This window comes from Pithys albifrons, chromosome 16, assembly GCF_047495875.1.
Source record: "Pithys albifrons albifrons isolate INPA30051 chromosome 16, PitAlb_v1, whole genome shotgun sequence".
Classification (NCBI taxonomy): domain Eukaryota; kingdom Metazoa; phylum Chordata; class Aves; order Passeriformes; family Thamnophilidae; genus Pithys; species Pithys albifrons.
In genome coordinates this window covers 11,738,817-11,842,259 of record NC_092473.1, presented here as the reverse complement: position 1 = coordinate 11,842,259, position 103,443 = coordinate 11,738,817, and the positions used below count along the sequence as shown (strand labels likewise).

The 103,443-nt window shown below is 48.7% G+C and overlaps 5 protein-coding genes across 15 annotated transcripts; 4 read left to right on the top strand and 1 right to left on the bottom strand.

Annotated features, from left to right (window-relative positions):
* Window positions 1–25,527: 25,527 nt before the first annotated feature.
* PSMG3 (proteasome assembly chaperone 3) lies at window positions 25,528–28,865 on the top strand. Of its 2 annotated transcripts, none has more exons than XM_071570959.1 (3): window positions 25,528–25,551; window positions 26,127–26,344; window positions 28,323–28,865. In XM_071570959.1, the coding sequence occupies exons 1-3, from the start codon at window positions 25,533–25,535 to the stop codon at window positions 28,473–28,475; spliced, it is 390 nt and encodes a 129-aa protein (XP_071427060.1). In that variant the 5' UTR covers window positions 25,528–25,532; the 3' UTR covers window positions 28,476–28,865. The 2 variants fall into 2 exon arrangements, with proteins under 2 accessions (XP_071427060.1, XP_071427062.1); XM_071570961.1 differs by lacking the exon at window positions 25,528–25,551 and adding an exon at window positions 25,658–25,741.
* A 1,430-nt stretch (window positions 28,866–30,295) lies between these two features.
* On the top strand, window positions 30,296–39,731 carry TMEM184A (transmembrane protein 184A). 4 transcript variants are annotated; one of them, XM_071571438.1, is made up of 10 exons: window positions 30,296–30,380; window positions 30,576–30,691; window positions 33,934–34,158; window positions 34,807–34,972; window positions 35,770–35,860; window positions 35,952–36,027; window positions 36,627–36,718; window positions 37,100–37,269; window positions 37,358–37,555; window positions 38,001–39,731. In XM_071571438.1, exons 3-10 carry the CDS (start codon window positions 33,934–33,936, stop codon window positions 38,249–38,251), a joined length of 1,269 nt encoding a protein of 422 aa, XP_071427539.1. In that variant the 5' UTR covers window positions 30,296–30,380; window positions 30,576–30,691; the 3' UTR covers window positions 38,252–39,731. The 4 variants fall into 4 exon arrangements, with proteins under 4 accessions (XP_071427539.1, XP_071427541.1, XP_071427540.1 ...); XM_071571440.1 differs by lacking the exon at window positions 30,576–30,691; XM_071571439.1 differs by lacking the exon at window positions 30,296–30,380 and having other exon boundaries at window positions 30,557–30,691.
* A 2,859-nt stretch (window positions 39,732–42,590) lies between these two features.
* Window positions 42,591–56,684, bottom strand: MAFK (MAF bZIP transcription factor K). Of its 3 annotated transcripts, none has more exons than XM_071571617.1 (3): window positions 56,599–56,684; window positions 48,579–48,658; window positions 42,591–47,401 (listed from the first exon to the last, which is right to left on the bottom strand). In XM_071571617.1, exons 2-3 carry the CDS (start codon window positions 48,612–48,614, stop codon window positions 46,967–46,969), a joined length of 471 nt encoding a protein of 156 aa, XP_071427718.1. In that variant the 5' UTR covers window positions 48,615–48,658; window positions 56,599–56,684; the 3' UTR covers window positions 42,591–46,966. The 3 variants fall into 3 exon arrangements, with proteins under 3 accessions (XP_071427718.1, XP_071427719.1, XP_071427720.1); XM_071571618.1 differs by lacking the exon at window positions 56,599–56,684 and adding an exon at window positions 55,561–55,582; XM_071571619.1 differs by lacking the exon at window positions 56,599–56,684 and adding an exon at window positions 49,556–49,576.
* Window positions 54,747–70,055, top strand: LOC139679663 (lysosomal alpha-glucosidase-like). 4 transcript variants are annotated; one of them, XM_071571613.1, is made up of 21 exons: window positions 54,747–55,013; window positions 57,607–57,728; window positions 61,189–61,720; window positions 61,926–62,071; window positions 62,395–62,560; window positions 63,050–63,146; window positions 64,162–64,281; window positions 64,534–64,652; window positions 64,722–64,853; window positions 65,605–65,715; window positions 66,519–66,632; window positions 66,786–66,870; window positions 67,228–67,345; window positions 67,716–67,849; window positions 67,969–68,120; window positions 68,288–68,436; window positions 68,526–68,667; window positions 68,862–68,960; window positions 69,085–69,249; window positions 69,330–69,476; window positions 69,724–70,055. In XM_071571613.1, the coding sequence occupies exons 3-21, from the start codon at window positions 61,199–61,201 to the stop codon at window positions 69,784–69,786; spliced, it is 2,781 nt and encodes a 926-aa protein (XP_071427714.1). In that variant the 5' UTR covers window positions 54,747–55,013; window positions 57,607–57,728; window positions 61,189–61,198; the 3' UTR covers window positions 69,787–70,055. The 4 variants fall into 4 exon arrangements, with proteins under 4 accessions (XP_071427714.1, XP_071427716.1, XP_071427717.1 ...); XM_071571615.1 differs by lacking the exon at window positions 57,607–57,728; XM_071571616.1 differs by lacking the exons at window positions 54,747–55,013; window positions 57,607–57,728 and adding an exon at window positions 59,928–60,026.
* Window positions 70,056–70,892: 837 nt separating this feature from the next.
* Window positions 70,893–99,618, top strand: INTS1 (integrator complex subunit 1). Of its 2 annotated transcripts, none has more exons than XM_071571065.1 (47): window positions 70,893–71,034; window positions 71,119–71,409; window positions 71,921–72,117; window positions 72,342–72,479; window positions 73,142–73,301; window positions 73,649–73,754; window positions 74,018–74,204; window positions 74,335–74,480; window positions 74,761–74,902; window positions 75,252–75,428; window positions 75,679–75,787; window positions 76,442–76,562; window positions 77,221–77,298; window positions 77,827–77,984; window positions 79,169–79,265; window positions 79,662–79,753; window positions 80,079–80,139; window positions 80,537–80,734; window positions 81,134–81,263; window positions 81,407–81,586; window positions 81,678–81,827; window positions 82,410–82,589; window positions 82,775–82,879; window positions 83,685–83,852; window positions 84,180–84,291; window positions 84,615–84,773; window positions 85,520–85,666; window positions 86,059–86,157; window positions 86,515–86,639; window positions 87,343–87,597; window positions 88,645–88,804; window positions 89,418–89,558; window positions 89,928–90,108; window positions 90,192–90,315; window positions 90,830–90,948; window positions 91,965–92,052; window positions 92,671–92,897; window positions 93,910–94,033; window positions 94,512–94,645; window positions 95,036–95,228; window positions 95,483–95,610; window positions 96,084–96,196; window positions 96,760–96,873; window positions 97,763–97,833; window positions 98,346–98,437; window positions 98,513–98,622; window positions 99,029–99,618. In XM_071571065.1, the coding sequence occupies exons 1-47, from the start codon at window positions 70,977–70,979 to the stop codon at window positions 99,142–99,144; spliced, it is 6,561 nt and encodes a 2,186-aa protein (XP_071427166.1). In that variant the 5' UTR covers window positions 70,893–70,976; the 3' UTR covers window positions 99,145–99,618. The 2 variants fall into 2 exon arrangements, with proteins under 2 accessions (XP_071427166.1, XP_071427164.1); XM_071571063.1 differs by having other exon boundaries at window positions 84,612–84,773.
* The last annotated feature ends 3,825 nt before the right edge of the window (window positions 99,619–103,443 follow it).

Genomic DNA, 103,443 nt, shown 5'->3' with positions numbered 1-103,443 from the left:
AAACAACTCCCAAGGGTCAATTAACATGTCTTGAGATGATTAGAGTCTGACACTGATGAAACCCAGCAGTAATTAGCAAATTAAAAAAAAAACAACCCTTTTGATTAGTACTCAGCATAATTCCCTCCAATTATTCAAAGTTCATGACTACAGGGGGTGGAATATCTCCAGGAATATTTATTTATATCCCTATTTTTTTCCAATCAACTTTGTGAATCTAGTTAATCATCAGCACTTGAACTTGTTAACTTGGAGAGTTTCAGAGCTGTCACTCTGTCTGATTGCTGGAGACAGCCTGGAGAAGAGTTTGGGGAGCAGAGAGAATCCAAATACCTGTCTCAGGCAAAGAAAAGAAAAAAAATGAAAAAAAAAAACAAGAAGGAAAGGAAAGAAAGAAAGAAAGAAAGAAAGAAAGAAAGAAAGAAAGAAAGAAAGAAAGAAAGAAAGAAAGAAAGAAAGAAAGAAAGAAAGAAAGAAAGAAAGAAAGAAAGAAAGAAAGAAAGAAAGAAAGAAAGAAAGAAAGAAAGAAAGAAAAGAAAGAAAGAAAAGAAAGAAAGAAAAGAAAAAACCCAACTCACTGCAGCAGCAAAGAAAATAAAAATACAACGTTTTCTCTCTCTTTGTTTAGAGTCACAGCTTGGTGCTGGCGTGTTTTGCATTAGGCTGTCAGGCAGCGCTTTGCAAAGGCAGGCAATACATCTCCTTCTGCACATGGACAAAATCCTCTCTGAGAAGATGCTTGTGCCTGCAAAGCCCAAATATTTGGGCATGAGCAGCCCAGGCAGCCAAGCTTCCCTGAAAATGTGCTCCATGGTAATGCTGGCAAAGAATGGCCTAAAGTCATGAAGCTCCTCGTCTGCAGGTGCAGTCAATCACTCCCCAGCCAGCTGCCGGCTGCGGCTGGGGCAGGGCTGACCTGCCCACCATTCACGGGAAGCAAGGGCAAGCCACAAAAAAAAGCTGGAATTGCTCTGGAAGTCGCTGTTGCCTGCAGGGAAGCTTTGCTAAAGCATTTCATGCCTGTCTTCAGATGGTATGAGAACAGTTTTCCTGCCCTGAATCCTCCCACATCCTTTCCAGCAGGAGCAAAGGGACGGGGAACCACAAAATCTCTTCTTCACTGTCCCTCCCCGAAGCTGCTTCAGTGGCCAATGCTCCTGGCTGGATGAACACGGAGATGGGGTGGGGACCAGCACCCCCACACTGCTGTCAGAGGGTGGATGTGTGACCACATCCCACAGTCCCATTTGCTCTAGAACTACTGCTGCATCCTTGGCTCACAGATGCCTCCAGACCTAAGGGAGAGGCAGATCAACAGGGAGTTACGAGATGCCACCACTTGAAAATGGAGAACCACAGGCCTTTATTTGGACACCTCTTCAGTGGAGTCAGATTAAAGCGATGCTTTGCAGAGAGAACAGGCACTCTCTCATCTCCTGACACAGGCTCTCCACATCCCCATCTCTGCTGGCCCTTGCCTCCTGCAAGCCACATTGCTTGGGCAGAGACATTGTCCCCCTTGGTGGTCCCCAGGGACTGCCCTTGCTGACCTACATGGGCAAGTGCTGGGGGCTTGGGGACCTGACCACTTGAAGACTGGGCTTGCCAGGATCTGAGCTGCGAGTCCTTCACCCTCTGCTTCATTAGAAACTTTATCCCTGCCTGAGTGAGCCCTGAGGGATGGAGAAGTCTAGTCCCAGATAGGAAGACATACATTTAAACCTTTCAAAGCCACTTTTCATTGGACTTTTCTATATTCATCACTGTAGACTTGCAGAGATTTTCTGTCTAGTTTAGATGATTTTTTTTTAATTTAATCCTATCCAGTGAGAGCCCTCTAGGGAGCTCCTAACCCTGCTTTAATAACATGCTCATTAGCAAGGTTATTCAGGGAGTGGTTTCTATTTGACACTCCAGCATCTTTCCAATTAATGTTGCTTTAAAACAAGCAAACCTTAAAAAAGAGAGAATATCAAACAACTCAGAGTCAGCACTGCAGGAAGCCAGCAATTTCCTCTGGATTTTCATCTCCCTTCTCTCCAAAAGTACAAGGCCCTGCCATTCCGGTAGCTCAGGGATGTCAAATCAGAAGCCAGAACACTGAATGGGACACCAAGGGTGGTTTTATTGAGCTGGACTAAATCCTGCATGCTGCATGCTCTGGGTCATGCGAGTGCAAGGTTGTACCAATGCACACAGGTACTCCCATAGGTCAAGGGACAACAGGGTGACATTTTCTGCCATCTCTGCAACTGGAAATCCCATCTGTTCAACAGCTCCCAGCACAGGGGCCTTTCTTTCCCTGGATCTCTCACTTGAGCATGGCAGCATTTGTGTGCAGCAATGTGGGCTGCAGCTGCCAGCAGGATCTGGGTGGAGGGGCTGTATGAGTGAAGGGATGCTGCCAGGAGCTGGAGCAGGAAGATAAAACTCTTCTGGTGTCTCTCTAGATGACTTCACTCACCTATATATTTACAGATTGACCTTTCCTCTTGATTTAGTTATTCCACAATGGGATGGTCCAAGGGCTAAAACAGCTCAGTTCTGATCCCTGAGCTCATCTCCACACAGTGACCTCCCACATTGTATTTGCCAGGACTGTGCCTCAGTTTCTCTTGCATGAAGATGGGCTGTGGACACACATCCCATGACCAGATGATCACAAAGAGGGAGAGCACAACAGGTGCTGCAGAAGGTGAAGCATTGCACTGTCTGATCATGAGTTCCTGAAAATGGTTTCAAAGCATGCTCACTTTGCCCACAATAAGCTGGACTGAAGTGTTTCCTTTGCTGCCCACCATTTTCTCTACTGCAGTAACAGGATATATTAATTTCATTTTAGGAGCAGAAAATTGAAATCTGGGTCAGAAGTGTGGAAAGCAGAGGCACACATGGTACTGCAGCCCACTGCAAAGAAATACCACCCTTGGTAAGTCAGCATCTTCAAAGGGAGCAGGACAGGGACAAATTCTGCACTGTTGGAGGGCCAGCACCACTCCACCAACCACAGAGAGCTGCAGTCATTTGTACCCAGCTGAGCTTGGCCCTGGAGGGCTGAGGGCAAGTGCTGCTTGGGCCAGGAAAGAAATCAAAGTGGTCAAACAGCAAGAGAAAAGAGGGTTCAGAGCCTGTGAGTCTCTAGAGCTGGTTACAGTACCAATAAGAGACTTGTGCAGAGCTCCCTCTGTGTTGTCCGTAAGTCATTACCCATGATTTGGACTGAAATAAGCACATAATTGTATTGCCTACCACAGCTTGCTGAGCACATGTCACTGCCTGTGACACAGGGAATGATGTCGGCGTTACCTGATTTTGGGAACAGCTAAACTCTGAGTAAGTCTATAGGCATCCTCCACTCTCTATGATCACAAGTCCCCCTTAGGCTCTTCTCTTTGCCTTCCTCAGTCTTACACAGAATTTTGGCTCTTTCCTTGTTAATTAAATGACAGCCGTCTGCAGCCAGAGCTTGAATTACACCTGCCTAAAGCGATCAACAATGATTGGAATTGTCGTATCATTTTGATTGCAAAGATTCCCACGCAAGTCAAAACAAGCAGGGAGTGCAGGCATATGCTGAGAGTTATTACCAGGCTGTGAGACGGGTTCCCTTCTGCCAACACGCACCCAAGGTCTATCCCAAGCTCTTCTCTGCAAGAATGTAAGAGCAAGGCTGTGCAGAACAATTTCTTCCCTTGGCCTGTTGCTCCTTGCAATGGTTTTCACTGGGAGCAGAAGATGATGCTGCTGGCCAGAGAATGTTTGTGGGACCCAAGGTAGAGCTAGAGATGAGGCACAGCCCATCATCATCTTGCTCCTCTGTTTCAGGATTACTTCTTTAGGTCAGGCTTGCAGCGGTTGGTGTTTTCCTGGCTTGTTTTATGGCTGTGGTGGAAGAAGAAAAGCCAGTGAAAGGGATATAACTGAAATAGGGCAAGTTAGAAGTAGGCACATAAAGATGAAAGAGTACAGATCAGGCTATTGGAAAGCTCTCCCCAGCAAGCATCATGCCAGGATTTCCCCAGGGATCGTCCACTCCTCTCTGTGCTGCACTGCGGTGGAAACACCAGTCATGCTCTGCAGTTGTTCTCCACTCTCTCGTAAAGTCCTGACCATACACAGCAAATGGGATGCCCAAGACTTCCCACTATATTGGGAAAAGTCTGTTCCAGAGCTCATGGGTGACTGTGATGGCACAGCTACGCTCTGACTGCTGGGAGAGGACCTGTGAGCAGCTCGGGGAGGGGAGAGTCAGACATCAGCTGAACCCCTGATCGGCTCTCCCATCAAACTGGGCACAATATTTTCAGTAAGTATCAAACTAGCCAGGTAATGGACAATCCAAGAATCCAAAATAATTGGTGAAATCAGGCTGAATTTGGGAAAATTGCAATTAAAATCCCTGGACAAAGGAGGCAGAGGAAGGATGCTGTCCTCTGTAAATGAAACTTCCCACTGTGGTTTCAAAGGGCAGTTTTCTTTAAGACCAGAGCTCATTTTTAAAGTGAAGCAGGGAGAAGGCAGAAAAAGTGTTTGTCAGGTCAAATAACCTAAAGTAAAATATTTCAGTTCAGGTCTAGTGAGACAGATGGGGTCCCCAGCTGAAAGACGAAGTGGGAGGAAACTGAACCATTTTTTTTCCTCCTGATTTCTCGGATCAGCTACCAGCCAAAAGCCCTCTGACGTGCTTGCTCTGCTCTCCAGCCCAGGGCCATGCCAGCAGCACCCACAGGACACTGCTGGGGTGGGGGAACATCTCCCTTCTGCTCAATCCCACTCAGGAATTGCAGTGCCCCTTTGTGTTGCTACAGAAACAGCCATGATGTCATTCCCACAGATGAGGAGGTAGCACAGGAGCGCCTGGGAAGGGCAGAGAGGTCACCCAGGACTGAGTCTTCTCTGTGCCAAACCCCAGGCACCCTGTCCCCAGGCATGCAAAGGTGTGCTGGGGAAGACAAGAGCTGCAGGAGAAGAGGAGAATGGATTTGTGTCCTCAGGAAGCACATTTTAAGCTTTCCGTACTGAAAACTCACATTTTTTTTTGGAGATCTGGAATAGATTCTTCAATGTATTGGTTTGGAGCAATAATGACATCCAGTGGCTGGTTAGTTTAGTTCTCAAGGGGAATCATGCACAAGCATCCCCTGTCCTTTTGCTGCTGAAGGGTGCAAAGTGGGGCAGGCTGGAGCAGACGGAGCTATTTGCAGGTCACCCCATGCTCCTCTCACATCTGGAAGGAACTACACTAGGATAAGCCCTACGGCTCCTCCAGCAGCTAAAGAACCTGCTCCCAGGACATGCTTCCACTGAATCCTCTCCAGCAAGCCCCAAGCCTTCTTCTTTTGAAGTTAAAAGTCTCTTGATTTCAGGGAGGGAATGGAACGAGAGCCAAACACTCTACTTCTGGCTGCTCTGGGCATACCTCAAGCTTGCTGGAAAAGCATGTATGGTGAACACCAACGTACAGGAGCCACTCAAGCAGTGTGGGCACCGTATGCTGACATGGTTTGGGACATCTGAGGCCAGACTGAGCTTCTTTTGTGCCCAGGGAAACCAGGGAACCTTGAAACACTGGGGCAGTGTCAGGATACGTGGGCCATGGGTTGCCAAAACAGAGCAACATCACTGGATGTTTCTGTGCCCATGCCAAGGGTGACACTGAGTGCTGTGCCCCACAGCTTTCTCAGCAATTGCTGTGAAAGGGGTCCCCAGGCATATACATCAGGGGGAAGGAGCCTAGGCCTGGGGTACATTGCAACCTCAGCATAGAAGCACTTTTGTCTGCATGGTGGGCAGGAGCACATCTCTGTGGTGTCAGGACAATAGTCTGGATTCAATATCTCCCTCCAGCCATGCAGTCCCTCCTTCAGTCCCAGCCAGGCTGCATGTGTGGCATTTGGAGAAGCAGCAGCTGGAGATCCTCTTGGCAGAGGTCCTCCTGCCAGGTCAGGCTCCCAAGCAGGCACAAAGCCAACCTAAAAAAACCAACCAGCATCTCAGGGTCTTTGGCAAGATGCAGAGTTGTGTCCCTTTTGACCAAACCAGGAACTAGAACAGCACCATTTAGGGATCTGAAGTGCAGAATGTCAGCAGATTTACATGGGATGAAATGAGACTTAGTGTCTTGGGCTCAACCACCATAGTGTCTTCATCACATCCCCTAAACACAGTAAAGGCAGGAGAATTATTTATTTGAAGCCAGAGCCCAGCTGCTGGGGTTTTAAGGTCTCTGAACGCATCTCTTGCAAAAAGGCAGGTTGGCAAAGCCTGTCAGGAGCGGTTCCTCTGCTCATCCCTGCCAATGATTACTGGGTCAGGCGGAGGTTTCGCTCTGGAGCTGATGGCCTTACATGCATGGATGTTCCCAGTTCCCCTCAAGGCTCCAGCAGCAAACACAGCTCAGCTCACGTGCGCCTGCTCAGACCCCAACCAAGGCACTGAGACGTGAAGGATGCAGTTATGCAAGTGGAGAGCGAGCACTGGAGCCTCTGCCCCCGCAGCTTGCAAGATGGACTGAGCTGAGCTGGCAGAGGGGCTGGCAGAGCCTGGGCTGCCAGCACTGCCGGCCGCAGCTGAGCATCACACCAGGACTGCACTCACCAAGTGGGCTCTGGAACCCCACAACTGGCATCTCGCATCACTGCTAGAGTGGGCTGGATGACTCGGATTGATGTGGCTGCAGGCCACAGCCATGGCACGGTCTCAGGATCCTCTCATCCCTTGAGAGCAGCCAGGAAGCTCTCCCTCACATATGCTGTGCTAGGAATGTGAGTTTTACCCCATGTCTGCTTGTCATCTCAGCTGTAACTGCATCTCAGGTTGTCCAGGACGAGCAGATGAAGCTGTTCATCTCAAAGGAACCTGGGAGAATGTTAAAGTCGATGAAACCAGGGGTACTAATTGCAGAGGGTCAACAGGCATCTCTCACTGCTCCAGAAGATGTGCAAAGACCCATGAACAGTCAGGGACAGAGAAGATTAGTTGCTTTAAGGACTCACCTCTATAAAAAGCCACTTTAACAGTAAGGTCACCACCTTTTTGAATGATCTGTGCTCTCCCCAGTGACTTACATTTTCCCAGCAGAGTTTGCAGCAGTTTCTATCACAGCCTATAAGCTCACATACACCTTCATTTCAGTGAACCAGCTGCTGTGATGGCCTTGCTCACACTCCTCACTCCTTGGAATCACTGTGTGTGCCCACCACCCAAACACAACTGCAGGGGGAAAGTGCTTCCTGGCATTGTTGTTAGCAGGGCAAGTACATGGTTTAACAGCTGTACAGGCCTCAAAACTGCCTGTCTCCAGCTCACAGGGGAAAGGGATTCTGCCAACCCAGTGTTCCTCCAAAGGATGTTTCACCCAGGTGATGAATGAACAGGTTTCTTGTTCCTTACTGATCTTAAAATTAATAGCAAGAGCTCAGAGTCACAGCTGCATAGGAGATGCACTCTAGAGTCCACTGTGTCTCTCTTCTGCTGTTCCTGACTGGCCACCAGTGCTTCAGCAGTGCCAGAAGAGGAGAAGCCCTGAGGTTCTCCCCTTGAAGTGCCATGTGCTGCCTTGACAAGGAAGCCTCTGCTGAAGCAAGGGAGAGATCAGTCACAGCAGGTCCAGGTGTCACTTTGGCCAACACATCATCTGGATGGGATGCCTTTCTTTGCAGAGCCTTGGCCAGATCCTGCCTGGGCTCAGGATCCTGGTGGTCTCAACCAGTTCTTGGCCACTGCTGGTACACAGAGAGCAGGAAGCAATCCAGGACCAATCCTGCTGTGGAGGTTTCTCGAGAAAGGAGCAGAAGAAAGAGATTGTTGCACAAGTGCAGGAAAAATTCCTCAGATGTTTGGTAGGGAAGGCATGAGGGACAGCCAGCCTTTGTGAGAGCAGGGAGGCAGGATGGAGGTCTGGTCCCAGCAGTAAACGGATGCATGGCCACAGGCAATGCTGCAAGTGGTTTGCAATCTCCATTCATAGAGACACTGTCTTCTCTGCCTTCATTTCATTGGTCTTGCTCATTTCTGGTCTGTGGGGAAAGGAAGAAAGGAGAAAGAAAAGGAAAGGGGAAAAGGGAGAAAAAAGAACACAAGAAAAAAAAAGAAAAGGGAAAGGGAAAAGCTACTGCAGACACAAAGGACCCTACCAGGCCAACATTTAATAGGTTTTCTCCTGTTATATTAGCACTAGACAATCAAACTGTTCAGCACAAGGTTATTTCCCTCTAGGATAGAGTGGCGACTTGGAGAATGCTTAAGGAGATCTAACAGACATGTTATTGTGTTCCTGAAGGTTGAGGGATAACCAACAGCTCATGCTGGTCTCTAATGGCCTCATGCTGCTCTGGGTTTGGAATGAGACAAACCAGAGGTCTCAGCTGAAAGAAGTCACCCCAAGCTCTGCCTTTGTCCCAGGGATGAAGGGATCCCAATCCTTGGCCAATCTCAGACATTTTGCAGTTCTCTCCCAGTTCACCTGTGCCGACACGTGGCTCTGCTGGGCTTCCCAATGTGCTGTTGCCAGCTGCTATTGAACAGCTGCCACTTGGCCTCCTGAGAGGGCCGTTTCCTAATACTGGCATCAAATCCTCCATCACTTTGCAAATGCTGTGGGAACAAATACATATTGTACCCCAACCCCTCCTGCCTGTGCTGAGGACCCGTGTGCTGAGCACTGAGTGATCTCCTGCTCAGTTCCACTGTGGGTCCCAAACCACAGCCAGTCTCACTGCTAAAAAGTGGGTTTCAGTTATGTAAATGGATTTTTTTCTCTTCCAGCTCATGCCCACAAGGTACAGCTTTGTCAGTCACTAATTAAGCAAAATCATGTATTTCCTTCCTTCAGGCAGGGCTTCCTATACCCTTATATCTTAGCCTGAATACCCCCCACTTTCCTCCACAGATTTAATTTCCTTAGTCTTTTGTCCTGTAACTCCTCCCTGCAACTTCCCATGCTGGTGCCTTATTGCCATGCCCCAGTCTGGGTGGGATTCCTGTATGGTGTACTCTTTGCTGTACAATGCAAAACAGATCCTGGGTCTTAAATACAAAACCTCCAAGTGGTACATCACCTGCCAGAAAATCTTTTCTCCTTCTTGCTTTCTTGCTTGCTTTATCTCTTCCTTCCTTTTCCTTTAATGTTTTTCTCTTCTCTTCTCTTCTCTTCTCTTCTCTTCTCTTCTCTTCTCTTCTCTTCTCTTCTCTTCTCTTCTCTTCTCTTCTCTTCTCTTCTCTTCTCTTCTCTTCTCTTCTCCTCTCTCTCTTCTCTCTTTTCCCTTTCTTCTTTTTCTCTTTCTTTTTTTCTCTTTCTCTTTCTCTCAGACCTAATTTCCTTTGAATGTTCTGATTTCAACCCACAGCCATCATTTGTGTCCTATTGTCCTATTGCCCCACCCCCCACCTCCGCATTTCATTTTAGGCCTCTAATTTACCAGGACTGAGTTATATTATAAAGAATAGATATGTTCTGTAGTTAAAGCTTTGGGGCTGGGAGATATGGGTTTAACTCCCAGCCCTGCCACACTCTGTATATTAGGGTGCTTAGATATGACAGCTGTGAGACCCATAGAAAATCCCTCTGGGGTTTATTCATGGAGGATAAATTTAGGGAGTGCATTTGAACTTCTAGTCCCTACAGGTGCAGAATTGCTCAATCCCACATTTTCCTAGTCCGTGTGACTATTCTGTGGAGTTTAAAAACCTCAAGTATCTCCCCAGCCTGGCATTGCTCTGTTGCTAGCATAAATCCCAGCTTCCCTGTGCTGCAGAAAGCCTTTTAGAGCTCTTTTAAATGACATTACCTTTTCCTTGTATATTTTTGATCCAAAGCACAGGAGAAAGCTAACAGAGGGAAATCAGCACTTTAACTTAGTGATGTGGCAGTTCATAAGCAAGTCAGCTTATGTGGGTTTGGATGATACAGAAATTGGCTAGTGGGAAGAATATTTACAGGAGTCTTGTCTCAGCTTTGGAATTAGAGAAAATAATCCTACTAAATTAAACAAAAGTGATAATAATATAAAAGAGTGCTTCTTAAATGTAACAGTTTCCTTTCTTGCCAGCAACATAGAACTCAATGTTTTCAACACATGTATAATGCATTTTTAATGTAAACAGCGTGAGGCAAAATTCCAGCACAGGATGTGAAAGAGAAATTGTTCAGGAAGGGAGCTGGGGAAATTGCTAACGCTGCAACAGAATGAAACTTTCTCTAAATCCCAAGCTCTGTCTGCGGGGCATTACAGCATCAATACCATTATCGCTGCACACCATGGGCCGCTTATTGCTTTTAATTATGTTCGCAAAATAAAGGATCCTTTCTGGCCGGACTGGATGGACAATGTTAAGCCATGCTGGAAAAGCTGGATAAACCTCATTAAGGAGAATTTGGCACATGAAGAGATAAGGCTGTGCACTCACCAAGTTCAGGATACTTCAAAGGGAAAAAAGCTTTTGATAATGGATTTCTCAGGAGTTAGGACATGACTGGGCACCTTACTCATCCTATAGCCAGCTTCTCACAGAGGGGGGGAGGTCTTCCTGGGAAGGGCCCTCTGCTCACCTTGCCACTTCCACAGCCATGTGCTGTAATGGTGCTGCACCATAACTGTAATTTTGGGGTGACAAGACTCTGCCCCTTTGTCTCAGTGCTCCTGAGACCACAGAGCATGCAGTGAAAGGGCCATAGCCCCAGGCGTACACACAATGGGATGGCAGATCCCTGTGGATCTGCTGCATCCAGTGGTTCCCAGACTCTTTGGGCAGCTGGGCTGCATTATCTCCGGTGTTTGTTCCATCTTCTGTTTGCATTGAAGACACCGTGAGGGAGGAAGGAGCAGGGTTATTATGTATGCAGACAAGAGTGATCAGGGAGGGATGGCAAGGACACTTTGGGGACAAGGTTAGAATTCAAAATGATTTAGACAAGTTGGATGAAATGGCCACAAATACTGAGATCAAATGCAAACTGGGGACAACAGCAAAGCACTGCATTTCAGCAGGAGGCACAGACTGCTCATATCTAGGGTGGGAATGAATGAAGACATGGCCTTTCTTCCAGAAAAGAGCTGAGATTACGGCAGTCACAGGGCAAGGGTCTGTCCTGCAGCTCTGTTTCAAATGAAGAATGGTCCTTCTCCTTGCACAGCCTAACAGGTGAGGGATGTTAGTCTTGTCTCCCTCTCTGCTTAACTACTCAGTCCTCAAAGCCTTTAAAAGATAACCTTCATGAGGAAGGGAATGGTCTGTCCTCCATAGCTGCAGCAGACAGGACAAGATGAGACAGATTTAAATTGCAGTGAGAGGAAATCAGGATAGACATAGAGGACTGTTTGCAGGGTCTAGAGCAGATAACTTTGGGATGCTGGAGAGTGTCTATGTTAAGATCTGTAAATGTTTCTCCTGTTAGTGTACAGGTCTTTTCTCCCTTCTGTGGTGTCTAAAATGCCATCTGCGTGGCAAGAGGAATTTAGGAATTTTACTCATCCTCAAGGAGAGGAGCTGGTCTGGGTTCCTCTGAAGCATTTACCCTAGCACAGAGAAGACAAGGCGAGTTCATTGTCCTATGAACTAACACTGCTCTGAATATTGGGAAAAGATAGAAGTGATGCTATTTTTGAAGGCAATATTGAATATAAATAGACATGGCAAGGTGCCAGCTTCAAAACAGGACTGTTTCCAATAGAGCTGGGTGAGGCACTCAAAGAGTCTTTTGAAAAATCCATTAAGGCTCCATCAAAACAAGGAGCTTTTCAAGATGACAGACACATAGGTGCCTCCTTCAGCTCATTCACTGAAATAAAAAAAATCAGGCACATTTTCTCCTTATTTCCTCTCATTCAGATTCAACCCCTCCAGAGAAGGAAAAAAGTAAAAATTAAAGTTTCTTTTGCAGCGAAGAAGGCAGCACCATTTCAAAGTTTTAACAGATTTTCTATTGATGAGGATTAAATCAGCTGTGCTGCCTGCAGTCGAGCTCACAGTTCCGCTGCACTGCTGCTGACATGGAAAGGACTTAGCAGGCAAGCAGAGCTCACCAGTCTGCAAACCTCATCCGGCACTCAAAGCCTCAATAGGCAGAAGCTGTCAAGGCTGAAAAGCCCAGGCTTTTGCCTTTCCACCAGTAGGTCTTTGAACACCTCTGGGTCTTTGTAATAGCGGCATCTGCTTCATCATTTCAGTTTCTGCATGAGTCACAGTTCCCCTCATGCACTACTTTTCCTTTCCCACTCTGCCTCAGAGATAAGAATTCAGTGTCCCAGAGCAGAGATTTGAGGAACTTCAGGCAATGGATTCATGTCCAGAAAAAAAATGAATCTTATCTATGACAAAGAGGGAAATGGATGGGGGCGAAATGTGTTTGTAGTAAAATTGTTAAGAGACCAAATCGGTGCCTCCTTAGGAAGTTCCTGGGATGTAAAGCACCAATTAACGTGCACATGATGCGAAATATGAATAGGCCAGGGCTTTGACTCATCCCCCAGTACAAACCAAATGAAGAGCTGGAGTTCACAACACAAGTAGCAATTTCAAGAGGGAAAAGGAAAGCCTTTTCATTTGATCCAGATGTGCCTCCAGCCATAGCAGAGGGACAGAGGAAGTAATACAAGTTAGGAAAAGCCAAGATGTGGAGATGTGAGCTGAGGGTGCTTTTGGTCTGCCTTGGCCACATGCCAGATGACAGCCCCAGGTCCATGCAATTATTTCCATTGTGAATTCAATAACCATTGCAAACTTGCGCAGATGAGCAAGGACCTCAGACTAGAAAGGAACAATACACACTTCAGCTGTGGATCCCCAAGCACTGGGTCACACTAATCACCAACCCACTGAGTGCCTCTGGCAGAGAAGTAATTTTAAAGAATTTTAGCAGATGAGACAAGAATCACATTGTTGTGAAAGCCACCAGAACTGGCTATTTGACTCTTTAGAAGATGTTAGTTCTACATGTTTGTAGGGAAGCTGAATGCTGCGGACATGGGGAGATAGATGGATAATAGATCCTTGTGACCTCCAACTGTCCCAGGCAAGACAGCACCAGTGCCCCCATCCTGCCTGGCTAACTGATATTTGGGACCCAGCAGGGTTGGTGCTCAGGCACTGAGGACAAACCAAAGCCATTTTTGGTGCACTCTCTATTTACAGCTGCAGCACAACCAAATCCATCAAGTGGGAAGAGTAGTTCAGTTGTCACTGTCACATCCCAGAGGAAGACTGGGCTGACTCAATTAGAAGACGCACACAAGTATTGATTATTGCCAAGTACAAATTCTCTCTCTCTCTCAACTATGTAATACTGTTAGTTTATTTTTCCCCTCCAGGTTATTCCTAATTTCAAAATAACACAATTGTTGTTGTTCCCAATGTACAATACAAATTGACAATATAATATAGCTTGTATCACTGCAATCCCTACAGGCCTCTGATGAGTTACTAATTCAGTCATCTGATTTCCTCTTTTTTTTCCTTTTTGCTTGTGGATTCCAAACTCTCTGAAAACATATTTCTTGTTTACGTTCAAAGCAAAGCCACCTCACAGCCATAGGATGCCTGAAAGACTTTTATTGCCCTTCAACTCTACTATAGAGGAGGCTGGATCTGTTCCAAAGATCTCTTCCTGTAATCACAGTCATCAGTCACTTATCCCCAGGGAAACCTATGCCAACCCCTCTCTGTATGCTGGGACAACTGTTTTGGAGGGGGCAGCACAGCCTGTGAGTTTCCTATCTCAACTTAAAGGTTGGCATTAAGCGAGGAATGCATGTAGCAAGCTATGGGCTTTCATTATAAATGAAGTGTTAGATCCCACAAAATTCATCTGCCTACAGACCTGTTTCTCCAAGTGGGAATCCATCATCTCTGCCTCTGGAAATAAAGCCATTGGAGTACCTTGCTATAAACTCATGAGCCTAAAAAAGGCTCTCTTGCATCTGAAAATGGAAATCTCAGGGCCCTGCACTCAGTCAGAGCACACGGAAAGGTCCAGCTTTTTACGCAAGCATCATCACTCTCCTGCCCTTGCGGTACAATCTGGGAGCCCAACTTCTCCCACACCTGCAGTTTCTCGCATGGAAATGGCAAAATGCACTGGCTGGGTTGAATAAGCCTAGGGACTCAGGGGTCCCATGATCTCACCAGAAGATATTAAAATTCTTCATCTTACTCTCGCCTGATGAAAGAGGGATGAACTGTGCTTGGGCCAGTTAGAAATTAAACTATTTCCAGTGTATAACATCTAGTGGTCTCCTTGGGGATGACTCAGGGTGTGAGCCACACATTTCTGGTGGAATGGTACTGGAGAAGACAGGAGAGCCAGCATTTTAGTTCTGTATTTATGGATATCATCAGAAAAGTTTTGTTGGGTACATATTTTGCATCCCTGTCTCTGGAGTATCCCCAGCTGACTTTTACAGTATTTTTATTCTCACACTTTCAGTAACTGATTTTATACATGTATGTACACAGAGGGGATTTGCATAAGAATTCCTCAAAGTATGGACAAAGAGTTTCCCACTTGAAATAGGGAGGGAACATGTAATTTCAACCTTGACTGTAAGTCCAGAGGGGTTGGAGTGGGTCTGACCTTCTACCTCTTACCACATCATGCTTCCCTCCTCTAAAGGACACCTGCCATGTCCCTGCCCTGCACAAAGGCCGCCTGCCAAGGCTGCTTCTTGTTCTGGCTCCCCACCTGCTTTCTCCATTTAACACACTTTTCAAGGGCACACGAGTGCCCTCTCTGAGGGCTAATCCCACTAGTGATCCATGCCAAGGAGCTTTGGGTTGTGTTTCTGAGGGTGTAAAGTGTCCCAAAAGTGTGCGTGCCCCGCTTCCCCAAAGGAACACTGCTCACATGGTGGCTCAATCAAAACATTGCATAGCTAAGGACAAAACCCACCTGCATTCAGATGTACAACAGGGTGATTCAGTACCAGTCTTGGTTCAACACCTTGACTTTAGTGTCTGTAACAGATGCCCTCATCAGAGTGTATTCTTTTTTCTCCAAAAGATATGTCCTAGGATTTCCACTCAAATATGGAAAAAAGAAGCAGTATTTTGAAGGTTTTCACAACGGGTAGTTTGGGTCAATCAAATGTTTTCTTTTGCTCACTTTTCCCATGTAACATAAAATGTGGATGAAAACTTGACACAAAGTGAAATGACTGCAACTTCGTTTGAAAAATCATCAAAGCAGAACACTGTAACCTAAAAGATACTTCTGAAAAGAGAGCGATCAAAACAATATGGCCTGCTATGTCGAATAACATTTCCAACAAAAATCGCTTTAACAACATTTTTCTCAAAAGCTCTTCATTGCGTCATTCCCAAAAGGACCATTCCTGGTGATAGAATGAAGAGATCATCCAGGAATTTTCTCTTCTTACACTTCCTTTTAAGGCAGTGGCAATTTGCATCCATCTCTTCTTCTCTCTTCATATACTGTCTTTGAGAGTTTTAGCCTTCTGTACAAAATCTTGTTATTAATGTTGGTCATGGGGAGCGTGTGCGTGAAATTCACAGCACCGCAGCCCCCTCACAGCTGTACCATATTTGGCTGCAATAACAAGGGATTGGTAGGAACTGACACAGATGTTCCCAATGCAGCAGTGATTTATCAGAAGGAAAGTGAGCCCGATGTGAAGGTCGCATGACATGTTTCACCCCGTTCATATTCATAAGTCCAGTGTGCATCTGTTGTCCGTTGTTCATGGACAGAGCAGGTATAGGATGGTGTGTGATTATGCACCTGTCAGCATAGCATTGAGATGTCAGCACGTAGCAGAAATATATATATAGGAAACGATAGTTGGAGGATGATTGTGTGATCCCTCAGCTCAAGACAGTACATGCTGAACTCTGTCCACACAAGTAGGCTCGTACAGACCTGAACAGAGCATAATGAATGCCCTTCTTCATCATGCAGGTGTCACTTCTCCTGACTCAGATTCAATTACACTCATGGAGATGATTGCAGATTTCAGCCTACTCTTGCATATCAAGAGCATATTCAATGTTCTAGGGACTCAATGAAACAAAAAGTCAGCACATGGTCTTCCTTACAGCCCCTGGGTCTTGTTCATCCCTGGTGGAGACACATAAAGAACAAGTTTGGCCTATTTTGTCAGATGCAGATATATCTGTGGAATAGTATGTTCGATCCTCTATGTCAGGTCATCTATCTCTCCTCAGCAAAATGCATCTGTGATTACTTCTCCATTTGCTGGGTTTTTTTTTAAATAGAGAATTATATAGTAACCTTCAAACAGAAGGAGGGGAGAATAAAAATGTTTAATTTAAAAGTTTAACTGATCAAAGCAAAGTTAGGGAAAGCACTGAGCATCTCAGGTGCTGGTTAACCTATAAATGAAAATTAAGGAAGACAAGGAAAAGGAGTATTAAATGAAGTAAATGCTTAGGGGAATCATGTCTTGGCTCATATACAAGTCTAAACTGCTGCAGGAAAGGAATGGGAAGACTGGGCTGGAGAAAAGGGGGTAATTGGTGTCTTCTCGTGGATAGCAAGGGAAAACCTTCAGCTTCCACACAATGGAAAACAGCTCCACTTATGAATCAGTTTAGGTCTCATTCACACCATATAACAAGTGATGGGTTTTGCCTTCCAAAACAAAAGCAAAGCAAGTCCCATGGTCACATACAGCTTATCCACACATGCAGCTGACACGCAGCCCTGTAAGGGTTGTTCCCATTGCATGGAGTTCCTGACCTATGGTAAAGAAGGAGCTGTAGTATCAGGAGAGCATCCACAGAGATGGAGCTGCACTCAGCTCCTCCTCCAGACAGGGATCCAGACTCTTGGGAACACACATTGGCTTTTCACAGACACAGCCTCCTTCATGATTTATGGGAGGCTGCCTCAACAACCTCCCTGGATGCTTTCCTTTTCCACATGCAGGCATGGGGGACCCAGGACCAGTGCAAGAAACGTCAAATCCCACAGTAGCTCCCTCATCTGATGGTGAGAATGGGTACTGACACCTCTTTCTCTAGTCCTGCTGTCTCCAGCTTCTCTGTGGGAGCTGATGCTGTGGGACTCATTTTACATTGTTGTGTAGGTAAGTCGAAACTCCTCTCCAAAGCTCTAACATGGCTTCCAAGTCAACAGCAAATAAACTTCTGCAAAGAATGCTGAGTTGTAATGCTGGTCCAAGCTGGTTTGGGGAACACTGTTCTGTTGGAAACCATATTTAATGGTGTGTAACTGTGACAGAATTTTCTAAAGAAGGATTTTCTCACTCCCTGGAAGCTAATGGTTGTTCCTCAACACAAATTCACAATTTAATTGAAAAAAAAATCAGAGAAAGAGAAGAAATTTTGATTAAAACTGCTCTTAATCATCAAAGCTTTAGCTGGGCACCATCTGGTTTTGCCAGCCCAGGTCATAACTTTTTAGAGTTACAATATATTAGAGGACTACAGTGGAAACATCCAGAGAGGAGAACAAAACAAGAATGAGGCAAATGATGGTCTCACTTGCCCAAGAGTAACTCCATGACATAAACATCTATTCCACATTTATGCAGATGCAGAAGTTCAGCTTGTCCCAGTGCCTTCTTGATACTGAACATTTTTTCTTCCTTCTAAATCTTTAGGACCTTTCCCCAGCAAGCCTCCTTTCAGGGTCCTATTTGTAATGTTTGTATGATATATCAGGAACCATCTTTAAAAGGAAACATCAGTCTATGGTATGGTATCCTCTGTGGGAAATTATCTGCTGTGCTGCAGGCTGTGAAGGGAAGATCTGTTACTATTCAAGAGCTGTCCCATTCAAAAACTGCTGAAGCAAAGACCAAAAATTCTCTGAGTCAACCCTGAACCAAAGTCCCAGCCAACATCAGGGAGCTCTTTTCTGTTAGAAGAGCCTCTTTTCAGATAAGACTTTCATCCAAGGTTATCTGAACACTTGCAATCAAATGGCATTTTGTGCTAACATTAATCCTGGTGTCCTGGCCACATTCCAGTTCGAGTAACAACGTTCTGCCAGCCTAAATTCCTCCAGAGGTTTCAGTAGGATGTTTTTTTCTTCTTTCTTTTTGTCTTCCATTTCTGGATAGTTAATTCTGGAGAGTGCAAAAGACCACATTCCAACCCAGTGCTGGAAGCACCTTATTCATGAGGAAAGTGGACCTTGAAGTGAGAAGGATCAAAATGCTGCATGAAAATACCTTATTAATAATAAATGGCTTTTACAACACATTTCTACTTTTCCTTTAAATTCTGGTATCAGTTGAAAACATGTAGCTGGAATACTACTGAGATCCCTGAGAAAGTTTATTGGCAATCGCAGCAATCGGAACAGAGGAGTGCATTTTAAGTTGTAATCAATACACTTGTGACACAAATGAAAGGGAGATGTTATATAAGGAGTTTTTTCCACTGGAGAGAGCCCTGACAGCCAGTTATTGCACTGAGGAAAGGAAGTCATCCAGATGGACTCTCCGTCACACTAATGAAGCCATCTCATAACTGTAACAGAGACCTCGTGTATCTGCTGTGACACTTAGCAAATCCGGGCATGAATAAATAACCAAAGTCCAATTGAATTAACCTCCAGCTGATCAGCCCTACTAAACAAATTATCCTAAACTCTGAACAAGATTAAAAGGACTGGCACAGGCCAGAATCATGTGGCAGGAGTGTTAATTCAGTTTAACAAGTTTAAACCTAATCCCTCAGTGTTCTCTGATTTCACTGTTTCAGGGCAAACTGGTTCTAAAATGCTCTTGGAAGGATTAGAAAAGGAGGCTCACATGAAGTTGAGAGCAAAAACATGAGCTCAGCCTGGAGTCACGTAAAGAAACAGAAGAGGAATTGCAAGTGCAGAGCAGAGAAGGGCTTAAGCAGAATATTTCTTACAGAGAGAGAAGAGACTAGGAAAATGACATTGAATTCCTTATGGAATATTCCAACCTCATTTCCAGGATGAAACTTAAAAAGTTGATAGTACATCTGCTTTTCTTTATTTTCATGTTTCTTGTGCAGAAACAGGAGATAAGCAGCTATGAAATCAGGGACAATGCTTCATTTTAATGCCATTTGCTCCAGTATATAATTGTATTTTTCTCCTAAGAGTACATTTGCACTGTCCATCAAAAGCACAATTCAATTATCACCAACTTCAGTTCATTACTTACAATGGCACTAACAAAGAATTTTAGTACTTGTTTCTTTTTATGTTGATTCATAAAAGAATTTATGTGGTCAGATAAAATTAAACTTCAACTTTAACAGACTCAATATTTGGCAGGGGTTTGAAATGTTAAATCTGCTTCCAAGAGAAAATATTTATTTGATTACTCACCAGACACAGGAGGGGATGTAGTAAACTCTACAAATTTTCTTAAATGGAGATAACCAGGATTTGAAACTCTTCTAAATACAAATTCCTGCAGTATATGCACATGCCTCACAAAATCTTTCAAATCACAATATTCCTCACATATGTATTTCCAATCTTCTGCCATAGTTAAGTCCTTCAATACTTCTCCCAGTTTCCCAAAATCGCACACTTTTTCAGTGAGTCTGGTTAGTGTACGCAGATGAAGACACAAATCTGAGTGTCTCTACAGTCCACTGAAGTGCACCTGACTGCATCCTTTTGCTTTGTCATGGAATATCTTTATGAAGGTCTGATTTGGATTCTTTATTGTGATCTAGAGCGTAACTGAATTTTTATGTGCTAAACTTCAGCATCAGAGAGGATGTTAATTTTGACTAGGTGGCAAACAAATTTAATGTACCACAAAAGAGGAAGCATTCAGACACCAGGCATTTGACTATCTCCATCTTCAATATCTATAAAGAGCTTAAAAATCAGATAGAACCAATCTTCACCTAATATTCAAGAGTAATTCATAATACCAAGGAATCTTTTTAGTATTGTTTCTTTGGCAAGGCAGAGAGTTGCCCATTTTGTTGGGAAATGCCTGAATTGCTTCCACATATTTAAGTTTTGCAAAATGAACACCTCCTGTAATTCTGAAACTTCTGTTACACAACCCTTGAAATGGAATCATGACCTGTCTACTGTGTACTTTGCTATTATTTATGCAGTATATAAATGCAAGGTAAATATTTATTCTCATTTTCCACTGTGTGCACTGACTGATATCTCCCAAAGTTAACAGCAGCATTATGAACTGCAAATGATGACACATTGTCAAAGTTGAAACCATTTGGTTAGATGCCTCTTACATTTTCAAATATTCCCAATGCAATTTCATAACTGTCTTGAACATAATGAGGCAATGGATTTTTCCTCTTTCAACTGTGTAACAATGAAAAACTAATAGAACCACTTTATTATTTCCAGAATTGGAAGGATCAGTGGCCACAGAGAAAATATGCCCTTTTCAACCAAGTTTTTAATTGTTTTCTCACTTGAAAGAGGAGCTAATTTATTACTGGCAGCACAGAAGGCATTTGTCTCATCAAGATATATCATTCTAACTATGAGTGAATTCTAGACAACAACACTATTTAATTTGCTGTCACAATTAAGTGATCTATAGAACTGACTATACTATTAGTATCATACTAATACTCTGAGATTCTCTTGTTGCTTCTGCAAGAGTCATGGTGTTATTTTCTGTGCTTTCTTATTTTCTGAGAAGTGCTGTCACTTCTCAGAGACAGAAGGGTATCAGTTTTGTTCTTAGAATCTATGCAACAATTATTTTTACAATCTGTTCCATTTGCATGTTGTCTTTCATCTGAGAGACCCCCATGATCACCTGAAAAACTCCTACATAAACTACAGTGAGCTTTATGGTAATTACTGCTGTCTTTACTGATCCATGGAAATAATTCCTTCAGCCACTGCAGCAATATAAAGCTTCTGCTGTTCACAGGGTAGATCTGCTGATGGATGATACCATCCACAGGCACTGTCATCATTGTGATATATGCAGGGCTGTTATTTGACAAATGAAAATTATGTAAACAGTACTCAAACTCAATCTTCCCTCATGATGACTCTGTCTGTTCCATACCCCCTGCCTACAGTGCCCAGTACAGCCAGCTGTTATCTCATGATAAATACCGGAGATAAAATTATCATCAGACAGCACCAGGTTGATGGTATGATGTAATCCTGACTCTTTTAGGTAGCTGCAGCTCTTTTAGGTCTCTTAGGTAGTCTGGAGTGATTCTGGAGATGTATTTCACACATTTCCAGAATGTCATTTTCATTTCAGGGGTTATTGAAAATAATTTCTGGATATTTTTTGCAAAGAAATCTAGAATGTACTGGTTTAAAAGGTACTGAATATATGAAAACTACAGCTGTTTGAGATCAGGGACTCAAGAAACTGCTTTCAGCAATGTCCTTCTGCAGGTGTGACTCATTTTACCAGGCCCTGCAATCTCAGCAGTAGCCCCCTCCTGAAACTCTCCCCCAGCACCAAGGTTGCTCCTTTCTCCTTTCTCCTCTCAGCCCCACAGATCTGTAATCCTCCTTCCCCAGCCTGCACAGCAGCTCAGAAAACACCAATGACACAGCATAACAAAGTCCTACAAGGGCTGGAGTACTCCTCTATTTATAGGTCGCTAAATCTGACTAAAAAAAAACTTCCACAGAGCTCCAGTCACATTGCTACCTAGATGTTTCCAGGCCCAGCCAGAGCGTGCTGGCTTCCTGCCATGTTTTAAATCCTACCCTGTACACTGAGCTTTCGCAGGAAAATCTGTTAGTGCTTATATGTGGGCAGTTACTATTGACACAGATATTAATGAACATTCCCATGTTCCCTTACTAAGGTGCAAGTGCAAGAAACCAAAACAACAGCATGACCTGACAGTCTCAGGCATATAAAGACATCCAGCATTTCTATTTCAGATGGGCAGCTGAGGGCAATTCACAAAGAAAGGGAACAATTTGGGGTTTAAGTGTTATGTTTGGTTTTTTTATTAAAAGACTGTTGTTTCTCTAGCTGAATTCTACAACTGGGAAAAAAGAAGGTTTAATCAAAAACAAAATAGCTTGGAGTGGTTCTGCAATGAATGGATTGGCTGAGTCTTCCTCTTCCTCACACATTAAATAAGAGATGTCCCATAGAGTAAGAGCCATGTGTACAACTTCGGAACAAAGCAAACCCTTAGACTTGTCTCTCAGAATAAAATTTGATACTTTCGTTATCCCAGGGAGCACAGAAAAGGGATCAATGCAGAAAAAAATCCAGAATCCTCTCATCTTCCTTCAAAGTATGAGAACATAAACAGAGAGCCTCAGAGCTTTAACCCTGAGAATCCTGTTCAGGTATCACCTAAAACTCCTAAGCTGCTCACACTCTAACCTCAGGCTTCCCTGCACACCTGATGTCCCATTTCTGCTCATCTGCAGAGGCAGCAGGGCTGTGGTCATGTTTGGCAGGCCCATACCTATGTCAGTCTGAGCTCTAGAAAGCAGGAGACAGCAGGAGACAAACAGCCAACCTCAGCCACAGCAGCCGTGACTCCTGACTGTGGAGAGCAAGGTCCACACCCGTGTTTCCACCGTGCACCAGGCACTGCCAAAGCCTCTCTCCAGCCAGGGAGGTCCAACCGCTGGGGCTAAGGCTGATCTCTGAGAACAGCCCCAGGTGTGCTCCTCTCCCTGCCTCCTCAGGGGCCTCCATTCAGCAACGTTTTCTGCCAGACTCTATTTAAATGCAGAGAGGATTGCTTGAAAGGAGAAATCCTGGATGTGGATTTCTGCTGTCCATCCTACTTCTTGGACACAACAGCTCCACGGAGAGAGTGCTCACACAACCCAGCACCACCCACACCCCCGACCTTGCAGTGACAGCAATACAGGGAAGAGAAGCACTCTGATATTTTCTGACCTGAGGAATGTACTCACAGGCAGCTCCACTTCACGTACCCGATTTATAACGAGGGTCAGAATAATTCCCAAGCAGCTCCTGCATCAGGGAGCAAACTAATTCCTTTCCTCTCCTCCTGGCTGCACAGCCCAGGGCCCAGCTGCACACGAGGTTCCAGCTCACAGTCTATATTCTGCATCATAAAAGATACAAGAGAGAAATCTAAACTAGAGAAGTAATAACCTGTAAACTAATAAACCAATCCAGCACTTTGATAGTGAGGTGCTCCCCAGAGCAGGGATTATTAATGGATGTCTTGAAACACTGTGTGTCTAGTTTTTGAGAGAAGTGGGAAACATTTCTGATGCTCTGTAGATCTTACACATTTGTTCTTATAAAATCAGTTCAGATAAATGCAAAAACTAATATAAAAGCAGCCTCCTTCCAGACTACACACACAGAGGCACTGAAGCAGAGTAAGAAGAAGAGTAGTACAAAAATGCCTAAATATATAATAATAAAGGTATAAAGTGGCAATATTATGAGTAGTTTTTCCTGGCAACATATGGGGCTGCACAGTCATTGATTTTGTCTCATAACTGAGATAGTGACATGCACAACTTATGTTTCTTCGACAGTGAGTGCATGGGAATGGAAGAAGGGATCCTGAAATTCTGCAGAATCTCCAGCTGAGGATTTGATGGCTCTGAACTGCTGCCTGTCTCGATTCTTTTATTTCCCTAGAACCGTAAAATGGGGTATAATAATAAACTGTTATGTCAACAGACAGTTTGTGAAGCTAAACGTAATAATGTGTGCAATATGATTAGGGATCTTTGGAGGGAAAGTGCTATAGAAACCAGCAGTCTAAGTATGGATACAGGTCCTTCTCAGCCAGAAAACGCTGGGAAGCAGCCAGCAGGCAGACAGATCCCTCAGGAAAGGTCCCATTACCTGCCACCGTGTGTATTCTCAAATCTCTATCCCTTGCCTCAGTCACAGACATTGGAGTCTTCTCCTCAGTTCATTTTTTAAAATGTGTTTACTTTCAGTGATGAAGATTCAGTGCTGTTACCTCAGATTGCTATATCTCACCTCAGCTACGTGACAAAATGAGACATCCAACAGACTGAAACTGTTAAAGACAACTTTTTCATCCTAAACTAATGCAAAAGAGCAAAGAATGGTGAATCCCTGTAAATCTGAACTACAGTAGACTCTCTTTGTCCTCCTGTCATGTAAAAAATAAAATGGAGTCTGGCGAGGATGGCAGGAATAATCTGTTCCTTTGTGTTTCCTGAAGTAAAGTTACTCTCTGGAGAAGACAGAGCAGGAGTAAACTTCTTTATGAGTCAGGAGGTTTTACTGACAATAGCTGCTATTATCTCTGTCAAACAGGCAAAGCTTCGAGTGATTGTGGTGAGCAAGAGAGAGGAATGCTGTTTATTCACAGTGCTGGAAAACAGACTATTTGCCAGACTGCAAAGAGTACCGAAAAGGTATCAAGCCTCTGTTTCAACCAACCACAAAAATAACGTCCTGAATTAAAAATTTTTCCATGGACCTCTGCTGCTCTCTAACGGTGCCTTCCAGGATTCTCAGCATAAAGTCCACATGCTCTTCCTGTAATCAAGTTTTGGTAAAACTTTTAAAGCAAAACAAAAGAAATATTTATTGGGTCATTAAAAGATGTTACCTAAATAGATAACCCACAACTTAGGCAGCTCTTTCTGCAGCCAGGATATTTGGTGTGTGGTGGGAACACCAGTAAAGGAGAGCTAGAACATAAGGATGACGGTTTCAAGCGTGTTTTAGATGCAGCAATTGCAGGAGTCTGGAAGGTTGCAAACCTCTGTGAAATCACAGTTTTCAGGGCTTTGTATAAATTAGAATACAAAATTATTACTCATGAGTCCTGGTATTTCAAAGAAAAAAAATTAGCACTGGACTGTGTGTAATTAAAGAAGCTGATGTTTGCACCTGGGACAGACACACTTGTTTTTGTCTCTTCACACGGATGTCCTTATTTTATCCCCTAGAACAGCTCCAATGAGCAGCTGTCACTGCTCACTGATGGCAAGGCTGCTCCCATGTCCCAGGACCAGCCCTGTTTTCATAGAATCGTAGAATGGTTTGGATTGGAAGGGACCTTAAAGATCATCTCGTTCCAACAATCTCCAACTACCCCAGTGCTCCAAGCCCTGTCCAGCCTGGCCTTGGACACTTCCAGGGATGGGGCAGCCACAGCTTCTCTGCCCAACCTGTGCCAGGGCCTGCCCACCCTCATAGAGAAGTTCTTCCTAATATCTAATCTAAATTTCTCCTGAGTATAAAAACATTCCCCTTTGTCTCTATCACTGCCTACCCGTGTAAAAAGTCTCTCTGCGTCTTTTTTTATCAGCCTGCTTTCCAAGCCCCGTTTTTTATTTAAATACAAAAAGAACGCTCGGGGAAAATAAAAACACGAGGGGGAAATAAAAACACATGGGCAGCCCCGCTGCGGCGCTCAGGGCCACCTGTCCCCTGCCGGGCCCGGGGCCGCAAACACGCCACCCGCTCCCAGCAGTGGGATCCTGCCGGGAACCGGTGGGAAACGGGGAGAAAACGGGGCAGGAGATGAAGGGGGTCATCCCAGGGGAACGGGCTGGTCCCCGGGGAAGGGAAGAGGCTGGTCCCTAGGGAAGGGGGGAGCTCGGGCCGGGGCCGTGGGGGCAGCGGGGGCCGGAGATGGCGCCGTCCCGCGCGGGTAATGGCGGCGGCGCTGAGGGGAGGGCCTGGCCGTGAGGGCAGCAGCTGCCCTGCGCCATCGCCCCGCGCCGGCTGAGGGAGGGAGGAGAACAGGGAAGGGAGGGAAGGGAAAGGAAGGGAAAGGCGCTGCTTCCGCCGCGGTGGGGCGGGCCTGGGCGGAGAGCGGCGGCGCGGCGGGGCGGGCGCGGGTAGGGGCGGCGGGGGCCGGCGGGAGGGGATGGTAGTGGCTGTCTCTTGTCCCCCTGTACCCCTCAAGGACAGCCCGGTCCTGTGGGGCTCGGGGTCTCGCCCTCGGTGCCCACTATCATTAGCACGGACTTTGTCAGAGGCAGCTCGGCCGTGCCGGGGCAGTGATGCCATCGCAGCGAGGCTGCTGAATGTGCCCCCAGTCAGGAGTGCGGTGTGCGCAGCTGTCCCACACACACCCACCCACCTCCCGGTGTTTCTGCGCTCCCAGATTAACTTAACCCGCGGTGTTTCAAATAATGGGAAGCATTCGGGCTTTTTACCGCCCGTGGAGACCATGTTTTTAATCTGATGTTGTTTTATTGCGGCTCTGCTCTCTGCCCGCAGCGATGGACGCGGGGCCCATCGTGCCGTCGCGGCAGCGGCAGGAGGTGGTGCACGGCGTCCCCACCGAGGTGGTGTGCACCGCCTTCTCCAACTCCGTCCTCGTGGTCGTCACCCAGTACGGCAAGATGGGCACCATCGTCTACGTGGACCCCAACACCATCGGCGACAACGTGGGCAGGCCCTCGCTCACCACCAAGGTGCTGCTGGGCAAGGACGAGGTGAGGGCGGATGTGCAGGGCCGGGATAAGGGGGAAATGTGGTAGGTGGGGCTGTGCGACTTGCCAGGGAGTTGATGAATCACAGCAGTTAAGCAGTGTTTGAACAGCGATAAGATTAATTTTAAAATATCTTCTGAGGGAAGAGGGGTTCATCAGGAAAGTATGTGTGCTTGTCTGCTGTTTGACAGAAAACTTCAACTAACCATGAGTGCTTTGGGGATCTGTTGTTTTATGTCCTACAGGATATGAATTGCTTCTCTGTGCTAATGCAAGGCTTGATAAAGCTCTGTTGATTTAAGGGTTGCAAGATCAAATATGCAGCCATTGATAACCTTTTTACGTTTCTGTTCCAGTGAGTTTGTTTTTCTTTTCAGTTCTGTTTTGTCACCCCCAGTCTATGCCAGCCCCATAATGGACTTTAGTTGCCCTCTCCCAAGTGTGCCTGCCCGCACCTTCCCTTGATAAAGTTTAATTTGTTTTGCTTCAGCAAAGTGAGTTTTTAACAACCATTTCACAAAGCTGGAGAGAAAGCAGAAGAAAATGTGTTTTGCAAAGCGTCAACTGGTCAAGCATTAAAACAGAAAGTTACAGAGCTACAAGATTCTGAGGCTTTCCATCAGGGTTGAAACTATTAAATATTACTTACTACCCTTAACTAGAAAAACTGTAGCAACACAACTTCCTGATTCTATCCACGACTTCCCCTTGTAGAGTTCTTTCTCTTCAATAATAGCCTTCCCTTTCTGGATGGGAGATGTTTTGCTTTCCCTGGTATATCTGCTAATTCAGACCATCTCCACCCCCAGTCTGTTTTTGTGTTTTATTTGGAAACGGGAAGTGCTATGTTTACTTTGTTACATTCTATTTTTAAATAATTTTAACCAATTTATCTGGTCTAAACTTTAAGAAAAAGCTTACACTAGTTTGCTCCTTTCCTGCTTGTCACTGTTAACATCCTTGTTTGGGATGGTGCACACTTCCAGACAAGACTGGTAGCTAAAATCAAGCAAACTGACAGACACACAACTGTGGGTGTCAGTAAAACCTAGACAAGCTGAGTGGTTCAAAGCTGTGCAGGGTGAGGTTCAGACTGGACATTAGGAAGCGTTTCTTTACTGAGAGGGTGGTCAGACACTGGAACAGGCTTGAGGTCGTTGATGCTCTGCCCCTGTCAGTGTTTAAGAGCCATTTGGACAATGCCCTGAATAATGTTTTAACTTGGTCAGCTTTGAGCTGGTTAGGCAGTTGGACTAGATGTCCTTGTAGGTCTCTTCCAACTGGAATAGTCAATGCTGTTCAAGTATGTTATTGTTAAAAAAACCTTACAAGGTTGCTAATATCCTTTTTTTTCCCTCCTTCAGCCTCACTACTTATTGCTGCTTTTCGTGGTTCTATTAAAATAAGGAACATGCCTGTTGCACCACATGTGCAAAAGCTGTGTCTACAACACCATTTTGGGGTCTCTAGGAATTGCAAAAATAATAGTTTTTTTCCCAGAGCTTGTTAGTGGAACATCCCCTCTTCAGAACAATCTTTTAAACAAAAATTGTACTTGCAGACTTCTTTAGAAGACATATGGATCCAGCATTTCATATAATTTGATATTGGTGTCTTAGTTTGAGTGTGAGGATTAGTGGAAGGAAAGGTTCACCATACTGAGTTTCCAAGTTTTTCTGAGAGTGCTAAACTCAATTCCAGTGAAGTTCCAGTTAGGTTGCTTCAGGGTGGTTTGGGAGGCTCTCACTCCTGGGTCCAAACTCTTCCCTTTTAAGCTGGTTGAGAAAGTGTTTTCTAAAGTTCCCTGTCCCATGGCCTGGCTTTGCTGATGATGTTGGAACCACCCAGCGAATGCTGTGCTCAGTCCAAGTCCAGGATCAGCAGGTTCTTGATGTCATTCCAGGACTCTTTCTCTCCTAATTCATGTGAGAGGGCTCTCCCATCTGTAGGAGTGTACATCTGTATCCCTTTCTCTTTTCAGCCCCTCGTCCATGTTTGTGCCAAAAACCTGGTGGCGTTCGTGTCTCAGGAAGCTGGGAACAAACCCGTCCTTCTTGCCATGGCTTTAAAGGACAAGACCATGGAAGGAATACAGGCTCTACGGGAAGTGATCCGAAGTTGCCAAGTGTGGTGAAGTTGTGCCATCTGGATTCAAGGAAATGGTCTTGAGTCCATGACTCATCACCACCTATTTAAAAGGACAAGAAATGAAAATGATGGAATGTCATGGTGGTTTTGGACTGAGGAATTTGATTAATTTTTCTCTACTGTGTAGAAAATGTGTGGGTTTTGTTACTGGGACAGGTTTGCAGTCCATATAGTCAGTGACGAGACGAGAATAATTGTCTCAACATACAAGAGAAGTGTTATTTTTATCACATTGGGTGGGTCATATATTGGGAAAGGGCTCAGCTCTGCACTTGTGTCCTGAGGAGCTGCAGATGCCAAGCTGTGTAGCTGCACTGTACCACAAAGGGGAAACACCCAGTGCAGAGGGAATAAAAGAAACACTGACAAAATCTAATTTTACCTGTTTTCTTTTTTGCTCTGTGAAAATCACTTCAACTGAAATACAAGTCTTGGTAAAAAATCAACAATTGCATAATGGGAAAGATTTTCCTGCCTGTTTTTAAGGAAATGAGTCCTATATGACTGCTTTTGCCCTTTTGTCAGTTTCTGATGTAATCTGGATCCATTTTCCACTTTCACTCTGATTTTAAAGAGAGGCAGATAACTATGCTTTGCAAATTTCATGAAAGCTGATGTCAGGGTGGAAGACAAGAACCCAAAATAGTGGTGAGAAAAAGACAACCTCTGCCAATGGATTCTGTGGTATGAGCACATCAGAAAGGCAGAACATCCATCAGCTGGATCACCTGCAGTGAGCACCTGTCGTAGCAGATGTGGGGACAGAGGGGCTGGGGGGGTTACACACAGGTGTTTCTGCTGAGTCATTGACAAAAAGTGTCAGATGAAATTGTGTGAGTGATTGCAAAGCTTAATAGCCAAACTTTTGCCATTTGCTTGAAAAGCTCATTTGTTTTTACCTCTTCTTTTAACAAACAACATGAAGTAGTAAATTTGTAAGGGAGCTGTTACACACTATTGTCACTTATGAACTTGACAGCGCAGATGGAGGCCAGGTCTTGGATTCTGGGGAGGGAGGAGCTGTGCTAAAACCTGTTGGTACAGCAGAATCAGCACAGAGGCTGTGCCTGCCCTATGTCAATCCAGCTGCTGGGTCATTTCTGTTGCTAAAAAAAATCCCCTAAAAGTAGAAAATGGATTTCAAAAGGACTCTTCTCTGAAGTGAGGGTTATTTACAGCATTTATGGGATTATGAGAAATGAAACTTTTTAAAAAATACCTTAAAACATTGCAGGCTTCAGGCTGCTCTTGACAAGAAACTTCATCTAAAAATAATTTTCCAAACTGTGCTTCCAAGAATCAAAGACTTGCATCTGTCATAACTACAAATTTCCCCTCTTCTACACTTCTCTTTTTTTTTTTGTCTAGGAGGGCTGAGAGAGGCATGTGGAATTTGTTATTGCTGATCCTGGTTTGCTCATAGGGATTCTTTTCCAACACAAATTAAATGTCTATCGCAAATCCTGGTGCTCTTAGTCTGTCCATAGCTCCTGCAACTTTTGGAAAGCATACAATAATTAGCAAATTGGATGGAAATTACATCTTTCATTGTGATGATATGGTGCCATATCACTGTGCCCCAGAGACCTGAGTGTTACTACCTAAAAGCCAAGCACAAGTTAACCACTTTCACATCCTGGCTGTGTGTGCCAGCAGGTTTGCACAGCAGGGGTGGGTGAGGAAAGGACATGGAGAGCTCTCTGATGTGATGCTTGGAGCCAGGACAGACTTACCTTGGTGCTTTTCCACTGGTGATAAATAAAAGCACAAGCAGTTGGTCCTTCGACTTTGCTCCTCTCTGCTGAGCAGTAAACCAGGGGGAAGGCCTACTCCAAACAACAGGCACAAGGTGCCACCAACTGCCTGTCTTTTAGTCATCGCCCTCCTCCAGGTAGGAATTAATTCCAATTTCAAGGGGAGCTGCCTCTGCCAGCCAGGCAGAGCTCTTGCCCACGGCTGCAGGACGTGTGCCAGGCGGGGGGCAGCGGCGTTGGGCTGCACCGTGGCTTTCTGTCCGTGTTTGCTTTCCGGGCGTGGGTGCCGAGTGTGGCAGACTGGAAAGGTAAGTTGGGTGGCTTTTCCGCAGGAGACAAAGCCCGACCTGCTGCTCCCGCTCCCGGGGAGCCTGTGGCACAGTGAAGGGTGACTGAGGCACTGGGAGGCTGAGCAGGGCACAGCAAGGGCAACGGGGGTGCTGGTAAGGTAAGTAGGGTGCTGGCAGGGCCCAGGGTACATCGAGGGCCGTTGAGGTGTTGGCAGGAAAAGGAGAGTGCTAGTGGGATGAGTGGGGTGCTGGCAGGACCCGGAAAGCAGTAAGGGTAATTGGGGCACTGGCAGTGCCCACTGCCAGCAGGCAGGCAGGGCTGGGACGGTGTCCGGAGGAGGAGTCTGCTGCGAGTGCAGGTGGAGGAGGGCACGGGGGATGCGGAGGCCCGTGCACGGCACTCAGACCCGCTCCCGGAGGAGCCCCGCAGGGTGAGTGGGGCCCTGGGGGGTACGCAGGGGCCGGGGCACCCTCCCACAGACCAGAGGTTGACCCAGCCATTAGTCCTGAACACCTGTGGGAGCTGCGGGGAGGGACAGAGCCTGCTGTAAGAGCTCCATGCCTGCGTCATCCAGTCCTCCAGACTATGCTGCCCTGCCTCAATTCATAGCTGTGTGCTGTAGGTCCTTCCTCCTGGGTGGCCTTTGAGTGGTGTGAAGAGGCTGGTAGGGTAAATAACTTGGGTGTCCTGGCTTTATCAGAAAGAAATCAGGATGAAAGACACGTCTCCTGTGCTGGTGGGGCTAAACGTGGATGCTCCCCTCCCCCAGGATGTGGATCAGGGATCTCAGAGGCACTGGTGGAGGGCTGACAGGGCTCATCTTAGCTTTGTGACTGCTCCACCCTACAGGGGCTGCCGCTGAGATGGGGATGTGTCCCAGGTGCTTCAGGACACAGGGAGGGATGTGAGCTGGGAGTCCAGGCTCTGGCAGCCTGCAGACAGAGGGGAATCCCTGACAAGGTGAAAAGTCCTGTTTTTAGGTGGCCTGCCTGAACACAGGTTTCACTGCTCAGTTTATCTTCTCAGTGCTCACCTGGCATCTCTAATATCCCAGGGCGTGAGTGTAACCGACAGATGCTGCATGGCATCTGAAAACAGACAGATTGGATGTGACACTGGTGCAGTCCTGTCCAGGAGCTGAGTTTTGCAGCTGATATTATTCCCTGTGTCTCCTTGCTGCCTTTGTTTTGGAAGTAAATGACTCTCTAACTGCATTGAATTGCCTGACTACCTTGCACGGCCGGGATCTAATTACCTCTCGAGCTGGGAGCCCTGTCTCCAAGCCACACTGAGGCTTTTGCTTTTAATGACTTGCTCTGCCACGTTCAGAGTGTGACAATGTCGGGGAGGCTGCCAGGACCAGCCACTGGTGCCACCGTGCCTGTACTGAGATGGCTGGGAAAGCTAATAGGAGTTGGGATGTCTTGGGCCAAGTATCTCTGGCACAGCGCTGGGTTGAAAACAGAATAAATGGGTCTAGCTTTGAACATAGCTCTCTGCCATGTCTTGGGAAGAGGGCTGGATCACTAGAAAAGTTACTAGAAAAACACAGCTAGAAATAATGAGCTTTCGTACAGCTCTATCACTGGCAGAGGGAAAGAGTGGCCAAATCCAGCCATATAGCCCCAGCCAGCAGCAGGGCAGCCCTCAAAAAGAGTGAGTAGTGACTGTGGAACGGGGCACAACCAGGCTGTTGTCTCCCTGCCTGTGTCACAAACTATCTCCGTCCTCCTGTTAATGTTTACAAGGCAGGTCCAGCGTTGTCATGCTCCGTTCAAAGACCAGATCCCTCCCCAGCTTTCCGGGGATCCTTCCTGCTGGCCAGGGCAGGGCCACAGGGCAGTCGCGGGGAGGAAAAGCCCGGCTCCCTGCTGTCTCCGTAACACTATCAGCCCAGCTCTCCCTGCAGCCTCCCCAGCTCCACTTCCCCGCTTGCGGGCACAGGTACGCCAGGGGGAGCCCCGGGGGCCTCGGCAGCACTCTGCCACCCCGGCATCTCCGCTTACAGGCGACTCCTGCCAGGAGGAGAGGTGGAAAGGTATTTTTAGGGCTGTTGATCTGACACCAGCTGAGTTTCCTCTCCTGTGAGGCTGGGGTTTGGGGAGAGGGCAAGAGAGGAAGCCACAGGGCAAGCTCTTGCTTTGGTTTGTTTTCAATGGTTAATTGGACAGAGGTCATTCCCAACCACTCTTATCTATGGCAGATATTTTCACGCTCCTCTCCAGTTCACGCTTAGTTTTATCCCAGGCGATAGTTACCCAGCAGCTAAAATATTTGTGTATTAACAATGCCCTGAGAAGCAGCTATATTGTTAGAGCTCTGCTGAAAGATTGTTTTTTTAAAACTGCTATTGTTATACTTGGGGAAAAGCAGCTTTCCATAGATTAGCAAAAGAGAATCCAAACATGTCAGTTTACTCATCTGTGGGCCTGTAGATATGAAGCTGCCCTATAAATAATTGCTTATTATTAAGTTGGTCCTTGCTGTCTGGAGCTGCAAGGTACACAATGCTCATATGCCCCAGCCACCCTCTGCACCAGGGTCAACCAGCTTTGAGGAGGACGGACTGACCAGGGTGATGCTGGAGTGCTCCAGCATCCTCAAAGGGCAGCAGCTCTGCCTGTGGCATGGCAGGCTTGCTCCCTTGTGCTTAATTTTGGGTGCAAGAGGGACTACTGGCTACCCTACAGGTCTTGGGGTTGGTACTGTTTGGCACACGGACAACCCCACAATCCTGAAATAGCTGGATTAAGAAGCTGGGTGATGCCAAATACTTGGCTTCTTGAACAGCCTCAGGCTTTGCCCACAGCAGACCACACATGATGAACAGAGCCACATCTGGGGGACACCACAGAGATCCTGGTGTTTTCTGGGCTTCCAAGGAGGAGGACATTAGTGTCCTGGTGGCTTGTTGGTAAGGGACTCCTTATTATTGTAGGTAATGGATGGATTTAACACTTAAGTCTCTGGTTTATGATAGAAAAGGGTCCTGAGCCATAAGTATGAACACACATGGGCACAAATGTAGACAGGTCATTCCCTTTCAAGCAGGATAGTGATTCCTGAGAAAACAAGGAGCATGGCTCGAAAGAAGAAGCATAAACATGAATGTGTTTTGGGAGACATGGGGACTGCACAGCCCTCCTCAGGGAAAAGAGGGCCAGCTCTTGAAGGACATTTGCACTTTCCTGCTGAGAGAAAAAGAGCAGACCCAACCATGGAAAACAGGCTGGTTTGGTTGAGGGATGGACACCTTGAAAAAACCCTGGGGAGGAAATAAACCTCACAGGAGGTTTGTACATGCTGTGTGGGTTGGGAAATCTGCTGGACCTTCCCTGTCACCAGCTTACCTTGCTCCTACCTTCCTTCACCACTCCCTTTCCCTCTCCCTCCCTGCAGATGAGTAGTGCCACCCGTGCTGTGCCCTCTCCCATGGCACCTGGCACCCTGGGGCCTGGCACAGTGGCCAGACTGGCCTCTGCCCCCTCATTCCCGACCTTTGCCCTGCTTATGGCTGCCCACAACGACTCCCAGGATGGCCAGCAGCTTTTCCTGACCACGACAGCAGCGCAGGCCATTTCTGGCATCTTCGTGTGGTCAGCACTTATCGTCACCTTCCACCAGGTACGGGCTGGAGCACACATGGGGCTCAGCAGTGGGGTTGACACGAGGGCAAAACTATTGATTGCCCCCAAGTTCATTGCAAATCACTCAGCTCTGGATAAGTATTTCTTCCTGTTGCTGCCCAGAGGCGATGTCTCTGCTGTCAGGATCCTGGTGCTGGCAGCTTGGAAGCATGGACTTTGCCCACACTCTCCCAAGTGGTTGCCAGAGCCGGGAGAGGCTGCAGGGTGCTGGTATGGCCTGGAGACAACACCCAGTGGCGTGTTTGGGGTGCACAGCACCAGCTGCCCTGAGCCATACTGCCAGGGGCATGGTTGAAGGTACTGTGCAGATCTGTGCTGCTGAAGGCAGCCCTGGGGCAAGCTGGAGCCTCTGAGTGCTGGGATGGGACTGCCACAGGAGAAGGCACACTCCTTACACAGCCCCGGGGAAGGGACCTGATTTCCACATGCTTTCACGCAAAGGATTGCTGCTGGGACTGGGATGGAGCCTGTCTCATGTCTGTTCACAGCGATGGGGCTGTGGTGGGAAGCTGTCAGAGCTCTCACCCCCGGTAGGAGGGCTGATCGGGCACCCCTGTGGGCTGGGGGTACCTCTGGTTCCTATCCTGTTTAGTAGTCACAACTCTGCATTCTGGGCACTCGGCAGATCTACACACACCTGAGGAATTACACCGTCCCCAAGGAGCAGCGCTACATCATCCGCATCCTCTTCATTGTTCCCATCTATGCCTTCGACTCCTGGCTCAGCCTCCTCCTCCTCGGCAGCCACCAATACTACGTCTACTTCGACTCTGTGCGTGACTGCTATGAAGGTGAGCGCAGCCTCTCCTCAGCAAGGAAGCTGAAGGCAAAGCAAGGCTCTCATCCTGCTAACCAAACTCTAGAGCATCCTGATTGCACAAAGTGACTTCCTGCTCTCTGCCCCACAGAGGTTTTCCCCTTCCTTCTCCATCAGCAGCAGGGAGGGGATGTCCCTCAGACAATGAGCTAGTGCCTTTCTTATACCTGCCTGGAGGCTCAGAGGGACCCCAGTACCATGCTTCTGGGGAAGGAGGTTTTCTGGCTACCTGTGGGGTAGAAATGCAGCTTCTCTAAAGCAGAAGATAGACATACCCAAGAAACTGGAGAGTTGGGGTGTTTGGAGATGTATGATTAAGGTTGCTTTTCTATCTTGTCTACTCCTGGGGAACTAAGTGGTGTGGGTATTTGTATTACTTCAGGATTGGAGTATATGAAAAATAAGTGACAGGGATGTCCAGAAAATGTGTTCAAGATCTGTTCCTTGCTGGCCACCAGCCATTTGTGCTGTCCTTTAGCAATTTTGAGGTCCTTCCATGCAGAGGGTCCCTGAATGGACTATTTATGCCCAGAGGAGCTGCTGCATCTGCAATGAACTCTGTGCACAGTGTGGTGTGTCTAACTCCACTGGGAAGTTGGATGGATTTGAACTGCTGCTCCTCTTGCTTGGCTCCCACCTGCCAGCATCCCAAATCCTGGGGCAGTGCCAGGTTGGATGAGAAAACAGTTGAGCAGGAAGGAATGGGTGATGAAACAACCCCTCCTGGATTTTCATCAGTCCTACTGATTCTGTCTGCCCTTGCCTTGGCAGCTTTTGTGATTTACAGCTTCCTGAGCCTGTGCTTTGAGTACCTTGGAGGGGAGAGCAACATCATGACAGAGATCCGAGGGAAGCCCATTGCGTAAGTTCCAGCATCCCATAAGTTCCTTGGCCCTTCATCCACTTTCCTCATCCAGCAGCCCCAATGGCATCTCTTTGGCTTCTGCTTCCAGGTCCAGCTGCTTTTATGGGACCTGCTGCCTTCAGGGTATGTCCTACTCCATCGGGTTCCTGCGCTTTTGCAAGCAGGTGGGTACCCTATAGGGAGCATCGGCTCTACTCCCCAGACAAGGGCTCTCTGGGTGGCACTGCCCCACTGCCCTGCCAAGGTGGCTCTGCTTCATCACTCTCTCGAGATGCTGGTTTGCTTTTTTCTTCCCTCTGAGGGAGGCAGCTTACCCAGCTCACCGGCACCTGGCCAGCAGCAGGGCTGCACACTTGCTGTCCTTGCCTCTGACTCACTGCTGAGTCAGGGTCTCCTCCCACTGCAGAGCTCAGATTGCCATCTCTGTCCAGTCTCAGGTTAGCCTGGACACTCTTAACTCTCCAGTGCTGCGCTGTGGGCTGAATCCTGCTACCAATCTATCCCCAAGTCACCCAGTCCCCCACCTCAGAGTGGCTATGCTGCCTTTCAGGAGATGCCTTCTGGAAGCCCTGCTCCCTCCGGTCTGCAGATCTTGCGGATCTTGTGTTTCACCCCTCAGTCATTCCTGTGATGAGAACTGCTCTCTCCTCCGTGTCTCTGCCCCAGAAGCAGAGGGGTTCACTTGTGTGGAGGGGACAGGAGTGGGATTTAGGGTGTGGGATGTCTCTGCTGCCCAGATACACCATGTCTCTCCCCTGTGCAGGCCACACTGCAGTTCTGCATTGTGAAACCCCTCATGGCAATCGTCACCATCATCCTGCAGGTGTTCGGGAAGTACCACGATGGAGACTTCAAGTGAGGATGCTGGGTTGGGCTGGGGAGGGTGAGTGGGAGAAGATGGATCCCTGCTCCATTGTAAATGTGTCCTTCCAGTCTCCCCACAGAGCTGCCCTGTGGGTAGTGAGAGCACTGGAAGCTCAAAGTGCCAGGAAATGGAGACGCACTGCCCCCAAACAATAGAGGGACAAAACTCCTGTGAGCCGTAATAAAAGAGGTCCCACCGATAGAGGAAAAGCTGAATGGCCCCCTGCATCCTCTGCCCCTCCTTCCCCTTCTGGGCTGTGTTATTACCCACAAGAAAGCTGTGCACTTCCCTCCTCCCCATTTGATTTGTCTTTGCCCCCAGCTTGCTTTGCTCCCCACAGCCCTGGGCAGCAGCTCTCTCTCTCCCTGCAGTGTCCATAGTGGATACCTCTACATCACCATCATCTACAACTTCTCTGTCAGCCTGGCACTTTATGCACTCTTCCTCTTCTACTTTGCCACCATGGACCTGCTGCGCCCGTTTGAGCCAGTCCTCAAGTTTATCACCATCAAGGCAGTCATCTTTCTCTCCTTCTGGCAAGGTGGGTCCCACCATGGATGCCCAGTGCTTCTCCTTGCCACCTGGCTCAGGAACACAGGAGCAGAGCTGATCTCTCTTCCCCTGCACAGGGACGCTGCTGGCAATACTGGAGAAATGTGGGGTGATTCCTGAAGTTCAGATCATCGATGGGATGGAGGTGGGAGCTGGGACAGTGGCTGCTGGCTACCAGAACTTCATCATCTGCATTGAGATGTTCTTTGCTTCCATTGCCCTGCGCTACGCGTTCACCTGCCAGGTGTACAGGGAGAAGAAAGAAAACTCAACAGGTAATCTTTCTCACTTCTGCCTTCCTTCATCAATGACTAAGTAAAGAGGAACCCTCCCCCCTTATTTTATTAATATCCCATTACCAATGGGATGCTGAAAACTACAAAAGGAGTTTCCTTGTTCTGTGCTCTATGAGTTCCTTCTCCCTCTTCCCTCACAATACCACAAGCCATAGTGAGTGCATAGGAAGAGGGACCTTAGTATGGATGGGCAGAATTAGGGCGTATGTGATACCCACATGCTATAGAAGAGGGCCCATCGTCTTTGAAACATGGAGGTGAAGTTGCCTTCCTTCTCCTTGGAACTTGCCAAGGCAAGCTGATTTGGCCCACAATGAGCCCCTGATCTTGAATTTCTAAGGAAAAGTTTCATTCCAGTTGTGAAGTGCTTGGGCTCATTGACTGTCTGATATCCCACCACCCTCTTGCCCTCCTTCTTTTTCAGCAAACCTTGCCCCAATGCAGAGCATCTCAAGTGGGCTGAAGGAGACCATCAGCCCCCAGGACATTGTGCAGGATGCCATCCACAACTTCTCACCCACGTACCAGCAGTACACCCAGCAGTCAATGCAGGAAGCAGAACGCAAGGCACCAGGGCAGAACGGGCATATGGCCTCCAAGATGGATGGACAGAGCAGCAGGAAGAGCAAAAACATTGAGAAGAGAGTGCTGATCCTGTCAGATGAGGAGCTGTAGGAAATATCAGATGGGACAGTGACACTGGAGATATTTAAACCCATGCAAGGGGAAGGTGTCTCAAGGCTGAGATGACCTGGTCTCACCAGAGTACTGGGAAGCCAGGATTTCTACCCAAAAAGCCAGTCTCTCAAGGGGAAGATGCAATAACCCAGGAAAAGGTTAAATCAGATAGTGCCAGCTTCTGCTGTCCCATCTCTCCTCCTGTTACAGATGAGGCTTTGTTTGACCCTGCCTTGCAGCCTGGGCTTTGCTGCCCCACTGCTGGTGTCTCTCTGCCCTGTGCCAACACTGGGGGATGACAGGCAGCGAGGGGAGGCAGGGTGCAGGACAGATCAGCTGCCCTCGCTCTCCTCTTACCTTTAAGCAGTGCTGAGGCCTGAGAGAAATGCTTTTCTCAGCACAGTTCTGCTCTAGTTTCTCCCCATTTGAGTAAAAAATGATCTCCAAGGGCCCCGTGGAGAAAACCAGCCCAGGAAGGTGACTTCGCTTCACCTCAAAACCCGGTAATGGTTGAAAGACGTCATTCCTTATTTTTACATTTTTCCCTCTCCTTCTCCCAGAAAAGACTACAGAGTTGTGCAAAAGACCTTTACCGTGGAGGAAGAGCAAGTCATCCTCTTCTCCCTCCAGATGAGGATGCAGCTGTCTGAGTAACTCCCCCGGGAGTGCAGCAGGACCTCACTGGGGCAAACCAGAGGTCTGCAGCTGCATTTCTGAGAGCTGCCGGTGACAGAAGAGCTTGTTTATGTCTGAACTAGCTTATCTCTGAATGGATCAGAAGTTAAAAGGGATTCCAGCTTCCTTATCGGTCTTTATTAGGGAGCTGGACTGTGACTGGTGGTGGTAGGAATTCATTTACTGGGAACTGTCTGTTCCTCCTAACCCTTCACTATTCTCCATCCCTGGGCTTTGCCTGACCTCTGGGAAGCCAGGTGGGAGCTGAGTCCAGCTGGGTGACCATGGTGGCCATAGAGAGATGCTGGGGGATGTCGCCACTCAGAGCAGGACCACTGGCAGGGAAAGATCCTGCATGGAGGGATTCTCCCTGTATCAGCGATGGAGAGTGCACATCCTGTTAAACTTTCTCTGGATTTTAACTCCCCCCCAATTTTAAGTCTGATTTCTACTCCCTTGCAATCAGATGATCTTTGTGAACTTATTTAGGCACTGTTTGGGCTGTTGTCTGGGGTGTGAGCTGGGCAGTGGAAGGACAAGGACAAGTCTACAGCCTCAGATTTGCAGTCATTTGGCAAAAAAAAAAACAATGGGTAGGCTTGGAGCCCTGTGTTACACTACCTCCAAGCATTTGGGTATTTTTTTTCCCTGCTCTTAAGCTGCAAAATGTAAATCACAACGTGAAATTATTTTATTTATTTTTTTTCTAATAAACAGCAATTTCTAGGATGGAGCAAGCATTTTCACTGAGCTCAGCAAGCAAAGCCCACAATCTGCTTGTTCCTGCTATAATGCTGATGCTCTTAAGCTTAACGTCCTCCCTGCCCCTCGATGCTGGCCCAGCAGAAATACCTGCACACACAGCATCCTGCACATTTTGGCATTCCTACGGGATTTGTGCTCATCTTTTTCACTCCACAAAGAATGTGTGCGTCCCCTGCTTCCTGTCCTTGCGCAGCACCTCCTCCAACCCTTGCCTAAGCTGTGGATGCAGCAGTTCAGAGGTGCTGGATTTGGTTTAGCTAAGCTAAGCCCAGACCCCAGCACCAAGATAATCTCTGTTGATTATTTTTGGAGAAATCTTACCATGCTGAAGCCCAGACTCCATGTGAGCATCCTACAGCTCAGCCAGTCTCACAAGTCCCTGTGGTCTGAAGCTGCTCATACCTGCTCAGCAGGTGAGGCTGCTGCCACTTAACCTGCAATGAGGTCCATAAAGAAGAGCCACATGCTCTACGCATCCAGGCATTCATCCAGAATCCTGGCATCCTGGCAGCAGGACTGTCCTGCCCACAAAATGCATCCTCAGTGCTCGGGGATGAGGCTGCTTGGCTTTGTAACACAGCCGAATAGGGACGTCTCAGCTGAACATCTTGGTCTTCACCCCTCTGGGAAAGGACAGCCACAGCTGCAGGAACAGAGGCTGCTCCGGCTCCTGGGGCGAGGACAGACTGCAAAGGTGATGATGGCACATCTGTCGATGCACTCACAGCCACTGAGATAAAGACTTGCACAAGAACACAGCAAGAACTGTGGTTGTACTTCACTGCACAAATGATCGACTCCGGTGCATAATGGGCTGCCTCCACTGCTCTGCCAGCAGGTGCAATTCCCACTGCAGACAATAACATTTGCCTATTTATGTCAAGCCCTGATTACTGTATTATATGTAAAACAGATCTTTCTTGCAAGCCAAACAAGGGGGGAAGGAAAAAAAGTCAGCTGTGAGTCATGCAAGTCAGCAGTGTGATACCAGCCTGACGGAGCCGTGCTGGGCTGGACACCAGCTGGCTGCCGCGACAGCAGCAGCAGGCACCCTCCCTGCTCCATCCAGCCAACTCGAGCTGGGCCTCCTCATCGTCCTTCTTCTTGGAGAGGGGAGAGAAGCAAGAGCTGACAGCTCAGGCTGGGCGCTGTCACGGCCCTCAAACCCTTATGCTGTCAAAATGCTTCCACAGGGAAGAAAAATGCCAACAGTGGTGTAGGCTGGATGCGGTCCCGTGCTCCTCTGCTAATGTGTCTCCTCCACCTCCTCAACAAGGACATGGGGAAAGCTGGCGGCAAGCACCCGGGTGACCTACACAGGAGCCTGCTGTGCCTGGAGTCATGCCAGCAAGCAGCCCAGGAGGAACAGGCGCTTCTCACTGCCAGCAGCAGGCTCTGGTGGTCGGCAGATTTGTTTTCCAGTTGTCACTTGTCCTCAGGCTTTCCCCAAGGGCAAAGCTGAGCTGCAGCTATCGGATCTCCTGGTGCTTTTTGGGCAGGTTTACACATCGCTTGTATCAGGGATGATCTTCACAGGGCACGCCCTGCCACTGCACCTGCAGGGGCTAGGGTTGACCACCCTACAAGCAGAGGGGAAGTAAGGTGGCCACTGGCACCACAGCAGAGCCAGCTCTCACAAGCAGCTGCTCACCATGCAGCCAACCAGAGACAGAGCCAGTTCTGTTTTTGGGTGCTAACACCTACCAGTCAGTCCCTGGGCCCAGCTGCTGACAGGCAACAGGCTGCCAGATCTGTACCAGAGAGCAGGATCGCACTTTTGCCACGCTGTTCACAGAGACTATTCTCTAAGACTTCTCCTCTAAGCATGGTAAAGGTTGTTTTCTTTCACTGCTGAACCTCCACCTGGACCATTTCTCATGCCCTTTTTCTCCTGAATTAATGCTTCTCCATCCTTCCAACAGTCTCAACTGGCCCACCTCCCTCTCCATTGGCACTGGCTCCTTGCTGCCATCTCTCCAGGCAGGACATGAAGCTTTTCTTGCTCTGCATGGACACTACAATCACCCACAGGCTTCACCCACGTGCCTGCTCAGCCAAGCCTGCCTGGCCCCACCTAATGACCATCCATTACCTGCTGACACACAAAGCCTTCAGCGCTGCTCCTCTCCAGTCTGCCCTACCTCTAATTCCAGCTTTTGCCAACACACCCATCTGCTTCCAACCTACTACCCAGTGATTTCCCCCTTCAGCTGCCCCCTGAAGAAAAATAACCACTTGGAATAGGGGATTAAGGCCAACATAGGCCTGGGAGCTCACTGGCACAAGACACCACCCCTTTAAAGCCCCAACAGGAACAAGCAAAAAGATGAAGTGTTGATGTAAGGGTTTATTCACAAGCAGTCGCACAGGAAGACAGTGAAAGGGTATTGCACAAGCCAAAGAAAGAAAGAATGTCTTTCTCCAGCACTGTGAGACAGGTCACAGTGTCTCCAAGCCACAAGTGGCCTTGCTCAGCATCTTGACTGCAAGCAGGTGCCTGCTGAGCTGTCAGTCCTCTTGTGCTAACACAGACACCCACTGATTGTGCACAAAGGCACAGCCTGGGTTAGGAACAGGTACACCTGGTCTGAGCATGGGATCGACTCGACAAACAGCTCAGACAAGAGCTATCCCTTGAGCACATTCCAAACAGCCCAAGAAAGCACCACAGCAGGGCCAAGATGGGCTCCGCCTAACTGGCTCAGACAATTGCAAAAGCCCAAGCTGCCACCCCACTTGCCTTAGCCCAGCCTGCCTCCAAAAAATGCATCACTCGCTGCAGCGCCACAGCCAGCAACCAGCTGTGTGCTGCACTGGGGACAGGCAGCAAAAAAACTACAGAAAACACTCCATTGAAGATCAATTCAGGATCCAAAATGCTGACCATAGACGAGGGCAAGTCTGAAACCAGAAAATGCTTTATTGGAAAGGTACAAAAAAACCAGTCACTGCAGCTAAATTTACAGCAATAAATTACGTTGTGGCTGTCAAGAGAAGTAATGGACACATACACAGGGCTATTCGCCTTACAAACAGGAATCCACATCGCTTGGTATATCAATAATTTATTTTATAATAAAAAAGCAGCACAAAAATAAATATTGAAATGAAATTACTGAGTAACCACAGAGGATAGAATGAGCTGGTGATAAAAAACAACTTAAAACAGAAGACTTCTATCATTAAAAAAATGAAAGCAAGTATCCACCATCTACGGAAACACCCCAGCAGACTGAAATACAGACGAAGGAAAACAAATCCACATTACAAAAGTTTTTCGGTTTTGTTTCTTTTTTTTTTCCATTTTTAAATAAAAACAATCATGACAATGAAGTTTAAATGATTCGAGAGAGAAAAAACTGCCACCTTCTCCTCCTCCCTGGGTCTGTCTGAGCTGTCCCTCATGCTCCCATGGCATCACGCCTGGCCCTGCCACAGCTCATCTCCACACCGGCTCACCACCAGCGCCTCATCCCTCCCCGGCCGTGTCACCCAGGTCTCTGCACTTTGCAGTCTCCTCCTGGCAGATGGTAGAGTTGAGCAAGAGCAGAGACACTGACTTGTTTCTAAGGGATCTGGAGCTGCCCTGGAGGGAAAGGTTCCCCACTCCCAACAGAAAGCACAGCAAACATGTCTACGAGAAGAGATGTCCCTCCCGGTCACTACACGACGCTTTTCATCTTCTCCTGCCCAGCCCTCAGTTCCCATGTCACACTGCGGATGGGGAGCAACCAAAGAAAGGCCAGGCCCAGGGGAGAGGATCCCAGCACTCAAAAATCCGAGCCCCCACTCCTCAGTGGGGTCAGGGGGACAAACTAAGAGGGGCAGAGAAGGGAGCCGTGGCATCCAAACTACCGCAGCAAAAAGAAAAGCGAGAGGTGCAGCGGCGGGGGAACGCACCCCACGCCACCAGTGCCCCACGCCACACTCGCCCTTGGATGTCAGGCTGGCAAGGGCAGGACGGAAAGAAAAAAACAAAACAAAAAATAAAATACAACAGAAACAAACCGAACCCCAGAGGAATGCAATGTGACAACCCCAAGCTGGAGGGCCCTCCTGGGAGGAGGGTGGAGGAGCTGGGTCTCCAAGGCGGTCAACAGCTTTCGGGTCATTCCTCCCTCCACATTACCTTGCAATTCTGATCCCTCTGTGGAAGTTTAGCCAGAACATTTCATTCCCCTCCAGGTCACCACCCAGGGAGCCCTGGACTGGCAATTTCTTTTAATAAAGATTTACAGTATCAAACTTGGAAAAAAAATTATTTTTTTTCTTTTTTACGAAAAATCTGTACGATAAAATGTATATAATTATATATTTATATATATATTTCTCTCTCTTTAAATATTTCCACGTGGTCCTTATGGATATCCAATATGGATTACCTACCATGGCTATGGTATCAACAGCTTTAACAACACCCAGGCCTCTTGTTCTTTATCGAGTGACCAGAGATTTAAGTGCCTACCAGCACTAAACTAGCAATCACTTGGACAAGCCTTTGGCACCCTTCCAAGAACTGGAAAAAAAAGAAATACTTGGCCACAAGGGAAGTGCCACGTAAAGATATGTTTCTCAACTCATTCCAACAGCAAGAAGACCCCACGGAACAAAGTTCGACCTCCATCTCCCTTGGTGAGACTGGTCTGATTTCCCCGAAGGGGTGTCAAGGGCAGCCAGAGGGTGTTCCTATCTAGCCAGGAATGTTATGGAGCTCTGGAGCTGTTTTAAAGACTGGAAGCATTTGGGCATTTTCAAGTCAACTGGCCTTTTTCATTAAAGTTTTCATTTAAAGCCCCAACAGTGCCAGGAGTCTCCATTTTGCCTGGTTTTGGAGGCACCTGTGAGGTCTGGGAAAGTTTCCAATGTCTGTGAGCTGGAGAACATGAGGACCAGGAAATGACAGTAATATCTTTCTCTTCCTCAGCTTCTGCTGTGGGAGTCAATAACTGGTACTGATACACAGGACATTGATCTGCCTGTTTGGAGATAGGGAGGGAGTGGAGGAGAAATGAGGTAACACTAAGTGTCATCCAAACTCTACATGTTGGAAAATCACTTGAAGGAAACTCCTTGCTCCCCTCCGTAATACGTGGATCTGGCAGGGGGAATGAGCCTTCAGGAAGCATTTCACTGACACCCTTTCTGGCTCAGTCACGGATGTTGATGTTGAGGACTGAATGAGAACCAAGTCTGAGGTTACTCTTTTCATTAACCTAGTTCACAAGGGATCCTCCTGGGAAATCCAGAGACTCCAATGACAAGGTGAAAAAAAAAGAAAAAGCAAGCTAACAACTTCTTCCAAAGACAAGTAGGGCTTCACTAAAATTCTATCAACGTACTGCAATCCAAGGCAAGACAAGGCCTCAAACAACAAATTATACTGGGTGTCAGATGCCAGCAAACTGTCCCCTTTGCAACAATGGTGGCACTTGATTATTCTCTTTCAGTCCAAAACACTCATGAATTCTCCGTGATCTTTTTCTGTTCTGGAGCCCAAATTCCCTAAGCTTTTCTCCTCATCTTGAACTTCAGCAATCTCATTCTATTCTCACCTGCATGACAACAGGCATCGTCCATTCCTCAAGTCTCTGACCTGCCCTACAAAACTCACAGTCCCTTTTCTTTCCTACTTCAAAAAGAAAAAAAAAACAACAACAAAACACACAAACACCAACATAGCTATTTTTTTTACAGTGACCTGGAAACATTCCTCTTTTCAGCGCTGCAACAGCAGAATCTCTTTCCGCTTCCCACCTCTTGCCCAATTGCCGAGCCAGAAATCCCTCTCTCCCGAACCACTGCTCAGTGCCATACGAACAACTTCTCGATCCCAATTTTTCCATCCCCTACATACACACTGGGATTTTTCATCCTGCCTTCTGCACACCTCTCAGGATAACTCACCCATTTGCAAGAGAAAGCGTCAAGTTTCAGGGTCACATTCACACAGGTTGTCTGAACACTGAGGGTTGTTCACTGTACTCTTTGGATCCCAAATTCAGCATCTGAGGTGCTATGGAGAGGTAAAGACTCTTCCAGCTCCCATCTGACCTCCCCATAGCCCTTCTCTGGTCATCAAGGACTGGCGAGTGCAGCTCCCACCTGGGATGCTCATTGCTAACCTACCAATGCTTTTGTCAAAGAGGAGACTCTAACACTTCTCTCCTCCTGTCTGAATGCTATTACCCTCTAGTTACACTTCAGTGCTTTAAAAAACATCCTTCCGAAATACTCTGCACAAACCCCTTCTCATAGTGCTGATCCCAGCAGAACTGTTCCACCTTCTCACACAGCCAGTTCTGCCTTCACCAGTAATACTTGCAGCATTTTTCCTCCTCATCTCCCCTTCTCCCCATCACACTGCTCTTCACAGCATTTACTGTGCCTCCCTCCTTTAAGCTTCAGGGAATCCAGGAAAAAAAAGCTGCTACTTCAAGACCGTGGATCATTTGGAAGCAAGAAACTGCATAAATATACCCAATTCACAGGCACACCTTTGGGAGGGAGCTATTGGGAAACTTGAGTTTGGAATAAAGGAGGCTACGATGTAGTTTTTACAGGCCACACAGGTACTGGGGCATATTAAAATATGTAAAATATATATTTTTCCATATTTTAACAGCATGGATGGAAAACAAAAGGTTATTCCTAATGGGTATGTCAGACCCAAGCAATAGGCTCCATCGTTCTCCCGCTCCCATCCACTCACAGCACAATGAAATCTAATCCAAAAACCCTATATCCCTGCCCTCATAATATCAGATGGAAGTGGGGAAGGTAGGGGAGACCCTTCTTTCAAGGAGTAGGAGGCCACTAAAGGAAACTCTTTTTTCCATACATTCATCTCACATGATGATTTCTACGGTCCATCTGTTTCCTGGCTCTTGAGCATCATTCATGAAGACTGGAGGCTCCTCAGGTATCTTCTCCCAGCTGGAACGATACCCACGGCTGAGAGGGGTTTGTGGACACAGGGGGAAGGAGGAAGCAGATCTTGCAATTTGTACTGCATACAGAGCTCAAATCCTGGACACAAGAGGTTGATGGAGCCACTGAGTCCAGACAGAAGCAGCCAGTTAAGTTCCCTTTGTAGGAACCCTTTGGGTTTGTTTAGTTTTTCTCGATTTCTTTTTTTTTTCTTCTACTTTTTGCACTTTTGGAAGAAAATTCTTAAAATGCCAATTCTTGACGTGACCAAGGACTCCGGAACAACGCGTAAAGAGCCTTATCCCCTCCCCTCTGAAAGGCTGCTAGTTCCCCACACCGAGGGCACTAGGACGCTGCTGAAAACGGCACAGAACTGGATGAGATTTCAGCTGATTTCACAATGGTGATGACACTGGTGGTGGCAACTTTGGTCGGGGTAATAGGCCCTCGCGCCACAGTACGAGCAAAGGTCTGGAGTGCTTCGTACTTGGAGCGCAAGGCATCCAGCTCTAGCTTCATGCTGCTGTTTTCTCTGGCCAGCTTCTCCACCTCTTGCTGCAGCTCAACCCGCTGCCTCTCGAGCTCCTCTTTCTGAGTCACGCGCTTGATGCGGCAGCTGGCAGCGTAGCCCCGGTTCTTCAGCGTGCGTCTCCGCTGCTTCAGACGGATGACCTCCTCTTTGGTGAGACCCCTCAGGTGCTGGTTAAGCTCCCGTACAGACATTGACACGAGTTCATCATCACTCAGCACTGGGGCATTCTCTCCTGACTCCTCCTTTACCTGCAAATATCAACAGCACAGGGGTAGCAGCAACCCTATGTCAACAGATGTTCTGGACAGCAGAAAGAGACAGGCCACCCCTCAGTAATGTGACAGCCCTACCTGGAAAACAGCCCTAAAGCACTGTAAAGAGCACAAGCTCCACTAAAACATCTGGGCTAAACATGGCAGAGATCTGAGCACTGCTGTCATCTGGGTTTGGGTAACCCTTTTAGGTCAGAGAAAGCAGCGTAAACCCAACAACAGGATTTTCAAGGAAAAAAATGTAAAGCCAAGCCGAAGCATTTTGTTTGTGAGGTCCTTCATCAGGACGCAGAATTCATTCTGAATGCTAAATATAACACCTTTTCCCAGCATTATGCTGGGACACCAGTGCAGCATTGCAAAAGCAGAATAGCTGCTTGCAGGGCTTAATTCAGAATTTTGTGGCTTTTCACTGAAGATCGCTCATTTGAGTAGTGAACAAAACCAACTCTGTTTGGCATCAGTGACACACCCTGATTTGGTTATGCTGGGGCACAGGCCAGAGTGAAGTTACATGAAAAAACCATGATGGCTTTGTGCCTTTTCTGAAGCAGGTTTGCCACTGCCGTTATTTTCAGAATCATAGAATCATTTAGGTTGGAAAGGACCTTTAAGATCATTGAATCCTGAACTTTTAAGACATGATCCTTTTGTCTTTTCAGAGACTGCAGGATATACAGAATGAAGAGCTAAAACACTGGAAAGAAATTTCAACAATGCATTCACAGCACATGTATAGATCACCATCATGCTGGTATGTCTGAGGCATTTACTGTCTCATGGATCTGAAAGACATCAGCTGAACATGTCCCTTCCCCAGTGCCTCCTGGTCCTGAGAGTAAAAGTACTTCATTGATAAACCTGGGAGCACAGGTTTCAGGATGCTGCCAATACCTGCTATAGTCAGAAGTCTCTTGGATAGCAACTGGGATACACCAACCTGCATGCCACCCCAGAGACTTCACATCGCCTTCTGGGTATCACCAGTATTCTTCTACCCTAACGTTTATTTTAGACAGAGGGAAATTGTATCAGCACCCATTTGCAAGACTCTCTTGGAACGAAAAAGAACAGTCATGTATGACCAACATTAAATGGTTCTGCAACAGCCTCCCTGGCCACCCAGCACCATGCACTCAGCCTTCTTGCCTACCTTTAATGCCTTGTTCGGTTTGGGATTAGTCGTCATAACCTGAGCACAGTCTTCCGGACAAAACTGCTCAGAAATTGCAACTGGAAACACAAAAAGATTTACAGGTTAATCTCAGGGATGAAAGCAGGAAGATACTCAACATGATGGCCCAAACTCCCAACTCAAGCACCATTAAAAGAAACAACCTCACAGTTGTTTGAAGCACTGGGATGGATTCAGACATTTGTGTTAACAAGTGCATTGCTTTTTAACACTAAGACCCCATATTTTGCTATTAACTACATAAAGATCTAGCCAGGAAGACAGAGCAGGGAGAGGAGGAAAGGACACCTGATCCCATGTGTAAAAACCAGTCACATTAAGCACCACACAGCGCCTTGCCATGTGTCACCCCTTCCCAAGGGGAGCAAGGAGCGTGGCCTCTCAGGCCCTGTCACCTCCCTCCGGAGGAATCCCAGACGCTGCAAATGGCCTATTAGGGACTGAATTAAGAGTTACCTCCGCTCATAAAAGGCACTGAAAAGCCACAAGACAACAACTCCCTTCATTCTTATTTTGATGATTATTAACCCAGCTTGAAATTGAACCTGTAATCCAAAAAGAAGCTGGCTGGCTTGCAACCTGCTTCCAGCGCTGTCCCCACCCAAAGGAGACGCTACCAGAAAATCCAAACAACAGAAACAAAAGCCCCCAATAACAAAGCCAGGCAGGAGTTTGCCTCTTCCAACACACCATGACTGTTCCCAATTCTCCAGCCTCAGGCTGCAAAAGCCAACCTGCTTGATATTTCCAGTGATGTGGAGGCATGTCCATCAACAGACAGACCATCCTCTGTCACGACGCTGCCCTTCACTCTCACCTTAGCCAGTGACTACACCCCTTTGACCGGCGCCTTGCCAAAAATTCACCTGCCCGCACCTCCACCCAAATCCTTCACCCTGTGATGACGGCAGCACGATGATCCGAGGCGTACCTACCGCGAGCAAGGCGACCACAGCTGTGCCACCATCACAGCCTCTGCCTATGGCTCCCCAGCGGGGAGGGGGCAAGGCACCGGTCCCCCCCCAGCGCAGGGTGGCTTTGAGGGCTGCACACCCACGGCACCGCAGAGCACAGCCTGTCTGGCGGGAGTCCTCTGTCTCCCCCCACCTTCTCCAGCCCAGCCCAAACCCTCCCCATTTCCACGTCTGCATCGTGTCACACATCCTAATCATTCATGAAAAATCCAGCCAAAGCATCCCAAGCATGATTCCCTTCTGATAGTTGCCATGGTGACCTTGGGAAAGTAGCCAACCCGGAGACAGTCACCATGGAAACAGAGAAGCCCAAAAGCAATAATGACTTCAGGTCATGTCTGTGCAAAGACATCACGAGGTCGTCGGAGAGTAAACAAACTCATTCATATCTGCAAACAAGGGTGGTGGGATTTGGGGGGGCGCAAAGGTGGGGCATGAGGACTGGCGGGAGCTGGGCGGGTGAAGGTGCTGGCTCAGCCCGTGCTGCTGTCACTTGAATTTTATCAGTCAAGACACCTCATCATCACACGACTTACGTAAAGATCAAGATGAAGAGCAGGAGAGGAAAAAAATAATCCTGTAAGTGCAGAGCTGCAAGATACTATCCTAGATATTAGGGAGTGTATTTAGGCGCCTCCTCTATTTTTAAGCCTGAGACAGCACAGCTCTCCATGTCTGGAGGAGGGACAAGGACAGCCGCACAGCGCACAAGCCAAGATGCTCTGTGATGAATGGACCACTTACAGCAACTGGTGTGCACTGCATTTTCTAGAGCATCACTGAGTCCTTCCCTGCTCTCCTCCAGCATCGAACCCCACCCCAAGGACACCTCAAACTGCAGCCTCTGCCTCGCTGGGGCTGCAGGAGTAGGCTGGACACAGGGGCAAGTCTCAGCCCCCCGCAGCTGCCTCCGAAGGATGGGGGAATGCCCGACCTCTGTCTGCTGCCACACTTTGGGCTCTTCAGGAGGGCAGAATCCCCTGGGAGCACAGGCACTCCTTCAGACCCTAGCACGGCCCTTTTGCCATCCATCGCTTCCCCTCCACACCAGGCATTTATTGCCCATCCCTACCTCCCGGCCAGAGGTGCAGATGTAGGCACTGGCAGTTGAGAGGAAGGAAAAAGCTCCTTGCCGTGGCCAAGAGGACTCGTCTCGGAGTTAAGGAGCGCAGAGGCGCTGCCAGTCAGTGTGTAGAGGAAAGGGCCGGCAGCCCCCTCCCTGCAGAGGCGCAGCGCCGGGCCGCAGGCAGTTGGTGCCATAGTTATGCAGTGAGTCACCAGCTGTTTACAGAGTTTGAGCGCTCACATTCCCACAGCATCAGAAACTCTTCCTTCCCTCAGCGGCATCCCCCCTCCCTCGCCACCCTCATCCCTACAAGGGAAGGGGCACGCTGGGCGTGCTGGCTGCTCGCCGCGCTGCTAACGCCGGAAAAGGAAAGGCAAAAAGGAGGGGGAGGCCAACGACAGCCCCGTCACACCCACCAACTGCACAAAAACCCTTTTGATCCTCACCCAGCACGTCTTCAAAGCGTTTTCTACGCCAGCCGATGGAAAAATTGAACGGGGCCACTTGGCTGCGCAGAGATGGAAAGAAATGTAAAGGTATCACGGAAAACAAGAGCCCAGGGGTGAGGTTGCCTCCAGTGGGGGTCTGCATGGGGGCTCACCTGCCACCCCAAGCAATGCTCTGGCTCTGTGTGATGAAACCCCTCCTGGTCACCTGTTGCTCCATGTCAGCAAAGCAAGAGCTCCTTACCCTGCACATTCTTCAGCGGACAGACAGCACAGACGCTCAGTATGGGATCTTCTGCTGCGCACCTGTTGTCCCCTGCACACCAAGGCACCCCTCCAAGATAGGCTGGGATCCATCCAACTGCACCAGGGGTGATGGGCCAGAGCCACTGCTGGCACAGTTATGAATGAGGAGGTTCAGGGCACTATCAGGAATTCTGATGCCAGACTCTCTTCAAAGAAGGGTGGGAGATTGTGGGCTGCCCTGACCCAAAGGGCAGGATTTCATAGCACAACTAGATCAGACATGAGTGCCAGGAAGTGTCTTATCTCTGCAGTAGGTGAAGGCACAGGTGTGGTCCAGGCTGTGCTCGAAACCAACACAACAACACTCGCAACTCTCACCAGCAGCCCTCTGAGGCCTCAAGCTCCATCTCCCAACCTACTAAATCCTTCCCATTAGGACCATTTAGGACTATTCAGCAACTAAGAAGACACTAAAATCAGCATGGCATCTCCCACAGATGCAAAGCAAAATCCACAGCAAAATCATAAACCATTCTGCAAACAAGTCATACCCAGCAGCATTCCATAAACATGCTGCTTAGGGGTCTTCTGGGACCCTGCCTGCAATTTGATTATTAGAACCCTTTTAGTCTTTACCCTACTCCTGCCCTTCTTTCCTTAATTGCGTTTGCTGCATCACATCTAAAATTAGGAGCTCAGCTTTTTGGAGCAAGGAGCGGCGTTACATCCCTGCTCTGTAAGCAGTACGACACACTTTGAATGCTACATCAATAAAGCAGTGAGTAGTAATACACCAACTGTGAGGGGAAAAGGCTTTTCCAGAGCAGCTCCGTGCTCCTATTTACAGCAAGTGTTTTGACTGTGGGTTACATAAAGAGCCCTTGTAATTCTGCAATAAAGTTACCCATTGACAGCCTTGCCAACGCCCTCTCCCTCTCTCAGATGACTCCCATGACTCTTGCAGCATCCTCCCAAAAACCTGGGGGTCTCCAGCTGACATCCTAAGCCTGGCGATCTCAGCTTAGACCATCTAGATCCATAGTTCCTTTGCTTTGAAATGGAAAGACAGCAGAAATCCTGACTCAGGAAGAGGGAGGACTGAGCTTTCCACACAAGGCTTGCAATTAAGAAAGAAAACATGCCAGAGTGAGATTTCAGACTTTCCACGCTACAGGGCTTTCCAAGCGCATTACACATTAAGGAATTACTATAAAGTCACAGCTGACACCCAACAACTATGGGATGAACTTGAATTTTAAAACTCTTTCTACACTGAAAGCCAACCCCAGCCAGAACATGAGCACCTGGCAGACAGCCCTGCTGGTGTTTAGCTTCCATCCTCATTCACACACAGCAAACTGAAAACATGCAACCCTCACCTTCCGCCAAGCCAGCGACGACTTCCCGAGGGCAGAAAAACAGCGCAAGGTTCAAGCAGTGACAAGGATCTCTGCCATCACGTCTCAATTCAGCACCAACAGCTACGCAGGCAATACTCTACTCATTCCCAAATGCAGCCATTTAATTCCTAAACAGCTGTTTAAATTTTTCGTTTATCCGCAAGGTATTCCCAGCTCCAGAGCACTAGCCAAACGGATGTCCCTACCAAGGATAACATCTGAGCTGAAAGGTGAAGGGAACTACAGATGCTTCAATTTTCGTCGCCATGCCTCTGCCGCTCGGAGGCACAACATGGATTTCCAGCACATTGCAGCATGGTAGGCAGAGCACCATCCCTCTCCCCGTCATTCAAAAATCCATTCTCCTGCTCTGACAACCTTCGCACATCCTGTAAGGCAGACTGACACTTGTCACTCATTTGAAATGAGAGCGGGGAGGGACAGGCTGGTGGTGTGAATCAGAGAGTAGAGAAGCATATGCAAGGCAATATATTTGACACGAAGAGAGAGAAGACACAAGGAGGGGGTGAGTCACTGTTTACTGTTCTAGAGGAGCTCCACGCAGCCCTCGCCCAGCTGGCCAGCTTTCCATTTCCCTTATGGATCAGAACCAGCATCCACCAGCAAAGAGGAGATTCAGGAACCTTCAGAGCACATTTAAGAGCTGCCAGGACACAGCTCTCTGAGGCACTCTCTGGGGAAGCCTGGACACGGATCAGACAGTCTTCAGTGGTTTGGTAAACAACCTAGTCAGATGCTGCAGAGAGCCTGTGGTTAGGGAGTAGGGATACGGCGTACCAGGTGGGTACGCCTGTGTGTCACCTCTGAAACTTCATGGAGGAGGTGGCTCAAGGGGAAAGGTATATAACAGCCAGCCCTGGTATTGATAAGCTTACAGCACTTTTTCCATCACATGCTCATAAAATGCAGTGACAAGAGTTATACTGGAATTACACCTCAGCATCACTACCCCAGAGATGCGTCTCCCCCAGCCAGATAAGAAGAGCCACCAAGCAACAAATAACTTGCCTGGATGCACAGCCAGATCCTGGGGCAGAGCTGAGATTGGGATTCCTAACTTTGCTGCTCCTGATACCATGTGCCAGCCATCGAGTCAGACATCTTCAATGACTGCTAATAATGGAACACAGCAGCATTGCTGTTTGGTGTCCTGCAATATTGCAAAGCAGTGGGATCCACTATGCAGCCTGTCCCTCTGCTTGGGAGCACTGTGGCAAGGTAATCGCTCTCATTACTGCCTTCCCCCCTGAGTCCTTGTGCTGATGGTCACAGAGCACTACATCGTTTGTGCTTGCTTCATGCTTGGAAGAAGAGCACTGCATAGTTTGTGCTTGCTTCATGCTTGGAAGACTCTCTGCCCAAGTTTGAAGATAGCCTCAAACAATAGCTGAGACAGAAGTGGAAACTGCCTGTTCATCTCTACAGGGTGCTGAGCCTGAAACTTCCTGATAATTGAAAGTGTTAGCACTGCTCAAGTATTTCACAGCTGGATGTTTACAAAAATGATCAGTGAACGAGCTTATCCCACAAACCCTGACTGCCGCAGGGGCCAGCACTCCCAGCTGTCCTTTCTTTGCTTCCCAAACATCTCACACAGCTAGAGATTTTCAATACCAAGTCCTGCAGCACATTCCACGCCATTAATCATCTTCCAATGTTGATGGAAATCAGAGTGTATCAAGCTGATCTGTATTTTTCCCTTTCAGGAGGCACACAGCAGTACTGAACTCTGTGCTGCAACAGATTGCCCAGCCGGGCGACAGTGCAGAAATGACATAAAATATGACAAAGCACACTGTCTTTGACAGGCAAGCAAAAAAAAAAAGCAGCCAACAAATTTCGCTCTCTGGTTCAGAAACACTTGTGAAGCAAGACACAAGCCTGGCGTAATACAGCCGGGAACATTTAACAGAGCTCAGGTTCCAAGCCCTGACAAGCTCAGAGCCTGCGGAGTGTCCTGACGGCGGGAGTCACTGTGAGCCCAACCTTGCGGCAGCCGCCCCGTCGCTGCCAGCCCGACGTCCGGCACCTCGGCCGGGTGGGAGCGGAGTTAACTCCGGTGCCGCGCAGCCCTGCGCGCTGCCATTGGGCAGCCGCGGCGTCCATCACCTCTAGGAAGTGACTGCACGAGGAAGGCTCGAGGCTGCCTTCTCCAAAGGCAGCACCGAGAGGACACACGGAAGGAGAGCGGAAAAAGCGGAGGGACGCGCGCGCCTTTCATCAGTGAGAAAAATCACAAGGTAAACTCACTCGCTGCTAAAAACCCCGACAGCACCATGGCACGACACGCTGGGCTGGGGCGCAGGGCTGAACTTAGCCACCACAGGGCGTACAAAAACTGAAAGTGCAAGAAAAAGGCGTGCGGCTTTTCAGGGAAACTGCTCTCACTCGCTCTCCCCGCCCTTCACAGTCCCAGCTCAGCTTTAGGTGCGCGGGCAAAGGAGGGGGCGGCCAGGTGAAAGCGAAAATGGAGGCCTTTCCCTTTTCTGTAACAACTTTGCCCAAAGGGGGCTCGTTCCTAATTTGAGACCTCATGGCCTGCTTTCAGCAGAATCTGTAAAATAAATCCTCAACGGAGCAGCCCACGAGGGAGGGGCGCGGGCTCTCTGCCTGAGGAAGAGGAGGAAGGAAACAGACCCTGGCACACTGAGAATCTAGAGAGCTCAGTTCCCCTCACTCGTGGCCTGGATGTTTTTCCACCTTATGCCACTGCCGTCACAGGGAGGTTGAAGAGGTTCCCCCACCCACCCCACTTCTGATTAAATCCCCAAACAGTCCCGCACCCACCAGACAGTCACGCGGCAGTGTCCGCTCCCACAATGTCACCGTCCTCTTTCCTCCTGTTACCAGTCCCTGTGGCTCGCAGAGCACCCCGTTTTCAAGGTGGACCCCCTCCCCACAGGCTCCGGAACCAGCCTGAACACAACACACACTTCTCCTTCTTTCGACTCAAAAAGAAGCTGTGCTCAGCAGAGATAAGCCCTAACCCCCCCCCCCCCGCCCCTCCGACGGGCAGCGAGGCTCCCGCCCGGCGTTTCCCTCGGGCGGCCGGTCTTGCCCGATAACCGGGGCAGAGAGCGGCTCACGAAGCTGCCACCACGCCCGGCCATCGCCACGGCCACGCTGCCCGTGCCCGGCTGCGCCCCGACTCCCTCCGTACTACAAAAGCTGCTATTTTTAGTCAGCGGAGCGCGCGGCGTCACAACAGGTTTCCTCACATGTATTTTAAGAGCCATTCAAAGGCAGAGGCAGGCAGCGCGCTCATCCTCGGGGCGGGGGGGCGAAACATAACAACAAGAGGCGGGAAAGCATCACCTCGGCACACAGCGCAGGGGACACCCCCAGCCCCGCGTCCCCGGGGATGCCGCCGGCCCCGTCCCGCGGGCGCGGAACGCTGCTGGCCCCGCGCCGGGGCGAGGTGACGGGCAAGGTGTGACCGCGGGGCCGCCGCCCCCTCGGGGGTTCGGGAGCCGTCGGCAGACGCGGGCAGCGCTCCCCTCGCCCCGCACTCGCTCCCCCCGCGGCGGGGCCGCCGCCCCTCGCCCGGCCCCACGTGCGCGCCCGGCCTGGCCGGCCCGGTGCGAGGGGCGGCGGCACCACGTGCCCGGCGCGGTGGTGACTCAGCACTTTTACCTCGCCCGCCCCGCCCGCCCGCACCCAACCGGACCCGACCGGACCGAGCGGGGACCGGGCCGGACCGGGTCGAGCCGCCCCTTTTCCCCCTCCGCCATCGGCGGGCAACGCACGGCCACCCCCTCCCTCCCCGACTCCCGACCCACCCGCCTCGCCCCCGCCCCGCCGCGCCGCGCCCCGGCGGCTGCTCACCTGCGTGCCGGCGGGAGCGCCCCGTGGCGGGGGCGGCGGCGGGGGCGAGGGGGGCGCGGGGGCGGCGGCGGGGGCGCTGCGCGGCTCCCTCCTCCCTCCCTGCCAGCGAGTCCCGCGGACAACAACAAGCGCGGGGCCGCCGCCTCCCCCCCGCCGCGCCGCCGACCAACCAGCGCCCCCGCCGCTTCCGGCATGGCGCGTCACGGCGCGCGTCACCGCCCGGCCCCGCCCCGCCGCGCCGCGTCACCGCCCAGGCCCGCCCGCGCGGTTCATTCATGGGGAAGGGCGCGGGGCGGGGCGGGGCGCTGCCTCCGGCACGTAGCCGGTCCCCGTCCCCACCTTCACTCCCATGCACATCGCTGTCCTCATCCCCATCTCCATCCTCATTCCCATCCTCGTCCTCACCCACCCTCGTCCCCATCCTCATCCCATTCCCCATCTTCATCCCCACCATCATTCCCATCCTCATTCCCACCTCCATTCTCGTCCCCCCTCATCCCAACCCACATCTCCATCTTCTCTGCTGTTGTGCCTGCACCCCCACCCCACCATGAGGGTCCCAACAGCTCCCACCTGCCCGGATCAGCCTTGATGGAGAAGGCACGGTGTGGCCATGGAGTTTTGCATCCTCACACATGGGTGTGTTTATATAATCATAGAATGGATTGGGTTAGAGGGGAGTTTAAAGCCCATCACATTCCAATGTTCAGTTAGACCAGGGCATATCAAACCACATCCACTCTTGAATCCTTCCAGGGATGGGGCAGCCTCTCTGAGCAACCTGTACCAGTGCCCCAGTACCCTCACAGGCAAGAATTTCTTCCTAACATCTAATCTAAACCTACACTCTGTCAGTGTGAAGCCATTACCCCTTGTCCTGTCACCATATGCCCTTTTCAAAAGTCCCTCTAGAGCTCTCTTGCACACTCCTTTCAGGTTGGGAAAAGCAGCAATAAGATCTTCCTGGAGCATTCTCTTCTCCAGGCTGAACATTTCTAATTCTCTCAGCCTTTCCTCACAGGAGAAGTGTTCCATTGCTCTAATCAGCTTGGTGGCCTCCTCTGGACTCACTGCAAGAGGTCCATGTCCTTCCTCCGTTGAGGACCTCAGAGCTGAACACAGCACTCCAGGTGGGTTCTCACCAGAACAGAGCAGCAGGGTAGAATCACCTCCCTTGAGTTGTTGGGCTAGGATGCTTTTATTGCCTCATGTCCAGCCTCTCATCCACCAGCACCTCCACATCCCTTCTCAGCAGACCTGCTCTCAATCTGTTCATTCTCTAGCCTATATTGACCCCAGCCCAGGTTCAATACCTTGCACTTGGCCTTGATGTGGGGCAGATAGTGGTGGGCAAATGTGTCCTGGGCACTGTGAGGCTCTCAGGGGTGCTCAGGGGCTGTTTTGGTCTCTGGGCTCCTTAAGGCAGCCACTGGCAGGGCTTTCCTCCTTCACCACCTGTGGACCAGCCATTACCCAGCACTGCCTGTCCTGGAGCCTGCTGACCACTGCAGCGGGGCCAAATGCTGCCCAGAGATGAATCCTGGACCTGATCCTTGCACTTTCCTTGTCCAACTGTATGAGCTGCTAACACAGCACCCTGAACCCAACAGTGTGAGTGGTATTTCAGACCCTGGGAGCATCCAACAATGGTGATAATGCATCAGAAAATGTAATAACATGGGTGGTTAATCAAACCCAACAGCCTCCATCACAGCTGGGCTCCTTTTGATTTTTATTGTGCCCATAACTATATTAGAAAGTCTCTGTCAGCCTGTGCAATTTGTTCTTTCCAGCCTCAGGGCCAAATATCCTTATTGGAGCAGCTCTAAGGGTCATAGCTGAAGCTTTGAATAAGATCCCATCTTTTGCTGTTCCCTTTGAACAACACAAAGTTGCAAAACACAGGGAACTCCATGTCTGGCACAGCCCCATGGATCTGGGCAGCTGCAGCAAGATTTAGGTGAATGCACCTCCCTGATGTTAAGAAATCCCTATTTATTATTGGAACTGAGCTAATGAGGTTGGTAAAGCTCCCAGGCAGTGGAATGAAGTGTTGGCTTTCACCTCTCCCAGACTTGCAGGCTGAAATCCTGCCCTAGGTGCTGGGCTGGACTGAGCTCAGAGATGGAGTGCAGATTTCAGCAATCCCTGATGCCTCTGAGGTTTGTCCCCATATCAGTCCCCACTGATGCCTCTGAGGTTTGTCTCCAGATCAGTTCCTACTGATGCCTCTGAGGTTTGTCTCCAGATCTCCTTTACATCTGGCAGGGTTCTGGTGGCTCAGAGGGCCAAGGCAAGCAAGGAGAGGGGTGCTGATGGTGGGAGCCTTGGGGCTACCAATGTCCCCAACACAGCCACCTTCTGCTGTGCTCTGTCTGAGTGGTGATAACCAAGAATGGACAGAGCCATCCCATATTATCCAAGGTTTCTTCCTGAGACACCCATGAGAGGGTGGTCCCCAAGGACTGGCTGCATCCTGGGTGGGGGTCTTTCTCTCTGTGGTGACAGCCCCACACGTGGGTCTCACCAGAATCGGGGTATTTTCCCATCTTTGTAAGAGAATGGTTTAGGCAGGCTGCATATAGCAGGAGGGGAGCAGCTATGTCACCTAAATTCTGTTTCTGGGTGAATAGTCCTGTTCACAACAGGGTACTTTTTGTTTCCATTCCCTGGGGAAAGCAACTCTGCTCCAAAGGTCTGTTGTCCTTTGCTGCTGACCTTTAGACTGCAGTAGCATTTGATAGTAAACAAGGAGCAGTTCTCCAGTCCCTCAAAAAGTGGGAAAGCTTGTGCAGCTCTATACACTTGTTAAGCAGATGAAGAGAAGTGCATGGGAGACAGGACCTCTGGTGAAAAACTACATGGGCAAAGGGCTTTATTCTGGGATGTGGGGATTTTGTGGGTCTGGCCCACCTGCTGTGTGCTCAAAACATGCCCTGAAGCCACGGTGATTCCCTGAAGCCACAATACACGATTTCAGCACAAGGACCTCTTTCACTCTGCTTTGAGTAAAGTGCTCTCACCCTACAAGGGGGACAGAGGCATTCCTACTCTGGGTTTTGAGACCCCGTGTGCATCCAGGCTGGGGAAATCCTAAAAAACCTCACTGATCTCCCATATCCCCCCTTTGTAACTTTTGAAAAGCGTTGAGTTTAGAAACAAACAATAAAATAAAATTAAAAACAAACAAACAAAAACCCCAATGCACAAAGCACTCAAAACAGAGGATGGAGCGCAGTTGGCAGAGAGGCGTGTGCGGATGCGCTGCTACTAGGAAGGCGCGGTAGGAGGCGAGCGGCTTTTCGGGTGTTTACGGCGGAGCAGTCAGGGCTGCAGCTCCGGGAGCGCTGCCCGCCCGCTGCCCGCTCTGCCCGCTCTGCCAGCTGCCCGCCCGCTGCCCGCTGCCACAATGTCAAGAGGAGACACGTGTATGTAAGCGCCGGCACGGCCAGAGCGGGGCCCGCAGGGGCTCCCGGGGCGCGGCGCTCACCGTGCCCGGCTGGGGTTCCCCCCGGGCTGTGAGTGCCCCCGCAGTGCCAGCGCTGCGGGGCGGCCGGGCAGGAGCCGGGGGTGCATGGGCTGGTGGCACGCCGGGGTCCCCGGGGTTCGTGTGGGCACGGCGGGTGGGCGCTGCCGCCCCGGGGCTGCCCACGCGTGGGGTGGCGGAAGGTGGTTGCTTAAGGCGGAGGCGCCACCGCTCGCGGGGGTTTCACAGCCCGGCCCTGGCAGGTCGAGCTGTCGTGGTGGCCGAGTTTGGGGAGCGCTGCCGGGGAATAAACCTGCTTGTGGCGAGGCATAGACCCGTTTACTGAGCCTCTGCAGATCGCAGAGTGAGGAAGGCAGCGCCTGAATGCCTGTGATAGGAGATAGAAGAAAGTTGTTTCTCTTATTTAAGGTGCTGAGATTGCTCCGTGCACTTACCAGTAGCATGGGGCTCTCCTTTGCTTACAACCCGGGAGATCTTTGCCTGAGAGGTTATTAAAATCAAGTTTTATCAGTGGGGAGGCTAGAACTGATGGTGTATTCACTGCCATCCCTTGCCCAGCCCTCCTCAGGGCTAAAACCTCTGACTCAGGGCTTTGAGTGGTGATGACAGAGGATGCTCAAAGAGGATGCTCAGAGCAGATTCTCTGAGTAGAGGATGCTCCACACCTTGGAGCCGCGGCTTTCAGCACCACAGCTCTGTGCCCACAGACAGAGCAAGCTCGATTTTGCTTGCAGCTTCCAGAAATGCTGCAGTCCATAAATTAAAACCTGGAAAAAACTCCTTGAAGGCCTGCTCTGCCTCTCCCTGAGAGTAGCTGGGGTTCAGGGCGATGGTGCTTTGTCCCTTGGGGCTGGTGAAGAGTTGTTTGTCAGCGTCTCCCTGCACTTAGCAGGGTCAGAACCCACCTGACCTTGGCAAAGCCTTCTGTTGCTGAGTTTGCCATGTGCATCTTACCTGAAGGTGCAGATGTGAAGATGCAGGGTGCTGAGGTGGGCAGCCTGTGCCTGTACCACAGGCATCAGGAGAGGGGGAAGCTGTCCTTGAGGCCTGGGCAAGCTCTCCCCCTCTCTCTCCCTCATACCTGCCTCCATCTCCCCTTCCAGCACCAGAACGATGAGGTCGTACCAGAAGCTGAGGACGCCACAGCCGGCAGCATGCCAGGTGGAGGAGGAAGGGGCTGCCCCAGTGCCTGCTGGCCGCGGGAAGCTGGCCCCGTGGTGGGTGGGCAGTGGGCTGCTGGTGTCCGCCGTGCTACTGAGCACCATCACTGTCTGGGTGCTGCAGCAAGTATCAGGAGGCTGGCTCGGACCCACACCACCCCCCAAATGTCTCCTGGTGCCTGAAAGCCATCGCTTTGACTGTTATCCAGAGCGGCACGTGGTGGTGACCCAGGAACTCTGTGAAAGCCGAGGGTGCTGCTTCATCCAGAGCCCCCCACCAGTGGAGGGCAAGCAGGGGGTGCCCTGGTGCTTCTATCCCCCTGACTTCCCCAGCTATACCTTGGAGAGCCTCAACCAGACAGCGCTGGGCATGGTGGGGTTGCTGGTGCGGAGACAGAAGGCCTATTATCCCCGGGACATCGAGATGCTGAGACTGGACGTGGAGCTTGAGACAGACACACGACTGCACATCAAGGTGAGGTTCCTGATGGCTGCCCTCTGGAGCTTGTGACTGCACTCCTGTCCCCTGCACCTGCCATCCCATAGGTGACCATTCCCTGCTCAAACTGAGTCTGGAAGCTGCTGTGCTCCAGGCCTGCCTGTGTGGGGCCAATGAGCATCTCCAGCCCTTTGCCCTCTTGTTTTGCTGGTCTTTAAAGCACATTTTCTCTCTTTTGCAGATAACAGATGCGGCAAACACACGGTACGAGGTTCCCCTTGATGTTCCCCGGGTGACAAAGAGGGCAGAAAACCCCATGTACAGTCTGAACTTCTCCTGGGACCCCTTTGGGATGCTGCTGCGGCGCAGGGAAACAGGGACAGTGCTGTAAGATACCACCTTGTCCTCATCCTGTGGCAGGTGGGGAGAAGCTTATCCCATCCTAGGCAGGCTCCAGCGCACTTCCCAGTGTTTTTCCATGGGAAAACCCATGATGCAAGATCTCCAGCCAATTATTACACTTAGTCTTCAGTCTTTTAAGCAGTGCTTCCATGGCGATGTGGCAGCACGTGGCTTCCTGGCCCCATGGGCTGACCACGTGCTTGCTATGGCCGGGGTAGGACTGGGTGGGATCAGCACCTCTCTAAAAACCTCCCAGTGCCCTGATTCCATTTATTGACCCTCTCTTCTCCTTGGTGTAACCCTGACAGGCTCAACACCACCGTGGCCCCCTTGATCTTTGCTGACCAGTTTCTCCAGATATCCACAACACTCCCATCCAGGTTCCTCTATGGGCTGGGGGAGCACCGTGGCAGCCTCCTGCACAGTCTGGACTGGAACACCCTTACACTGTGGGCTCGTGATGTCCCTCCCACGGTATATCTGTCATCTTCCTGTGGGGGTGCAGGGGATGAGGACAGGGGTGCTGCTCTCCCATGCTTTGGACAAGCCCTGGGAAAGCATGGCAGGGGTGGGCAGCAGCACTGGGAGAGGCTCGGGATGATCAAGGCTGATGGGCAGGTATGTGCCAGGGAGGATTTCAGAGCAATTGCAAAATGCTCTTGGCACTCCAAGGGCATCGGATGTTTTCCTCTCCACCCTGCTGCTCATGCAACATGTTGTGGTAAGATAGGAGGTTTCTCCCTCACCTGGCCCAGCTTAGAAGCCTCCACACCTCAAGGAAGAAACAAGCCTCCCATGGCCTCCCATGGGCTTCAGCACCAGTATCCTCCTTCATTACCTTGGCCTCCACAGGGGTGACAGATGCCCGGTTGGGTGGTGGCAGCATATGCAGCTCAGGGTGATTTATTCACTCCTGGTGGCTTTGCCCTCTCTGCTGTCTTACCTGGCACCTCCTCCTTTCAGGAATCATTCAACCTGTATGGTGCTCACCCCTTCTACCTGCTGATGGAGGAGGATGGAAATGCTCACGGGATTTTCCTTCTCAACAGCAATGCAATGGGTAGGTGTCTTAGGGGACTCCAGGCCAGCTTGTGCTTGGCGGAGGACCGGGCAGGTGGAGTCAGATGGGAGCTGCTGGAGTGGCCAGTTTGGGAACTTGGGGTCAGAGTAAGCCATAAAAGGGAAAGATGTGGTTTGATGGCTCTGTTATTGAGCGCAGCCATCTGTTTCCTGGCTACAGCGAGGCTCTTTAGCAACTGCCGAGCAGTTTAACCACACGCCCAGCTGCTGAGTTACCATCAGAAAAGCAAGTCCCCTGCATGCAGGTCCATGCCCATTCCCTCTTCATTGAAACATCCTTGCCCCCAGGCCCAGCGGTGTGGCATGGCTGGGGTGCAGATGGGGATGCCGTCTGCTGCTCGAGCTCTTCCCAGCTGTGCTATGCCAGCTGCGGCCATGGGATGTGCCAGCTGATAACACAGCAGCTCCTGCGGGCTCCTGCCGCGTCAGGGACGGCACCAGCGACCACCCGACCCTCCCACCAGCTGCTGCTTGCAGCCAGCTGGGGCGGTGCTGTGCACACCGAGGCTCTGGCAGCTCCAGCTGCGCTCGGCTCTCTTGCAGCGACGCTGCTGAGGACGAGCTCATGTGAAGTGCAGCCACCTGAGCTGAGGTTTGAGGGCTCATTCATGTGAAAAGCGTTTCTTAGGAAAGGCCTTGCTCCCACATACTTACTTGTACAAGTAGTTCTCTATTCGCTTCGGAGGGGGTTTTGAGGGAGGACATGAAGAAAAGCACTGTGCTGCACATGCTTTGTCTGGGTCCAGCAGTGGAAGCTGGTGCAGCTTTGAGCTTAAAGAGCAGATTTTTAAGATAGCATAAACCAATGATATCACTGGGCTGTGATGATTAAAGCTTCCGGACACCCCTTTAGCATCCACTGAGGGCAAGACAGGGATTTCTCTATTCCCCTAAGTGTTGTCTGTGGTGCTGTCTGGTCTTCATTGTGTGAGCTGAGGTCTAGAGGCTGCTCCCCAGTTGTCACAGTCTGTTTCCCTTCTCCTTTCCTCTCAAAGAGGTGGTCCTACAGCCTGCTCCGGGCCTTACCTGGAGGACTATTGGAGGGGTGCTGGATTTTTACATCTTCCTGGGGCCTGATCCCAACATGGTCATCCAGCAGTACCAGCAGGTGATAGGTAAGTGCCCGCACCCCAGCATGGCTGTCTGCAGGCGCCTTCCCCATGTCCACATCCCTGTCTTACCCCAGCTTTGCCACCAACCCCACCATTCCCAGCTGGGGAGGGATCAATGTACCCCAGCCATCCCGTCCCTAGCCCTCCCTGCATGTCAGGGGTCAGCGATCACCTCCTTTTCCCTCCTTGACCTTGATCCTTTTGAGATGCTGCTTCCACTATGCTCCCATCTATGCCCCCCCTCCTCCACTGCAGGTTTCCCAGCCATGCCACCCCTCTGGGCTCTTGGCTTCCACCTCTGCCGCTGGGGCTACGGATCCAGCAATGGGACCTGGCAGACTGTGAAAGCCATGAGGAACTACCAGATCCCCCAGGTAACCCCTCAGACCTGTGGAGCAGGGGGTCCAGGCTGCATCACCCATCTCTAAGCCTCTGTCCTGCAGGATGCACAGTGGAATGACATTGATTACATGGACGGGTACCGGGACTTCACCTTCGATTCACAGAAATTTGCCTCCCTCCCCTCGCTGGTGGAAGATCTCCACAAACATGGGCAGCACTACGTTATGATCTTGGTACTTCTCCTCTCCCCCTGTGCTGTCTTTGCTGCAGAGCTGGGATGTAAGACAGGGGCATAAAGCATGCTCATGGTCCCAGCTGGTATCTCTGGGCCTGGGGATTTTTGTGGGAGGCTGGTCCCCAGTGCTGTGTGGGCAGCTGTAAACTGCCACTGGAAATCCCCCTAATACAGGGACCGTGGACACATGGGCCAGGTTCTCATGTTGTGCTCCTGTCTGCTGCAGGGATACAAGGATACCCCTGACCTCCATGGGTGAAGGAATGGAGGAACTGTGGGTCAGGCAGTTTAACTTGTTGGGTGCCTCCACATCCCCATGAGTGCTGGGATCTTGTGACCTAGCTGGGATCTCCCTTCTTCCCTCTGCAAAGAATGGGGACACGGGTGAGAGCAGTGGGTACTAGTCAGGTCTTTGCAGTGGAAGGTTGGATTCTCTCCCCATTGAACTCTCTGTAGTAGCCCAAGGCTGTCCATGACCTGGCATTTCTTGCATAATCACAAGATTTCTTGTATTTGTTCCCCCCTCCCCAAGACATCCCAACGTGTTCTGAGGACTTGCAGAAGTGGCATTTTAGAAAACATGCCTGGAAGTGTTGAAGCAAGTTTCTGTTCCCCTTGGGGCAAACAGCCACTGTGTGTGGGCTCTGTCTGACCCGGTCTGGGTTCTCTTCTGTAAATCACACTGGTCTGGCCAGGGAAAGGAGCCACAGTGTGCCCGGAATGACCCTAACCCTCTACTCTGTCTCCAGGATCCCGGCATCAGCAGCACCAACCCTCAAGGCTCCTACTGGCCTTTTGATGAAGGCTTGAGACGAGGCTTGTTCCTCAACACCACCCAAGGGCAACCACTCATCGGGCAGGTGAGGAGCTCCAAGGGGAAATCCTTTGCAGGGATGTGCAGTAGCAGAGTTGGGATTTCATCCCTCACAGTAGAGGGAAAGACAAGTGGCCAAGGGACTTCTCTGGGATAATGGCCAGAGTGTGGCTCAGCCCTTGTCATCATGTGTCACCTCCTGGTGTCTTCACCAACCCAAGGAGCCAGTCCTTGTCCAGCAGAGGAGGCTGTGGAAGTCATATGAGCTTAACAGAGTCAGCAGTGCTGCCCAAGGCTGGTCATCTGATTTCTCTCCCTTCCTGTTTCTGGGGCGAGGGGAGGTTTTCTGTGATGGACAGTGCTTCTCTAGATCTGCTCCATGTCGTTCCCTCCCAGTTTGACCCCTCTGACTGTTTGCCCTCACCTGCTCTCCCTCACCATCTCCAAGGAGGGGGCTTTTGATGCAGCCTGAAAATGTGGAGGAAAATGAATTGGCTAACATTCCTGGAATAGGGCAAAGTGTGGAGGAATCATGTCTTTTCCCTGACATGCCCTGAGCAAGGTGGTGTCAGGACTTGTGCAAATGAAAGCAGAGCAGCCGGCGCATCAACTGCCACTGCCCACAGACTGTGGGGAGTCTTCAGCACACGGATACTCCCGGTACTGTGGAGGAAGGAGGGATGCTGTGTATGTAGCATTCAAGACTCCAAGCACTGGCCTGGATTTATCTTCTGATTTATTGCCTGTTTCATCCTCAGTTCTTCACCATGCTGTGAAACCCTGTTCCCTATGGTGGCTCCCCACAAATCACCTGCTTGCTGAACCTGTGGTTTCATGGTGTCCCCACAGGTCTGGCCTGGTTTCACTGCCTTTGCAGACTTCTCAAACCCAGACACGCACCAGTGGTGGCTGGAGAACCTGCAGCACTTCCATGCCCATGTGCCCTTTGACGGTCTCTGGATCGTAAGTCCCTCCTTTGCCCCTGGGTCACTCCTGCCAACACCTGAGCTCACACACAGTGTGTTTCATGGCAGGACTGTCTGCAGCTTTTCCAGGTCTATCCACTAATCCCCAAGATCACACCCTTGAAGTTGCTTCACAATTTTCTTTGCTTAGGACATGAATGAACCATCTAACTTCATGGATGGGTCTGAAGATGGTTGCCCCCCAGGAGAACTCGACAGCCCACCCTACACTCCAGGTGAGGAGGGAGATGAGATACAAGGCTGTGCTGGCACATACTGTGTGCTTTGAGGTCTCTGTCAACTGAGTGTAATGGGGGAAAAACCATTTCTAAGAGACATCATGTCTCTGTTTTACACTCTGAATGTCTCCATCCCTACTTGCATGTGCCAGTATTGACATCTAAGCCATACACATTTGTTGGGGTCATGTCAGAGTGCAGGGTGGGGCCATCTGTGTGAGCTTTTGGCACTGGGCTGGCAGTGATGGCTCCTGTGGGAGGGCTGGCCCAGAGCCAGCAAGTGTAGGGGGGTCCACATCCCCTGCACCCTACCCCACCATCTCCTGGTGCCAACTGGGCTCTCTCTGCTGGCAGCCGTGCTGGGCGATTCCCTCTCCTCAAAGACAGTGTGTGCCTCGGCAAAGCAGAAAGCCTCAGTGCACTACAACCTCCACAACCTCTATGGGCTGATGGAAGCCAAAGCCACGGCAAGGTACCTGAGCATCCCACTTCTGGACAGCTTGGCAGTGGGATGGGACAAATCCTGATCAGAGTTAATGAGAATGAGGAGAGTTAATAAGAATGAGGATTTGATACCTGACTCAACAGGGACATGCTCTGGCTGGTCGCAGCTTTCAGGGTGGCAATAACCCAGGAGAAGAGGGGAGCTGACACTGCTCTGGGAGGGATGGGTGGATGAGACTCGTCCTAGTGCCAAGATTTTGCTGTGTCACTTGGGCGAACCCTATAGCACCACAGGGCTGTCACGGGGCTGGACCTCTCCCTGAGCTGTTGAGGGATAAGGCAAATGCCTGGGGGGCTGCTCTCACCTGCTGTCCCTGCCTCTCCCTGTTTTTTGCCAGTGCCTTGATCCAGATCCGGCAGAAGCGTCCCTTTATTATCTCCCGCTCTACCTTCCCCAGCCAGGGCCGGTACTCAGGGCACTGGCTGGGTGACAACCGGAGCCAGTGGAAGGACATGTATTACTCCATCCCAGGTGGGTGACACAGAATGGATGCAGGCACCCTGTCAGCACTCCCAGCTCCATCAAGCTTTCTGCTTGTTGGGAGACATCCCTGAAACTCCCTGCACCCTGCTGACTGTCCCTGCCCTCAGGGCTGCTGAGCTTCAGCCTCTTCGGCATCCCACTGGTTGGGGCAGACATCTGTGGCTTTTCTGGCAGCACCTCGGAGGAGCTCTGCACCCGCTGGATGCAACTTGGTGCCTTCTACCCCTTCGCTCGCAACCACAACACCCAGAATGAGAAGGTCAAGGGCAGTGTGCTTGGTGGGAGGCATCCTAGGGGTGGGGTGCGGGTGCGGGCAATGAGACACAGGATGCAGGATGTGGAATGTGGTATGGGGGATGCGGAATGGGGGATACAGGAGGTAGGGCTGGGGATGCAGTGGCTGCTGACTCCCTACATCTCCCCCAGGCCCAGGACCCAACAGTGTTCAGCCCTGCAGCCAGGACAGCCATGAAGGATGTGCTGCTGACTCGCTACTCCCTCCTGCCCTTCCTCTACACCCTTTTCCACCGTGCCCACCTGCAAGGGGACACAGTTGCCCGGCCCTTGTTCTTTGAGTAAGATCATTACCACTAGGAACTGGGAAGATGTTTGAGCTGAATCACAGAGAAGTGGCAGATTGAGCAGTGTCTCCATCCTGCTGCAGGTTCCCCCGGGATGTGGCCACCCTGGGGCTGGACAGACAGTTCCTGTGGGGTCGGAGCCTGCTGGTGACGCCGGTGCTGGAGCCTGGGGTGGACTCGGTCACAGGCTACGTCCCCCAAGGCATGTGGTATGACTTCTACAAGGTGAGGAGCACCATGGCACTTGGCTGAGGGCTGGATGATCCCTGCTTGACCATCTTGGGGCTGCGGGTGGGAAGCCATGGCTGAGCTTAGCGAGCCCTGATGAAGGAAGGGGTGGGGATGGCTGCTCCCCAGACCCACACATGAGCCCTCTGCTGTGCCCCAGACTCCCTCATGTCTCTTGCCACCTTGCCTAGGGCTCCTCGGTGAACAGCAGTGGGGAGATGCTGAAGATGTCAGCCCCCCTGGATCACCTCAACCTGCATGTTCGTGAGGGTTCCATCCTGCCCACCCAGGTGAGTGCCCACCTGTCGCCTGTCTGAGTGCTGTCCATACTGTGTGTGTCCCCCAGCATCTCAGCTTCCAAACCCCCATCCCCAGTGCTTACAGCCCTACAGAACCCATATCTTTGAACCCCAGAAACCAGGGACCACCAGCAAGGAGACTCGAGAGAACCCCCTGCGCCTCATCGTGGCCTTGTCCTCAAGTGCCACTGCCTGGGGGGACCTTTTCTGGGATGATGGCGAGAGCCTGGACACCTTTGAGCGTGGCAGCTATTCCTACCTGGTGTTCAATGTCACACAGGTGGGAGATGGTGGGGAGGGCAGGAGTGGGGGGTCCTGTGGCACCTGGTCACTTTGAGCTCATGCTGTCCTCTCCTCCAGAACATCTTCACCTCCACTGTCCTCCATGCCAGCACTGAGGCCACCAAGGTCACCATTGGCACACTGAGCGTCTTTGGGGTCCAGAAGCCGCCCAGCAAGGTCCTTCTGAATGGCCAGGAGAAGCCCTTCTCCTACCTGGACAACCAGGTACAGCCCCATCTTGGGGCACCCTGTCCTGGGTGGACGTCTCTGTCTTGAGGGTCTCCACCTGTCCTCCTCTAGCCCTAAGGGTCATAAGGTTGGTGACCAAAAAGGTGTGTGAGGACACTGTGTGGCTCTGCTGCACACCATGGTTCAGGGGCAGTGAAGCTCAGCCAAGCTGGGAAGGAGAAGGCATTCTTCCCTTCCCTCCAGCCAAGGCTGTACCCCAAAATGTCTCCTGTCCTCCCCACAGGTTCTTACCGTGACTGACCTTGGCATCAGCCTCAGCCAGGGCTTCTCCCTGCAGTGGCTGTGAGCAGGGGACTGTGGGGTCACCCCCATCTTGCCAAGACCACTCGTCCAGGAGATGCTCGATGCTCCAGCCCCTGAAGCTGAGATGCTGCCATGAAGGAGGCATCGGGGACTGTCACCTGCTGCTGTGTGTCCTGCTCTAGCATGGCTGGGGACAACAGGTGTGGGATGGGGGCTTGGCCACTGGGTGCCTCCCACGTGGTCTTGGGTGGGTGGTGTGGGTAGAGGTGTGGCACCCACGGTCCCCGCTGCAATAAAGGCATGTGAAAACCTTGTCCTGGTAGCATGATGTGGGGACAGAAGAGGGTAGAGGGGGTGGGCAGCCAGTTGCTGTGAGAACCCCAGTTTTTGTCCCTGACCTCAGTTTTGATTCCAACCTCCAGTTTTCAGCTGCTCAATTTCAGATCCAGTCCAACCCCCCTAATTCCAGCCCCACATCCCAGACCCCAAATTTCAGCCACTACTCTCAGTTCCCCATTTTCAGCCTTTGACTTCAGACCCCCACCCTAACTGCTTGGTTCCCCACTCTGATCCCAGACCCCACAATCACAGATTCACAGAATCATTTTATTTGGAAAAGACCTCTGAGATCATCAAGTCCAACCAGTGACCGATTACCTCCTTGCCAATGAGACCACTGCACCAAGTGCCATGTCCACCTGTTTCTTCGGTGACTCCACCACCTCCCTGGGCAGCCCATTCCAATGTCTAATCACCCTTTCTGTAAGGAATTTCCTCCTAATGTCCAACTGAATCTCCTCGGCGCAGGTTGATGCTCTTGTCCTGGTTGCCTGCGAGAAGGGGGCAACCCCAGCATCACCAAACAGCCCCTAATTTCAGCCCCTGCCCCCAGCCACCCATCCCAGCCGCTTGACTCCCCTCTCCGACCCCCAGACCGCGCAGTCAGCACCACCAGACAGTCCCCAACCTCAGCCCCTCATTCCCACCCCATTTCTGGCTTCCTCCGCCCCAAAATCCCCCCAGTGCCCCCGAGGCTCCTGCCGAGGCTGCAGTTCCGCCTTCCGCCCGCCAGACGGCGCTGTCCGACGGAGTGGGGCTGGGCCGGGCCAGGCGTCGGCGGCGTCGGCGCTTCCGCTTCCGTGCGGCGGTGGCGCTCGGTCCTTGGGTCTGTCGGTGTGTCAGTCGGTCCCGGGTGTCGGTCGGTCGCTCCCAGGACCGGTGCTCGGCGGCGCCATGAACCGGCCGAAGGCAGCGGCCGTGCGGCGGCCCAGCGCCGTGCCCAAGCCCTCCGGTAAGCCCCTCGGGGCCGGGCGGGGTGCTGCGCTCGCTGTCACTGCCGCTGTCCCTCACGGTCCCCGTGTCTCCCCCCTCGCAGCGCACCCGCCGCCCGGAGACTTCATCGCGCTGGGCTCCAAGGGGCAGAGCGGCGAGGGCAAGGCCGCCGTGACGCTGCTGAAGCCGGCGCCGCCCGGGCTGCCCTCGGAGCGCAAGCGGGACGCGGCCGCGGCGCTGGCGGGCCCGGCGGGGCTGCCCGGCCTCACCAAGCGCCCCAAGCTCTCCTCCACGCCGCCCCTCAGCGCCCTGGGCCGCCTGGCAGAGGCGGCCGTGGCGGAGAAAAGAGCCATCTCGCCCTCCATCAAGGAGCCGTCTGTCATCCCCATCGAAGGTGAGGTCTCGCTGTGCTCCCGCTGCCGCGGGGGAGCCGAAGTGAAACTTGTGTTCTCCTTTCTCTGCAGCCTTTTTGAAGCCCACACGCTGATTACGTGCTGCCCTTGAGAGTTTCCTCTGCTGAAGGGCTGAAATCACTGTTTTCTCTTCTGTTAGTACAGGATTGTACTGGATTCATTCCGCCTGAGAGCTGTTTAATAGTGGCATCTGAGATGCTTCCTGAGGAAATCTCTGAGTCTGGATTGAGGTGTTTTATTCACATATTTCTTTAGCAGACTCTGGGCCTGAACATTGCGTTTGGAGGAGTGTGCTAGCATGGAAAGATAATCAAGGGGCACTGTCAGGTGTAAAACAGAACTTTTAATGGCAGTTGAGTAGGAAAAAGCTATTTCAGGAGCTATAGTAGAGCTGGTCCATGCTTTGCTGTCTTGGTGACTGTCCTGCAGCATCTCAGAGCAGGTTGTTTCACATGAGGGTAAGTGCTGATGCCTGTGTGTTGGTGCTTGCAGTCGTCCCCACAGTGCTGCTGGATGAGATTGAGGCAGCAGAAGCAGAAGGCAACGATGACCGTATTGAGGGCGTGCTGTGTGGAGCTGTGAAGCAGCTGAAGATGAACAGAGCCAAACCTGACACCACACTGTACCTGAGCCTCATGTACCTGGCAAAAATCAAACCAAACATCTTTGCCACTGAAGGGGTTATTGAGGTGAGGATTTACTGGTGTGTCATTGCTGGCAACTTGTGAGCAGAGTTGCAGTTTCTCTCATGCCAGAGCATGACTTTGTAAATTCTAGACCTCTGATGTCTTTATAAATGCCAGAGCTCTGTTGCAAGCTGCTGCAATTTGTATTTCTGTTTATATAGCTTCTCTGTATGCTTTCTTGCCAGATGACTTGTTTATTATTTTATTTTCTGTGGATGACATTGCAGGCACTGTGCAGCCTACTCCGAAGAGATGCCTCCATCAACTTCAAAGCCAAAGGGAATAGCCTCGTGTCTGTCTTGGCCTGCAACCTTCTCATGGCAGCTTATGAAGAGGATGAGAACTGGCCAGAGATCTTTGTGAAGGTTGTTGAACAAAAGGGTTTCTGTGTGGTGGGCAGTCTGGGTAAAATCAGCCAGGGTTGGGAGATGTGGATGTGTTGGGATAGAACAGCAGTGGATTTATTCCTGCTGCAGGGAAGGGGGTAGCCAGTGTCCCCTTGTCCAGTGTGGGAATGCAGCTGAAGGAGTCAGAAATTGGAGACTGGCCCTGTGCTTTTAAAGAAACAGCTCCAGGGGTTGCTGCAATGCTGTGTCTTCCTTTGCCTTTTGTTACCTTATCTCTGCTCTTTTCTGAAATGCCCTTGACAGTGTATTAATTGTTTTACTGAATTGTAAGTGTTGCAGAGACTCCTTACTTTCTAGTTTGTCTGTCTGGACTGAAAAAGTCCATTAATTTAAAAAGTATGAGCTGCCCAGATTCTGTATTTTGGTGGTAGAAACTGTTGTCTTTGCCAAACCTGATCAGGTTTCTTGCTTGAGAAGGTTTAGTGCCCAGTAGAGCTTGAGCTCTGATGGTTTGGTTTTTTGCTCTTATGTGACTTGCCTGCAGTCATCTGGTCTGTTTTTCATCCATGCAATGGTCATGCTAGTTTCCTACTTTGTATACTGGAAATCCATAAAAACTCACAAATACTCCTTTGATTTATCAGTTAAAGTGTGAACGTGGATTATGTTCCCTTCTGCAGGTGTATATTGAGGACTCCCTTGGGGAGCGCATCTGGGTGGACAGCCCTCACTGCAAGACATTTGTGGATAACATCCAAACAGCTTTTAACACAAAGATGCCTCCTAAGACCATGCTCTTGCATGGAGAAGTTGGACGTAGTGGAGGAGACCTTAGTGCTGGTAAGAAGATGTTTGGAACCAGGAACAAGGGTTTAGGGGGATGATGGAGCCTGCTGCACTTACTGAGTTGTGAGAATAGTTTGTAACTGGATGGAGTCACATAGACCAGACTTTGAATTCCAGCCATTGCTTTTGCTTCTTTTGGGGCTCTTTCATGTCCAGGGGATTTTTGAGGGTAGTGAAAAATGGGCCTGTATAATGTGGTGTGAGGAGGCGACAGGTTGTGGCCTCCTTCAGTGTTGCTGAAAGGGATTCCTGAAAGAAGCAGAACAAATCAGAGCATGAGTGATTGATCTCTACAAAGAGGAGTTGTCTCATGAAGTGTGCCATGTCCTGATCTCTCTTAGGGAGTAGCCCACACCCTTCCATGACAGAGGAAGAAGACAGCCAGAGTGAGCTGCTGATTGCAGAGGAGAAAATGAGCCCGGAGCAGGCGGGCCAGCTTATGCCCAGGTACAATGTGTCATCCTCTCCCAACACAGCTATGTGGCAGATGTGTCTGTGCTCACCCACCCTACAGGGCTGTGGCAGGGAGCTCCCTCTGTGCTCTACCTGTCCTGTGGCACCTGCTGGGGAATGCTGAGCATCAGATAAAACAGTTCCAGGAGAAAAGAGTAGATTTCGTTTGTTTTTAGTGTATACCATAAAAGAGAAAGAGTGCTGATTTTTGCACTGGCTTGTGTGGAAATGAGTAAAGTGCAGTTTGTGTGGTCCAGGTATGAAGACCTTGCAGAGAGTGTGGAGGAATATGTCCTAGACATGCTGCGGGACCAGCTCAACCGGCGCCAGCCCATGGACAATGTCTCCAGGAACCTTCTTCGGCTGCTCACAGCCACCTGTGGCTACAAAGAGGTGCGTCAGATGGCTGTGCAGAGGCTGGAGATGTGGCTGCAGAACCCAAAGGTAAGGATAGAAGCTGCTGTAGGACAGCTCTGGTGTGGAATCCACCCAGGAGGGTTGCATACTGAATATGCCACTTAATTTCTGGTCTGTAATGGCAAATGACTGGCACCTTTCTGCTCTTGCTCTGCAGCTAACCAAGCCAGCTCAGGACTTGCTAATGTCAGTCTGTATGAACTGCAACACCCACAGCTCAGAGGACATGGAAGTTATCTCCAACCTGATCAAAATTCGTCTCAAGCCAAAAGTCCTTCTCAACCACTACATGCTGTGCGTCAGGTGAGTGACTGGGTCTGTGATGGGAAGAGAAGGTACTGTGGAAGATGTGTCCAGGGCCTTGATTGGTTTTAAATACCAGCTTGGACTAAGGGTTGTCCTGTGTTCAGTTACATCAATTTCATTGTCCCAGAAGTCTTTCATTAGTCCTTTGATACTGTTGGGCATTTGTGCTGTTCCATCCGTTTTACTTTTGTGTGCTAAATACTTCAGAGAGAAGTAAAAACAATGTGTCCTGCTGCAGTGAAATGTTTGTTCAGGTATCTCTGGTCTTCCCTTGCAGAGAGCTGCTGAATGCACACAGGGATAACTTGGGAACCACCATTAAGTTTGTGATTTTCAATGAACTATCAAATGCAAGAAATCCCAATAATATGCAGATCCTGTATACTGTGCTTCAGCACAGCTCTGAGCAAGCTCCAAAGGTAGGTGCAGCATCTTGTGTGCCTGATGGTGACCCCAGAACCTCACTTGACAGGTTTAGTGGAGTTGAGGCTCAGGTGAATCTTTTTCACAAACAGATTTCTTATCTGTGTCATACTATTGTATTGTTATTACTCTTGGTAGAAATAAATCTACATGGACATTTTTTAACTCCCACATTCTGGGTGGGACATCTTGTGGTGATGCAGTTTCACGAGAGAAATGTTACTACAGCTCCCCAAGGGTCTGGGGGACAGGATACCAGCAGAGTGGTTTCCTTGTGTCTTTTCATTTTGTGGATGTTGATTCATTACAGTGCACTGAAGGTTTTCTCTTTCTGTGTGGCCCCAGTACCTGGCAATGGTGTTCCAGGACCTTTTGACCACCAAGGACGATTACCTGCGGGCATCGCGGGCTCTGCTGCGAGAGATCATCAAACAGACAAAACATGAGATCAACTTCCAGGCCTTCTGTCTGGGTCTTATGCAGGAACGGAAGGAGGCCCTGTATGCAGAAATGGAATTCAAGGTACCACTTCTTGACCCTTGTGCTGCTGGATGTGCCTGTGGTGTACTGGGCTGTTCTTGTATCTGCTTTTCTGGTTGTTCTTTCTTTTGCTCTTTGGTATCTGAGTGAGTCACTATTTGTGTGTCTCATAGCAGCACTTCCATATCTCATTTCCAAACACCCATGATCATAATTTTTGATGACAAAACATTTCCAGAAGGCAGCTTTGGGTATTGCTGGTTCAACTCACTTTTTTTTTTTCTATTTTAAGGAGAGATTTGTCATCCACATAACCGATCTGCTAGCTGTCTCCATGATGCTTGGTATCACAGCCCAGGTGAAGGAGGCTGGAATTGCTTGGGACAAAGGAGAGAAAAAGAGTAAGCTTAAGAACCTACATTCCCTCTGAAGATGGGCAGCTTGGTAGATATCTGACCCTGACGGTGGGTGAACATCGCAGCTGGGGTTGGGAAGGGGTGTTAGCCTCCATTCTGAATAGAGTCATGAGGGCACCTGCCATCATCCTGAGACTGCCAGACAGGAGATGTGGCATGTATATGGCTGGGTACTTCTTGTATCTGTGGAAGCAGTGTTTGAGAGGCTGGGGAAAGGGACCTCTATATGAGGGAGCCTTAAACTTGAAGGGGCAGACGTAAGGATTACCAAGTACCTTGGGCTGAGAACACAGGCCTTTGGGCTAGTTCATCTCTGCTACATATTGGAGATTTTGCTGCAGCATGTCAGAAAGAAAAATACTTGTGCTGTCAGTGCTGATGTGCTCAAGGCTCTCTGATACACTATTTCCCTTCTCTGGTTCCCCTTCTCTAGTGGAAGGTGTCCTTGCCCATGTTGCAGGGGTTGGAATGAGATGATCTTTAAGATTCCTTTCAACCCAAACTGTTCTGTGATTCTGTGATTTACTGTTCTTGCTTCAGAGCCCTTATTACTGCCTGCTCTTGAAACTACCACCATCCTGCATGGCTCCTGATGGGGCTCTTGGTACGTCTGTACTTTGTGACCTGACTGTTTTTCAGACCTGGAAGTGCTGCGCTCTTTCCAGAACCAAATTGCTGCTATCCAACGAGATGCTGTCTGGTGGCTTCATACAGTTGTTCCATCTATCAGCAAGCTGGCTCCAAAGGACTATGTGCACTGGTGAGAGTCAGCCTGGTCATCTCTGTCTCTTCCCCAGCTGTGATATATTATGAAAACCTAGGCCTATGGCAGAGTTCGGTTAGATTTCTCTGCCCTGACCAGATGGGGAGCAGAAACAGTTTTAGCAGGGTTCAGGCTGGGTCTGTCTCTCTCTCTGAAATTCCTTTGGGTACGTCCTCTTACCAGAAATATATGATAATGGAAAATGTTTCTGATTTGTATTATTTGGGTCCACTCAAAAGGGAATTTCTAATTACATGACCAAACACAATCCCTGTGGACCCCTCCCTTGGTTTTTTTGTCTAACATCTTTTTGTGGGCTGTAGGGTTCAGGACTTCACAGATAGTTCTGTCTTCCCAGCCTGCCTCTTGGAGAACAGGTAGTTCCTGGAGTCTTGGTACAAGACATTACAGAGGCAGGTTAAGTCAGAATTAATAGTAAGCAGAATATATTACTGAAAGTATAAAAGCCCAGGGCCCATACTGTATAGTCCTCTCTGTTCTGATTCATGTTGTTACCTTTTCTAGACTCACTTACGGGAGTAGGCTCCTTTGTGTGTAGGATGGGAACATTAGCAGGGGTTTGGGGAGACTGAATGGTTGTATATGTTCTTGAGCCTCACACAGATGGTATTTACTGTCCTCTTCATCTCTACAGCCTCCACAAGGTGCTCTTCACAGAACAACCAGAAACCTACTACAAATGGGACAACTGGCCCCCTGAGAGTGACCGCAAGTGAGTGCCCCTCCCGTAGTGGGGGCAGGCAGGGAGCTGCTCTAGCTGGAGGCTGAGGAATGGGTGTTTTCTGGTGATCCTTATATAGCTCTGTGTTGGAAAGGCTTGTAACTGTGCTTAGATTTTCTTCATCTGTTACATTGCCTTAAAATGTAGGGGTGTTGTTCCATTCTCCATCTGTTTCTCTTCCTCCTTGATTCCTGTTCCCTGTGCCAAGCTGTTCTGTATCTTGATGCTGTAAAGCTGTAGTTGTAAGGAGGACAGCCTTGCACTGTGTGGGTTACTGGGGTAATGTTAGGGAGCTCAGACTCAGGCAGCCTGAAGCATAGAGGTAGAAGGCAATGTGAGCAATATTCCAGTAATAACTTGATTCACATCATTGCATTTGGAACTGGAGACTAGGGAAGATACTGTAAACTAAGCTGTGATGTATCTTGTGCTCAGGTGGGTTCTAGGGTTTGTGAAGGGTTCAGGAGACTTCACACTACAGTCCAAAGAAGCGTGATTGATGTCTCGTGTTTCCTGTAGCTTCTTCCTTCGCCTGTGCTCCGAGGTGCCCATCCTGGAAGACACACTGATGAGGATCCTCGTGATTGGTTTGTCGCGGGACCTCCCCCTGGGCCCCGCGGATGCCATGGAGCTTGCTGACCACTTGGTGAAGCGGGCTGCAGCTGTGCAGGCAGATGGTGAGGCTGCACAAAGCTCCAGCCAGCATGTGGTTCCTTCTCTCTCCTTGTCCTCTTATTTCCACCCAGGGCTGAGACAGCTCCTACCATCTACCAAAGGGCTTTTTCATCACTTAAAGCATATTTTAGTCATGATGGCCAAGCATTTGGCTCAAAGCCAGACATGTACTGCTGTTGCTTTCGCACTGGAGAAGCTTCTTATTTTCTCTTACTGTTTCTCCCTCTTACTAATTTTGTATCATGGAGTGTTTAGGAAATTATTGGTTGTGTTGAGAATGAAGGACTGTGAACAACCACCCAGAGTTTTGAGTCAGTGTTTTAAATTCAATTTAGTCCTTTACACATCCTGTAAAATGAAATTTTTAGGCTATGCAAAAGTGGAACAGTTGGAAGTTAAACTAATTAACCAATGTATTGTGTACTCTTCCTGAGTCCATAATTCAAACACTTAGAGAATAGCAGTTGCAAAAGCAGGCCTTACTCTTATCCTTCTATGAATTCATTTAGCATTTGTCTAAATTCCTGCATTGCTGGGGAATATGTCCATTCAGCTGAGCTGTATGTGTTTGTGGCAGAGTTGAGAGGATTGTCAGAGTTTGATTGTAAAGCATCTTACATGCTCTTAGTGCTGACTGGTTAATGGCAAAGTGTAATCCTGAACTGGTCAGTGTTTGTGGAATGATCTAAACTTTGCTCTTCAGTATCCTCTGAAAATTTGTCCAGACTCTCATATAGCATTTTCAATTCTGCACCATTTCAAATGCTCAGAGATTCAAGAGTTAAGTTAGAGTGAGACTGAAAACTTGCAGCAAAGTTGAAATGCATTTTTCCGTCTTCTGAGCCCCAGAAGTTCTGAGCAGATTCTCTGCTTACCTGGAGGAGTGTATCAGAGTTCTGAAAAAGTTGCAAGTTTCATATTGGATACAGTGGGGAAAAAAACTACCCTTAAGAATTTAAACCAAATTGCACCTGAAAAGCTTGATATCCCTATCTATTGACTTGGAGCTTTTTTTAAGTGCTGTTGATTTTTAAATGTTGGGGGTTTGTTTCTGTAATATCATGAGCAAGCCCACAATAACATAGTTGCTTGAAGTAAAATTTTTCTTACACTGTGATGCTTTTGTTAAACACTTTAAGAAAGGAAGACAGGTCAATAACCTGTTCAGTCTTTTCTTCTCCTGCAGATGTTGAAGTCCTGAGGGTAGAAAGAATCCAGCTGATCGATGCAGTCTTAAATCTGTGCACTTACCACCACCCAGAGAATATCCAGCTACCCCCAGGGTAAGCCTTACCACACAGATAATCTTGCTGTGATCATTTTCACCTTGACTAACACTCCCAGCTCACAGATTTTTATATTTTCTCTATTACAATTTGTAAAAACAAAATGATGAGGAAACATTTTCAGTGTCATGTTCAAATGGGAATTTCTCTAGAGTGATCAAGCCCTGAGTCATGGAATGGGCTTTGCTCTGCAAGCACTCTGACCTTTCTTCTCTAAAAATGTTCAAGTGAACCTTGCTGTCCCTCCCGAGAGGGTCTTTTTCTGAGTTTGTTTGTTGGGAAAACCACTGAATTGAGTGAATCTAAACAGTGCATCATTAAGGAGAAAAGCAGATTTGAGATGGGTTAAAGGAACCAAATTTGACCACTTCTATTTGTTGATGGCTTTTGCAGGTACCAGCCTCCAAATCTAGCTATTTCTACTCTCTACTGGAAAGCCTGGCCTCTTCTGCTTGTGGTGGCTGCATTCAATCCGGAAAACATTGGTGAGTGTGGATATTTCTCAGGATCTACTTCTGCTGCAAAAACTGGCCACGGTGCTTTCTGCTGGAGTCTGGTTGCTTGTTTGCAAGGCCTCTGCTGGGTTGGTGAGGTAACTGCAGTTAAAGAACTGTATTCCCTGTGGGTGAAAAACACACAGAGGTGGGATTTGGACCAGCATGTGGCTGGAATCACCTTGTTTGTGCTCGAAGTCATATGAGCTGTTCTTAAGTGAGTTTGTGTGTCCCCATCTTGGAATGCGTTAGAATACATATAAAGGCCTTGATTTTTTTCCTGTATTCGTCATTGTCCTTCTCTTCTCTGCTGCAGGTCTGGCTGCATGGGAGGAGTACCCCTCTCTAAAGATGCTCATGGAAATGGTCATGACCAAGTTAGTATAGTTAAATCCATACATAAATCAAATAGATTACTGTAAACACATTTCTGACTTAAGTTTGTGCCATGTGGCAACTTCCTTTCCAGTGGGACTGGTGTAAAATAAGCTGTCTTAATAAGCTTAAAATAAGCAACAGCACTACAGCTGGAGTGGGAAAAGTGCCTTCCCTCAACAGAAATATTATGAGCAAGGAAATAAAACTGAGAAAAAGGGGGAGTTGACTGTGACGTGCCTTGCTGAAAAAGTCTCAGTCTCCTGGCTCCATTGGGAAAACTGCCTTGTTTTTCCTATGTTGTCTGTCAGAGCCAAGGTCCTGGGGTTTTTTTGACTGGTTCATGAATTTTGCATAGAACAAGATAACAGTTTCCTTTTTTTAAACTTATTTTCTCAGTAATTATTCCTATCCTCAATGTACCTTGACGGATGAGGAATCACGCACAGAGATGATAAATCGTGAGCTTCAAATCTCCCAGAGAGAAAAGCAGGAGATTCTTGCATTTGAGGGTCATCTGGCTGCTGCATCCACAAAACAAACAATTACAGAGAGCAGCAGCCTCTTACTGTCCCAACTGACAAGTCTGGATCCTCAGTAAGTGGCCTTTTGCATTCTGGTGCCATCACAACATTCCGATTAACACTAGTCAGGAAATGCCATTTCTATGTGGGGTGGTTGATGTGGGCAAGAAGAATCCTGAGGTTTGGTAGTCCATGGGATCATAAAATCACAGAATGATTTGTGTTGGAAAGGACCTTAAAGATCATTAAGTTCCAACCCCCCTGCCATGGGCAGGCACACCTTCCACTAGACCAAGTTTCCCAGGGCCCTATCCAACCTGGCCTTGAACACACTGTTTGTTATATGTCACACTTGGTCATTGCCCTTCTGTTGCTACCTGCATATGTCGCTCATGCACTACTGAACTGACTGATCCTCATCATACCAGAGTGAAAGTGTGAGCCTGTGGATAACTTCTTGTTTCTGTGGTAGGGGCCCCCCTCGCAGACCTCCACCACATGTCCTGGAGCAGGTGAAAAGCCTGAACCAGTCACTTCGCCTGGGCCACCTTCTGTGTCGCAGTCGTCATCCTGACTTTCTCCTCAACATCATTCAAAGACAGGTGGGCTGTGTTGGGGTCTGATCTGTCATCTCTGAAACTTGAGCAGAATGAGGGGCAAAAGGAAGTTAAATGAGATGCAGGGGAATTAAATGATCAGTGTGATGCTTCCATGTTCTGCTGATATTGTTATTCCTGCATCGTAGGCCTCCTCGCAGTCAATGCCATGGCTGGCAGATCTGGTTCAGTCCAGCGAGGGCTCCTTGGACGTCCTACCTGTGCAGTGCCTTTGTGAATTTCTGCTTCATGATGCTGCTGATGAATCGACCTCAGGCGAAGAAGAAGAGGAGGGTGAGAGTAAAGACCAGCGTGCCAAGAAACGCCAGGTGAGTAGTCTCTTGAGGGTCTCTTGTGTTATCTACTTCCTGTGCATCCCAGATTTTATTTCACTAAACAGACCAACTTCTTGTTCCACAGAGACAACAGAAACAAAGGCAGTTGCTTGGACGCTTGCAAGACTTGCTGTTGGGTCCCAAAGCAGATGAACAGACAACCTGCGAGGTGCTTGACTACTTCCTGCGACGCCTGAGTTCCTCCCAGGTGGCCTCCCGAGTCCTGGCCATGAAGGTGAGTGGAATGAAAATCTTGTTTGGGGTCTGTCAGAAGCCAAGGGCAGAGCCCTAGATAATCCTGAGTCCAGAGCCAGCACAGTGAAATTATTTCCTGTCATCCTCCTTCAGTGACTTGTCTCAATGTCCAGACTCCATCAAATACACTTCTGCTGCCTGCTGTTCAGAAGTTTTTGTTCAACAGCCAAACTGTACTTTTTCTTAAGATAGAGCTGGATTTTGTTGTTTTCTGTGAACTTCAGGTGAAGACTCAGCAGATCATGTCCTACCAGAAGTAATTGGCAGAGGCTGTTGTCTGTGAGGAGTGTAAATGAGTGAGTGTATGGTGCTCTAGAGCATAGAGTCAAGACAAAAGAGAATTGCAAGGAGCTCAGAAAGGTTATGCTCAGAGAAGACAGAAACTTCAAGCAGGGTATCTGTCAAGAGAACACATTATATGAGAGATGAAACCTATTAAGTGCTGCATTTGGAATTTTCCATGGTGTTTCAAGCTTGTTTCTGTTATATTCACTAGTCTGAAGCTAGCAGTCCAGCTGTGACTTCATCAAATGCAACAGCTGTGTCCATGTGACTTCTGCAGGGCCTGTCCTTGGTGCTGTCAGAAGGGGGAATGCGTGATGGAGAGGAGAAAGATCACCCCATGGAAGAAGACTCTGGTGATTCTGAGCTGCTGCAGGGATATCAGTGGTTGCTGAGAGACCTCCCAAGGCTCCCACTGTTTGACAGTGTGAGAGCAACAACAGCTCTGGCCTTGCAGCAGGTGGGTGTTGGCAGCTGAAGGGATGAGTGTCCAGCTTGTTCTTTTTTCAGTTGTGCTAAAACAAACCTGAACAAACACCTGGGTGTGACCTCGACATGTTTATATGATTGCAGAAGAATTTTTTTTTATGCTGGTGCTTGTTTCCATTAAATCTGGATTTCTGATGAAAGGAAATCTTATTCTAGGCCATCCATATGGAGACAGATCCCCAGACCATCAGTGCTTACCTGGTGTACCTGTCCCAGCACGCCCCAGTGGAGGAGCAGGGACAACACAACGACCTCGCTCTGGTGAGAGGGGGCATTGCATGGGGGACACATGGCATGTCCCAGGATAGTGGTAGCCATGGGACTTGCTGCACCAGCAGGATGAATTTTTTGGGAGCATGTGACTGATAACTATGTGTTTGTGTCTCTGTGTTTATGTTGAAAGGCATCCTATGTTTTTGGGTCATATCATGAAATTAAATCAGAGCAATAACCTACAATCCAGCAGCCCATCAGGTGAAATAGGGACTGCAAAAGTGGATAGTGGTTTGACGGAAATCCTGCCACCTGGCAGTAAACAGGTGCTAAACCTGCAGTCACATGTATCTGGGGAGAGAATGGGAAGTCAGGAACCTTAATGGTGGGATTTGCACTGTCTATAACCAAAACTAGATTTGTTTTTTTTTCTTTTTTTAAAAAGCTTTTGGTGTGTGGGTTAGTTTTTAAACACTGATTTTTTTTTTCCCACTGTTTTATCTCTGGGTGGTTTTTTTCATTGCTTTCAGAGGCTTGTGTTCTGGTACCCCCTCCATAGATCTGTTTAGATACATAAAGAAGATTAAATGATAAGAGTCAGTAGATCTTTTGCTTCAGAGAATTGCTGGATTTTACTAAGTAAATGCTACTTTGCAATCAGAATACAGCTGTGCTCAACTGGGGACACTGTAAGATGCACACAAAGCACTGGCCTTTTCCCTGTTGTATCAGTTCTACTCTTGACTCTACATACTGATCTCCAGAGTGGTGTTAACCGGGCTGTGGGTGGAAAGTGGAGAACTTGATGCAATGAAACATGAGGGAAGACCTCATATGTCTTTTCCCCTCGCAGGATGTTGCTCGACTGATAGTGGAGCGCTCTACCATCATGTCCCACCTCTTCTCCAAGCTCTCCTACAGTGCTGAATCAGACGCAGTGCTCGTGGCTCTTCTCTCCATCTTCTCCCGCTACATCAAACGCATGCGGCAGAGTAAGGAGGGCGAGGAGGTGTACAGTTGGGTGAGTGCCCCATGCCCTTCTTAAGCAAGTTAACAAAAGAGAAGCCCTTTGTGGGTTACTGACTATGTATAAACCAGGTTTGGTTCAAGAATTCCCTGATCTGAAAATAATTGGATGGTGGTAGAATATCAGAGCCAAGTGTATGTGTTTGTAAAAAGCATTTTTAACTTTTCCTCTGAATGTTTTGTCCCACTGTTGAAGATATTGGGAACTTTGGTCTCACTAAATTGTCCATTCTTATGTTCTTATTTCGTCTGTACCTCAAAGATCTTATTCTTCTTTCCCTTCCCACCTTTGTTTATCCTGTTTTTTTCTACCTTTTTACAGTCAGAGTCCCAGGATCAGGTGTTCCTTCGTTGGACTAGTGGGGAAACAGCCACTATGCACATCCTTGTTGTTCATGCCATGGTTATTCTCCTGACACTGGGGCCACCTCAAGGTTAGTGAAGTGTGCTCATATTTTTTCAGGGGGTTGTGGGCAATATAGAGAGCCTTTTCTTTATCTGCCATCTCCTAACAGGTCAGGCTGATGTTAATCCTTTGACTCACAGGCTTCTCCCTTGCAGTACTTCTTTGTAGCTGTAAGAGTTATCAGAATATTGCTGCAGAGAGTGAAGGATTTGCAGGCTGATTTCTTTTTTTTTGCCTTCTGCAGACAGCAGGAAATATTAAAATGATGGTGTTTTCTGGTGTATTGATTTGATAGAGAAGGGCAGGGTGTTTGTGAACATGGGAAATAATTTTGTATCCACTCTTAAGCAGGGGATGGTGATTTTTATACCTTACTGGATATATGGTTCCCGGAGAAAAAGCCCCTTCCTACTGCTTTCCTGGTTGACACCTCAGAGGAGGCACTGCTGCTCCCTGACTGGCTGAAGCTGCGCATGATCCGCTCTGAGGTCCCACGGCTTGTGGATGCAGGTGAGCCTGTGGCCTGCTGGTGTTTCAGAGCCTCCTGAAAGGAATGGGAGAGTACTCAAGTGTGCCCAGCCATCCTACTTGGATGTCTTTCAGTGAGGCTGTCAGTAGGGGAGTGAGTCTCTATGGGTATTGTCCTTTCTGTGTATTTTAAAGGAAATGGGGGACTCTGAATTGGAGGCTCATCTCTTTTACAACAATTCAGGTGAGCCAAAGCAATGCTGCCACCAGACAGTAAGCACACACTGCTTCCACAGGGCATACTGTGCTTGCAGTGTGGAAATCCGTGTCTGAAGGATGTAAGCTAGACCTGTAGTTGCTTTGGTCTTTGCACTGCTCATCAGTGCTCTCTTCTTGGTATTCAGAGCTTTTGTCCCATTTAACTAATTAAATGACAGCTGTCTATAGCCAGTGATTGAATTATACAATAATTCCTGCCTGCAGCCATCAACAGATAGGGTGGAAGTTATTTTTTAATATGAATGATTGTGTTACTGAGGTTCTAATAAAATTAAACAGAAGATCAAATTAGCCAGTGAGTGAATTAACTGGAAGATGCAATAAGGTGGCAATGATTTGCAGAGGAAAGAAAACATAGTAGGCAGCTGTCTGACTTCTTGCTTTAGGCTCTCTGCAGCTATCATTACTGTGTCACTGTTGGTCCAGCCAAAAGCAGAAAGATCAGGTAATAAAGATGACCCTCTGTGGGCAGTTTGAAGGTCTGAGGAATAAGTGGTTATGTATTTCAGCCCTGCAGGACCTGGAGCCACAGCAGCTGCTTCTCTTTGTTCAGTCCTTTGGAATCCCAGTTTCCAGCATGAGCAAACTTCTGCAGTACCTGGATCAGGCAGTGTCTCATGACCCACAGACACTGGAGCAGAACATCATGGACAAGAGTAAGAGCTTCAGATGAGGCTGACTAGGCAATTTACTTTTTCTTGAACAGCTTTCATGAGTATCTCCTGTGACTTTCTTGGAAAAATCCAAGCTAGTTCAACATACCCTGTGCACAGGCTGCTTTGGCAGCTTGTCACTATAGACACCTCTCTAGCACTTGTCTGGATGGTTGTATTTCCTCAAATACAGAAGGACTTTGTGGAGTGAAGTGTACAGAGTCTAAAAGGTACTTTGTAAGAGAAAGAAAGAAAGTTTTCAAGGCATCATATTTGCAAAGTCCATAGGAAGAGCAGATTCTTTTCTATGTGGGAGGTGTACAAACAGTATATTCTGTCCTGATTTACTAAAGAGGGTGAGATGATGATGTGTTCTTATTTTTCCCTTTTTTCAGACTACATGGCGCATCTTGTGGAGGTTCAACATGAGAGAGGGGCAACAGGAGGCCAGACTTTCCATTCCCTGCTCACTGCCTCCTTACCAGCCCGTCGAGGTACTGCCTAAATTTCAAAGTCATCTTCCAAGCTTCCCTCCTTCTTTGCTGTTGAGAGGGATAGGAAGAGCTGTCTTTAAAAATGCTTGTGTTGTAATGTACCAGCAAGCTACAGTTAGACACCAGGACTTGCTAGAGTTTTTGGCTCCTGGCAAAGGGATAAATTCCAATATTTTTGGAGTTTGCTACAATGAGTTTTTCTGAGTAATACGGAAAAATAAATAGGTCTTGCTTGGACTCCAGAGAAAAGCTGCTGAATTCCTCAGTAGTTAGAGACTGTAAAGCTGAAGGTGATCCAGTGTGGGGGCTCCAGATGTTAGCTACCATAACAGCATTTTCCTTTTCTTCCTCTTGCAGATAGTTCTGAGACTGCAAGGTCAAAATCTAGTCCTGAGAACTCTCAAAGTCAGAGCCGGATCCGGGCCTTAAGCCAGGTCCATGTCCTGGGCCCAGAAGATGATCTGGCAAGCATCTTTCTGCAGGTACTGTTATAACCTCCAGCTGATTAGCTGCCTCCCTGCAGCAGCTTTGCAGAATCCATTTCTCTTGTATTTGCATCTTGTGACTCCTTCCTCCTCCAGTGTTTGCAGGCCATAAGTATGAAAGCCCTGATACAATGAGGCTGTGCCATTCCAGCCTGGTGGAATTGATGGCAGGAATTTTTTTCTTGTAGTTGGAACATGATGTGGCTTTTGATTGTGCCTAATACTATCAGTGCCTACTAGCATGTTACTGTCTCTGCACCTTGTTTGTTCTTGTTTGTTCTGTGTTCTGCCTTTCCTCTCAGCAGTGGAAGGAGGATTTGTGAAATGCTCACAGGGCCTTGGCAGCAAAGCTGTGTGTAAACAGCATTTGTACGCTCGCTTGTCTGCTTACAGAGCCTCCCTCTCTCCACTGACTCCAGAAGGTGCCTATAGGGAATTAATTGGCCAAGTTGGTTGTCTGTGTTTGGGTAGCATGGTTCTCCTGCAGTATCAGTGTTGATAGTCATGTTGGGGTTGCAGACATGCTGCTTATGTTCATGTACCAGGCATTAAAATATTGAAAAAGCTGTATCAAGGTTTCCATTAGCCCACAGTCAGTATAATTGTACAAGGCAAATCAGTCCTCTGCCTCAGGATGTTTATGATGCAGCAAGTCCTTTCATTTGCTGTCATAAATTTACCCCCTTTTGTATCCTACCAGCTTTTCCCGCTAACCCCAGACCCGCGGTGGCAGAATTCAAACCTACGCCCGCTTGCCCTGGCGTTACAGCAGGCCCTGGGGCAGGAGCTGGCTCGCATCCGCCAGGGGAACACACAGGTTCCCGGGATCACGGCACGGCTCCTGCAGGCGTTGGCTGCGCTGCTGAACTCCCCACACAGCGGTGCCCTGGTCATGGCCATGCACCGCCACCACTTCATCTCCTGCCCGCTCATGCGCCAGCTCTACCAGTACCAGGTGAGTGATTTTGGAAGCATTTAGTAGAGAGGGGTGAGGAAGAAACAGAAAATCTGCTGTGTGCTGACCCTCTCTCTACCTGTGTCATGCTGAGCATGACACACAGGTTCAGGTTGCCTGGGCATGGGCATCTGGATGCAGGCTGGCCACGTTAGCCTGGCACTGCTGAGACTTGGGCTCATCTGCAAGGTTAGGTGCACCTTACCTGGCCTGGTAACTATGCAGGACTATGGATTTGAGACTGTGGGTCTCTGTTGGTTTTGGGTTCTCTGATCTGTGCTGTTTTGTAGCATTGGACATGTCTTACAAGCCACAGCATTTGCAGACAGTTTGAGACCTGAGGTCCAATTCATAGAATCGCAGAATGGTTTGGGTTGGAAGGGACTTGAAAAATCAGCTAACTCCAACCCCCCTGCCATATGCAGGGACACGTTTCAGTAGACCAGGTTGCTCCAAGCCTGGCCTTGAACACATCCAGGGATGAGAGGTTCACAATCTCTCTGTGCAACCTGTTACAGGACCTCAACACCTTCACAGTAAATTTCTTCCAAGTATCTAAAACTAAAACTGCCCTCCTTCAGCTTAAGGCCATTCCCACTTTGCCTATCATCCCATACCCTTGTCAAAAGTCCCTCTCCAGCCTTCTTGCAGACCTCCTTTAGGTACTGGAAGGTGCTATAAGGTCTCCCCAAAGCCTTCTCTTCTTCAGGCTGAATAGTCCTTTGAACAGCCTTTTGAAAAACTCCTTTTAGTCTTCACAACAGGCTGAGATTTATCCAATGAAGTACCTCATTCCTTTCCTCATGATGAAGGAAGGCAAAAAGTTAACCTTAGTTATGCTGGGAGAGGTACTTTGTGTATTGCTGAGTCTTCTGCCTTGCGTTTATCCACTAAAAGCTGCTGCCTTCATTTGAGTGAGCTGTGGTCCGACTGTAGGTGTGCTCTGTGTATTCTTGGCAGTATGTGCCACTGTCTGCAACTTTCCTGACATCTTTGCTGTTATTCTTCATGTATGGATAAGCAAGTGTCTTTTGCTGCACTCCCCAGCACTGCATGCCACAGGACACTGCCTTCTCCTCGCTCTTCTTCAAAGTGCTCATGCAGATGCTGCAGTGGTTAGAGAACCCTGCAGTGGAAGAAGGTCCCCTCCGTGGTCAGCTGAAGGCCTTTGCTGTGCAGTACTCCTCAAGACACAGGATCAATGATGGTACTGGTATTGGGCAGCTTATGAAACTCAGAGAGGATGAAGTGGGCCAAGAAGAGGACAGAAACAAAACTACACCCAGAGTAGGAAGTGTGATGGGCAGCCTTTTAGAGGAGCAGCAAAGGGACTATGCTGTGCTATAGAAACTCCTTGAGGATGTGAACAAGTGATTTAACTCTAGGAGTTTGTAGTAGACACCTGGTAGCACCACACCAAGCGCAGCAGATCTCTCAGGAAAAACTTCCAAATTCTCAGGCCAGGAGTTCTGTGTGAGCTGTCGTCCTGGTAGATAAGCGTGAAGGAATGGTCTCTGGAACAAGGTCACATCATGACTTGTACAGTTGTTAATCATCTGCTGTCTCTTGGGTGGAAGAGTCTGTAACCAAGAGGTTAGGTGTGGAAATGGGTTTGTGGTTACAGAGCTTTCTCTTAGCCACATGTCACTGTAACATGCAGGAAAGCTGTCAAGGGGTTTGGTGGGAGTAAGTAGCAGTAGAGTCCAGTGTGTGCATGTTTGAGTAGTTGTGTCCTGGAGCTACATGGGGCATCTGTAGAAGAGAAGTCTGATGTGGGGACTGGCTTGCCCTGGGATGTCAATGCTGGGATTTCTTTACAGTTCGAGGTGGCTTCTTGCACCTCACAGAAGCTCTGACTTTCCGTCGTGACCCTGACGTGATCAGCTCCACAGTACGTGCCATCATTGCAACCCTGAAATCAGGAGAGAAGTGTAATGTGGAGCCAGAGCTCATCAGCAAAGGTATGGATGTCCTTCTGCTCTCCTTCCCCCTTGCAGCAGCTGGTTGAATTTCTAGCCTAGCAAGAGTGCCTCCTGTGCAGGCTATGGGAATCTGCCTTCTGCTTGGATCAGAAAATGTGAACTGATCTAAGCTTGGTCCTAATTTTGTATCACCTCCTTCTCCCCCACTGTATGTGGGTTTATAAACTGTGATCTGGGGCTGAGATTAAGTCTCTCAGCAAACTGCTGGTTTCCACTAATAAAAATAGAAATGGAAGCCTACTATCCTAATAAAAATGGCTTCCTTCTTCCTCACTAATGACATTCTTAAGGTTCCATACCTTTCACCACATCCTGAAGTTAACGAGTGAATCTTTCTCCCTCTGCTAGTCCTTCAAGGTCTGATTGAAACTCACTCTCCATACCTGGAGGAACTTCTGACTGTCCTCTTCTCAGCTACTGTTGAGACCACTGCCCGGTGTCCTGCCATGAAACCAGTTGCTGTGGTGAGCTCCTTATTGCTCCAGGACAAAGAGGAAACACCAGTGAAGAAGGAGGTCGACAGTTGCAGGTGAGCTTAGGGAATGATGGGAATTCACTGGTAGGTCTGGGTGCCTGATGCCGGTTGTGACACTGGCTTTGTTTCCTCCACAGTGCTGAATCAGCTTGGCCAGGGCCTGCCTCTGGCCTTCTCAATGACTGGCTGGAGATGTTGGACCCAGAGGTGATCAGCAGCTGCCCTGATCTCCAGCAGAAGCTGCTGTTCTCCTGGAACAAAGTAAGAGTGGTTGGATAGAGGGACTGCTGTACTTGAAACTACCTGTACCTAAAAATGGACAGGTCGTAGTTTTATGTTTTGTCACACGTTACTGTATGAGTTTGAAGCAGCACAGGCTGAGTAGGAGGGGAGTTCCGGTGCATCCTTCTCAGTGCAAAGCTTGTATTTCATCTTACCTGTATATCTCATCACCTGTGTTTTTTCAGGACTTCAGAGTGCATTACAGACACAACACAGTCCTATAACAGCCCAGCCAGGTGTGTTTTCATTGGTATTTTTGCAGACAGATCAATAGGTTGCCCAGAAGTGCAGTGCCAAAGCTAAGATTGAAACAACTTCATGGCTGATGCCATGTTCTAGTAGAAAGTTCTGCAGTTCAAATCCTAAATCTTAAAGCTTGCTGCACTGTCTGCCTCCCTGGATCATCCTTATGCAATACACACATGGTAACTTCTACATCCACCTCATTGCAAGGATCAGTTTATTACATCTCTTCCTCCTTTGGTCCTTTCAGGCAGGGTCCCAGGTGCCCTCCTTCCGCCCATACCTCTTGGCTCTTCTGACCCACCAGTCCAGCTGGACGACGCTGCACCAGTGCATCAGGCTTCTGCTTGGCAGAAACCGGGAGCAAAGGTGAGTTTTGCTTTTCAGGCCTAGCAAAGGCATTTGAGTTGGGCCACTCGTGTCTGAGAGAGAACAAGACCTGCCATGTTCCACAATGAGTCTGCCAGGAGATGTAACTCAGCCAAAAACAGGCTTTGTGAGAAAGATGTTGATTTTAGTCCTGCTGATTTGTGTACCTTGATACAAATATTACCTGCTGTTTGATGGAAGCAGCACATAAAGATTTGGCTGTGTTCTAAACAGGAAGTGCTAATCGTGAGTAATCCATCTTGCATTGCCCTTGTTGATAATCTTTACGAATACAGAGTTTGCAAGATGGCTTGGATAACAAACTGAAGGCTGTCTCTGTAGCTGGTCACACTCTGCTGAATCTTTTGGTTGTACCACACTCCATTGCCAGTCTTTCTCTAACTCCTTCCTGACATCAGGCTCCCAGTTCTGATCTCTGGAGCAGCCTGGCTCTCGGCTTCTATACACGGCTCTCAAATACTGAAGAGCCACTGTAGTAGTATTCTGCTTAAACTTGTTACACTTCCAGACCAGGAAAAGCTACCACCTAATAACAGCAATACTTCTAATGCTGGTAGTATTTCAGTTTGCTTATTATTTTATTGTTGATCTCTTGCTCAAAATTACACAAGTTTCTGCAATCCAAGATAAGAGCTATAATAGGATGTTCCATACACTTGGGAGAGTTAGGTCACTGGTCTGATTGTACGAGTTGTTTGTGTTCATGACCAACTCCTGGCCTTGTGGTGCAAGGCTCCATGTAGTCCCCACACTTGCTGAATGCCATTTTTTATGCTCTCTATCCTGTGCTGTGCTTACTGCAATAAATATTTAGTCATAATCTGGGAACAGAACCAAACCCCTTCTCGAGACTTAATGGATTCTATTTTTACATTTGCAGATGTTTCTTTCTTCACAGCACTCATCATGTTTAGTTATGCTTCCATGTGTTTGTGTGCTGCCTGAGGGCTGTGTTGACTCTAATTGCAAATCTGTCTTCTTTTGTCTTCTGTCAGGTTTGACCCAACTGCATCCTTGGATTTCTTGTGGGCCTGTATTCACATTCCTCGGATCTGGCAGGGAAGGGACCAGAGAACTCCTCAGGTATTGTTTCAGTTCTTTCAAGATTCCTCTCTGAATGGAGTGAGAGGTAATGTTTTCACAGTGCCTGATTTTTCCATGGCCAAGAGGTGGCTGGAGTGATTTAGGAGCAGCATGCCAAGTTTGCTCTCTGTACCTCAGCTGGTTACTTAGCTGCTCTGCTATGTTACATATTACAGTGGCAATTTGGAGTCCAAAAAGCTGATATGAACACACAAAGTTTGCCCACTTGGCATTTCCCCTGCAGCAGTTGCCACAATTTCTGTTAAAGGCACAAGGCTACAGTGGCAAGCAAGCTAAAACCCAGTAGGGGATAATTGCCATTTTACAAAGAAAAGGTGGTTGTGTCTCTTCTCCACAGATTTTCTTTGGTTTGGTGACTGAATTATGATTTTTGACTCATCACACATGCTAGGATAGAAGTAAATTAATTCAGAAAGTAGAGGAGGGGTAAAGAGGTTTCATTTGTGGCTGTGATGCTTTCGGAGCTCAAAGTATGGGGCAGTTCTTTAGCCTAGTTCTGAGAGATACTCCATTCCAGTTGGGGAAGGCATGTCTGGAAGAAACTAAGGATCTTGGGATTTGGTGTGGAATCATTAGGGGTGCCCTCTTGCATTACAGAAGCGCCGTGAGGAATTTGTGCTCCACCTGAAGGCATCAGAATTGATCAGCATGGTGGAGCTGATCCTTGCTGAAGCAGAGACCAGATACCAGAACACTGACGAGGCCTCCTGCACACTCATCCAGTCTCGACTGCCTTTGTTGCTCAGTTGTTCTCATGGGGACCTTGAGAACATCAAAAAAGTAACAGAGTATCTGACCAACTGCATCCAGCAGTGGGGAAGCAGGTGAGGCTGCAAATGGGGAGCCTTGTCTGCTGTAATTGTAATTCTTGGGCACAGGCAGTCAGGTAATGATGAAACTTGCCAGCATGTCTCCATTAAGAATATCGTGTTCCAGAGCCCATATGAAAAGTACACACTATTCTCCTGGAGATTTTGGGGAAGAATTAAGTCATTTTAAGGGGTACTTGGACAAGGAAGATAACTTCAAAAGTGAAATTTAAGGGCTCTTTTGCTTTTAGGACATCAGGATGATGCCATGCTTTTTTTCCCCCCTTTATTTCTATAAGGCAATGCTTATATTTTATTACTAGTTCCTAACGTGGGATTTCTTGTCTACTCACTCTTTGAGTCACTTTCCATAATACATCCTGCTTCTGACTGTTACGATTGCTCTCAAAGCTGCGTGGAGACCAGATTGTTTCCTAACAGCTATTTTAGGGCTGTGGAAAGAACAGGAAGATGATATTTTTGTGGCAGTGGAAGGAACTGACCTAATTCCAACCTCGCTTTTGGTGATTTTAGAAAAGATACTGAGTAATCTCAGTCATTATTGCATTGAATTGCCTCCCAGTACAGACTATGCCAGGGATCTGCAGGGGTTTCAGGTGTGTAAAGAACATGTTGGCTAGTCTGAATAGTTGTGGTTCTGGCTTCTTCTCCAGTTGGAATGGGGATGCTCATGAGTACCACATGTAGGGACTTCACTGGAGATATAAGCAAAGCTTTCTTGTCCTGTTCCCCCATTGTAACTGCAGTTTTCTAACTTCAAATGGCCTAATTTGGATAATGATGGATCCCCAGAGACTGTGGATGGATCCCTGTAGATAGTAAATGATCTGAGTAGTTCAAAAGAAACAAAGACTTAAAAACACTCATTGAGATTAGTTGGGTTTGGTCTTTTTACATGGTCTTTTTGCCACATGCAGGAAGGCTGTTGCTGGTTTGACGGGTCTGGGATATTTGCTAGTTGAACTAATTTAGTAACCAGTGACTGACCTCTCCCTTTTCCCTTTAGCTCTGTGGGGAAATGTTGCCAGGACCTTCTGCTGCAGATATACCTGCAGCTACCTGAACTCCTTGTGCCTATGCCTGAGATGCTTCTTACCAGCGAAGGAGCAAGAGACAGCAGCACTTGCAAGGTAAAGTTAGAGGCTTAGGAAACCCCCTTTCCAGATGTGTGTGCAGAGCAGATGCTATCTTGATGCCCAGTTTAGAAGGCAAGGATGGACAAGAACTTCCTGGATAACTTTGGTTTCTTTGCCTTGCTTTTCTGTTACCCCTTCTCTGCCTGCACTCTGAGGAGCAGAGAGTTCTGGTGTGGTTTATTTTGCAATGTCCTTTTATAAAATAGTATAAACTCCACAAGCTTCTGTGTGCCAAAGACTTCTGTAAAGCACAACTGTGCAGATGTCTGATCCTGCTTTGATGTCTGTAGGGACTACGGCTTCAGATCCTGTGCCAGCTGTAACATTGCATTTTCTCACAGATTCTACCTGTAAATAATTTCTGTTAACCCCCTTCTGTAGCTGGAAAGGAATTGGGAAACACTGCTGGAAGAGCCAGGGCCTGGATTGTACTTTAAACTTCTTAACGATTTACTCATTATTTTTCTTCTAGCTTGATGCCCTGGTTCACAGATTCATTAACCTCCTTGCAGACACCAATGACTCGAAATCATCTGAAAGCCGCGTGTGGGATGCCAATATGGCCTGCAGGAAGCTGGCTGTGGCTCATCCTATCCTCCTCCTTAGGTACCTCTCTTTTTTCCCTCTGTGTGGCTGGGGTTCATTGTAAAGTATCCACCCCTGTCGTAGAAGGGCAACAAACTTGCAGCAATCATGATGATGGTGAGAGAATTCACTTTCAGGTACAGAATCAAGAGAAAGGCAGAGGTCTTATTTCTTACCATGAGGTAGCACCTCTTTTGGCTCCATGTCTGTCAGGAAATAATCTTCTCAGAATTGGAGACTAGAAAACAGAATATGGGTGGGAAATGGGGCTTGCTGAGTCTATAGATACAGAGAACAAGTCCAGAATCCTGAGAGAGGATAAGGGATGCTCCCTGTCAAGATCTGAATGTAGCAACATGTAACTGTTCCTAGAAAGAGGCTAGATCTGGATTTTCTTGTTTGGTGTTTCAGGCACTTGCCAATGATTGCAGCACTGCTGCACGGCCGCGTTCACCTCAATTTCCAGGAGTTCAGGCAGCAGAACCACTTGACCTTCTTCATCCACGTCCTGGGCATCCTGGAGCTACTCCAGCCGCAGGTTTTCCAGAATGAGCACCAGGCGGCACTCTGGGACTGTCTCCTGTCCTTCATCCGTCTGCTGCTGGTAGGAAAATCCCTCCTTTCCTCCGTATGGCCACTAGATGGGGAAGCTCCTGTAACACGGGGCTAGCCCAGCTCTTCCCATTTGGAGGTGAAACCTTTACATGCCTATGAACAAAAAGGTGTATTAAGTACCTTGGAGAGCTTGAAGAGGAGGCAGGAGATCAAGAAACTGTCCCCTGGTACCCAGAGATGCAGGACGGGCAGTGCATTGCTGCATTTTTTTTGTTAACTCTCATCTTGTTTATCCTTTCCTAGAACTACAGAAAATCCTCACGGCACCTGGCTGCCTTCATCAGCAAATTTGTCCAGTTTATCCACAAGTACATCACATACAATGCCCAGGCAGCTGTCTCCTTCTTGCAGAAGCACTCAGATCCACTCCAGTAAGTTTCCTTATGCTGCCTAGACCATGCACAGTGAGACTGCCAGAAGCTAGTCAGACAGAAGACAGCAAGAGAATGTGATAGCTGTTAATATGGCACCTTTTCACCCTTAACTACCTTAATTCTCTGTTGAGATTAGCAGCATATCCCTTTTTTATAGGTGAAAACTGAGCCCAAGGAAGTCAGATGATGATTCTGACTTACATAATGACCAAAATGTCCTACTAGCATATTGTAGTGCCCTGAAATTGTTTCCAGAGAGGCAGCTGGAGAGTCTTTCCCTTGAGTGGTGGCTGCAGCGTCCCACCTGCAGATATGTGTGGAAAATACATTTGAGTTCCAGTTATGATGAAAGGAAAAACCTTGTTTCTGCTTCTGAGAAACTGTTTGGTTTATTGTACAAATCTATAGTGTTACTTGTCCTCATGCCCTTATTGCTATTGAAAGCCAAACATGCCATCTCTCTCCCTCAGTGACCTGTCATCAGACAACAGTGACCTAGCAATGCTGAAGTCGCTTCTGGCTGGGCTGAGTCTGCCTAGCAAAAGTGGCACCTTGGACAGGGGCTCTGATGAAGAAAAGGATGGTGAGTCTGGGTAGTGGAAGAGTTACTCCAGCTGGTGAACCTGCAGTATGTTTTGGAGCTAAGTCCTTAAAATGGGCTGTGTGGTGTGCTTGTTCTTCTTGTAACAGCTCAGTGAAAGGGTCTTTAGAGTGAAGAATGGCACTTGTATGCTCAACAATTGGGAACCAGTATCTGGGATGGGTTAATTTGTTTTCCTGCCAGTGGTATCACTACTGGAGCAGAAGGACACTCCTTAACAAAGCCGAGTTTCCTGGTTCTGGATTTTGCCTTTCTCAGCCACCCCTAAGGACTGACCTGTTGGGGCACTGAAGTGTACATCCACTCCTCCACTGTTTACAGCTTGCATGGGAAAATTAGTCAGCGTTAAAAGAGCTTACGAAGCTTCCTTCTCAGTGTCAGCTGAAGAGAGTGCCAGGAGGTGCAGTGAGGTTAGAGCCAGTGTGGGAGCCTGGAGTTGTATTACAGTACTGCTGGTTGGCTCATGATACATCACTGCATTGGTAAGGAGTACTGGATAGCCCACAGACTGGTAGGAATGACCTGCTCTGTCTCTTTCTCCCCAGATGAAGCAGCAGCTGGCTCTCTACCTCTTGTCAGTGTGTCTCTCTTCACTCCTCTCACACCAGCTGAAATGGCCCCTTACATGAAGAGACTCTCCAGGGGCCAAACGGTGGAGGGTAAGTGAGGACTTGCAGAGCTGTGCAAAAACACAGGGAAAATGCACACTTCTGCCAACCCTATTACTTACCTGTCAGTTGCAGGCTAGTTTCCTGTTTTAGTCTTGTGTTTGGAGGTCTCCAGCACTTAGGATGTTGTTCCATTTTAGGATTAACTGGCCCAGAACCTTCTGTGATTCTGTGACAGAGGCCTCCTATGATGCTATCAGCATTTAGCTCAGCTGTACTTCAAGTGCCTCTGCTTTGGGGCAATTTAAGGATCTCTTTTGGGAGACAGTATGAGTAATGCAAGGAGTGCTGCGGTTCATATCAAGCCAGGTCTGGAGTGCTGAAAGGAATGCTATGTTTTTAATGATAGAAAAATAACAAACTGATGAGAAGCAGAATTTTGTCAAGAGATCTCCAAATGACCTTCATGGAAGAAAATCATGTTAACCTAGCAAATGAGAACAATAATCTTCTCCAAATGTCTTCTGAAATTACAAGTGACCAGTGTTCAAATCTGTCATAATACTGAGGTGACAGTTTTCCTTCCAAGGAAGAACAGGAGAGAAAAGTCTTGCCTGGACACTGTTTTGAAAAGAGACTCTCTGTGAAGATCTTTCAGTTGCAGAAGAGGGTGTTCTGGAATGGAAACCTCACACCCCACTCCATTCCTTCCCCTGTCTATGGCCTGACAGTGCTGGTCACCTCTGCCTGGGCAGGCTGGAATATGCTGATCTGGCGCATCCCTGTTCTCTTTTTTGAAGAACTGCCTTAATTACACTAACCTTGTGTGCAGGTGGGAAAACTTGACTTGTTCGGAGATTGGATTTGTAGGGGAAAAGGAAAAGATCCTTTGCTGGATTAGTGAATTTCATTCACCCTTTCATCTTGTGTCTTCTCCCAGACATCCTGGAGGTGCTGACAGACATCGATGAAATGTCCAGACGGAGGCCAGAAATTCTCTCCTTTTTTGCTGTGAGTATTGGTGTCTCAAACTGCCACTAGCAGGAAGATTCTTTTCACCAGGATCTGTGTGGCGCAGCGAGCTTAAGCACAACCCTTCCTCTGCTTTTTGGGTGGTTGTTGCAGCATCTTAGGAGAAATGTATCTTCAGTTAGGCCTTCTGAGAGCAGGCAGTATTTACCCGTGTTGAATAATGGGTGTGCCATCATCCACTTTATGTCAGAGGAAGAATTAACAACACTGTTTTCTTCCCAGTACTGGGGCAAGGAGAGAACAGAATAGCTCTGTTGAAAAAACTGGAACCTAGAGAAAACTCATCTGTCCCACATAGAGTAAGATTACAGAAGTATACTTAAAAGTATTCAAAACCAGGATAATCCTTTTTACAGAGAGGGATTTCCGGGGTCAAGCCAGTACCTGCTGTATTTGTGTAGGGCTGGATTGGTGTGGAGGGGTTATAGTGCCAGTCTGAGAAGTCTATGCTCCCTGGGTGGCCCCATGATCCAAATTTGTCCATCTTTCAGACAAACCTACAGAAGCTGATGAGTTCATCAGAGGATTCCTGCCGAAACCTGGCCTTTAGCCTGGCTTTGCGCTCCATTCAGAACAACCCCAGGTGAGGACCACTGGAACTTAGGCGATCCTGACTGATAATCTGGATTGTACTGACACTATCGTGTTTTACTTCCAGCATTGCTGCAGATTTTCTTCCCACCTACATGTACTGCCTTGGCAGCCGAGACTTCGAGGTGGTGCAGACAGCACTGAGGAACCTGCCTGAGTACACCCTCCTTTGCCAAGGTAACATGAGATCTGCCACCTTTGGGGCATGGTTGGCCTCACAAGGGTCAAAACTGGGATTCTATGCTGGGAACAGCCCCACTGGGAAGTTGCCACAAGTCAGCATTGCATAGACCAGACCATCCAGCAGACATCTATACCAACAGTAGCTTTGCTCTGAGAATCATAGGGATATAGAGATGAGGGAGTCTTCCTTGAAGTAGATTTGCTCCCTTAAGAATTTTCTCTGAGTTGAGATCCCTCACATACCCACAGAGCTGTTAGAGGGTGGATTGTGCCATGTTCTCATGAAGGAAAGGATTTCTTGCACAGCTGCAAATGTTCTCCCCAGTGTTTGTTGGTGGGTTGCTCTTGCTTGCATGCTGGAGCTCTCAGGCCAGTCTCATGCTGTCTGTCCCTTTCACAGAGCACGCAGCAGTGTTACTGCACAGGGCCTTCCTGGTGGGCATGTATGGCCAGATCGACACCAGCTCTCAGATTTCAGAGGCCTTGAAGATTCTGCACATGGAAGCCACAATATGAAGACGTGGTTCTGGGAGCATCACTTTCAGAGGAATTAATTTGATGGATTCATCAGCTGCATTAAAGCCCTGTAAGAAGACAGTGTATTGCAACCCATGTAGCAGGTCAGACTGTGCTGAAAAAGGAGAGTGTGCTGACTGAAGATCAGAAAAGGGCAGGGATCAATCTGCCTGGCTAAGATGCCATTAGTGTGGGAGAAAAATCTCCTGAACATTGTGCCAAACAGGGACCACTTTCTTCATGGAAGCTGTCTTGGAGCAGTGGCTCTCAGTTTGTTGTTTGGGTTTTTTGACTCTCCAAGAAGGCAGAGCTGCTAGGAGAGCAGAAGGGAGTGATGGCCCTTGCACTTGAAGTGTCTGCACTCTCTGTGTTGGAGAGAACATGCAGATCTGTGCAAGGGGAGAGACCACTTTGGTTTCTGGGGATAAGTGTTTGGGGTTTTTTTTATTTTATAATTAAAATTCTCTTTGTTTCCATTGTCCCTTTTTCTTTTCCCTTGAGTGTAGCTTGACATCCTTCTCTTCCTGTTCTTCAGTCTTTTCATTCTAGACAAATCATCTCTGGAAGACCTGTCTCCATGACCAAGTACTCACATACCTGTCTTGGCCTTAGGCAGGAAGTGGAGGAGATTTGGAAGGGTCAATGGGGGATCATGGATGACTTTGGTCAGCACCAACCACTGACAGGACAACTTTTAAGAGGTTCCTTTTTCTATTTATTTAAAAACAAATAAAACAAACTTCTTGGTACATCTGCAAACATCCCAGCAGCTGGCCACTGTCACAGTGGCGTCTTTGAAAAAGCAGCTGGGTTTCCTCTTTGGGATCTGCCAGTTCCTCCCTGTGACTCTTCTGACCACTGCTGTCTTGTCCTTGCCTGCTGATAAGGGTCATGGCTTATTTGACAGTTGTCATTTGAGGACAGAAAAGGAGGTGTCTTCCTTCCCCCTGCTCCAGAGGAATTACTGCTGTGTATGTTTGTTCTCCAGCCTCACTTAATTCTAGTCACCAGTTTATTCTCACATCATTTGTTTCTATTTCTCTCACACTCCACTTGTTAGTAGAGAAACTCTGTAGTACTCTAATGAAAGATCCTGGAGGAATTTTATAGGTAGCTGTAAATAAGTCTGTATCTCCTTGCTGGTGGCAGGGAGAGTTGTGACCTCCTGGGTGGCCGGGTGGAGAAATATTGTCTGTTGTTGCATATGAGGAATACCACAGCTGAGCCCTTTTCCTAGTGTGTCAAAATATGAATGAATGTCCAGCTGGCTTTGCAGAGATGGAGAAGAAAAGGGGGAGATCTGAAACTCCCATCAACTGTAAGTAGTCTTGCCTTTAAATAGAGATTAGAGCCATCAGTTATGGATGCAACATGGCTTTTCCTCAGCAGCATCTGCTTCGCATCCGGAGCCACTACTGTGGCAATTAGCTCAATATAAATTATGTGGAGGAACAGCTGAAGGAGATCAAGTCAGTGGAATGGGTTTCCTGAGGGGCTCAGTGACAGCAGGATTAACGCCTGTCCAAGGGGAGCCAGTAATCTCACTGGGAACCCTTACCTTACTCCCTTATCAGACATTATTAAGGCACTTGTCAGTTTGTCAGAGGAGGGAGGTAGTTGGTGGTGCTGTGGGCCTAAAGCAGCTGGAAACTTATGGGACTGGCTGGAAAAGGTTTGTTCACAGTACTTTGAATTGAGGAGCAAGGAGAGTATCTCAAGACTGTTACCTCACAGAGACAGCGAGTCAAACACAGGAGTGGTGCTCTGGGGAAGGTCTTCCCTGGAACTATGGCTTTCCAGAAATCATGCTCTGGGACGCAGCTGGAAATATTTACGGGTAAAAGCAAACAGCATGGTTGGTCCCAAATTCTACTGTGTCTGGCAATGCCTGTGTTGAGTCCACCTGCTCTGGGATGCCTATTTTGGAGGAGCAGGGCATGCTTGGCTTTTGGCAGAACAACTTCATGACTCCTTGGACCAGGACAGCCAGGTTTTGCAGAGCAGTGTGGAAAGAAATGTGTCTGTGACAGTGGAAGGAACATCACTTTAGCAGCACCAGCAATCATCTTTTGGGTGCTCCTAAAGCCCAGCTGCTTCCCCACAGAAGTGACCAGGTCCCACCTCCACACCCTGCAAGCATCAGGGGATCACAAATTCCCTGCAAACACTGGGTACCTTCTCTAATGGTTTCCTACAGCAAACAATTTCTCTCTGCTGCAAAGATAAATGTTTCTATCCCCTCTGATCTAAACATCATGTTTTTATAGCCCAGATGTGGCAGCCTTGGGAGGGGAACAGACACTTGTCCAGCCTGCACATGACAGACCTTGACTTCTTGGCTGGACACAAGTGGGTATCTCTAATCTGGCCATACCACACTCCTGCCAGAGCCAGTGTGGCTGGAAGTGTGGCCCTCAAAGGTGCTGATGCCCTGGCGCAGGGCTGTGGCTGGTTGACCCAGCTCTGGACAGGGCTGTGCATTCCAGGAACTGTGAGGGATATCCAGGAGCACCATGTGAGTTTGGCCATGAGCAGGGCATTACTAACCAGGGAGGTGCCTGCATGTTCCTAACTCAGTGGCTGCTGCCTCTGGGACATGCTCGGTATTGGGGAGCTGGAAGAGTCCCAACATTGAGCTCAGAGGAAAATCTGCCCAGCCTGCTACGTCAACAGTAGGAAGAGGTGTACAGGTAACAGCCAGCAACTGGGATTTCATGGTTAAAGGTATTGACATTTTGCCAGCCATTCAAAACAAGAAAAGATAGAGACGCCTCACTGCAAGGAGCAGCATGCAAGAGTTCTTGTGCAAAATAAGAGGGGAGAGGAAAACTCCATTACCTGGAGTCTGTGAGTAAATGTGGGCTGTGGAGTCTATTCCCAGGACTGCTCCTCAGGGCCCTGCCATCCTCTTCCTCCAGCCAACCTTGTCTGTGACCTCCATCAGTGAAAAACACAATCCCACCCCTGTCTGCCCTCAATTAACTTCCTTCTGACCATACCACAATTCAGGACAGTATGATTCACACTTAACTTGAGGGATAGTTCAGTAAAAGCTAAAAATGGTAAGACTTCTGTTAGCTTTGGGAATGTCAAAGCCAGCCCCACACCACCTAAATAGCCTGGCTGCTATAGGGGTAGCATTTGCCTAAGGTGGACTGATCTCTGTTTTGTCTCTCTTTGTATTTAGATAATTTGGTCCTAAAGCAGCAGAAGCTTGCAATTTCCTGTCCTTTTAAAATCAGACCTTTTTAATATATCTGCCTGTACTGTGTAGCTGTTGGTATCCTGCCTTTGGCATTACGCTGTTTGCATGAACAGCATCTCTAACACAGGAAGATAGTGGGCAAAAAATGTCAAGACCCCCAGCAACAATTAAAAAATTCATTAAGCTACAATAGGCCAGTCATTGCTGGGTAATTATTAAGCTGTAAGAATAGCTAATTGTCTTATTAGCATTAAACAATTATGCAAATAATGGAAAACATACCATAAGAGTAATAAAATTACATCCCTTTCTCATTTTTTTAAACCAATAATGAGATTCAAATCTAAAGTGATGCTTACAGTTTTATTGGGAACATCTTTGGACAGGAGTGAGACACCTAAGGGCACTCTGCACAGGGCAAAGGGGACATCCCAAACCACACCTATCATGAGTTGTCTCACAGAGCTTTTAGTGCCCCCACACCAGGCAGCAACACAGGGACACACAGGTGCTGATGGCTTTGAAGGACACACAGCAGCCAGGACTGGGGAGTGTGAATTTTGTTCTATCATAGATGTCCCATGGGAGTCCCTGTTCTCACCCAAAATAAAGCACGTAGTGCTTCAGGTTTGATTTGTGTGAAAACAAGGCAAATCATAGTTTGTCAGATCAAATCAGTGCTAAAGTGGAAAGTTCTGGCCTTTAGAGTTACTCTGCCTCAAGGATTTTATTGCTATTAAATTAGTAACCTGAGGTCAGAGCCAGCTTCTTTTCCAGATGAAGTTCCAGCTGGATTTCAGAGTTCACCAATAAGCTGAATGATGAGTAAGTGTCTTTGTGTTCCTGTGAAACAAATACAAGACCTCATTTACTCCCACCACCAGGAAAAGGAAGCTTCACTTATTCATGTCCACAACGGGCCTGGAAAAGGCAAAGTGTTTTTTTGCTTCAGCACATTCACAGTGTTAATGACTAACAATTTTTATTGGTTTTACAGGCTTTAAGCTCTGCTTCACTGATAAGACACAGCATTTCAAAGTGCCCAAACTAGCTCCTCCTATGGGGTGGATCCTGTTCCCATGGTGATGCCTTGA

What these genes read in the sequence shown, in the direction of transcription:
- INTS1 (XM_071571063.1), top strand. Translation starts at nt 70,977, where the DNA reads ATGAACCGGCCGAAGGCAGCGGCCGTGCGGCGGCCCAGCGCCGTGCCC. An exon ending in CCACTGAAGGGGTTATTGAG is followed by an intron (nt 72,118 to 72,341) that starts GTGAGGATTTAC and finishes ATGACATTGCAG; the next exon opens with GCACTGTGCAGCCTACTCCG. An exon ending in CAGCTCTGGCCTTGCAGCAG is followed by an intron (nt 82,590 to 82,774) that starts GTGGGTGTTGGC and finishes ATCTTATTCTAG; the next exon opens with GCCATCCATATGGAGACAGA.
- PSMG3 (XM_071570959.1), top strand. An exon ending in TGCTGCTGGGCAAGGACGAG is followed by an intron (nt 26,345 to 28,322) that starts GTGAGGGCGGAT and finishes TTCTCTTTTCAG; the next exon opens with CCCCTCGTCCATGTTTGTGC.
- LOC139679663 (XM_071571612.1), top strand. Translation starts at nt 60,008, where the DNA reads ATGTCAAGAGGAGACACGTGTAT. An exon ending in GGAACTACCAGATCCCCCAG is followed by an intron (nt 64,653 to 64,721) that starts GTAACCCCTCAG and finishes TCTGTCCTGCAG; the next exon opens with GATGCACAGTGGAATGACAT. An exon ending in AGCACTACGTTATGATCTTG is followed by an intron (nt 64,854 to 65,604) that starts GTACTTCTCCTC and finishes CTCTGTCTCCAG; the next exon opens with GATCCCGGCATCAGCAGCAC.
- MAFK (XM_071571617.1), bottom strand. Translation starts at nt 48,614, where the DNA reads ATGACGACTAATCCCAAACCGAACAAGGCATTAAAG. An exon ending in AACCGAACAAGGCATTAAAG is followed by an intron (nt 47,402 to 48,578) that starts GTAGGCAAGAAG and finishes TGATATTTGCAG; the next exon opens with GTAAAGGAGGAGTCAGGAGA.
- TMEM184A (XM_071571440.1), top strand. Translation starts at nt 33,934, where the DNA reads ATGAGTAGTGCCACCCGTGCTGTGCCCTCTCCCATGGCACCTGGCACC. An exon ending in TACCACGATGGAGACTTCAA is followed by an intron (nt 36,719 to 37,099) that starts GTGAGGATGCTG and finishes CTCTCCCTGCAG; the next exon opens with TGTCCATAGTGGATACCTCT. An exon ending in CTTTCTCTCCTTCTGGCAAG is followed by an intron (nt 37,270 to 37,357) that starts GTGGGTCCCACC and finishes TCCCCTGCACAG; the next exon opens with GGACGCTGCTGGCAATACTG.